Source organism: Melospiza melodia, chromosome 3 (assembly GCF_035770615.1).
Source record: "Melospiza melodia melodia isolate bMelMel2 chromosome 3, bMelMel2.pri, whole genome shotgun sequence".
Lineage (NCBI taxonomy): Eukaryota > Metazoa > Chordata > Aves > Passeriformes > Passerellidae > Melospiza > Melospiza melodia.
Window position 1 is genome coordinate 97,049,781 of NC_086196.1, and position 142,680 is coordinate 97,192,460.

Below are 142,680 nucleotides of genomic sequence, written 5' to 3' on the forward strand. Positions count from 1 at the left end.
CTCTGGCAAACAAAAATCAGCTGCCCCGCTTCTGGATGGCAGATTGCAGGACGCACTTGGTAGTATCAAACCAGCCCGACTTGGCACTGGTGCCACCTTGGGTCTGGGAACCATCCTGCGTATCGTGGGTTCAAAGGAGCCAGCCGGCCACTCCCAGCCACAGGCCCCCAAATACAAACAATGGCGCTTTTCCCTGGAAAACAAAACTCGCCTGCCAACTTTTTGATGGCAGATTGCAGGAGCCACTTGGTACTATCAAATCAGCCCAACTTGGCACTGCTGCCACCATGGGTCTGGTAACCATCCTGCCTATTGTAGCTTTTCAGGAGCCAGCCGGTCACTCCCAGCCATAGGTCCCCAGTCACAAACCTCGGCCCGTTTCCCTGGCAAACAAAAGTAAGCTGCCCCGCTTCTGGATGGCAGATTGCAGGAGCCACTTGGTACTATCAAACCAGCCCGACTTGGCACTGGTGCCACCTTGGGTCTGGGAACCATGCTGCGTAACACAGATTCTAAGGAGCCAGTCGGCCACTCCCAGCCACAAGCCCCCAAACACAAACAACGGCGCTATTCTCTGGCAAACAAAACTCAACTGCCCCTCTTCTGGATGGCAAATTGCAGGACGCACTTGGTACTATAAAAACAGCCCGACTTGGCACTGGTGCCACCTTGGGTCTGGGAACCATCCTGCGTATTGTGGGTTGTCAGGAGCCAGCCGAACACTCTCGGCCACAGACCCCAATTAAAAACAACGGCCCGTTTCACAGGCAAACAAAACTCAGCTGCCCCGCTTCTGGATGGGAGATTGCAGGAGGCACTTGACACTGTGAAACCAGCCCCACTTGGCACTGGTGCCACCTTGGGTCTGGGAACCATGCTGCGTATCATGGATTTTCAGGAGCCAGCCAGTCACTCTCAGCCATAGGCCCCCAAACACAAACCTCGGCCCGTTTCCCTGGCAAACAAAAGTAAGCTGCCCCGCTTCTGCATGGCAGATTGCAGGAGCTACTTAGTACTATCAAATCAGCCCGACTTGGCACAGGTGCCACCTTGGATCTGGGAACCATCCTGTGTATCGTGGATTTTCAGGGGCCAGCCGGCCACTCTCAGCCATATGCCCCCAAAAACAAACCACGGACCTTTTCTCTGGCAAACAAAAATCAGCTGCCCCACTTCTGGATGGCAGATTGCAGGAGCCACTTGGGACTATCACACCAGCACAACATGGCACTGCTGCCACCTTGGATCTGGGAACAATCCTGCGTATCGTACATATTCAGGAACCAGCCGAACACTCCCAGCCACAGGCACCCAAACACAAACAACGGCCCATTTCCCTGGCAAACAAAAGTAAGCTGCCCCGCTTCTGGATGGCAGTTTGCAGGAGCCACTTGGGACTATCAAACCAGCCCGACTTGGCACTGGTGCCACCTTGGGTCTGGGAACCATCCTGCGTATTGTGGATTGTCAGGAGACAGCCGACCACTCTCGGCCACAGAGCCCAATCAAAAACAAAGGTCCGTTTCCCTGGCAAAAAAAACTCAGCCGCCCCGCTTCTGGATGGGAGATTGCAGGAGGCACTTGACACTGTCAAACGAGCCCCACTTGGCACTGGTGCCACCTTGGGTCTGGGAACCATGCTGCGTATCGTGGATTTTCAGGAGCCAGCCGGCCACTGCCAGCCACAGGCCCCCAAACACAAACCACAGCCTTTTTCTCTGGCAAAAAAAACTCAGCTGCCCCGCTTCTGGATGGCAGATTGCAGGAGCCACTTGGTACTATCAAACCAGCCCGACTTGGCACTGGTGCCACCTTGGGTCTGGGAACCATCCTGCCTATCGTGGATTGTAAGGAGCCAGCCGGCTACTCCCAGCCACAGGCCCCCAACAAAAACCACGGCCCTTTTTTCTCGCAAACAAAACTTAGCTGCCTCACTTCTGGATGGCAGATTGCAGGAGCCACTTGGTGTAATCAAACCAGCCCGACTTGGCACTGGTGCCACCTTGGGTCTGGGAACCATCCTGCGTATCGTGGATTCTAAGGAGCCAGCCGGCCACTCCCAGCCACAGGCCCCCAAACAAAATCAACGGCGCTGTTCCCTGGAAAACAAAACACGCCTGCCAACTTTTTGATGGAGTTTGCAGGAGCCACTTGGTACTATCAAACCAGCCCGACTTGGCACTGGTGCCACCTTGGGTCTGGGAAACATCCTGCGTATCGTGGATTCTTAGGAGCCAGCCTGCCACTCCTAGCCACAGGCCCCCAAACAAAAACCTAGGCCTATTTCTCTGGCAAACAAAAGTAAGCTGCCCTGCTTCTGGATGGCAGATTGCAGGAGACACTTGGTACTATCAAACCAGCCCGACTTGGCACTGGTGCCACCTTGGATCTGGGAACCATGCTGTGTATCGTGGATATTCAGGGGCCAGCCGGCCACTCTCAGCCATATGTCCCCAAACAGAAACCTCGGCCCGTTTCTCTGGCAAACAAAACTCAACTGCCCCTCTTCTGGATGGCAAATTGCAGGATGAACTTGATACTAAAACCGCAGGCCGACTTGGTAGTGGTGACACCTTGGGCCTGGGAACCATCATGCGTATCGAGCATTTTAAGGAGCCAGCCGGCCACTCCCAGCAATATGCCCCCAAAAACAATCCACGGAATTTTTCTCTGGCAAACAAAAATCAGCTGCCCCTCTTCTGGATGGCAGATTGCAGGAGACACTTTGCACCATCAAACCAGCCCGACTTGGCACTGGTGCCACCTTGCATCTGGGAACCATGCTGCCTAGCGTGGATTTTCAGGAGCCAGCCGGCCACTCTCAGCTATATGCCCCCAATCAAAACCCACGGCCCGTTTCCCTGGCAAACAAAAGTAAGCTGCCCCGCTTCTGGATGGCAGATTGCAGGACGCACTTGGTAGTATCAAACCAGCCCGACTTGGCACTGGTGCCACCTTGGGTCTGGGAACCATCCTGCGTATCGTGGGTTCAAAGGAGCCAGCCGGCCACTCCCAGCCACAGGCCCCCAAATACAAACAATGGCGCTTTTCCCTGGAAAACAAAACTCGCCTGCCAACTTTTTGATGGCAGATTGCCGGAGCCACTTGTTACTATCAAACCAGCCCAACTTGGCACTGGTGCCACCATGGGTCTGGTAACCATCCTGCCTATTGTAGATTTTCAGGAGCCAGCCGGTCACTCCCAGCCATAGGTCCCCAGTCACAAACCTCGGCCCGTTTCCCTGGCAAACAAAAGTAAGCTGCCCCGCTTCTGGATGGCAGATTGCAGGAGCCACTTGGTACTATCAAACCAGCCCAACTTGGCACTGGTGCCACCTTGGGTCTGGGAACCATGCTGCGTAACACAGATTCTAAGGAGCCAGTCGGCCACTACCAGCCACAAGCCCCCAAACACAAACAACGGCGCTATTCTCTGGCAAACAAAACTCAACTGCCCCTCTTCTGGATGGCAAATTGCAGGACGCACTTGGTACTATAAAAACAGCCCGACTTGGCACTGGTGCCACCTTGGGTCTGGGAACCATCCTGCGTATTGTGGGTTGTCAGGAGCCAGCCGAACACTCCCAGCCACAGGCCCCCAATACAAACCAAAGCCTTTTTCTCTGGCAAACAAAACTCAGCTGCCCCGCTTCTGGATGGCAGATTGCAGGAGCCACTTGGGACTATCACACCAGAACAACATGGCACTGCTGCCACCTTGGATCTGGGAACCATCCTTCCTATCGTGGATTTTCAGGGGCCAGCCGGTCACTCTCAGCCATAGGCCCCAAACACAAACCACGGCCCTTTTCTCTGGAAAACAAAACTCAACTGCCCCTCTTCTGGATGGCAGATTGCAGGAGCCACTGGGTACTATGAAACCAGCCCTACTTGGCACTGATGCCACCTTGGGTCTGGGAACCATCCTGCGTATCATGGATTTTCAGGAGCCAGCCGGCCACTGCCAGCCACAGGCCCCGAAACACAAACAACAGCCTTTTTCTCTGGCAAACAAAATTCAGCTGCCCCGCTTCTGGATGGCAGATTGCAGGAACCACTTGGTACTAACAAACCAGCCCGACTTGGCACTGGTGCCACCTTGGGTCTGGGAACCATCCTGCGTATCGTGGATTCTAAGGAGCCAGCTGGCCACTCCCAGCCACAGGCCCCAAAACACGCACAACGGTGCTTTTCCCTGGAAAACAAAACTCGCCTGCCAAACTTTTGATGGCAGATTGCAGGAGCCACTTGGTACTATCAAACCAGCCCAACTTGGCACTGGTGCCACCATGGGTCTGGTCACCATCCTGCCTATCGTAGCTTTTCAGGAGCCAGCCAGCCACCCCAATCCAGAGGCCCCCAGACAAATATTTCGGCCCGTTTCCCTGGCAAACAAAAGTAAGCTGCCCCGCTTCTGCATGGCAGATTGCAGGAGCCACTTTGCACCATCAAACCAGCCCAACTTGGCACTGGTGCCACCTCAGGTCTGGGAACCATCCTGCGTATCGTGGGTTCTAAGGAGCCAGCCGGCCACTCCCAGCCACAGGCCCCCAAACACAAACAACGGCGCTTTTCCCTGGAAAACACAACTCGCCTGCCAACTTTTTGATGGCAGATTGCAGGAGCCACTTGGTACTATCAAACCAGCCCAACTTGGCACTGGTGCCACCATGGGTCTGGTCACCATCCTGCCTATCGTAGCTTTTCAGGAGCCAGCCAGCCACCCCCAGCCAGAGGCCCCTAGACACAAACCTCGGCCCGTTTCCCTGGCAAACAAAAGTAAGCTGCCCCGCTTCTGCATGGCAGATTGCAGGAGCTGCTTAGTACTATCAAACCAGCCCGACTTGGCACTGGTGCCACCTCAGGTCTGGGAACCATCCTGCCTATCGTGGATTTTCAGGGGCCAGCCGGCCACTCTCAGCCATATGCCCCCAAAAACAAACCACGGCCCTTTTCTCTGGCAAACAAAACTCAACTGCCCCTCTTCTGGATGGCAAATTTTAGGACGCCCTTAGTACTACGAACACCGCCCGACGTGGCCCTGGTGCCACCTTGTGTCAGGGAACCATCCTGCATATCGAGCTTTTTAAGGAGCCAGACGGCCACGCCCAGCCATAAACCCCCAAAAACAAACCACGGACTATTTCTCTTGGAAACAAAAATCCGCTGCCCCGCGTCTGGATGGCAGATTGCAGGAGCCACTTTGCACCATCAAACCAGCCCGACTTGGCACTGGTGCCACCTTGGGTCTGGGAACAATCCTGCATATCGTGGATTCTAAGGAGCCAGCCGGCCACTCCCAGCCACAGGCCCCCAAACACAAACAACGGCGCTTTTCCCTGGAAAACAAAATTCGCCTGCCAACTTTTTGATGGCAGATTGCAGGAGCCACTTGGTACTATCAAACCAGCCCAACTTGGCACTGGTGCCACCTCTGGTCTGGGAACCATCCTGCCTATCGTAGCTTTTCAGGAGCCAGCCGGTCACTCCCAGCCATAGACCCCCAGACACAAACCTCGGCCCGTTTCCCGGGAAAACAAAAGTAAGCTACCCCAATTCTGGATGGCAGATTGCAGGAGCCACTTGGTACTATCAAATCAGCCCAACTTGGCACTGGTGCCACCATGGGTCTGGTAAACATCCTGCCTATCGTAGCTTTTCAGGAGCCAGCCGGTCACTCCCTGCCATAGGCCCCTGGACACAAACCTCGGCCCGTTTCCCTGGCAAACAAAAGTAAGCTGCCCCGCTTTTGGATGGCAGATTGCAGGATGCACTTGGTACTTACAAACCAGCCCGACTTGGCCCTGGTGCCACCTTGGCTCTGGGAACCATGCTGCGTAACGTAGATTCTACGAGGACAGGCGGCCACTCCCAGCCACAGGCCTCTAAACAAAAACAACGGCGCTTTTCCCTGGAAAACAAAACTCGCCTGCCAACTTCTTGATGGCAGATTGCAGGAGCCACTTGGTACTATCAAACCAGCCCAACTTGGCACTGGTGCCACCATGGGTCTGGTCACCATCCTGCCTATCGTAGCTTTTTAGGAGCCAGCAGCTCACTCCCAGCCATAGGCCTCCAGACAAATACCTCGGCACGTTTCCCTGGCAAACAAAAGTAGGCTGCCCCGCTTCTGGATGGCAAATTGCAGGACGCACTTGGTACTACGAAAACAGCCCGACTTGGCACTGATGCCACCTTGGGTCAGGGAACAATCCTGCGTATAGAGCTTTTTAAGGAGCCAGCCGGCCACGTCCAGTCATATAACCCCAAAAAAAACCACGGAACATTTCTCCAGCAAACAAAAATCCGCTGCCCCGCGTCTGGATGACAGATTGCAGGAGCTATTTAGTATTATCAAAGCAGCCCGACTTGGCACTGGTGGCACCATGAGTCTGGTAACCATCCTGCCTATCGTAGCTTTTCAGTAGCCAGCCGGTCACTCCCAGCCATAGGCCCCCAGACAAATACCTCGGCCCGTTTCCCTGGGAAACAAAAGTAAGCTGTCCCGCTTCTGGATGGAAGATTGCAGGAGCCACTTGGTACTCTCAAACCAGCCCAACTTGTTCCCAGACCCAAGGTGGCACCAGTGCCAAGTCGGGCTGGTTTGATGGTGCAACGTGGCTCCTGCAATCTGCCATCCAAAAGCGGGGCAGCTTACTTTTGTTTGCCAGGGAAACGGGCCGAGGTTTGTGTCTGGGGGCCTAGGGCAGGGAGTGACCGGCTGGCTCCTCAAAAGCTACGATAGGCAGGATGTTTACCAGACCCATGGTGGCACCAGTGCCAAGTTGGGCTGATTTGATAGTACCAAGTGGCTCCTGCAATCTGCGATCCAGAATCGGGGTAGCTTACTTTTGTTTTCCAGGGAAACGGGCCGAGGTTTGTGTCTGGGGGTCTATGGCTGGGAGTGACCGGCTGGCTCCCGAAAAGCTACGATAGGCAGGATGGTTCCCAGACCAGAGGTGGCACCAGTGCCAAGTTGGGCTGGTTTGATAGTACCAAGTGGCTCCTGCAATCTGCCATCAAAAAGTTGGCAGGCGAATTTTGTTTTCCAGGGAAAAGCGCCGTTGTTTTTGTTTGGGGGCCTGTGGCTGGGAGTGGCCGGCTGGCTCCTTAGAATCCACGATATGCAGGATTGTTCCCAGACCCAAGGTGGCACCAGTGCCAAGTCGGGCTGGTTTGATGGTGCAAAGTGGCTCCTGCAATCTGCCATCCAGACGCGGGGCAGCGGATTTTTGTTTCCAAGAGAAATGGTCCGTGGTTTGTTTTTGGGGGTTTATGGCTGGGCGTGGCCGGCTGGCTCCTTAAAAAGCTCGATATGCAGGATGGTTCCCTGACACAAGGTGGCACCAGTGCCACGTCGGGCGGTTTTCGTAGTACAAAGTGCGTCCTAAAATTTGCCATCCAGAAGAGGGGCAGTTGAGTTTTGTTTGCCAGAGTAAAGGGCCGTGGTTTGTTTTTGGGGGCATATGGCTGAGAGTGGCCGGCTGGCTCCTGAAAAGCTACGATAGGCAGGATGTTTACCAGACCCATGGTGGCACCAGTGCCAAGTTGGGCTGATTTGATAGTACCAAGTGGCTCCTGCAATCTGCCATCCAGAATCGGGGTAGCTTACTTTTGTTTTCCAGGGAAACGGGCCGAGCTTTGTGTCTGGGGGTCTATGGTTGGGAGTGGCCGGCTGGCTCCTTAGAAACCACGATACGCAGCATGGTTCCCAGACAAGAGGTGCCACCAGTGCCAAGTTGGGCTGGTTTGATACTACCAAGTGGTTCCTGCAATCTGCCATCCAGAAGCGGGGCATCTTACTTTTGTTTGCCAGGGAAACGGACCGTTGTTTGTGTTTGGGGGCCTATGGCTGGGACAACCGGCTGGCTCCTTAAAATCTACGATACGCAGGATGGTTCCCAGACCAGAGGTGGCACCAGTGCCAAGTTGGGCTGGTTTGATAGTACCAAGTGGCTTCTGCAATCTGCCATCCAGAAGCGGGGCAGCTTACTTTTGTTTGCCAGGGAAACGGGCCGAGCTTTGTGTCTCGGGGCCTATGGCTGTGAGTGACCGGCTGGCTCCTGAAAAGCTTCGATAGGCAGGATGGTGACCAGACCCATGGTGGCACCAGTGCCAAGTTGGGCTGGTTTGATAGTACCAAGTGGTTCCTGCAATCTGCCATCCAGAAGCGGGGCAGCTTACTTTTGTTTTCCAGGGAAACGGGCCGAGGTTTTTGTCTGGGGGCCTATGGCTGGGAGTGACCGGCTGGCTCCTGAAAAGCTACGATAGGCAGGATGGTGACCAGACCCATGACGGCACCAGTGCCAAGTTGGGCTGGTTTGATAGTACCAAGTGGCTCCTGCAATCTGCCATCAAAAAGTTGGCAGGCGAGTTTTGTTTTCCAGGGAAAAGCGCTGTTGTTTGTGTTTGGGGGCCTGTGGCTGGGAGTGGCCGGCTGGCTCCTTAGAATCCACGATACTCAGCATGGTTCCCAGATCAGAGGTGGCACCAGTGCCAAGTTGGGCTGGTTTGATAGTACCAAGTGCGTCCGGGAATCTGCCATCCAGAAGCGGGGCAGCTTACTTTTGTTTTCCAGGGAAACGGGCCGAGGTATTTGTCTGGGGGCCTATGGCTGGGAGTGACCCGCTGGCTCCTGAAAAGTTACGATAGGCAGGATGGTGACCAGACCCATGGTGGCACCAGTGCCAAGTTGGCCTGGTTTGATAGTACCAAGTGGCTCCTGCAATCTGCCATCAAGAAGTTGGCAGGCGAGTTTTGTTTTCCAGGGAAAAGCGCCGTTGTTTGTGTTTGGGGGCCTGTGGCTGGGAGTGGCCGGCTGGCTCCTTAGAATCCACGATACGCAGGATGGTTCCCAGACTTGACGTGGCACCTGTGCCAAGTCGGGCTGGTTTGATAGTACCAAGTGCGTCCTGCAATCTGCCATCCAGAAGCGGGGCAGCTTACTTTTGTTTTCCAGGGAAACGGGCCGAGGTATTTGTCTGGGGGCCTATGGCTGGGAGTGACCGGCTGGCTCCTGAAAAGCTACGATAGGCAGGATGGTGACCAGACCCATGGTGGCACCAGTGCCAGGTTGGGCTGGTTTGATAGTACCAAGTGGCTCCTGCAATCTGCCATCAAAAAGTTGTCAGGCGAGTTTTGTTTTCCAGGGAAAAGCGCCGTTGTTTGTGTTTGGGGGCCTGTGGCAGGGAGTGGCCGGCTGGCTCCTTAGAATCCACGATACGCAGGATGGTTCCCAGACCAGTGGTGGCACCAGTGCCAAGTCGGGCTGGTTTGATAGTAACAAGTGCGTCCTACTATCTGCCATCCAGAAGCGGGGCAGCTTACTTTTGTTTGCCAGGGAAACGGGCCGAGCTTTGTGTCTGGGGGCCTATGGCTGGGAGTGACCGGCTGGCTCCTGAAAAGCTACGATAGGCAGGATGGTGACCAGACCCATGGTGGCACCAGTGCCAAGTTGGGCTGGTTTGATGGTACCAAGTGGCTCCTGCAATCTGCCATCAAAAAGTTGTCAGGCGAGTTTTGTTTTCCAGGGAAAAGCGCCGTTGTTTGTGTTTGGGGGCCTGTGGCTGGGAGTGGCCGGCTGGCTAATTAGAATCCACGATACGCAGGATGGTTCCCAGACCAGAGGTGGCAAAAGTGACAAGTCGGGTCAGTTTGATGGTGCAAAGTGGCTCCTGCAATCTGCCATCCAGAAGCAGGGCTGCTTACCTTTTTTTGCCAGGGAAAGGAGCCGAGGTTTGTGTCTGGGGGCCTATGGCTGGGAGTGACCAGCTGGCTCCTGAAAAGGTACGATAGGCAGGATGGTTACCAGACCCATGGTGGCACCAGTGCCAAGTTCGGCTGATTTGATAGTACCAAGTGGCTCCTGCAATCTGCCATCAAAATGTTGGTAGGCGAGTTTTGTTTTCCAGAGAAAAGCGCCGTTGTTTGTGTTTGGGGGCCTGTGGGTGGGAGTGGCCGGATGGCTAATTAGAATCCACGATACGCAGGATGGTTCCCAGACCTAAAGTGGCACCAGTGACAAGTCGGGCCAGTTTGATGGTGCAAAGTTGCTACTGAAATCTGCCATCCAGAAACGGGGCAGCTTACTTTTGTTTGCCAGGGAAACGGGCCAAGGTTTGTGTCTGGGGGCCTATGGCTGTGCGTGACCGGCTGGCTCCTGAAAAGCTACGATAGGCAGGATGGTGACCAGACCCATGGTGGCACCAGTGCCAAGTTGGGCTGGTTTGATAGTACCAAGTGGCTCCTGCAATCTGCCATCAAAAATTTGGCAGGCGAGTTTGTTATCCAGGGAAAAGCGCCGTTGTTTGTGCCTGGGGCCCTATGGCCTGGAGTGGACGGATGGCTAATTAGAATCCACGATACACAGGATGGTTCCCAGACCCATGGTGGCACCAGTGCCAAGTTGGGCTGGTTTGATAGTACCAAGTGGTTCCTGCAATCTGCCATCCAGAAGCGGGGCAGCTTACTTTTGTTTGCCAGGGAAACGGGCCGAGGATTGTGTCTGGGGGCCTAAGCCTGGAAGTGACCGGCTGGCTCGTGAAAAGCTACGATAGGCAGGATGGTGACCAGACCCATGACGGCACCAGTGCCAAGTTGGGCTGGTTTGATAGTACCAAGTGGCTCCTGCAATCTGCCATGAAAAACTTGGCAGGCGAGTTTTGTTTTCCAGGGAAAAGCGCCGTTGTTTGTGTTTGGGGGCCTGTGGCTTGGAGTGGCCGGCTGGCTCCTTAGAATCCACGATACTCAGCATGGTTCCCAGACCAGAGGTGGCACCAGTGCCAAGTTGGGCTGGTTTGATTGTAACAAGTGCGTCCGGGAATCTGCCATCCAGAAGCGGGGCAGCTTACTTTTGTTTGCCAGGGAAACGGGCCGAGGTTTGTGTCTGGGGGCCTATGGCTGGGAGTGGCCGGCTGGCTCATGAAAAGCTACGATAGGCAGGATGGTGACCAGACCCATGGTGGCACCAGTGCCAAGTTGGGCTGGTTTGATAGTACCAAGTGGCTCCTGCAATCTGCCATCAAAAAGTCGGCAAGCGAGTTTTGATTTCCAGGGAAAAGCGTCGTTGTTTGTGTTTGGGGGCCTGTGGCTGGGAGTGGCCGGCTGGCTCCTTAGAATCCACGATACGCAGCATGGTTCCCAGACCCAAGGTGGCACCAGTGCCAAGTCGGGCTGGCTTGATAATACCAAGTGGTTCCTGCAATCGGCCATCAAAATGTTGGCAGGCGAGTTTTGTTTTCCAGGGAAAAGCGCCGTTGTTTGTGCCTGGGGCCCTATGGCCTGGAGTGGACGGATGGCTAATTAGAATCCACGATACACAGGATGGTTCCCAGACCCATGGTGGCACCAGTGCCAAGTTGGGCTGGTTTGATAGTACCAAGTGGTTCCTGCAATCTGCCATCCAGAAGCGGGGCAGCTTACTTTTGTTTGCCAGGGAAACGGTCCGAGGTTTGTGTCTGGGGGCCTATGGCTGGGAGTGACCGGCTGGCTCCTGAAAAGCTACGATAGGCAGGATGGTGACCAGACCCATGGTGGCACCAGTGCCAAGTTGGGCTGGCTTGATAATACCAAGTGGTTCCTGCAATCGGCCATCAAAATGTTGGCAGGCGAGTTTTGTTTTCCAGGGAAAAGCGCCGTTGTTTGTGCCTGGGGCCCTATGGCCTGGAGTGGACGGATGGCTAATTAGAACCCACGAGACGCAGGATGGTTCCCAGACCTGAGGTGGCACCAGTGCCAAGTTGGGCTGGTTTGACGGTGCAAAGTGGCTCCTGCAATCTGCCATGCAGAAGCGGGGCAGCTTACTTTTGTTTGCCAGGGAAACGGGCCGAAATATTTGTCTGGGGGCCTCTGGCTGGGGGTGGCTGGCTGGCTCCTGAAAAGCTACGATAGGCAGGATGGTGACCAGACCCATGGTGGCACCAGTGCCAACTTGGGCTGGTTTGATGGTACCAAGTGGCTCCTGCAATCTGCCATCAAAAACTTGGCAGGCGAGTTTTGTTTTCCAGGGAAAAGCGCCGTTGTTTGTGTTTGGGGGCCTGTGGCAGGGAGTGGCCGGCTGGCTCCTTAGAATCCATGATACGCAGCATGGTTCCCAGACCCAAGGTGGCACCAGTGCCAAGTTGGGCTGGCTTGATAATACCAAGTGGTTCCTGCAATCGGCCATCAAAATGTTCGCAGGCGAGTTTTGTTTTCCAGGGAAAAGCGCCGTTGTTTGTGCCTGGGGCCCTATGGCCTGGAGTGGACGGATGGCTAATTAGAATCCACGATACACAGGATGGTTCCCAGACCCATGGTGGCACCAGTGCCAAGTTGGGCTGGTTTGATAGTAACAAGTGGTTCCTGCAATCTGCCATCCAGAAGCGGGGCAGCTTACTTTTGTTTGCCAGGGAAACGGTCCGAGGTTTGTGTCTGGGGGCCTATGGCTGGGAGTGACCGGCTGGCTCCTGAAAAGCTACGATAGGCAGGATGGTGACCAGACCCATGGTGGCACCAGTGCCAAGTTGGGCTGGCTAGATAATACCAAGTGGTTCCTGCAATCGGCCATCAAAAAGCTGGCAGGCGAGTTTTGTTTTCCAGGGAAAAGCGCTGTTGTTTGTGCCTGGGGCCCTATGGCCTGGAGTGGACGGATGGCTAATTAGAATCCACGATACACAGGATGGTTCCCAGACCCATGGTGGCACCAGTGCCAAGTTGGGCTGGTTTGATAGTACCAAGTGGTTCCTGCAATCTGCCATCCAGAAGCGGGGCAGCTTACTTTTGTTTTCCAGGGAAACGGGCCGAGGTTTTGTCTGGGGGCCTATGGCTGGGAGTGACCGGCTGGCTCGTGAAAAGCTACGATAGGCAGGATGGTGACCAGACCCATGACGGCACCAGTGCCAAGTTGGGCTGGTTTGATAGTACCAAGTGGCTCCTGCAATCTGCCATCACAAACTTGGCGGGCGAGTTTTGTTTTCCAGGGAAAAGCGCCGTTGTTTGTGTTTGGGGGCCTGTGGCTGGGAGTGGCCGGCTGGCTCCTTAGAATCCACGATACTCAGCATGGTTCCCAGATCAGAGGTGGAACCTGTGCCAAGTTGGGCTGGTTTGATAGTACCAAGTGCGTCCGGGAATCTGCCATCCAGAAGCGGGGCAGCTTACTTTTGTTTGCCAGGGAAACGGGCCGTGGGTTTTGTTTGGGGGCCTATGGCTGAGAGTGACCGGCTGGCTCCTGAAAAGTTACGATAGGCAGGATGGTGACCAGACCCATGGTGGCACCAGTGCCAAGTCGGGCTGGTTTGATAGTACCAAGTTGCTCCTGCAATCTGCCATCAAAAAGTTGGCAGGCGAGTTTTGTTTTCCAGGGAAAAGCGCCGTTGTTTGTGTTTGGGGGCCTGTGGCAGGGAGTGGCCGGCTGGCTCCTTAGAATCCACGATACGCAGGATGGTTCCCAGACTTGACGTGGCACCAGTGCCAAGTCGGGCTGGTTTGATAGTACCAAGTGCGTCCTGCAATCTGCCATCCAGAAGCGGGGCAGCTTACTTTTGTTTTCCAGGGAAACGGGCCGAGGTATTTGTCTGGGGGCCTATGGCTGGGAGTGACCGGCTGGCTCCTGAAAAGCTACGATAGGCAGGATGGTGACCAGACCCATGGTGGCACCAGTGCCAAGTTGGGCTGGTTTGATAGTACCAAGTGGCTCCTGCAATCTGCCATCAAAAAGTTGTCAGGCGAGTTTTGTTTTCCAGGGAAAAGCGCCGTCGTTTGTGTTTGGGTGCCTGTGGCTGGGAGTGGCCAGCTGGCTAATTAGAATCCACGATACGCAGGATGGTTCCCAGACCAGTGGTGGCACCAGTGCCAAGTCGGGGTGGTTTGATAGTACCAAGTGGCTCCTGCAATCTGCCATCCAGAAGCGGGGCAGCTTACTTTTGTTTGCCAGGGAAACGGGCCGAGGTTTGTGTCTCGGGGCCTATGGCTGGGAGTGACCGGCTGGCTCCTGAAAAGCTACGATAGGCAGGATGGTGACCAGACCCATGGTGGCACCAGTGCCAAGTTGGGCTGGTTTGATAGTACCAAGTGGCTCCTGCAATCTGCCATCAAAAATTTGGCAGGCGAGTTTGTTATCCAGGGAAAAGCGCCGTTGTTTGTGCCTGGGGCCCTATGGCCTGGAGTGGACGGATGGCTAATTAGAATCCACGATACACAGGATGGTTCCCAGACCCATGGTGGCACCAGTGCCAACTTGGGCTGGTTTGATAGTACCAAGTGGTTCCTGCAATCTGCCATCCAGAAGCGGGGCAGCTTACTTTTGTTTGCCAGGGAAACGGTCCGAGGATTGTGTCTGGGGGCCTAAGCCTGGAAGTGACCGGCTGGCTCGTGAAAAGCTACGATAGGCAGGATGGTGACCAGACCCATGACGGCACCAGTGCCAAGTTGGGCTGGTTTGATAGTACCAAGTGGCTCCTGCAATCTGCCATCAAAAACTTGGCAGGCGAGTTTTGTTTTCCAGGGAAAAGCGCCGTTGTTTGTGTTTGGGGGCCTGTGGCTGGGAGTGGCCGGCTGGCTCCTTAGAATCCACAATACGCAGGATGGTTCCCAGACCAGAGGTGGCACCAGTGCCAAGTTGGGCTGGTTTGATTGTAACAAGTGCGTCCGGGAATCTGCCATCCAGAAGCGGGGCAGCTTACTTTTGTTTGCCAGGGAAACGGGCCGAGGTTTGTGTCTGGGGGCCTATGGCTGGGAGTGGCCGGCTGGCTCATGAAAAGCTACGATAGGCCGGATGGTGACCAGACCCATGGTGGCACCAGTGCCAAGTTGGGCTGGTTTGATAGTACCAAGTGGCTCCTGCAATCTGCCATCAAAAAGTCGGCAAGCGAGTGTTGATTTCCAGGGAAAAGCGTCGTTGTTTGTGTTTGGGGGCCTGTGGCTGGGAGTGGCCGGCTGGCTCCTTAGAATCCACGATACGCAGCATGGTTCCCAGACCCAAGGTGGCACCAGTGCCAAGTCGGGCTGGCTTGATAATACCAAGTGGTTCCTGCAATCGGCCATCAAAATGTTCGCAGGCGAGTTTTGTTTTCCAGGGAAAAGCGCCGTTGTTTGTGCCTGGGGCCCTATGGCCTGGAGTGGACGGATGGCTAATTAGAATCCACGATACACAGGATGGTTCCCAGACCCATGGTGGCACCAGTGCCAAGTTGGGCTGGTTTGATAGTACCAAGTGGTTCCTGCAATCTGCCATCCAGAAGCGGGGCAGCTTACTTTTGTTTGCCAGGGAAACGGTCCGAGGTTTGTGTCTGGGGGCCTATGGCTGGGAGTGACCGGCTGGCTCCTGAAAAGCTACGATAGGCAGGATGGTGACCAGACCCATGGTGGCACCAGTGCCAAGTTGGGCTGGCTTGATAATACCAAGTGGTTCCTGCAATCGGCCATCAAAATGTTGGCAGGCGAGTTTTGTTTTCCAGGGAAAAGCGCCGTTGTTTGTGCCTGGGGCCCTATGGCCTGGAGTGGACGGATGGCTAATTAGAACCCACGAGACGCAGGATGGTTCCCAGACCTGAGGTGGCACCAGTGCCAAGTTGGGCTGGTTTGACGGTGCAAAGTGGCTCCTGCAATCTGCCATGCAGAAGCGGGGCAGCTTACTTTTGTTTGCCAGGGAAACGGGCCGAAATATTTGTCTGGGGGCCTCTGGCTGGGGGTGGCTGGCTGGCTCCTGAAAAGCTACGATAGGCAGGATGGTGACCAGACCCATGGTGGCACCAGTGCCAAGTTGGGCTGGTTTGATAGTACCAAGTGGCTCCTGCAATCTGCCATCAAAAAGTTGTCAGGCGAGTTTTGTTTTCCAGGGAAAAGCGCCGTTGTTTGTGTTTGGGGGCCTGTGGCAGGGAGTGGCCGGCTGGCTCCTTAGAATCCACGATACGCAGCATGGTTCCCAGACCCAAGGTGGCACCAGTGCCAAGTCGGGCTGGCTTGATAATACCAAGTGGTTCCTGCAATCGGCCATCAAAAAGTTGGCAGGCGAGTTTTGTTTTCCAGGGAAAAGCGCCGTTGTTTGTGCCTGGGGCCCTATGGCCTGGAGTGGACGGATGGCTAATTAGAATCCACGATACAAAGGATGGTTCCCAGACCCATGGTGGCACCAGTGCCAAGTTGGGCTGGTTTGATAGTAACAAGTGGTTCCTGCAATCTGCCATCCAGAAGCGGGGCAGCTTACTTTTGTTTTCCAGGGAAACGGGCCGAGGTTTTTGTCTGGGGGCCTATGGCTGGGAGTGACCGGCTGGCTCGTGAAAAGCTACGATAGGCAGGATGGTGACCAGACCCATGACGGCACCAGTGCCAAGTTGGGCTGGTTTGATAGTACCAAGTGGCTCCTGCAATCTGCCATCACAAACTTGGCGGGCGAGTTTTGTTTTCCAGGGAAAAGCGCCGTTGTTTGTGTTTGGGGGCCTGTGGCTGGGAGTGGCCGGCTGGCTCCTTAGAATCCACGATACTCAGCATGGTTCCCAGATCAGAGGTGGAACCTGTGCCAAGTTGGGCTGGTTTGATAGTACCAAGTGCGTCCGGGAATCTGCCATCCAGAAGCGGGGCAGCTTACTTTTGTTTGCCAGGGAAACGGGCCGTGGGTTTTGTTTGGGGGCCTATGGCTGAGAGTGACCGGCTGGCTCCTGAAAAGTTACGATAGGCAGGATGGTGACCAGACCCATGGTGGCACCAGTGCCAAGTTGGGCTGGTTTGATAGTACCAAGTTGCTCCTGCAATCTGCCATCAAAAAGTTGGCAGGCGAGTTTTGTTTTCCAGGGAAAAGCGCCGTTGTTTGTGTTTGGGGGCCTGTGGCTGGGAGTGGCCGGCTGGCTCCTTAGAATCCACGATACGCAGGATGGTTCCCAGACTTGACGTGGCACCAGTGCCAAGTCGGGCTGGTTTGATAGTACCAAGTGCGTCCTGCAATCTGCCATCCAGAAGCGGGGCAGCTTACTTTTGTTTGCCAGGGAAACGGGCAGAGCTTTGTGTCTGGGGGCATATGGCTGAGAGTGGCCGTCTGGCCCCTGAAAATCCACGATAGGCAGGATGGTTCCCAGACCAGAGGTGGCACCAGTGCCAAGTCGGTCTGGTTTGATAGTACCAAGTGGCTCCTGCAATCTGCCATCAAAAAGTTGTCAGGCGAGTTTTGTTTTCCAGGGAAAAGCGCCGTCGTTTGTGTTTGGGTGCCTGTGGCTGGGAGTGGCCGGCTGGCTAATTAGAATCCACGATACGCAGGATGGTTCCCAGACCAGTGGTGGCACCAGTGCCAAGTCGGGCTGGTTTGATAGTACCAAGTGGCTCCTGCAATCAGCCATCCAGAAGCGGGGCAGCTTACTTTTGTTTGCCAGGGAAACGGGCCGAGCTTTGTGTCTGGGGGCCTATGGCTGGGAGTGACCGGCTGGCTCCTGAAAAGCTACGATAGGCAGGATGGTGACCAGACCCATGGTGGCACCAGTGCCAAGTTGGGCTGGTTTGATAGTACCAAGTGGCTCCTGCAATCTGCCATCAAAAAGTTGTCAGGCGAGTTTTGTTTTCCAGGGAAAAGCGCCGTTGTTTGTGTTTGGGGGCCTGTGGCTGGGAGTGGCCGGCTGGCTAATTAGAACCCACGATACGCAGGATGGTTCCCAGACCAGAGGTGGCAACAGTGACAAGTCGGGCCAGTTTGATGGTGCAAAGTGGCTCCTGCAATCTGCCATCCAGAAGCAGGGCTGCTTACTTTTGTTTGCCAGGGAAAGGAGCCGAGGTTTTTGTCTGGGGGCCTATGGCTGGGAGTGACCAGCTGGCTCCTGAAAAGGTACGATAGGCAGGATGGTTACCAGACCCATGGTGGCACCAGTGCCAAGTTGGGCTGATTTGATAGTACCAAGTGGCTCCTGCAATCTGCCATCAAAATGTTGGTAGGCGAGTTTTGTTTTCCAGGGAAAAGCGCCGTTGTTTGTGTTTGGGGGCCTGTGGGTGGGAGTGGCCGGATGGCTAATTAGAATCCACGATACGCAGGATGGTTCCCAGACCTAAAGTGGCACCAGTGACAAGTCGGGCCAGTTTGATGGTGCAAAGTTGCTACTGAAATCTGCCATCCAGAAACGGGGCAGCTTACTTTTGTTTGCCAGGGAAACGGGCCAAGGTTTGTGTCTGGGGGCCTATGGCTGTGAGTGACCCGCTAGGTCCTTAAAAGATACGAGAGGCATGATGGTGACCAGACCCATGGTGGCACCAGTGCCAAGTTGGGCTGGTTTGATAGTACCAAGTGGCTCCTGCAATCTGCCATCAAAAAGTCGGCAAGCGAGTGTTGATTTCCAGGGAAAAGCGCCGTTGTTTGTGTTTGGGGGCCTGTGGCAGGGAGTGGCCGGCTGGCTCCTTAGAATCCACGAGACGCAGGATGGTTCCCAGACCTGAGGTGGCACCAGTGCCAAGTCGGGCTGGTTTGATAGTACCAAGTGCGTCCTGCAATCTGCCATCCAGAAGCGGGGTAGCTTACTTTTGTTTGCCAGGGAAACGGGCCGAGGTTTGTGTCTCGGGGCCTATGGCTGGGAGTGACCGGCTGGCTCCTGAAAAGCTACGATAGGCAGGATGGTGACCAGACCCATGGTGGCACCAGTGCCAAGTTGGGCTGGTTTGATAGTACCAAGTGGCTCCTGCAATCTGCCATCAAAAAGTTGGCAGGTGAGTTTTGTTTTCCAGGGAAAAGCGCCGTTGTTTGTGTTTGGGGGCCTGTGGTTGGGAGTGGCCAGCTGGCTCCTTAGAATCCACGATACGCAGGATGGTTCCCAGACCAGAGGTCGCAGCAGTGCCAAGTCGGGCTGGTTTGATGGTGCAAAGTGGCTCCTGCAATCTGCCATCCAGAAGCGGGGTAGCTTACTTTTGTTTGCCAGGGAAACGGGCCGAGGTTTGTGACTGGGGGCCTATGGCTGGGAGTGACCGGCTGGCGCCTGAAAAGCGACGATAGGCAGGATGGTGACCAGACCCATGGTGGCACCAGTGCCAAGTTGGGCTGGTTTGATAGTACCAAGTGGCTCCTGCAATCTGCCATCAAAAACTTGGCAGGCCAGTTTTGTTTTCCAGGGAAAAGCGCCGTTGTTTCTGTTTGGGGGCCTGTGGCTGGGAGTGGCCGGCTGCCTCCTTTGAACCCAGGATACGCAGGATGGTTCCCAGAGCCAAGGTTACGCCAGTGCCAAGTTCGGCTGGTTTGATAGTACCAAGTGGATCCTGCAAACTGCCATCCAGAAGCGGGACAGCTTAATTTTGTTTCCCAGGGAAACGGGCCGAGGTATTTGTCTGGGGGCCTATGGCTGGGCGTGACTGGCTGGCTACTGAAAAGCTACGATAGGCAGGATGGTTACCAGTCTCATGGTGGCCCCACTGCCAAGTCGGGCTGGTTTGATAATACTAAATAACTCCTGAAATCTGCCATCCAGACGCGGGGCAGCGGATTTCTGTTTGCTGGAGAAAAGTTCCGTGGTTTTTTTTTGGGGGTATATGGCTGGACGTGGCCGGCTGGCTCCTTAAAAATCTCGATACGCAGGATTGTTCCCTGACCCAAGGTGGCATGAGTGCCAAGTCGGGCTGTTTTCGTAGTACCAAGTGCGTCCTGCAATTTGCCATCCAGAAGAGGGGCAGTTGAGTTTTGTTTGCCAGAGAAAAGGACCGTGGTATATGTTTGGGGGCATATGGCTGAGAATGGCCGGCTGGCCCCTGAAAATCCACGATAGGCAGGATGGTTCCCAGAACCAAGGTGGCACCAGTGCCATGTTGGCCTGGTTTGATAGTACCATGTGGCTCCTGCAATCTGCCATCCAGAAGCGGGGCTGCTTACTTTTGCTTGCCAGGGAAACGGGCCGAGATATTTGTCTGGGGGCCTATGGCTGGGAGTGACCGGCTGGCTCCTGAAAAGCTACGATAGGCAGGATGGTGACCAGACCCATGGTGGCACCAGTGCCAAGTTGGGCTGGTTTGATAGTACCAAGTGGCTCCTGCAATCTGCCATCAAAAACTTGGCAGGCCAGTTTTGTTTTCCAGGGAAAAGCGCCGTTGTTTCTGTTTGGGGGCCTGTGGCTGGGAGTGGCCGGCTGCCTCCTTTGAACCCAGGATACGCAGGATGGTTCCCAGAGCCAAGGTTACGCCAGTGCCAAGTTCGGCTGGTTTGATAGTACCAAGTGGATCCTGCAAACTGCCATCCAGAAGCGGGACAGCTTAATTTTGTTTCCCAGGGAAACGGGCCGAGGTATTTGTCTGGGGGCCTATGGCTGGGCGTGACTGGCTGGCTACTGAAAAGCTACGATAGGCAGGATGGTTACCAGGCTCATGGTGGCCCCACTGCCAAGTCGGGCTGGTTTGATAATACTAAATAACTCCTGAAATCTGCCATCCAGACGCGGGGCAGCGGATTTCTGTTTGCTGGAGAAAAGTTCCGTGGTTTTTTTTGGGGGTATATGGCTGGACGTGGCCGGCTGGCTCCTTAAAAATCTCGATACGCAGGATTGTTCCCTGACCCAAGGTGGCATGAGTGCCAAGTCGGGCTGTTTTCGTAGTACCAAGTGCGTCCTGCAATTTGCCATCCAGAAGAGGGGCAGTTGAGTTTTGTTTGCCAGAGAAAAGGACCGTGGTATATGTTTGGGGGCATATGGCTGAGAGTGGCCGGCTGGCCCCTGAAAATCCACGATAGGCAGGATGGTTCCCAGAACCAAGGTGGCACCAGTGCCATGTTGGCCTGGTTTGATAGTACCATGTGGCTCCTGCAATCTGCCATCCAGAAGCGGGGCTGCTTACTTTTGCTTGCCAGGGAAACGGGCCGAGATATTTGTCTGGGGGCCTATGGCTGGGAGTGACCGGCTGGCTCCTGAAAAGCTACGATAGGCAGGATGGTGACCAGACCCATGGTGGCACCAGTGCCAAGTTGGGCTGGTTTGATAGTACCAAGTGGCTCCTGCAATCTGCCATCCAAAAGTTGTCAGGCGAGTTTTGTTTTCCAGGGAAAAGCGCCGTTGTTCTTGTTTAGAGGCCTGTGGCTGGGAGTGGCCGGCTGCCTCCTTTGAACCCAGGATACGCAGGATGGTTCCCAGAGCCAAGGTGGCACCAGTGCCAAGTTGGGCTGGTTTGATAGTACCAAGTGGCTCCTGCAATCTGCCATCCAGAAGCGGGACAGCTTACTTTTGTTTCCCAGGGAAACGGGCCGAGGTATTTGTCTGGGGGCCTATGGCTGGGAGTGACCGGCTGGCTACTGAAAAGCTACGATAGGCAGGATGGTTACCAGACTCATGGTGGCACCAGTGCCAAGTCGGGCTGGTTTGATAATACTAAATAGCTCCTGAAATCTGCCATTCAGACGCGGGGCAGCGGATTTTTGTTTGCTGGAGAAAAGTTCCGTGGTTTTTTTTTGGGGGTATATGGCTGGACGTGGCCGGCTGGCTCCATAAAAAGATCGATACGCAGGATTGTTCCCTGACCCAAGGTGGCATCAGTGCCAAGTCGGGCTGTTTTCGTAGTACCAAGTGCGTCCTGCAATTTGCCATCCAGAAGAGGGGCAGTTGAGTTTTGTTTGTCAGAGGAAAGGGCCGTGGTATGTGTTTGGATCCATATGGCTGAGATTGGCCGGCTGGCCCCTGAAAATCCACGATAGGCAGGATGGTTCCCAGAGCCAAGGTGGCACCAGTGCCATGTTTGCCTGGTCTGATAGTACCATGTGCCTCCTGCAATCTGCCATCAAAATGTTGGCAGGCGAGTTTTGTTTTCCAGGGAAAAGCGCCGTATTTTGTGTTTGGGCGCCTGTGGCTCAGAGTGGCCGGGTGGCTGCTTAGAATCCACGATACGCAGGATGGTTCCCAGACCCAAGGTGGCACCAGTGCCAAGTCGGGCTGGTTTGACACTACCAAGTGGCTCCTGCAATCTGCCATCCAGAATCGGGGCAGCTTAATTTTGTTTGCCAGGGAAACGGTCCGAGGTTTGTGTCTGGGGGCCTATGGCTGGGAGTGACCGGCTGGCTCCTGAAATGCTACAATAGGCAGGATGGTTCCCAGACCCATAGTGGCACCAGTACCAAGTTGGGATGATTTGATAGTACCAAGTGGCTCCTGCAATCTGCCATCAAAAAGCTGGCAGGCGAGTTTTGTTTTCCAGGGAAAAGCGCCGTTGTTTGTGTTTGGGGGCCTGTGGCTGGGAGTGGCCGGCTGGCTCCTTAGAATCCACGATATGCAGGATTGTTCCCAGACCCAAGGTGGCACCAGTGCCAAGTCGGGCTGGTTTGATGGTGCAAAGTGGCTCCTGCAATCTGCCATCCAGACGCGGGGCAGCGGATTTTTGTTTCCATGAGAAATGGTCCGTGGTTTGTTTTTGGGGGTATATGGCTCAGCGTGGCCGGCTGGCTCCTTAAAAAGCTCGATATGCAGGATGGTTCCCTGACACAAGGTGGCACCAGTGCCACGTCGGGCGGTTTTCGTAGTACAAAGTGCGTCCTAAAATTTGCCATCCAGAAGAGGGGCAGTTGAGTTTTGTTTGCCTGTGAAACGGGCCGTTGTTTTTGATTGGGGTCTGTGGCCGAGAGTGTTCGGCTGGCTCCTGACAACCCACAATACGCAGGATGGTTCCCAGACCCAAGGTGGCACCAGTGCCAAGTCGGGCTGGTTTGATAGTACCAAGTGGCTCCTGCAATCTGCCATCCAGAAGCGGTGCAGTTGAGTTTTGTTTGCCAGAGAAAAGGGCCGTGGGTTGTGTTTGGGGGCATATGGCTTGGAGTGGCCGGCTGTCTCATTAAAAAGATCGATACGCAGGATGGTTCCGAGACCCAAGGTGGCACCAGTGCCAAGTCGGGCTGTTTTTATAGTACCAAGTGCGTCCTGCAATTTGCCATCCAGAAGAGGGGCAGTGGAGTTTTGTTTGCCAGAGAATAGCGCCGTTGTTTGTGTTTGGGGGCTTGTGGCTGGGAGTGGCCGACTGGCGCCTTAGAATCTGTGTTACGCAGCATGGTTCCCAGACCAGAGGTGGCACCAGTTCCAAGTCGGGCTGGTTTGATAGTACCAAGGGGCTCCTGCAATCTGCCATCCAGAAGCGGGGCAGCTTACTTTTGTTTGCCAGGGAAACGGGCCGAGGTTTGTGACTGGGGACCTATGGCTGGGAGTGACCGGCTGGCTCCTGAAAAGCTACGATAGGCAGGATGGTGACCAGACCCATGGTGGCACCAGTGCCAAGTTGGGCTGGTTTGATAGTACCAAGTGGCTCCTGCAATCTGCCATCAAAAAGTTGGCAGGCGAGTTTTGTTTTCCAGGGAAAAGCGCCGTTGTTTGTGTTTGAGGGCCTGTGGCTGGGAGTGGCCGGCTGGCTCCTTAGAATCCACGATACGCAGGATGGTTCCCAGACCAGAGGTGGCACCTTTGCCAAGTTGGGCTGGTTTGATAGTACCAAGTGCGTCCTGCAATCTGCCATCCAGAAGCGGGGCAGCTTACTTTTGTTTGCCAGGGAAACGGGCCGAGGTTTGTGTCTGGGGGCCTATGGCTGGGAGTGACCTGCTAGGTCCTGAAAAGCTGCGATAGGCAGGATGGTGACCAGACCCATGGTGGCACCAGTGCCAAGTTGGGCTGGTTTGATAGTACCAAGTGGCTCCTGCAATCTGCCATCCAGAAGCGGGGTAGCTTACTTTTGTTTGCCAGGGAAACGGGCAGAGCTTTGTGTCTGGGGGCATATGGCTGAGAGTGGCCGTCTGGCCCCTGAAAATCCACGATAGGCAGGATGGTTCCCAGACCAGAGGTGGCACCAGTGCCAAGTCGGGCTGGTTTGATAGTACTAAATAGCACCTGCAATCTGCCATCAAAAAGTTGGCAGGCCAGTTTTGTTTTCCAGGGAAAAGCACCGTTGTTTGTGTTTGGGGGACTGTGGCTGGGAGTGGCCGGCTGGCTCCTTAGAACACACGATACGCAGGATGGTTCCCAGACCCAAGGTGGCACCAGTGCCACGTCGGGCTGGTTTGATGGTGAAAAGTGGCTCCTGCAATCTGCCATCCTGAAGCGGGGTAGCTTACTTTTGTGTGCCAGGGAAACGGGCCGAGGTTTATGACTGGGGGCCTAGGGCTAGGAGTGACAGGCTGGCTCCTGAAAAGCTACAATAGGCAGGATGGTTCCCAGACCCAAGGTGGCACCAGTGCCAAGTTGGGCTGGTTTGATGGTACCAAGTGGCTCCTGCAATCTGCCATCAAAAAGTTGGCAGGCCAGTTTTGTTTTCCAGGGAAAAGCGCCGTTGTTTGTGTTTGGGGGACTGTGGCTGGGAGTGGCCAGGTGGCTCCTTAGAACACAAGATACGCAGGATGTTTCCCAGACCAGAGGTGGCACCAGTGCCAAGTTGGGCTGGTTTGATAGTCCCAAGTGTCTCCTGCAATCTGCCATCCAGAAGCGGGGCAGCTTACTTTTGTTTGCCAGAGAAATAGGCCTAGGTTTTTGTTTGGGGGCCTGTGGCTAGGAGTGGCCGGCTGGCTCCTAAGAATCCACGATACGCAGGATGTTTACCAGACCCATGGTGGCACCAGTGCCAAGTTGGGCTGGTTTGATAGTACCATTGGCTCCTGCAAACTCCATCAAAAAGTTGGCAGGCGTGTTTTGTTTTCCAGGGAACAGCGCCGTTGATTTTGTTTGGGGGCCTGTGGCTGGGAGTGACCGGCTGGCTCCTGAAAAGCTACGATAGGCAGGATGGTGACCAGACCCATGGTGGCACCAGTGCCAAGTTGGGCTGGCTAGATAATACCAAGTGGTTCCTGCAATCGGCCATCAAAAAGTTGGCAGGCGAGTTTTGTTTTCCAGGGAAAAGCGCTGTTGTTTGTGCCTGGGGCCCTATGGCCTGGAGTGGACGGATGGCTAATTAGAATCCACGATACACAGGATGGTTCCCAGACCCATGGTGGCACCAGTGCCAAGTTGGGCTGGTTTGATAGTACCAAGTGGTTCCTGCAATCTGCCATCCAGAAGCGGGGCAGCTTACTTTTGTTTTCCAGGGAAACGGGCCGAGGTTTTTGTCTGGGGGCCTATGGCTGGGAGTGACCGGCTGGCTCGTGAAAAGCTACGATAGGCAGGATGGTGACCAGACCCATGACGGCACCAGTGCCAAGTTGGGCTGGTTTGATAGTACCAAGTGGCTCCTGCAATCTGCCATCACAAACTTGGCGGGCGAGTTTTGTTTTCCAGGGAAAAGCGCCGTTGTTTGTGTTTGGGGGCCTGTGGCTGGGAGTGGCCGGCTGGCTCCTTAGAATCCACGATACTCAGCATGGTTCCCAGATCAGAGGTGGAACCAGTGCCAAGTTGGGCTGGTTTGATAGTACCAAGTGCGTCCGGGAATCTGCCATCCAGAAGCGGGGCAGCTTACTTTTGTTTGCCAGGGAAACGGGCCGTGGGTTTTGTTTGGGGGCCTATGGCTGAGAGTGACCGGCTGGCTCCTGAAAAGTTACGATAGGCAGGATGGTGACCAGACCCATGGTGGCACCAGTGCCAAGTTGGGCTGGTTTGATAGTACCAAGTTGCTCCTGCAATCTGCCATCAAAAAGTTGGCAGGCGAGTTTTGTTTTCCAGGGAAAAGCGCCGTTGTTTGTGTTTGGGGGCCTGTGGCAGGGAGTGGCCGGCTGGCTCCTTAGAATCCACGATACGCAGGATGGTTCCCAGACTTGACGTGGCACCAGTGCCAAGTCGGGCTGGTTTGATAGTACCAAGTGCGTCCTGCAATCTGCCATCCAGAAGCGGGGCAGCTTACTTTTGTTTTCCAGGGAAACGGGCCGAGGTATTTGTCTGGGGGCCTATGGCTGGGAGTGACCGGCTGGCTCCTGAAAAGCTACGATAGGCAGGATGGTGACCAGACCCATGGTGGCACCAGTGCCAAGTTGGGCTGGTTTGATAGTACCAAGTGGTTCCTGCAATCTGCCATCAAAAAGTTGTCAGGCGAGTTTTGTTTTCCAGGGAAAAGCGCCGTCGTTTGTGTTTGGGTGCCTGTGGCTGGGAGTGGCCAGCTGGCTAATTAGAATCCACGATACGCAGGATGGTTCCCAGACCAGTGGTGGCACCAGTGCCAAGTCGGGCTGGTTTGATAGTACCAAGTGGCTCCTGCAATCTGCCATCCAGAAGCGGGGCAGCTTACTTTTGTTTGCCAGGGAAACGGGCCGAGGTTTGTGTCTCGGGGCCTATGGCTGGGAGTGACCGGCTGGCTCCTGAAAAGCTACGATAGGCAGGATGGTGACCAGACCCATGGTGGCACCAGTGCCAAGTTGGGCTGGTTTGATAGTACCAAGTGGCTCCTGCAATCTGCCATCAAAAATTTGGCAGGCGAGTTTGTTATCCAGGGAAAAGCGCCGTTGTTTGTGCCTGGGGCCCTATGGCCTGGAGTGGACGGATGGCTAATTAGAATCCACGATACACAGGATGGTTCCCAGACCCATGGTGGCACCAGTGCCAACTTGGGCTGGTTTGATAGTACCAAGTGGTTCCTGCAATCTGCCATCCAGAAGCGGGGCAGCTTACTTTTGTTTGCCAGGGAAACGGTCCGAGGATTGTGTCTGGGGGCCTAAGCCTGGAAGTGACCGGCTGGCTCGTGAAAAGCTACGATAGGCAGGATGGTGACCAGACCCATGACGGCACCAGTACCAAGTTGGGCTGGTTTGATAGTACCAAGTTGCTCCTGCAATCTGCCATCAAAAACTTGGCAGGCGAGTTTTGTTTTCCAGGGAAAAGCGCCGTTGTTTGTGTTTGGGGGCCTGTGGCTGGGAGTGGCCGGCTGGCTCCTTAGAATCCACGATACGCAGGATGGTTCCCAGACCAGAGGTGGCACCAGTGCCAAGTTGGGCTGGTTTGATTGTAACAAGTGCGTCCGGGAATCTGCCATCCAGAAGCGGGGCAGCTTACTTTTGTTTGCCAGGGAAACGGGCCGAGGTTTGTGTCTGGGGGCCTATGGCTGGGAGTGGCCGGCTGGCTCATGAAAAGCTACGATAGGCAGGATGGTGACCAGACCCATGGTGGCACCAGTGCCAAGTTGGGCTGGTTTGATAGTACCAAGTGGCTCCTGCAATCTGCCATCAAAAAGTCGGCAAGCGAGTGTTGATTTCCAGGGAAAAGCGTCGTTGTTTGTGTTTGGGGGCCTGTGGCTGGGAGTGGCCGGCTGGCTCCTTAGAATCCACGATACGCAGCATGGTTCCCAGACCCAAGGTGGCACCAGTGCCAAGTCGGGCTGGCTTGATAATACCAAGTGGTTCCTGCAATCGGCCATCAAAATGTTCGCAGGCGAGTTTTGTTTTCCAGGGAAAAGCGCCGTTGTTTGTGCCTGGGGCCCTATGGCCTGGAGTGGACGGATGGCTAATTAGAATCCACGATACACAGGATGGTTCCCAGACCCATGGTGGCACCAGTGCCAAGTTGGGCTGGTTTGATAGTACCAAGTGGTTCCTGCAATCTGCCATCCAGAAGCGGGGCAGCTTACTTTTGTTTGCCAGGGAAACGGTCCGAGGTTTGTGTCTGGGGGCCTATGGCTGGGAGTGACCGGCTGGCTCCTGAAAAGCTACGATAGGCAGGATGGTGACCAGACCCATGGTGGCACCAGTGCCAAGTTGGGCTGGCTTGATAATACCAAGTGGTTCCTGCAATCGGCCATCAAAATGTTGGCAGGCGAGTTTTGTTTTCCAGGGAAAAGCGCCGTTGTTTGTGCCTGGGGCCCTATGGCCTGGAGTGGACGGATGGCTAATTAGAACCCACGAGACGCAGGATGGTTCCCAGACCTGAGGTGGCACCAGTGCCAAGTTGGGCTGGTTTGACGGTGCAAAGTGGCTCCTGCAATCTGCCATGCAGAAGCGGGGCAGCTTACTTTTGTTTGCCAGGGAAACGGGCCGAAATATTTGTCTGGGGGCCTCTGGCTGGGGGTGGCTGGCTGGCTCCTGAAAAGCTACGATAGGCAGGATGGTGACCAGACCCATGGTGGCACCAGTGCCAAGTTGGGCTGGTTTGATAGTACCAAGTGGCTCCTGCAATCTGCCATCAAAAAGTTGTCAGGCGAGTTTTGTTTTCCAGGGAAAAGCGCCGTTGTTTGTGTTTGGGGGCCTGTGGCTGGGAGTGGCCGGCTGGCTCCTTAGAATCCACGATACTCAGCATGGTTCCCAGATCAGAGGTGGCACCAGTGCCAAGTTGGGCTGGTTTGATAGTACCAAGTGCGTCCGGGAATCTGCCATCCAGAAGCGGGGCAGCTTACTTTTGTTTGCCAGGGAAACGGGCCGTGGGTTTTGTTTGGGGGCCTATGGCTGAGAGTGACCGGCTGGCTCCTGAAAAGTTACGATAGGCAGGATGGTGACCAGACCCATGGTGGCACCAGTGCCAAGTTGGGCTGGTTTGATAGTACCAAGTTGCTCCTGCAATCTGCCATCAAAAAGTTGGCAGGCGAGTTTTGTTTTCCAGGGAAAAGCGCCGTTGTTTGTGTTTGGGGGCCTGTGGCTGGGAGTGGCCGGCTGGCTCCTTAGAATCCACGATACGCAGGATGGTTCCCAGACTTGACGTGGCACCAGTGCCAAGTCGGGCTGGTTTGATAGTACCAAGTGCGTCCTGCAATCTGCCATCCAGAAGCGGGGCAGCTTACTTTTGTTTGCCAGGGAAACGGGCAGAGCTTTGTGTCTGGGGGCATATGGCTGAGAGTGGCCGTCTGGCCCCTGAAAATCCACGATAGGCAGGATGGTTCCCAGACCAGAGGTGGCACCAGTGCCAAGTCGGGCTGGTTTGATAGTACCAAGTGGCTCCTGCAATCTGCCATCAAAAAGTTGTCAGGCGAGTTTTGTTTTCCAGGGAAAAGCGCCGTCGTTTGTGTTTGGGTGCCTGTGGCTGGGAGTGGCCGGCTGGCTAATTAGAATCCACGATACGCAGGATGGTTCCCAGACCAGTGGTGGCACCAGTGCCAAGTCGGGCTGGTTTGATAGTACCAAGTGGCTCCTGCAATCAGCCATCCAGAAGCGGGGCAGCTTACTTTTGTTTGCCAGGGAAACGGGCCGAGCTTTGTGTCTGGGGGCCTATGGCTGGGAGTGACCGGCTGGCTCCTGAAAAGCTACGATAGGCAGGATGGTGACCAGACCCATGGTGGCACCAGTGCCAAGTTGGGCTGGTTTGATAGTACCAAGTGGCTCCTGCAATCTGCCATCAAAAAGTTGTCAGGCGAGTTTTGTTTTCCAGGGAAAAGCGCCGTTGTTTGTGTTTGGGGGCCTGTGGCTGGGAGTGGCCGGCTGGCTAATTAGAACCCACGATACGCAGGATGGTTCCCAGACCAGAGGTGGCAACAGTGACAAGTCGGGCCAGTTTGATGGTGCAAAGTGGCTCCTGCAATCTGCCATCCAGAAGCAGGGCTGCTTACTTTTGTTTGCCAGGGAAAGGAGCCGAGGTTTTTGTCTGGGGGCCTATGGCTGGGAGTGACCAGCTGGCTCCTGAAAAGGTACGATAGGCAGGATGGTTACCAGACCCATGGTGGCACCAGTGCCAAGTTGGGCTGATTTGATAGTACCAAGTGGCTCCTGCAATCTGCCATCAAAATGTTGGTAGGCGAGTTTTGTTTTCCAGGGAAAAGCGCCGTTGTTTGTGTTTGGGGGCCTGTGGGTGGGAGTGGCCGGATGGCTAATTAGAATCCACGATACGCAGGATGGTTCCCAGACCTAAAGTGGCACCAGTTACAAGTCGGGCCAGTTTGATGGTGCAAAGTTGCTACTGAAATCTGCCATCCAGAAACGGGGCAGCTTACTTTTGTTTGCCAGGGAAACGGGCCAAGGTTTGTGTCTGGGGGCCTATGGCTGTGAGTGACCCGCTAGGTCCTTAAAAGCTACGAGAGGCATGATGGTGACCAGACCCATGGTGGCACCAGTGCCAAGTTGGGCTGGTTTGATAGTACCAAGTGGCTCCTGCAATCTGCCATCAAAAAGTCGGCAAGCGAGTGTTGATTTCCAGGGAAAAGCGCCGTTGTTTGTGTTTGGGGGCCTGTGGCAGGGAGTGGCCGGCTGGCTCCTTAGAATCCACGATACGCAGCATGGTTCCCAGACCCAAGGTGGCACCAGTGCCAAGTCGGGCTGGCTTGATAATACCAAGTGGTTCCTGCAATCGGCCATCAAAAAGTTGGCTGGCTAGTTTTGTTTTCCAGGGAAAAGCGCCGTTGTTTTTGTTTGGGGGCCTATGGGTGGGAGTGGCCGGCTGGCTCCTTAGAATCCACGAGACGCAGGATGGTTCCCAGACCTGAGGTGGCACCAGTGCCAAGTTGGGCTGGTTTGATAGTACCAAGTGCGTCCTGCAATCTGCCATCCAGAAGCGGGGTAGCTTACTTTTGTTTGCCAGGGAAACGGGCCGAGGTTTGTGTCTCGGGGCCTATGGCTGGGAGTGACCGGCTGGCTCCTGAAAAGCTACGATAGGCAGGATGGTGACCAGACCCATGGTGGCACCAGTGCCAAGTTGGGCTGGTTTGATAGTACCAAGTGGCTCCTGCAATCTGCCATCAAAAAGTTGGCAGGTGAGTTTTGTTTTCCAGGGAAAAGCGCCGTTGTTTCTGTTTGGGGGCCTGTGGTTGGGAGTGGCCAGCTGGCTCCTTAGAATCCACGATACGCAGGATGGTTCCCAGACCAGAGGTCGCAGCAGTGCCAAGTCGGGCTGGTTTGATGGTGCAAAGTGGCTCCTGCAATCTGCCATCCAGAAGCGGGGTAGCTTACTTTTGTTTGCCAGGGAAACGGGCCGAGGTTTGTGACTGGGGGCCTATGGCTGGGAGTGACCGGCTGGCGCCTGAAAAGCTACGATAGGCAGGATGGTGACCAGACCCATGGTGGCACCAGTGCCAAGTTGGGCTGGTTTGATAGTACCAAGTGGCTCCTGCAATCTGCCATCAAAAACTTGGCAGGCCAGTTTTGTTTTCCAGGGAAAAGCGCCGTTGTTTCTGTTTGGGGGCCTGTGGCTGGGAGTGGCCGGCTGCCTCCTTTGAACCCAGGATACGCAGGATGGTTCCCAGAGCCAAGGTTACGCCAGTGCCAAGTTCGGCTGGTTTGATAGTACCAAGTGGATCCTGCAAACTGCCATCCAGAAGCGGGACAGCTTAATTTTGTTTCCCAGGGAAACGGGCCGAGGTATTTGTCTGGGGGCCTATGGCTGGGCGTGACTGGCTGGCTACTGAAAAGCTACGATAGGCAGGATGGTTACCAGGCTCATGGTGGCCCCACTGCCAAGTCGGGCTGGTTTGATAATACTAAATAACTCCTGAAATCTGCCATCCAGACGCGGGGCAGCGGATTTCTGTTTGCTGGAGAAAAGTTCCGTGGTTTTTTTTTGGGGGTATATGGCTGGACGTGGCCGGCTGGCTCCTTAAAAATCTCGATACGCAGGATTGTTCCCTGACCCAAGGTGGCATGAGTGCCAAGTCGGGCTGTTTTCGTAGTACCAAGTGCGTCCTGCAATTTGCCATCCAGAAGAGGGGCAGTTGAGTTTTGTTTGCCAGAGAAAAGGACCGTGGTATATGTTTGGGGGCATATGGCTGAGAGTGGCCGGCTGGCCCCTGAAAATCCACGATAGGCAGGATGGTTCCCAGAACCAAGGTGGCACCAGTGCCATGTTGGCCTGGTTTGATAGTACCATGTGGCTCCTGCAATCTGCCATCCAGAAGCGGGGCTGCTTACTTTTGCTTGCCAGGGAAACGGGCCGAGATATTTGTCTGGGGGCCTATGGCTGGGAGTGACCGGCTGGCTCCTGAAAAGCTACGATAGGCAGGATGGTGACCAGACCCATGGTGGCACCAGTGCCAAGTTGGGCTGGTTTGATAGTACCAAGTGGCTCCTGCAATCTGCCATCAAAAACTTGGCAGGCCAGTTTTGTTTTCCAGGGAAAAGCGCCGTTGTTTCTGTTTGGGGGCCTGTGGGTGGGAGTGGCCGGCTGCCTCCTTTGAACCCAGGATACGCAGGATGGTTCCCAGAGCCAAGGTTACGCCAGTGCCAAGTTCGGCTGGTTTGATAGTACCAAGTGGATCCTGCAAACTGCCATCCAGAAGCGGGACAGCTTAATTTTGTTTCCCAGGGAAACGGGCCGAGGTATTTGTCTGGGGGCCTATGGCTGGGCGTGACTGGCTGGCTACTGAAAAGCTACGATAGGCAGGATGGTTACCAGTCTCATGGTGGCCCCACTGCCAAGTCGGGCTGGTTTGATAATACTAAATAACTCCTGAAATCTGCCATCCAGACGCGGGGCAGCGGATTTCTGTTTGCTGGAGAAAAGTTCCGTGGTTTTTTTTGGGGGTATATGGCTGGACGTGGCCGGCTGGCTCCTTAAAAATCTCGATACGCAGGATTGTTCCCTGACCCAAGGTGGCATGAGTGCCAAGTCGGGCTGTTTTCGTAGTACCAAGTGCGTCCTGCAATTTGCCATCCAGAAGAGGGGCAGTTGAGTTTTGTTTGCCAGAGAAAAGGACCGTGGTATATGTTTGGGGGCATATGGCTGAGAGTGGCCGGCTGGCCCCTGAAAATCCACGATAGGCAGGATGGTTCCCAGAACCAAGGTGGCACCAGTGCCATGTTGGCCTGGTTTGATAGTACCATGTGGCTCCTGCAATCTGCCATCCAGAAGCGGGGCTGCTTACTTTTGCTTGCCAGGGAAACGGGCCGAGATATTTGTCTGGGGGCCTATGGCTGGGAGTGACCGGCTGGCTCCTGAAAAGCTACGATAGGCAGGATGGTGACCAGACCCATGGTGGCACCAGTGCCAAGTTGGGCTGGTTTGATAGTACCAAGTGGCTCCTGCAATCTGCCATCCAAAAGTTGTCAGGCGAGTTTTGTTTTCCAGGGAAAAGCGCCGTTGTTCTTGTTTAGAGGCCTGTGGCTGGGAGTGGCCGGCTGCCTCCTTTGAACCCAGGATACGCAGGATGGTTCCCAGAGCCAAGGTGGCACCAGTGCCAAGTTGGGCTGGTTTGATAGTACCAAGTGGCTCCTGCAATCTGCCATCCAGAAGCGGGACAGCTTACTTTTGTTTCCCAGGGAAACAGGCCGAGGTATTTGTCTGGGGGCCTATGGCTGGGAGTGACCGGCTGGCTACTGAAAAGCTACGATAGGCAGGATGGTTACCAGACTCATGGTGGCACCAGTGCCAAGTCGGGCTGGTTTGATAATACTAAATAGCTCCTGAAATCTGCCATTCAGACGCGGGGCAGCGGATTTTTGTTTGCTGGAGAAAAGTTCCGTGGTTTTTTTTTGGGGGTATATGGCTGGACGTGGCCGGCTGGCTCCATAAAAAGATCGATACGCAGGATTGTTCCCTGACCCAAGGTGGCATCAGTGCCAAGTCGGGCTGTTTTCGTAGTACCAAGTGCGTCCTGCAATTTGCCATCCAGAAGAGGGGCAGTTGAGTTTTGTTTGTCAGAGAAAAGGGCCGTGGTATGTGTTTGGATCCATATGGCTGAGATTGGCCGGCTGGCCCCTGAAAATCCACGATAGGCAGGATGGTTCCCAGAGCCAAGGTGGCACCAGTGCCATGTTTGCCTGGTCTGATAGTACCATGTGCCTCCTGCAATCTGCCATCAAAATGTTGGCAGGCGAGTTTTGTTTTCCAGGGAAAAGCGCCGTATTTTGTGTTTGGGCGCCTGTGGCTCAGAGTGGCCGGGTGGCTGCTTAGAATCCACGATACGCAGGATGGTTCCCAGACCCAAGGTGGCACCAGTGCCAAGTCGGGCTGGTTTGACACTACCAAGTGGCTCCTGCAATCTGCCATCCAGAATCGGGGCAGCTTAATTTTGTTTGCCAGGGAAACGGTCCGAGGTTTGTGTATGGGGGCCTATGGCTGGGAGTGACCGGCTGGCTCCTGAAATGCTACAATAGGCAGGATGGTTCCCAGACCCATAGTGGCACCAGTACCAAGTTGGGATGATTTGATAGTACCAAGTGGCTCCTGCAATCTGCCATCAAAAAGCTGGCAGGCGAGTTTTGTTTTCCAGGGAAAAGCGCCTTTGTTTGTGTTTGGGGGCCTGTGGCTGGGAGTGGCCGGCTGGCTCCTTAGAATCCACGATATGCAGGATTGTTCCCAGACCCAAGGTGGCACCAGTGCCAAGTCGGGCTGGTTTGATGGTGCAAAGTGGCTCCTGCAATCTGCCATCCAGACGCGGGGCAGCGGATTTTTGTTTCCATGAGAAATGGTCCGTGGTTTGTTTTTGGGGGTATATGGCTCAGCGTGGCCGGCTGGCTCCTTAAAAAGCTCGATATGCAGGATGGTTCCCTGACACAAGGTGGCACCAGTGCCACGTCGGGCGGTTTTCGTAGTACAAAGTGCATCCTAAAATTTGCCATCCAGAAGAGGGGCAGTTGAGTTTTGTTTGCCTGTGAAACGGGCCGTTGTTTTTGATTGGGGTCTGTGGCCGAGAGTGTTCGGCTGGCTCCTGACAACCCACAATACGCAGGATGGTTCCCAGACCCAAGGTGGCACCAGTGCCAAGTCGGGCTGGTTTGATAGTACCAAGTGGCTCCTGCAATCTGCCATCCAGAAGCGGTGCAGTTGAGTTTTGTTTGCCAGAGAAAAGGGCCGTGGGTTGTGTTTGGGGGCATATGGCTTGGAGTGGCCGGCTGTCTCATTAAAAAGATCGATACGCAGGATGGTTCCGAGACCCAAGGTGGCACCAGTGCCAAGTCGGGCTGTTTTTATAGTACCAAGTGCGTCCTGCAATTTGCCATCCAGAAGAGGGGCAGTGGAGTTTTGTTTGCCAGAGAATAGCGCCGTTGTTTGTGTTTGGGGGCTTGTGGCTGGGAGTGGCCGGCTGGCGCCTTAGAATCTGTGTTACGCAGCATGGTTCCCAGACCAGAGGTGGCACCAGTTCCAAGTCGGGCTGGTTTGATAGTACCAAGGGGCTCCTGCAATCTGACATCCAGAAGCGGGGCAGCTTACTTTTGTTTGCCAGGGAAACGGGCCGAGGTTTGTGACTGGGGACCTATGGCTGGGAGTGACCGGCTGGCTCCTGAAAAGCTACGATAGGCAGGATGGTGACCAGACCCATGGTGGCACCAGTGCCAAGTTGGGCTGGTTTGATAGTACCAAGTGGCTCCTGCAATCTGCCATCAAAAAGTTGGCAGGCGAGTTTTGTTTTCCAGGGAAAAGCGCCGTTGTTTGTGTTTGAGGGCCTGTGGCTGGGAGTGGCCGGCTGGCTCCTTAGAATCCACGATACGCAGGATGGTTCCCAGACCAGAGGTGGCACCTTTGCCAAGTTGGGCTGGTTTGATAGTACCAAGTGCGTCCTGCAATCTGCCATCCAGAAGCGGGGCAGCTTACTTTTGTTTGCCAGGGAAACGGGCCGAGGTTTGTGTCTGGGGGCCTATGGCTGGGAGTGACCTGCTAGGTCCTGAAAAGCTGCGATAGGCAGGATGGTGACCAGACCCATGGTGGCACCAGTGCCAAGTTGGGCTGGTTTGATAGTACCAAGTGGCTCCTGCAATCTGCCATCCAGAAGCGGGGTAGCTTACTTTTGTTTGCCAGGGAAACGGGCAGAGCTTTGTGTCTGGGGGCATATGGCTGAGAGTGGCCGTCTGGCCCCTGAAAATCCACGATAGGCAGGATGGTTCCCAGACCAGAGGTGGCACCAGTGCCAAGTCGGGCTGGTTTGATAGTACTAAATAGCACCTGCAATCTGCCATCAAAAAGTTGGCAGGCCAGTTTTGTTTTCCAAGGAAAAGCACCGTTGTTTGTGTTTGGGGGACTGTGGCTGGGAGTGGCCGGCTGGCTCCTTAGAACACACGATACGCAGGATGGTTCCCAGACCCAAGGTGGCACCAGCGCCACGTCGGGCTGGTTTGATGGTGAAAAGTGGCTCCTGCAATCTGCCATCCTGAAGCGGGGTAGCTTACTTTTGTGTGCCAGGGAAGCGGGCCGAGGTTTATGACTGGGGGCCTAGGGCTAGGAGTGACAGGCTGGCTCCTGAAAAGCTACAATAGGCAGGATTGTTCCCAGACCCAAGGTGGCACCAGTGCCAAGTTGGGCTGGTTTGATGGTACCAAGTGGCTCCTGCAATCTGCCATCAAAAAGTTGGCAGGCCAGTTTTGTTTTCCAGGGAAAAGCGCCGTTGTTTGTGTTTGGGGGACTGTGGCTGGGAGTGGCCAGGTGGCTCCTTAGAACACAAGATACGCAGGATGGTTCCCAGACCAGAGGTGGCACCAGTGCCAAGTTGGGCTGGTTTGATAGTCCCAAGTGTCTCCTGCAATCTGCCATCCAGAAGCGGGGCAGCTTACTTTTGTTTGCCAGAGAAATAGGCCTAGGTTTTTGTTTGGGGGCCTGTGGCTAGGAGTGGCCGGCTGGCTCCTAAGAATCCACGATACGCAGGATGTTTACCAGACCCATGGTGGCACCAGTGCCAAGTTGGGCTGGTTTGATAGTACCATTGGCTCCTGCAAACTCCATCAAAAAGTTGGCAGGCGTGTTTTGTTTTCCAGGGAACAGCGCCGTTGATTTTGTTTGGGGGCCTGTGGCTGGGAGTGGCCGGCTGGCTCCTTAGAGACCACGATACGCAGGATGGTTCCCAGACCCAAGGTGGCACCAGTGCCAAGTCGGGCTGGTTTGATAGTACCAAGTGGCTCCTGCAATCTGCCATCCAGAAGTGAGGAAGCTAAGTTTTGTTTGCCAGAAAAAAGGGCCGTGGTTTTTGTTGGGGGCCTGTGGCTGGGAGTAGCCGGCTGGCTCCTTAGAATCCACGATACGCAGGATGGTTCCCAGACCCAAGGTGGCACCAGTGCCAAGTTGGGCTGGTTTGATAGTACCAAGTGCGTCCTGCAATCTGCCATCCACAAGCGGCGCCGCTTAGTTTTGTTTGCCACGGAAACGGGCCGAGGTTTGTGTCTGGGGGCCTATGGCTGGGAGTGACCGGCTAGGTCCTGAAAATCCACGATAGGCAGGATGGTGACCAGACCCATGGTGGCACCAGTGCCAAGTTGGGCTGGTTTGATAGTACCAAGTGGCTCCGGCAATCTGCCATCAAAATTTGGCAGGCGAGTTTTGTTTTCCAGGGAAAAGCGCCGTTGTTTGTGTTTGAGGGCCTGTGGCTGGGAGTGGCCGGCTGGCTCCTTAGAATCCACGATACGCAGGATGGTTCCCAGACCTGAGGTGGCACCAGTGCCAAGTCGGGCTAGTTTGATGGTGCAAAGTGGCTCCTGCAATCTGCCATCCAGAAGCGGGGCAGCTTACTTTTGTTTTCCAGGGAAACGGGCCGAGCTTTTTGTCTGGGGTCTATGGCTGGGAGTGACCGGCTGGCTCCTGAAAAGCTACGATAGGCAGGATGGTGACCAGACCCATGGTGGCACCAGAGCCATGTTCGGCTGATTTCAAAGTACAAAGTTGCTCCTGCAATATTCCATCAAAAAGTCAGCAGGCGAGTTTTGTTTTCCAGGGAAAAGCGCCGTTGTTTGTGTCTGCGGGCCTGTGGCTGGAGTGGCCGGCTGGCTCCTTTCAACACACGATACGCCGGATGGTTCCCAGACCTGAGGTGGCACCAGTGCCAAGTTGGGCTGGTTTGATAGTACCAAGTGGTTCCTGCAATCTGCCATCAAAATGTTGGCAGGCGAGTTTTGTTTTCCAGGGAAAAGCGCCGTTGTTTTTTTTTGGGGGCCTGTGGCTGGGAGTGGCCGGCTGGCTCCTTAGAATCCACGATACGCAGGATGGTTCCCAGACCAGAGGTGGCACCAGTACCAAGTCGGGCTGGTTTGATAATAACAAGTGGATCCTGCAATCTGCCATCCAGAAGCGGGGCAGCTTACTTTTGTTTGCCAGGGAAACGGGCCGAGCTTTGTGTCTGGGGGCCTATGGCTGGGAGTGACCGGCTGGCTCCTGAAAAGCTACGATAGGCAGGATGGTGACCAGACCCATGGTGGCACCAGTGCCAAGTTGGGCTGGTTTGATAGTACCAAGTGGCTCCTGCAATCTGCCATCAAAAAGTTGGCAGGCGAGTTTTGTTTTCCAGGGAAAAGCGTCGTTGTTTGTGTTTGGGGGCCTGTGGCTGGGAGTGGCCGTCTTGCTAATTGGAATCCACGATACGCATGATGGTTCCCAGACCTGAGGTGGCACCAGTGACAAGTCGGGCCAGTTTGATGGTGCAAAGTGGCTCCTGCAATCTGCCATCCAGAAGCGGGGCAGCTTACTTTTGTTTGCCAGGGAAGCGGGCCGAGGTTTGTGTCTGGGGGCCTATGGCTGGGAGTGACCGGCTGGCTCCTGAAAAGCTACGATAATCAGGATGGTGACCAGACCCATGGTGGCACCAGTGCCAAGTTGGGCTGATTTGATAGTACCAAGTGGCTCCTGCGATCTGCCATCAAAAAGTTGGCAGGCGAGTTTTGTTTTCCAGGGAAAAGCGCTGTTGTTTGTATTTGGGGGCCTGTGGCTGGGAGTGACCGGCTGGCTCCTTAGAATCCACGATACGCAGGATGGTTCCCAGACCCAAGGTGGCACCAGTGCCAAGTTGGGCTGGTTTGATTATACCAAGTGGTTCCTGCAATCTGCCATCCAGAAGCGGGGCAGCTTACTTTTGTTTGCCAGGGAAACGGGCCGAGCTTTGTGTCTGGGGGCCTATGGCTGGGAGTGACCTGCTAGGTCCTGAAAAGCTACGATAGGCAGGATGGTGACCAGACCCATGGTGGCACCAGTGCCAAGTTGGGCTGGTTTGATAGTACCAAGTGGCTCCTGCAATCTGCCATCAAAAAGTTGGCAGGCGAGTTTTGTTTTCCAGGAAAAAGCGCCGTTGTTTGTGTTTGGGGGCCTGTGGCTGGGAGTGGCCGGCTGGCTCCTTAGAATCCACGATACGCAGCATTGTTCCCAGACCAGAGGTGGCACCAGTGCCAAGTCGGGCTAGTTTGATGGTGCAAAGTGGCTCCTGCAATCTGCCATCCAGTAGCGGGGTAGCTTACTTTTTTTTGCCAGGGAAACGGGCCGAGGTTTTTGTCTGGAGGCCTATGGCTGGGAGTGACCTGCTAGGTCCTGAAAAGCTACGATAGGCAGGATGGTGACCAGACCCATGGTGGCACCAGTGCCAAGTTGGGCTGGTTTGATAGTACCAAGTGGCTCCTGCAATCTGCCATCAAAACGTTGTCAGGCGAGTTTTGTTTTCCAGGGAAAAGCGCCGTTGTTTGTGTTTGCGGGCCTGTGGCTGGGAGTGGCCGGCTGGCTCCTTAGAATCCACGATACGCAGGATGGTTCCCAGACCCAAGATGGCACCAGTGCCAAGTCGGGCTGGTTTGATAGTACCAAGTGGTTCCTGCAATCTGCCATCCAGAAGCGGGGTAGCTTACTTTTGTTTGCCAGGGAAACGGGCCGAGCTTTGTTTTTGGGGGCCTGTGGCTGGCAGTGGCCAGCTGGCTCCTGAAAATCCATGATACGCAGCATGGTTCCCAGACCCAAGATGGCACCAGTGCCAAGTGGGGCTGGTTTGACAGTGTCAAGTGCCTCATGCAATCTCCCATCCAGAAACGGGGCAGCTGAGTTCTTTTGCCTGTGAACCGGCCGTTGTTTTTGATTGGGGTCTGTGGCCGAGAATGGTCGACTGGCTACTGACAATCCACAATACGCAGGATGGTTCCCAGACTCAAGGTGGCACCAGGGCCAAGTCGGGCTCGTTTGATAGTACCAAGTGGCTCCTGCAATCTGCCATCCTGACGCGGGGCAGCGGATCTTTGTTTGCCAGAGTAAAGTTCCGTGGTTTGTTTTTGGGGGCATATGGCTGGGAGTGGCCGGCTGGCTCCTTAAGAAGCTCGATACGCAGGATGGTTCCCAGATCCATGGTGGCACCATTGCCTAGTTTGGCTGTTTTTGTAGTACCAAGTGCGTCCTGCAATTTTCCATCCAGAAGAAGGGCAGTTGAGTTTTGTTTTCCAGGGAAAAGCGCCGTTGTTTTTGTTTGGAGGCCTGTGGCTGGGAGTGGCCGGCTGGCTCCTTTCAACACACGATACGCCGGATGGTTCCCAACCCAAGGTGGCACCAGTGCCAAGTTGGGCTGGTTTGATAGTACCAAGTGGCTCCTGCAATCTGCCATCCAGAAGCGGGGCAGCTTACTTTTGTTTGCCAGGGAAACGGGCCGAGGTTTGTGACTGGGGGCCTATGGCTGGGAGTGACCGGCTGGCTCCTGAAAAGCTACGATAGGCAGGATGGTGACCAGACCCATGGTAGCACCAGTGCCAAGTTGGGCTGGTTTGATAGTACCAAGTGGCTCCTGCAATCTGCCATCAAAAACTTGGCAGGCGAGTTTTGTTTTCCAGGGAAAAGCGCCGTTGTTTGTGTTTGGGGGCCTGTGGGTGGGAGTGGCCGGCTGGCTCCTTAGAATCCACGATATGCAGGATGGTTCCCAGACCTGAGGTGGCACCAGTGCCAAGTCGGGCTGGTTTGATGGTGCAAAGTGGCTCCTGCAATCTGCCATCCAGACGCAGGGCAGCAGATTTTTGTTTCCAAGAGAAATGGTCCGTGGTTTGTTTTTGGGGGTATATGGCTGGGCGTGGCCTGCTGGCTCCTTAAAAAGCTACGATAGGCAGGATGGTTCCCTGACCCAAGGTGGCACCAGTGCCAAGTCGGGCGGTTTTCGTAGTACAAAGTGCGTCCTAAAATTTGCCATCCAGAAGAGGGGCAGTTGAGTTTTGTTTATCAGAGAAAAGGGCCGTGGTTTTTTTTTGGGGGCATATGGCTGAGAGTGGCCGTCTGGCCCCTGAAAATCCACGATAGGCAGGATGGTTCCCAGACCAGAGGTGGCACCAGTGCCAAGTCGGGCTGGTTTGATAGTACTAAATAGCACCTGCAATCTGCCATCAAAAAGTTGGCAGGCCAGTTTTCTTTTCCAGGGAAAAGCACCGTTGTTTGTGTTTGGGGGACTGTGGCTGGGAGTGGCCGGCTGGCTCCTTAGAACACACGATACGCAGGATGGTTCCCAGACCCAAGGTGGCACCAGTGCCACGTCGGGCTAGTTTGATGGTGCAAAGTGGCTCCTGCAATCTGCCATCCTGAAGCGGGGTAGCTTACTTTTGTGTGCCAGGGAAACGGGCCGAGGTTTATGACTGGGGGCCTAGGGCTAGGAGTGACAGGCTGGCTCCTGAAAAGCTACTATAGGCAGGATGGTTCCCAGACCCAAGGTGGCACCAGTGCCAAGTTGGGCTGGTTTGATGGTACCAAGTGGCTCCTGCAATCTGCCATCAAAAAGTTGGCAGGCCAGTTTTGTTTTCCAGGGAAAAGCGCCGTTGTTTGTGTTTTGGGGACTGTGGCTGGGAGTGGCCGGCTGGCTCCTTAGAACACAAGATACGCAGGATGGTTCCCAGACCAGAGGTGGCACCAGTGCCAAGTTGGGCTGGTTTGATAGTCCCAAGTGTCTCCTGCAATCTGCCATCCAGAAGCGGGGCAGCTTACTTTTGTTTGCCAGAGAAATAGGCCTAGGTTTTTGTTTGGGGGCCTGTGGCTAGGAGTGGCCGGCTGGCTCCTAAGAATCCACGATACGCAGGATGTTTACATGACCCATGGTGGCACCAGTGCCAAGTTGGGCTGGTTTGATAGTACCAAGTGGCTCCTGCAAACTCCATCAAAAAGTTGGCAGGCGTGTTTTGTTTTCCAGGGAACAGCGCCGTTGATTTTGTTTGGGGGCCTGTGGCTGGGAGTGGCCGGCTGGCTCCTTAGAATCCACGATACGCAGGATGGTTCCCAGACCCAAGGTGGCACCAGTGGCAAGTCGGGCTGGTTTGATAGTACCAAGTGGCTCCGGCAATCTGCCATCCAGAAGTGAGGCAGCTAAGTTTTGTTTGCCAGAAAAAAGGGCCGTGGTTTTTGTTGGGGGCCTGTGGCTGGGAGTAGCCGGCTGGCTCCTTAAAATCCACTATAGGCAGGATGGTTCCCAGACCCAAGGTGGCACCAGTGCCAAGTCGGGCTGGTTTGATAGTACCAAGTGGCTCCTGCAATCTGCCATCCAGAAGCGGGGCAGCTGAGTTTTGTTTGCCAGAGAAAAAGGCTGTGGTTTGTGTTTGGGGGCCTGTGGCTGGCAGTGGCCGGCTGGCTCCTGAAAATCCACGATACGCAGCATGGTTCCCAGACCCAAGGTGGCACCAGTGCCAAGTGGGTCTCGTTTGACAGTGTAAAGTGCCTCCTGCAATCTCCCATCCAGAAGCGGGGCAGCTGAGTTTTTTTTGCCAGGGAAACGGACCTTTGTTTTTGATTGGGCTCTGTGGCCGAGAGTGGTCGGCTGTCTCCTGACAATCCACAATACGCAGGATGGTTCCCAGACCAAAGGTGGCACCAATGCCAAGTCGGGCTGGTTTGATAGTACCAAGTGTCTCCTGCAATCTGCCATCCAGAAGCGGGGCAGCTGAGTTTTGTTTGCCAGAGAAAAGGGCCGTGGGTTGTGTTTGGGGGCATATGGCTGGGAGTGGCCACCTGGCTCCTTAAAATGCACGATACGCCGCATGGTAACCAGACGCAAGGTGGCACCAGTGCCAAGTCGGGCTGTTTTTGTAGTACCCAGTGGCTTCTGCAATTTGCCATCCAGAAGCGGGGCAGCTAAATTTTGTTTGCTAGAGAAAAGGGCTGTGGTTTGTGTTTGGGGGCCTATGGCTGAGAGTGGCCGGCTGGCCCCTGAAAATCAACGATAGGCAGGATGGTTCCCAGATCCAAGGTGGCACCAGTGCCAAGTAAGGCTGGTTGTATGGTTCAAAGTGACTCCTGCAATCTGCCATCCAGAAGCGGGACAGCTGAGTTTTTTTTGCCAGAGAAAAGGTCCATGGTTTCTTTTTGGGGCATACGGCTGGGAATTGCCGGCTGGCTCCTTAAAATGCTCGATACGCAGGATGGTTCCCAGAGCCAAGGTGGCACCACTGCCAAGTCGGGCTCTTTTTGTAGTACCAAGTGCGTCCTGCAATTTGCCATCCAGAAGAGGGGCAGTTGAGTTTTGTTTGCCAGAGAAAAGGGCCGAGGTTTGTGTTTGGGGGCATATGGCTGGGAGTGTTCGGCTGGTTCCTGAATATGTACGATACGCAGGATTGTTCCCAGATCCAAGGTGGCAGCAGTGCCATGTTGTGCTGGTGTGATAGTCCCAAGTGGCTCCTGCAATCTGCCATCCAGAAGTGGGGCAGCTGATTTTTGTTTGCCAGAGAAAAGGTCCGTGGTTTGTGTTTGGGGGCATATGGCTGAGAGTGGCCGGCTGGCCCCTGAAAATCCACGATACACAGGATGGTTCCCAGATCCAAGGTGGCACCTGTGCCAAGTCGGGCTGATTTGATAGTACTAAGTAGCTCCTGCAATCTGCCATGCAGAAGCGGGGCAGCTTACTTTTGTTTTCCAGAGAAACGGGCCGAGGTTTGTGTTTGGGGGCCTATGGCTGAGAGTGACCGGCTGGCTCCTGAAAAGCTACAATAGGCAGGATGGTGACCAGACCCATGGTGGCACCAGTGCCAAGTTGGGCTGGTTTGATAGTACCAAGTGGCTCCTGCAATCTGCCATCCAGAAGCAGGGCAGCTGAGTTTTTTTTGCCAGAGAAAAGGGCCTTGGTTTGTGTTTGGGGGCATATGGCTGGGTGTGGCCAGCTGGCTCCTTAAAATGCACGATATGCAACATGGCTCCCAGACCCAAGGTGGCACCAGTGCCAAGTTGGGCTGGTTTGATAGTACCAAGTGGCTCCTGCAATCTTCCATGATCACGTGGAGAAATACTTTCTGGTTTCAGCCTCATGCTCTTTCTTCTCTCCCTCAACTTCTCTATCACCTCTCATCTGGTTCACATGCGCTGTCTTCAAGGTCCACAGGCTACTTTTCACAGAATCTTCTGGCCTGATGAAGTAAGGATGATGAATAGAACAGAGCTGGGATCTATTTTCCAGTTTGGATAAAATGCATTCTGCACACAAATCCAAGGAGAACGGGCTGCCCCGATGCCCAGAAAATCTTTCACTCCTGCTAGTGTTCTACGTCAACCGCAACTTAGTCTGAAAGAAAAGCTTTTTCTCTGAGAGCATCTGAGAGGTTTGCATGAAGCACTGATATCTGACATATGCAATTTTGAATAGGAGAGGAAAAAGAAAATGGCAAGGAGTTTTTAATTTTAGTGGTTTCAATTTTAATTTCCGTGCACTTTTTCAAAACTTGTCAGCTCAAATGCCCATCAACATCTTTTAGTCATCTGTAAGTCAGTATTCATATAAAATGTGCTTCAAATCCAAAGAATTTCAAATTTGCACTCCAAGCTTCTATGCCTAGATTTATGATTTCCTACACATATTAGATGAAAGGAAGGCCTTTTTTACTGTGGGAGTGCTGGAACACTGGAACAGGTTGCCCAGAGAAGTTGTGGGTGTCCCATCCCTGAAAGTATTCAAGGTCACCTTGGACGGGGCTTGGAGCAGCAACAAAGGAGAAGCTTGATGGTAGAGAAACAAAGTTGGACTATAGAAGAAACTCGGATTGAAGTATAGGATCAAGTTTTCTCTCAGCTCTTGGGGTAAATTCAAAGTTGTACAAAATGACATTTATCTGTGCTATTCACTACTGTAACAGAAAGTTTCATGAAAACTGTACAGAAGATAGTAAATTTTAAAAGAGATAAGAATTACAGCATAAAATCCATGGGATAGGTTACAACATGAGACACTCTCTAAGAGAAAATCTCTGTGTTTCAGCACTTCATCGGGGTAAGATTTCATGAAGTGCCAAAGAAGGCGGCAAAATATCATTCGGGACATTATTTACTGGAATTCAGCCTGGCCATTAGTAGGAACTGCCTTTGAACATATCATGTAGATATACCACACACGCTTTCCCTTCACTGAAAAATTACTGTTTACAACAAATAAGCAATTGACGATCAAAATTGATTGAAAGCATCTTAAACATGTCAAGTATTTCATTGTAGATGATCTGTGATCCAAATGCTTCTTCCACCTTCGAGAGGGACAGAAGAATTCTTCCATATCATGATGGTTTAAAATTGTATCAACCAATGTTTTCTGCTGAAAAGATATCATCTATTTTTTTCTATTTTTGGAAGAAAATATTCCTAGACATACAACAGGTGAGAACTAAGTAATTTTAAAGAAACAAATGAAATGAAAATATTCTGTAAATAGAATGAAATGAAAAGCTGTGTTTTAAATAGGAGCTAAATATTAAACAGAATTTTTGTACCAGGCATTTGAATTACTGCACCAGCTCTTTTGCCCATCAAGAGAGGCATTTAGCATTTCAGTCTTTTCCAAGGTGTTCATGATCTGCTATGCTGATCTCTGTGTGTGCCTAGGTGTGTGTGGAGGGGGGGGCATATGAAGGGGAGTGTGTATGTTTGCTTTACAATTGTTGTGGCAGATTCATGCCTCAGCTCCACATTTTGTTTTAAAAAGGTCACACCGAGTGGATATGAAGTTTACTATCAACAAGAGATCGATTCCCAAATCATCCATTTGACTCTCCCTTATAAATCATGTGCTTTGTTGCATATTTTATCAAATATACTTTCAAGCCAGATGGAGGAAGGAGGATGTGGGAATCCCTCCACCATCTTGCAACTTTTATGTAAGTAGGTTTTCAAGAAAATCATCATTTCTCTTTTAAATATGTCTGGAACAGGCATGATGGTAGTGTCAACCTGTTGGAGTTTTTGTTGCTGGAAGAAGTTGTACAAAAGGATTGGTTTTTACATTGACCAGTTACTGAATCAAGCGCAGGAATACATTGGAAATTTAGCTGGGGGTTCCTTTTCCCAGCAGACTACTTCTAGAACGAGCTTGTACACTGAAGCTGACTCTTTTGCTCTCTTTTTGTTTCTTTCCTATTTTCTTGGCTTCTTTGCCACTATCTAGACAATTTTGGAACTTTGTTCCCAACTAAAATGGTTTCAATAGTCTGATTGTGATCATACATTTTTACAAGGAATTTTTAAAATCTTTCCTCGAGTCCAGAAAGTCAAGGACTTAGATCTTTTTCTTCCCTTATCAATATTGCCATGAAATTGATAAATAAAGACCAACTCTTTATTTTTGTTTTTAACCCACGTAGATAATTCCCATCCATTAATCCATTTTGTGGACCAATAGCTGCCATTCTGATGGAAGCTGTCACTTCTTAACAATAGGCATTCTGTGACTATGTTGACAGCACTTTGGGTGAAGATCCTAACTGGTCTTAGATATACATAGGGAGAAATTTGCTCAGCCAGTGTCAGTCTTAAGCATGCGTATCAGAAGATCTTTCTAGAGCTGGGAATTTTCCCATGAAAGGGATTCAGTTAGGGAAGAGACACTTGTGCCAGAGTTTTACATTCTTCTTGAACACTGCTTAAGGAACTTAGATGCCATGTCCATTTGGATCTCTGTCTGCACAGAACTTTGTCATGCCAGTGCTTTGAAATGCATCTTGAAGAGAATTCACTAGCACAGAATGAAAGAGAGTGGAAGGGGTTGGTGGGGCTAACCAGGCCCAACCCCCCTGCCTAAACCAGGATACCTAGAGCCTCTTGCCCAGGATTCTATCTGGGTGTACTTTTAATGTCTTCAAAGATCCAGGCTCCACAATCTTTCTGGGCAGTCTGTGCCGTGGTTCAGTCACCCTGACAGTAAAGAAACATTTACTGATGTTCAAAGGCAATCTCCTGTATTTCAGTGTGTGCCCACTGCCTCTTGTCTTTTCCCTCAGCATCACTGAAAAGACACTGATTCCCTCCCCTTTGCACTATTGCTTCCATATGTATGTGTGATGCCATGTAGAGGTATGTCAAAAACCTCCCTGAAGCCCAGGCAGATAATATTCCCTTCATCTACCAGTCAAGTTGATTCATCAGAGGAGTTTAAAGTGATGTTCAGCATGAAATTCCCCTGAAAAATCATGCTAACTACATTATTTGGTCATCTGTCATGTGCCTGGCAAGGATTTCCAGGAAGAGCTGCTTCATCAACTTCCTGGGGATAAAAAAGAGGCTGGCTGGTTTGTACTATGGCGAGTCCTCTTAATTGCCTTTTTTGAAGATGGGTGTCATTTGCTAACATCCACTCTTTAGCCTCTCTTGTCGTCTACATCTTAGCAAAACGCTTTTCCACTATGTCTGGCTAGGAAAAACTGTGCCAGCACAGAAAACATCTCCCATCGTGTTCTAGAAGTTGCACGGATGTCTGCCAAGTGTTTGGCAGGAAGAAAAGAAAAGTTGTCCAAAACAGCTTCCAATCGAATGTTCCTGTGATTGGAAAAGTCAGGAGAGTGCAAAGGTACTGTTTTCTATCAGTTGGCAAGGTGCGCACACAATCCCAGTGTTGTACAGCTTGCTTCTTCACCTTCCCGAAGCTGCCGCTCTCGCCGGCTGCCGGAGCCCAAGAAGCGGCTTCTTCGCGCAAAGACGATTGTGCCGCTCACAGGGCTCTCCTTAGCGCGGCTTCTGCCGAAAGACGCCCGGCAGCGGCTCTTACCTCCGGAGAGCATCCTACCTTCGTCTTTAGCTCCTCTTCTCATCTACACCTAGGCAAAAAGCTTCTCCACTATGTCTGGCTAGGAAAAACTGTGCCAGCACAGAAAACATCTCCCATCGTGTTCTAGAAGTTGCACGGATGTCTGCCAAGTGTTTGGCAGGAAGAAAAGAAAAGTTGTCCAAAACAGCTTCCAATCGAATGTTCCTGTGATTGGAAAAGTCAGGAGAGTGCAAAGGTACTGTTTTCTATCAGTTGGCAAGGTGCGCACACAATCCCAGTGTTGTACAGCTTGCTTCTTCACCTTCCCGAAGCTGCCGCTCTCGCCGGCTGCCGGAGCCCAAGAAGCGGCTTCTTCGCGCAAAGACGATTGTGCCGCTTACAGGGCTCTCCTTAGCGCGGCTTCTGCCGAAAGACGCCCGGCAGCGGCTCTTACCTCCGGAGAGCATCCTACCTTCGTCTTTCGCGTCTTTTGTAGTCTACATCTTAGCAAAACGCTTTTCCACTATGTCTGGCTAGGAAAACCCGTGCCAGCACAGAAAACATCTCCCATCGTGTTCTAGAAGTTGCACGGATGTCTGCCAAGTGTTTGGCAGGAAGAAAAGAAAAGTTGTCCAAAACAGCTTCCAATCGAATGTTCCTGTGATTGGAAAAGTCAGGAGAGTGCAAAGGTACTGTTTTCTATCAGTTGGCAAGGTGCGCACACAATCCCAGTGTTGTACAGCTTGCTTCTTCACCTTCCCGAAGCTGCCGCTCTCGCCGGCTGCCGGAGCCCAAGAAGCGGCTTCTTCGCGCAAAGACGATTGTGCCGCTCACAGGGCTCTCCTTAGCGCGGCTTCTGCCGAAAGACGCCCGGCAGCGGCTCTTACCTCCGGAGAGCATCCTACCTTCGTCTTTCGCGTCTTTTGTAGTCTACATCTTAGCAAAACGCTTCTCCACTATGTCTGGCTAGGAAAAACTGTGCCAGCACAGAAAACATCTCCCATCGTGTTCTAGAAGTTGCACGGATGTCTGCCAAGTGTTTGGCAGGAAGAAAAGAAAAGTTGTCCAAAACAGCTTCCAATCGAATGTTCCTGTGATTGGAAAAGTCAGGAGAGTGCAAAGGTACTGTTTTCTATCAGTTGGCAAGGTGCGCACACAATCCCAGTGTTGTACAGCTTGCTTCTTCACCTTCCCGAAGCTGCCGCTCTCGCCGGCTGCCGGAGCCGAAGAAGCGGCTTCTTCGCGCAAAGACGATTGTGCCGCTTACAGGGCTCTCCTTAGCGCGGCTTCTGCCGAAAGACGCCCGGCAGCGGCTCTTACCTCCGGAGAGCATCCTACCTTCGTCTTTCGCGTCTTTTGTAGTCTACATCTTAGCAAAACGCTTTTCCACTATGTCTGGCTAGGAAAAACTGTGCCAGCACAGAAAACATCTCCCATCGTGTTCTAGAAGTTGCACGGATGTCTGCCAAGTGTTTGGCAGGAAGAAAAGAAAAGTTGTCCAAAACAGCTTCCAATCGAATGTTCCTGTGATTGGAAAAGTCAGGAGAGTGCAAAGGTACTGTTTTCTATCAGTTGGCAAGGTGCGCACACAATCCCAGTGTTGTACAGCTTGCTTCTTCACCTTCCCGAAGCTGCCGCTCTCGCCGGCTGCCGGAGCCCAAGAAGCGGCTTCTTCGCGCAAAGACGATTGTGCCGCTTACAGGGCTCTCCTTAGCGCGGCTTCTGCCGAAAGACGCCCGGCAGCGGCTCTTACCTCCGGAGAGCATCCTACCTTCGTCTTTCGCGTCTTTTGTAGTCTACATCTTAGCAAAACGCTTTTCCACTATGTCTGGCTAGGAAAACCCGTGCCAGAACAGAAAACATCTCCCATCGTTTTCTAGAAGTTGCACGGATGTCTGCCAAGTGTTTGGCAGGAAGAAAAGAAAAGTTGTCCAAAACAGCTTCCAATCGAATGTTCCTGTGATTGGAAAAGTCAGGAGAGTGCAAAGGTACTGTTTTCTATCAGTTGGCAAGGTGCGCACACAATCCCAGTGTTGTACAGCTTGCTTCTTCACCTTCCCGAAGCTGCCGCTCTCGCCGGCTGCCGGAGCCCAAGAAGCGGCTTCTTCGCGCAAAGACGATTGTGCCGCTCACAGGGCTCTCCTTAGCGCGGCTTCTGCCGAAAGACGCCCGGCAGCGGCTCTTACCTCCGGAGAGCATCCTACCTTCGTCTTTCGCGTCTTTTGTAGTCTACATCTTAGCAAAACGCTTCTCCACTATGTCTGGCTAGGAAAAACTGTGCCAGCACAGAAAACATCTCCCATCGTGTTCTAGAAGTTGCACGGATGTCTGCCAAGTGTTTGGCAGGAAGAAAAGAAAAGTTGTCCAAAACAGCTTCCAATCGAATGTTCCTGTGATTGGAAAAGTCAGGAGAGTGCAAAGGTACTGTTTTCTATCAGTTGGCAAGGTGCGCACACAATCCCAGTGTTGTACAGCTTGCTTCTTCACCTTCCCGAAGCTGCCGCTCTCGCCGGCTGCCGGAGCCCAAGAAGCGGCTTCTTCGCGCAAAGACGATTGTGCCGCTCACAGTGCTCTCCTTAGCGCGGCTTCTGCCGAAAGACGCCCGGCAGCGGCTCTTACCTCCGGAGAGCATCCTACCTTCGTCTTTAGCTCCTCTTCTCATCTACACCTCGGCAAAAAGCTTTTCCACTATGTCTGGCTAGGAAAAACTGTGCCAGCACAGAAAACATCTCCCATCGTGTTCTAGAAGTTGCACGGATGTCTGCCAAGTGTTTGGCAGGAAGAAAAGAAAAGTTGTCCAAAACAGCTTCCAATCGAATGTTCCTGTGATTGGAAAAGTCAGGAGAGTGCAAAGGTACTGTTTTCTATCAGTTGGCAAGGTGCGCACACAATCCCAGTGTTGTACAGCTTGCTTCTTCACCTTCCCGAAGCTGCCGCTCTCGCCGGCTGCCGGAGCCCAAGAAGCGGCTTCTTCGCGCAAAGACGATTGTGCCGCTCACAGTGCTCTCCTTAGCGCGGCTTCTGCCGAAAGACGCCCGGCAGCGGCTCTTACCTCCGGAGAGCATCCTACCTTCGTCTTTCGCGTCTTTTGTAGTCTACATCTTAGCAAAACGCTTTTCCACTATGTCTGGCTAGGAAAAACTGTGCCAGCACAGAAAACATCTCCCATCGTGTTCTAGAAGTTGCACGGATGTCTGCCAAGTGTTTGGCAGGAAGAAAAGAAAAGTTGTCCAAAACAGCTTCCAATCGAATGTTCCTGTGATTGGAAAAGTCAGGAGAGTGCAAAGGTACTGTTTTCTATCAGTTGGCAAGGTGCGCACACAATCCCAGTGTTGTACAGCTTGCTTCTTCACCTTCCCGAAGCTGCCGCTCTCGCCGGCTGCCGGAGCCCAAGAAGCGGCTTCTTCGCGCAAAGACGATTGTGCCGCTCACAGGGCTCTCCTTAGCGCGGCTTCTGCCGAAAGACGCCCGGCAGCGGCTCTTACCTCCGGAGAGCATCCTACCTTCGTCTTTCGCGTCTTTTGTAGTCTACATCTTAGCAAAACGCTTTTCCACTATGTCTGGCTAGGAAAACCCGTGCCAGCACAGAAAACATCTCCCATCGTGTTCTAGAAGTTGCACGGATGTCTGCCAAGTGTTTGGCAGGAAGAAAAGAAAAGTTGTCCAAAACAGCTTCCAATCGAATGTTCATGTGATTGGAAAAGTCAGGAGAGTGCAAAGGTACTGTTTTCTATCAGTTGGCAAGGTGCGCACACAATCCCAGTGTTGTACAGCTTGCTTCTTCATCTTCCCGAAGCTGCCACTCTCAGGAGGTAAGAGCCGCTGCCGGGCGTCTTTCGGCAGAAGCTGCGCTAAGGAGAGCACTGTGAGCGGCACAATCGTCTTTGCGCGAAGAAGCCGCTTCTTGGGCTCCGGCAGCCGGCGAAAGCGGCTGCTTCGGGAAGGTGAAGAAGCAAGCTGTACAACACTGGGATTGTGTGCGCACCTTGCCAACTGATAGAAAACAGTACCTTTGCACTCTCCTGACTTTTCCAATCACAGGAACATTCGATTGGAAGCTGTTTTGGACAACTTTTCTTTTCTTCCTGCCAAACACTTGGCAGACATCCGTGCAACTTCTAGAACACGATGGGAGATGTTTTCTGTGCTGGCACAGTTTTTCCTAGCCAGACATAGTGGAAAAGCGTTTTGCTAAGATGTAGACTACAAAAGACGCGAAAGACGAAGGTAGGATGCTCTCCGGAGGTAAGAGCCGCTGCCGGGCGTCTTTCGGCAGAAGCCGCGCTAAGGAGAGCACTGTGAGCGGCACAATCGTCTTTGCGCGAAGAAGCCGCTTCTTGGGCTCCGGCAGCCGGCGAGAGCGGCAGCTTCGGGAAGGTGAAGAAGCAAGCTGTACAACACTGGGATTGTGTGCGCACCTTGCCAACTGATAGAAAACAGTACCTTTGCACTCTCCTGACTTTTCCAATCACAGGAACATTCGATTGGAAGCTGTTTTGGACAACTTTTCTTTTCTTCCTGCCAAACACTTGGCAGACATCCGTGCAACTTCTAGAACACGATGGGAGATGTTTTCTGTGCTGGCACAGTTTTTCCTAGCCAGACATAGTGGAGAAGCTTTTTGCCTAGGTGTAGATGAGAAGAGGAGCTAAAGACGAAGGTAGGATGCTCTCCGGAGGTAAGAGCCGCTGCCGGGCGTCTTTCGGCAGAAGCCGCGCTAAGGAGAGCCCTGTGAGCGGCACAATCGTCTTTGCGCGAAGAAGCCGCTTCTTGGGCTCCGGCAGCCGGCGAGAGCGGCAGCTTCGGGAAGGTGAAGAAGCAAGCTGTACAACACTGGGATTGTGTGCGCACCTTGCCAACTGATAGAAAACAGTACCTTTGCACTCTCCTGACTTTTCCAATCACAGGAACATTCGATTGGAAGCTGTTTTGGACAACTTTTCTTTTCTTCCTGCCAAACACTTGGCAGACATCCGTGCAACTTCTAGAACACGATGGGAGATGTTTTCTGTGCTGGCACAGTTTTTCCTAGCCAGACATAGTGGAAAAGCGTTTTGCTAAGATGTAGACGACAAGAGAGGCTAAAGAGTGGATGTTAGCAAATGACACCCATCTTCAAAAAAGGCAATTAAGAGGACTCGCCATAGTACAAACCAGCCAGCCTCTTTTTTATCCCCAGGAAGTTGATGAAGCAGCTCTTCCTGGAAATCCTTGCCAGGCACATGACAGATGACCAAATAATGTAGTTAGCATGATTTTTCAGGGGAATTTCATGCTGAACATCACTTTAAACTCCTCTGATGAATCAACTTGACTGGTAGATGAAGGGAATATTATCTGCCTGGGCTTCAGGGAGGTTTTTGACATACCTCTACATGGCATCACACATACATATGGAAGCAATAGTGCAAAGGGGAGGGAATCAGTGTCTTTTCAGTGATGCTGAGGGTAAAGACAAGAGGCAGTGGGCACACACTGAAATACAGGAGATTGCCTTTGAACATCAGTAAATGTTTCTTTACTGTCAGGGTGACTGAACCACGGCACAGACTGCCCAGAAAGATTGTGGAGCCTGGATCTTTGAAGACATTAAAAGTACACCCAGATAGAATCCTGGGCAAGAGGCTCTAGGTATCCTGGTTTAGGCAGGGGGGTTGGGCCTGGTTAGCCCCACCAACCCCTTCCACTCTCTTTCATTCTGTGCTAGTGAATTCTCTTCAAGATGCATTTCAAAGCACTGGCATGACAAAGTTCTGTGCAGACAGAGATCCAAATGGACATGGCATCTAAGTTCCTTAAGCAGTGTTCAAGAAGAATGTAAAACTCTGGCACAAGTGTCTCTTCCCTAACTGAATCCCTTTCATGGGAAAATTCCCAGCTCTAGAAAGATCTTCTGATACGCATGCTTAAGACTGACACTGGCTGAGCAAATTTCTCCCTATGTATATCTAAGACCAGTTAGGATCTTCACCCAAAGTGCTGTCAACATAGTCACAGAATGCCTATTGTTAAGAAGTGACAGCTTCCATCAGAATGGCAGCTATTGGTCCACAAAATGGATTAATGGATGGGAATTATCTACGTGGGTTAAAAACAAAAATAAAGAGTTGGTCTTTATTTATCAATTTCATGGCAATATTGATAAGGGAAGAAAAAGATCTAAGTCCTTGACTTTCTGGACTCGAGGAAAGATTTTAAAAATTCCTTGTAAAAATGTATGATCACAATCAGACTATTGAAACCATTTTAGTTGGGAACAAAGTTCCAAAATTGTCTAGATAGTGGCAAAGAAGCCAAGAAAATAGGAAAGAAACAAAAAGAGAGCAAAAGAGTCAGCTTCAGTGTACAAGCTCGTTCTAGAAGTAGTCTGCTGGGAAAAGGAACCCCCAGCTAAATTTCCAATGTATTCCTGCGCTTGATTCAGTAACTGGTCAATGTAAAAACCAATCCTTTTGTACAACTTCTTCCAGCAACAAAAACTCCAACAGGTTGACACTACCATCATGCCTGTTCCAGACATATTTAAAAGAGAAATGATGATTTTCTTGAAAACCTACTTACATAAAAGTTGCAAGATGGTGGAGGGATTCCCACATCCTCCTTCCTCCATCTGGCTTGAAAGTATATTTGATAAAATATGCAACAAAGCACATGATTTATAAGGGAGAGTCAAATGGATGATTTGGGAATCGATCTCTTGTTGATAGTAAACTTCATATCCACTCGGTGTGACCTTTTTAAAACAAAATGTGGAGCTGAGGCATGAATCTGCCACAACAATTGTAAAGCAAACATACACACTCCCCTTCATATGCCCCCCCCTCCACACACACCTAGGCACACACAGAGATCAGCATAGCAGATCATGAACACCTTGGAAAAGACTGAAATGCTAAATGCCTCTCTTGATGGGCAAAAGAGCTGGTGCAGTAATTCAAATGCCTGGTACAAAAATTCTGTTTAATATTTAGCTCCTATTTAAAACACAGCTTTTCATTTCATTCTATTTACAGAATATTTTCATTTCATTTGTTTCTTTAAAATTACTTAGTTCTCACCTGTTGTATGTCTAGGAATATTTTCTTCCAAAAATAGAAAAAAATAGATGATATCTTTTCAGCAGAAAACATTGGTTGATACAATTTTAAACCATCATGATATGGAAGAATTCTTCTGTCCCTCTCGAAGGTGGAAGAAGCATTTGGATCACAGATCATCTACAATGAAATACTTGACATGTTTAAGATGCTTTCAATCAATTTTGATCGTCAATTGCTTATTTGTTGTAAACAGTAATTTTTCAGTGAAGGGAAAGCGTGTGTGGTATATCTACATGATATGTTCAAAGGCAGTTCCTACTAATGGCCAGGCTGAATTCCAGTAAATAATGTCCCGAATGATATTTTGCCGCCTTCTTTGGCACTTCATGAAATCTTACCCCGATGAAGTGCTGAAACACAGAGATTTTCTCTTAGAGAGTGTCTCATGTTGTAACCTATCCCATGGATTTTATGCTGTAATTCTTATCTCTTTTAAAATTTACTATCTTCTGTACAGTTTTCATGAAACTTTCTGTTACAGTAGTGAATAGCACAGATAAATGTCATTTTGTACAACTTTGAATTTACCCCAAGAGCTGAGAGAAAACTTGATCCTATACTTCAATCCGAGTTTCTTCTATAGTCCAACTTTGTTTCTCTACCATCAAGCTTCTCCTTTGTTGCTGCTCCAAGCCCCGTCCAAGGTGACCTTGAATACTTTCAGGGATGGGACACCCACAACTTCTCTGGGCAACCTGTTCCAGTGTTCCAGCACTCCCACAGTAAAAAAGGCCTTCCTTTCATCTAATATGTGTAGGAAATCATAAATCTAGGCATAGAAGCTTGGAGTGCAAATTTGAAATTCTTTGGATTTGAAGCACATTTTATATGAATACTGACTTACAGATGACTAAAAGATGTTGATGGGCATTTGAGCTGACAAGTTTTGAAAAAGTGCACGGAAATTAAAATTGAAACCACTAAAATTAAAAACTCCTTGCCATTTTCTTTTTCCTCTCCTATTCAAAATTGCATATGTCAGATATCAGTGCTTCATGCAAACCTCTCAGATGCTCTCAGAGAAAAAGCTTTTCTTTCAGACTAAGTTGCGGTTGACGTAGAACACTAGCAGGAGTGAAAGATTTTCTGGGCATCGGGGCAGCCCGTTCTCCTTGGATTTGTGTGCAGAATGCATTTTATCCAAACTGGAAAATAGATCCCAGCTCTGTTCTATTCATCATCCTTACTTCATCAGGCCAGAAGATTCTGTGAAAAGTAGCCTGTGGACCTTGAAGACAGCGCATGTGAACCAGATGAGAGGTGATAGAGAAGTTGAGGGAGAGAAGAAAGAGCATGAGGCTGAAACCAGAAAGTATTTCTCCACGTGATCATGGAAGATTGCAGGAGCCACTTGGTACTATCAAACCAGCCCAACTTGGCACTTGTGCCACCTTGGGTCTGGGAGCCATGTTGCATATCGTGCATTTTAAGGAGCCAGCTGGCCACACCCAGCCATATGCCCCCAAACACAAACCAAGGCCCTTTTCTCTGGCAAACAAAACTCAGCTGCCCTGCTTCTGGATGGCAGATTGCAGGAGCTACTTAGTACTATCAAATCAGCCCGACTTGGCACAGGTGCCACCTTGGATCTGGGAACCATCCTGTGTATCGTGGATTTTCAGGGGCCAGCCGGCCACTCTCAGCCATATGCCCCCAAACACAAACCACGGACCTTTTCTCTGGCAAACAAAAATCAGCTGCCCCACTTCTGGATGGCAGATTGCAGGAGCCACTTGGGACTATCACACCAGCACAACATGGCACTGCTGCCACCTTGGATCTGGGAACAATCCTGCGTATCGTACATATTCAGGAACCAGCCGAACACTCCCAGCCATATGCCCCCAAACACAAACCTCGGCCCTTTTCTCTGGCAAACAAAACTCAACTGCCCCTCTTCTGGATGGCAAATTGCAGGACGCACTTGGTACTACAAAAAGAGCCCGACTTGGCAGTGGTGCCACCTTGGCTCTGGGAACCATCCTGCGTATCGAGCATTTTAAGGAGCCAGCCGGCAATTCCCAGCCGTATGCCCCAAAAAGAAACCATGGACCTTTTCTCTGGCAAAAAAAACTCAGCTGTCCCGCTTCTGGATGGCAGATTGCAGGAGTCACTTTGAACCATACAACCAGCCTTACTTGGCACTGGTGCCACCTTGGATCTGGGAACCATCCTGCCTATCGTTGATTTTCAGGGGCCAGCCGGCCACTCTCAGCCATAGGCCCCCAAACACAAACCACAGCCCTTTTCTCTAGCAAACAAAATTTAGCTGCCCCGCTTCTGGATGGCAAATTGCAGAAGCCACTGGGTACTACAAAAACAGCCCGACTTGGCACTGGTGCCACCTTGCGTCTGGTTACCATGCGGCGTATCGTGCATTTTAAGGAGCCAGGTGGCCACTCCCAGCCATATGCCCCCAAACACAACCCACGGCCCTTTTCTCTGGCAAACAAAACTCAGCTGCCCCGCTTCTGGATGGCAGATTGCAGGAGACACTTGGTACTATCAAACCAGCCCGACTTGGCATTGGTGCCACCTTTGGTCTGGGAACCATCCTGCGTATTGTGGATTGTCAGGAGACAGCCGACCACTCTCGGCCACAGACCCCAATCAAAAACAAAGGTCCGTTTCCCTGGCAAAAAAAACTCAGCTGCCCCGCTTCTGGATGGGAGATTGCAGGAGGCACTTTACACTGTCAAACGAGACCCACTTGGCACTGGTGCCACCTTGGGTCTGGGAACCATGCTGCGTATCGTGGATTTTCAGGAGCCAGCCGGCCACTGCCAGCCACAGGCCCCCAAACACAAACCACAGCCTTTTTCTCTGGCAAACAAAACTCAGCTGCCCCGCTTCTGGATGGCAGATTGCAGGAGCCACTTGGTACTATCAAACCAGCCCGACTTGGCACTGGTGCCACCTTGGGTCTGGGAACCATCCTGCCTATCGTGGATTTTAAGGAGCCAGCCGGCTACTCCCAGCCACAGGCCCCCAACAAAAACCACGGCCCTTTTTTCTCGCAAACAAAACTTAGCTGCCTCACTTCTGGATGGCAGATTGCCGGAGCCACTTGGTACTATCAAACCAGCCCGACTTGCCACTGGTGCCACCTTGGGTCTGGGAACCATCCTGCGTATCGTGGATTCTAAGGAGCCAGCCGGCCACTCCCAGCCACAGGCCCCCAAACAAAATCAACGGCGCTGTTCCCTGGAAAACAAAACACGCCTGCCAACTTTTTGATGGAGTTTGCAGGAGCCACTTGGTACTATCAAACCAGCCCAACTTGGCACTGGTGCCACCATGGGTCATGTAAACATCCTGCGTATCGTGGATTCTTAGGAGCCAGCCGGCCACTCCTAGCCACAGGCCCCCAAACAAAAACCTAGGCCTATTTCTCTGGCAAACAAAAGTAAGCTGCCCCGCTTCTGGATGGCAGATTGCAGGAGACACTTGGGACTATCAAACCAGCCCAACTTGGCACTGGTGCCACCTCTGGTCTGGGAACCATCCTGCGTATCTTGTGTTCTAAGGAGCCAGCCGGCCACTCCCAGCCACAGTCCCCCAAACACAAACAACGGCGCTTTTCCCTGGAAAACAAAACTGGCCTGCCAACTTTTTGATGGCAGATTGCAGGAGCCACTTGGTACCATCAAACCAGCCCAACTTTGCACTGGTGCCACCTTGGGTCTGGGAACCATCCTGCATATTGTAGCTTTTCAGGAGCCAGCCTGTCACTCCTAGCCCTAGGCCCCCAGTCATAAACCTCGGCCCGTTTCCCTGGCACACAAAAGTAAGCTACCCCGCTTCAGGATGGCAGATTGCAGGAGCCACTTTGCACCATCAAACTAGCCCGACGTGGCACTGGTGCCACCTTGGGTCTGGGAACCATCCTGCGTATCGTGTGTTCTAAGGAGCCAGCCGGCCACTCCCAGCCACAGTCCCCCAAACACAAACAACGGTGCTTTTCCCTGGAAAAGAAAACTGGCCTGCCAACTTTTTGATGGCAGATTGCAGGTGCTATTTAGTACTATCAAACCAGCCCGACTTGGCACTGGTGCCACCTCTGGTCTGGGAACCATCCTGCCTATCGTGGATTTTCAGGGGCCAGACGGCCACTCTCAGCCATATGCCCCCAAAAAAAAACCACGGCCCTTTTCTCTGATAAACAAAACTCAACTGCCCCTCTTCTGGATGGCAAATTTTAGGACGCACTTTGTACTACGAAAACCGCCCGACTTGGCACTGGTGCCACCATGGGTCAGGGAACCATCCTGCCTATCGTAGCTTTTTAAGGAGCCAGCAGGCCACGCCCAGCCATATACCCCCAAAAACAAACCACGGACCATTTCTCTTGGAAACAAAAATCTGCTGCCCTGCGTCTGGATGGCAGATTGCAGGAGCCACTTTGCACCATCAAACCAGCCCGACTTGGCACTGGTGCCACCTCAGGTCTGGGAACCATCCTGCATATCGTGGATTCTAAGGAGCCAGCCGGCCACTCCCACCCACAGGCCCCCAAACACAAACAACGGCGCTTTTCCCTGGAAAACAAAACTCGCCTGCCAAGTTTTTGATGGCAGATTGCAGGAGCCACTTGGTACTATCAAACCAGCCCAACTTGGCACTGGTGCTACCATGGGTCTGGTCACCATCCTGCCTATCGTAGCTTTTCAGGAGCCAGCCGGTCACTCCCAGCCATAGGCCCCCAGTCACAAACCTCGGCCCGTTTCCCTGGCAAACAAAAGTAAGCTGCCCCGCTTCTGGATGGCAGATTGCAGGAGCCACTTGGTACTATCAAACCAGCCCAACTTGGCACTGGTGCCACCTTGGGTTGGGAACCATCCGGCGTATCGTGTGTTGAAAGGAGCCAGCCGGCCACTCCCAGCCACAGGCCTCCAAACAAAAACAACGGCGCTTTTCCCTGGAAAACAAAACTCAACTGCCCTTCTTCTGGATGGAAAATTGCAGGACGCACTTGGTACTACAAAAACAGCCAAACTAGGCAATGGTGCCACCATGGATCTGGGAACCATCCTGCGTATCGAGCTTCTTAAGGAGCCAGCCGGCCACTCCCAGCCATATGCCCCCAAAAACAAACCACGGAACTTTACTCTGGCAAACAAAGATCCGCTGCCCCGCGTCAGGATGGCAGATTGCAGGAGCCACTTGGTACTATCAAACGAGCCCGACTTGGCCCTGGTGCCACCTTGAGTCTGGGAACCATCCTGCGTATTGTGGATTGTCAGTAGCCAGTCGACCATTCTCGGCCACAGACCCCAATCAAAAACAACGGCCGGTTCACAGGCAAAAGAACTCAGCTGCCCCGTTTCTGGATGGGAGATTGCATGAGGCACTTGACACTGTCAAACCAGCCCCACTTGGCACTGGTGCCATCTTGGGTCTGGGAACCATGCTGCGTATCATGGATTTTCAGGAGCCAGCTGGCCACTGCCAGCCACAGGCCCCCAAAAACAAAGCTCGGCCCGTTTCCCTGGCAAACAAAAGTAAGCTACCCCGCTTCTGGATGGCAGATTGCAGGAACCACTTGGTACTATCAAACCAGCCCGACTTGGCACTGGTGCCATCTTGGGTCTGGGAACCATCCTGCGTATCGTGGATTCTAAGGAGTCAGCCGGCCACTCCCAGCCACAGGCCCGCAAACACAAACAACGGCGCTTTTCCCTGGAAAACAAAACTCGCCTGACAACGTTTTGATGGCAGATTGCAGGAGCCACTTGGTACTATCAAACCAGCCCAACTTGGCACTGGTGCCACCATGGGTCTGGTCACCATCCTGCCTATCGTAGCTTTTCAGGACCTAGCCGGTCACTCCCAGCCATAGGCCTCCAGACAAAAACCTCGGCCCGTTTCCCTGGCAAAAAAAAGTAAGCTACCCCGCTACTGGATGGCAGATTGCAGGAGCCACTTTGCACCATCAAACTAGCCCGACTTGGCACTGGTGCCACCTCTGGTCTGGGAACAATGCTGCGTATCGTGGATTCTAAGGAGCCAGCCGGCCACTCCCAGCCACAGGCCCCCAAATACAAACAACAGCGCTTTTCCCTGGAAAACAAAACTCGCCTGCCAACTTTTTGATGGCAGATTGCAGGAGCCACTTGGTACTATCAAACCAGCCCAGCTTGGCACTGGTGCCACCATGGGTCTGGTCACCATCCTGCCTATCGTAGCTTTTCAGGACCTAGCAGGTCACTCCCAGCCATAGGCCCCCAGACACAAAGCTCGGCCCGTTTCCCTGGCAAACAAAAGTAAGCTGCCCCGCTTCTGGATGGCAGATTGCAGGAACCACTTGGTATAATCAAACCAGCCCAACTTGGCACTGGTGCCACCTTGGGTCTGGGAACCATCCTGCGTATCGTGGATTCTAAGGAGCCAGCCGGTCACTCCCAGCCACAGGCCCCCAAATACAAACAACAGCGCTTTTCCCTGGAAAACAAAACTCGCCTGCCAACTTTTTGATGGCAGATCGCAGGAGCCACTTGGTACTATCAAATCAGCCCAACTTGGCACTGGTGCCACCATGGGTCTGGTCACCATCCTGATTATCGTAGCTTTTCAGGAGCCAGCCGGTCACTCCCAGCCATAGGCCCCCAGTCACAAACCTCGGCCCGTTTCCCTGGCAAACAAAAGTAAGCTGCCCCGCTTCTGGATGGCAGATTGCAGGAGCCACTTGGTACTATCAAACCAGCCCAACTTGGCACTGGTGCCACCTTGGGTTGGGAACCATCCGGCGTATCGTGTGTTGAAAGGAGCCAGCCGGCCACTCCCAGCCACAGGCCTCCAAACAAAAACAACGGCGCTTTTCCCTGGAAAACAAAACTCAACTGCCCTTCTTCTGGATGGAAAATTGCAGGACGCACTTGGTACTACAAAAACAGCCAAATTAGGCAATGGTGCCACCATGGATCTGGGAACCATCCTGCGTATCGAGCTTCTTAAGGAGCCAGCCGGCCACTCCCAGCCATATGCCCCCAAAAACAAACCACGGAACTTTACTCTGGCAAACAAAGATCCGCTGCCCCGCGTCAGGATGGCAGATTGCAGGAGCCACTTGGTACTATCAAACGAGCCCGACTTGGCCCTGGTGCCACCTTGAGTCTGGGAACCATCCTGCGTATTGTGGATTGTCAGTAGCCAGTCGACCATTCTCGGCCACAGACCCCAATCAAAAACAACGGCCGGTTCACAGGCAAAAGAACTCAGCTGCCCCGTTTCTGGATGGGAGATTGCATGAGGCACTTGACACTGTCAAACCAGCCCCACTTGGCACTGGTGCCATCTTGGGTCTGGGAACCATGCTGCGTATCATGGATTTTCAGGAGCCAGCTGGCCACTGCCAGCCACAGGCCCCCAAAAACAAAGCTCGGCCCGTTTCCCTGGCAAACAAAAGTAAGCTACCCCGCTTCTGGATGGCAGATTGCAGGAACCACTTGGTACTATCAAACCAGCCCGACTTGGCACTGGTGCCATCTTGGGTCTGGGAACCATCCTGCGTATCGTGGATTCTAAGGAGTCAGCCGGCCACTCCCAGCCACAGGCCCGCAAACACAAACAACGGCGCTTTTCCCTGGAAAACAAAACTCGCCTGACAACGTTTTGATGGCAGATTGCAGGAGCCACTTGGTACTATCAAACCAGCCCAACTTGGCACTGGTGCCACCATGGGTCTGGTCACCATCCTGCCTATCGTAGCTTTTCAGGACCTAGCCGGTCACTCCCAGCCATAGGCCTCCAGACAAAAACCTCGGCCCGTTTCCCTGGCAAAAAAAAGTAAGCTACCCCGCTACTGGATGGCAGATTGCAGGAGCCACTTTGCACCATCAAACTAGCCCGACTTGGCACTGGTGCCACCTCTGGTCTGGGAACAATGCTGCGTATCGTGGATTCTAAGGAGCCAGCCGGCCACTCCCAGCCACAGGCCCCCAAACACAAACAACGGCGCTTTTTCCTGGAAAACAAAACTCGCCTGCCAACTTTTTGATGGCAGATTGCAGGAGCCACTTGGTACTATCAAACCAGCCCAACTTGGCACTGGTGCCACCATGGGTCTGGTCACCATCCTGCCTATCGTAGCTTTTCAGGACCTAGCAGGTCACTCCCAGCCATAGGCCCCCAGACACAAAGCTCGGCCCGTTTCCCTGGCAAACAAAAGTAAGCTGCCCCGCTTCTGGATGGCAGATTGCAGGAACCACTTGGTATAATCAAACCAGCCCAACTTGGCACTGGTGCCACCTTGGGTCTGGGAACCATCCTGCGTATCGTGGATTCTAAGGAGCCAGCCGGTCACTCCCAGCCACAGGCCCCCAAATACAAACAACAGCGCTTTTCCCTGGAAAACAAAACTCGTCTGCCAACTTTTTGATGGCAGATCGCAGGAGCCACTTGGTACTATCAAATCAGCCCAACTTGGCACTGGTGCCACCATGGGTCTGGTCACCATCCTGATTATCGTAGCTTTTCAGGAGCCAGCCGGTCACTCCCAGCCATAGGCCCCCAGACACAAACCTCGGCCCGTTTCCCTGGCAAACAAAAGTAAGCTGCCCCGCTTCTGGATGGCAGATTGCAGGAGCCACTTTGCACCATCAAACTGGCCCGACTTGTCACTGGTGCCACCTCAGGTCTGGGAACCATCATGTGTATCGTGGATTCCAATTAGCAAGACGGCCACTCCCAGCCACAGGCCCCCAAACACAAACAACGACGCTTTTCCCTGGAAAACAAAACTCGCCTGCCAACTTTTTGATGGCAGATTGCAGGAGCCACTTGGTACTATCAAACCAGCCCAACTTGGCACTGGTGCCACCATGGGTCTGGTCACCATCCTGCCTATCGTAGCTTTTCAGGAGCCAGCCGGTCACTCCCAGCCATAGGCCCCCAGACACAAAGCTCGGCCAGTTTCCCTGGCAAACAAAAGTAAGCTGCCCCGCTTCTGGATGGCAGATTGCAGGAGCCACTTGTTATTATCAAACCAGCCCGACTTGGTACTGGTGCCACCTCTGGTCTGGGAACCATCCTGCGTATCGTGGATTCTAAGGAGCCAGCCGGCCACTCCCAGCCACAGGCCCCCAAAAAAAAACAACGGCGCTTTTCCCTGGAAAACAAAACTCGCCTGCCAACATTTTGATGGCAGATTGCAGGAACCACTTGGTACTATCAAACCAGCCCAACTTGGCACTGGTGCCACCTCAGGTCTGGGAACCATCCGGCGTATCGTGTGTTGAAAGGAGCCAGCCGGCCACTCCAGCCACAGGCCCGCAGACACAAACAACGGCGCTTTTCCCTGGAAAACAAAACTCGCCTGCTGACTTTTTGATGGAAGATTGCAGGAGCAACTTTGTACTTTGAAATCAGCCGAACATGGCTCTGGTGCCACCATGGGTCTGGTCACCATCCTGCCTATCGTAGCTTTTCAGGAGCCAGCCGGTCACTCCCAGCCATAGACCCCAGACAAAAAGCTCGGCCCGTTTCCCTGGAAAACAAAAGTAAGCTGCCCCGCTTCTGGATGGCAGATTGCAGGAGCCACTTTGCACCATCAAACTAGCCCGACTTGGCACTGGTGCCACCTCAGGTCTGGGAACCATCCTGCGTATCGTGGATTCTAAGGAGCCAGCCGGCCACTCCCAGCCACAGGCCCTCAAACACAAACAACGGCGCTTTTCCCTGGAAAACAAAACTCGCCTGCCAAATTTTGATGGCAGATTGCCGGAGCCACTTGGTACTATCAAACCAGCCCAACTTGGCACTGGTGCCACCATGGGTCTGGTCACCATCCTGCCTATCGTAGATTTTCAGGACCTAGCCGGTCACTCCCAGCCACAGGCCCCCAGACACAAACCTCGGCCCGTTTCCGTGGCAAACAAAACTAAGCGGCGCCGCTTGTGGATGGCAGATTGCAGGACGCACTTGGTACTATCAAACCAGCCCAACTTGGCACTGGTGCCACCTTGGGTCTGGGAACCATCCTGCGTATCGTGGATTCTAAGGAGCCAGCCGGCTACTCCCAGCCACAGGCCCCCAACAAAAACCACGGCCCTTTATTCTGGCAAACAAAACTTAGCTTCCTCACTTCTGGATGGCAGATTGCAGGAGCCACTTGGTACTATCAAACCAGCCCGACTTGGCACTGGTGCCACCTTGGGTCTGGGAACCATCCTGCGTATCGTGGTCTCTAAGGAGCCAGCCGGCCACTCCCAGCCACAGGCCCCCAAACAAAATCAACGGCGCTGTTCCCTGGAAAACAAAACACGCCTGCCAACTTTTTGATGGAGTTTGCAGGAGCCAATGGTACTATCAAACCAGCCCAACTTGGCACTGGTGCCACCATGGGTCTGGTAAACATCCTGCGTATCGTGGATTCTTAGGAGCCAGCCGGCCACTCCTAGCCACAGGCCCCCAAACAAAAACCTAGGCCTATTTCTCTGGCAAACAAAAGTAAGCTGCCCCGCTTCTGGATGGCAGATTGCAGGAGACACTTGGGACTATCAAACCAGCCCAACTTGGCACTGGTGCCACCTCTGGTCTGGGAACCATCCTGCGTATCTTGTGTTCTAAGGAGCCACCTGGCCACTCCCAGCCACAGTCCCCCAAACACAAACAACGGCGCTTTTCCCTGGAAAACAAAACTGGCCTGCCAACTTTTTGATGGCTGATTGCAGGAGCCACTTGGTACCATCAAACCAGCCCAACTTTGCACTGGTGCCACCTTGGGTCTGGGAACCATCCTGCCTATTGTAGCTTTTCAGGAGCCAGCCTGTCACTCATAGCCCTAGGCCCCCAGTCATAAACCTCGGCCCGTTTCCCTGGCACACAAAAGTAAGCTACCCCGCTTCAGGATGGCAGATTGCAGGAGCCACTTTTCACCATCAAACCAGCCCGACGTGGCACTGGTGCCACCTTGGGTCTGGGAACCATCCTGCGTATCGTGTGTTCTAAGGAGCCAGCCGGCCACTCCCAGCCACAGTCCCCCAAACACAAACAACGGTGCTTTTCCTTGGAAAACAAAACTGGCCTGCCAACTTTTTGATGGCAGATTGCAGGTGCTATTTAGTACTATCAAACCAGCCCGACTTGGCACTGGTGCCACCTCTGGTCTGGGAACCATCCTGCCTATCGTGGATTTTCAGGGGCCAGACGGCCACTCTCAGCCATATGCCCCCAGACACAAAGCTCTGCCCGTTTCCCTGGCAAACAAAAGTAAGCTACCCCGCTTCTGGATGGCAGATTGCAGGAGCCACTTGGTACTATCAAACCAGCCCAACTTGGCACTGGTGCCACCATGGGTCTGGTCACCATCCTGCCTATCGCAGCTTTTCAGGACCTAGCAGGTCACTCCCAGCCATAGGCCCCCAGACACAAACCTCGGCCCGTTTCCCTGGCAAACAAAAGTAAGCTGCCCCGCTTCTGGATGGCAGATTGCAGGACGCACTTGGTACTATCAAACCAGCCCAACTTGGCAAAGGTGCCACCTCTGGTCTGGGAACCATCCTGCGTATCGTGGATTCTAAGGAGCCAGCCGGCCACTCCCAGCCACAGGCCCTCAAACACAAACAACGGCGCTTTTCCCTGGAAAACAAAACTCGCCTGCCAACATTTTGATGGCAGATTGCAGGAGCCACTTGGTACTATCAAACCAGCCCAACTTGGCACTGGTGCCACCATGGGTCTGGTCACCATCCTGCCTATCGTAGCTTTTCAGGAGCCAGCCGGTCACTCCCAGCCATAGGTCCCCAGTCAAAAACCTCGGCCCGTTTCCCTGGCAAACAAAAGTAAGCTGCCCCGCTTCTGGATGGCAGATTGCAGGAGCCCCTTGGTACTATCAAACCAGCCCGACTTGGAACTGGTGCCACCTCTGGTCTGGGAACCATGCTGCGTAACACAGATTCTAAGGCGCCAGTCGGCCACTCCCAGCCACAAGCCCCCAAACACAAACAACGGCGCTATTCTCTGGCAAACAAAACTCCACTGCCCCTCTTCTGGATGGCAAATTGCAGGACGCACTTGGTACTATAAAAACAGCCCGACTTGGCACTGGTGCCACCTTGGGTCTCGGAACCATCCTGCGTATCGATCTTTTTAATGAGACAGCCGGACACTCCCAGCCATATGCCCCCAAACACAACCCACGGCCCTTTTCTCTGGCAAACAAAACTCAACTGCACCGGTTCTGGATGGCAGATTGCAGGAGCCACTTGGTACTATCAAACCAGCCCGACTTGGCACTGGTGCCACCTTGGGTCTGGGAACCATCCTGCGTATTGTGGGTTGTCAGGAGCCAGCCGAACACTCTCGGCCACAGACCCCAATCAAAAACAACGGCCCGTTTCACAGGCAAACAAAACTCAACTGCCCCTCTTCTGGATGGCAAATTTTAGGACGCACTTTGTACTACGAAAACCGCCCGACGTGGCACTGGTCCCACCTTGTGTCAGGGAACCATCCTGCATATCGAGCTTTTTAAGGAGCCAGCCGGCCACGCCGAGCCATATACCCCCAAAAACAAACCACGGACCATTTCTCATGGAAACAAAAATCCGCTGCCCCGCGTCTGGATGGCAGATTGCAGGAGCCACTTTGCACCATCAAACCAGCCCGACTTGGCACTGGTGCCACCTTGGGTCTGGGAACAATCCTGCATATCGTGGATTCTAAGGAGCCAGCCGGCCACTCCCAGCCACAGGCCCCCAAACACAAACAACGGCGCTTTTCCCTGGAAAACAAAACTCGCCTGCCAGCTTTTTGATGGCAGATTGCAGGAGCCACTTGGTACTATCAAATCATCCCAACTTGGTACTGGTGCCACTATGGGTCTGGGAACCATCCTGCCTATTGTAGCATTTCAGGAGCCAGCCGGTCACTCCCAGCCATAGGCCCCCAGACACAAAGCTCGGCCCGTTTCCCTGGCAAACAAAATTAAGCTGCCCCGATTCTGGATGGCAGATTGCAGGAGCCACTTGGTAGTGTCAAACCAGCCCGACTTGGCACTGGTGCCACCTTGGGTCTGGGAACCATCCTGCGTATCGTGGATTCTAAGCAGCCACCCGGCCACTCTGAGCCACAGGCGCCCAAACACAAAATATGGCGCTTTTCCCTGGAAAACAAAACTCGCCTGCCAACATTTTGATGGCAGATTGCAGGAGGCACATGGTACTATCAGACCAGGCAAACATGGCACTGGTGCCACCTTGGCTCTGGGAACCATCCTGCCTATCGTGGATTTTCAGGGGCCAGCCGGCCAATCTCAGCCATATGGATCCAAACACATACCACGGCCCTTTTCTCTGACAAACAAAACTCAACTGCCCCTCTTCTGGATGGCAAATTGCAGGACGCACTTGGTACTACGAAAACAGCCCGACTTGGCACTGATGCTACCTTGGGTCAGGGAACAATCCTGCGTATCGATCTTTTTATGGAGCCAGCCGGCCACGTCCAGCCATATACCCCCAAAAAAAAACCACGGAACTTTTCTCCAGCAAACAAAAATCCGCTGCCCCGCGTCTGAATGGCAGATTTCAGGAGCTATTTAGTATTATCAAACCAGCCCGACTTGGCACTGGTGCCACCATGAGTCTGGTAACCATCCTGCCTATCGTAGCTTTTCAGTAGCCAGCCGGTCACTCCCAGCCATAGGCCCCCAGACAAATACCTCGGCCCGTTTCCCTGGGAAACAAAAGTAAGCTGTCCCGCTTCTGGATGGCAGATTGCAGGAGCCACTTGGTACTATCAAACCAGCCCAACTTGGCACTGGTGCCACCTTGGCTCTGGGAACCATCCTGCGTATCCTGGGTTCAAAGGAGGCAGCCGGCCACTCCCAGCCACAGGCCTCTAAACAAGAACAACGGCGCTTTTCCCTGGAAAACAAAACTCGCCTGACAACTTTTGGATGGCAGATTGCAGGAGCCACTTGGTACTATCAAACCAGCCCAACTTGGCACTGGTGCCACCATGGGTCTGGTCACCATCCTGCCTATCGTAGCTTTTCAGGAGCCAGCCGGTCACTCCCAGCCATAGGCCCCCAGACAAATATCTCGGCCCGTTTCCCTGGCAAGCAAAAGTAAGCTGCCCCGCTTCTGGATGGCAGATTGCAGGAGCCACATGGTACTATCAAACCAGGCCAACATGGCACTGGTGCCACCTTGGTTCTGGGAACCATCCTGCCTATCGTGGATTTTCAGGGGCCAGCCGGCCACTCTCAGCCATATGCCCCCAAACATATACCACGGTCCTTTTCTCTGGCAAACAAAACTCAACTGCCCCTCTTCTGGATGGCAAATTGCAGGACGCACTTGGTACTACGAAAACAGCCCGACTTGGCACTCATGCCACCTTGGGTCAGGGAACAATCCTGCGTATCGAGATTTTTAAGGAGCCAGCCGGCCACGTCCAGCCATATACCCCCAAAAAAATACCACGGAACTTTTCTCCAGGAAACAGAAATCCGCTGCCCCGCGTCTGGATGGCAGATTTCAGGAGTTATTTAGTATTATCAAACCAGCCCGACTTGGCAGTGGGGCCACCATGAGCCTGGTAACCATCCTGCCTATCGTAGCTTTTCAGTAGCCAGCCAGTCACGCCCAGCCATAGGCCCCCAGACAAATACCTCGGCCCGTTTCCCTGGGAAACAAAATTAAGCTGTCCCGCTTCTGGATGGCAGTTTGCAGGATCCACTTGGTACTATCAAACCAGCCGAACTTGGCACTGGCGTAACCTTGGCTCTGGGAACCATCCTGCGTATCCTGGGTTCAAAGGAGGCAGCCGGCCACTCCCAGCCACAGGCCCCCAAACAGAAACAACGGCGCTTTTCCCTGGAAAACAAAACTGGCCTGCCAAGTTTTTGATGGCAGATTGCAGGAGCCACTTGGTACTATCAAACCAGCCCAACTTGGCACTGGTGCCACCATGGGTCTGGTCACCATCCTGCCTATCGTAGCTTTTCAGGCGCCAGCCGGTCACTCCCAGCCATAGGCCCCCAGTCACAAACCTCGGCCCGTTTCCCTGGCAAACAAAAGTAAGCTACCCCGCTTCTGGATGGCAGATTGCAGGACGCACTTGGTACTATCAAACCAGCCCAACTTGGCACTGGTGCCACCTCAGGTCTGGGAACCATCCTGCGTCTCGTGGATTCTAAGGAGCCAGCCGGCCACTCCCACCCATAGGCCCCCAAACAAAAACAACGGCGCTTTTCCCTGGAAAACAAAACTCGCCTGCCAACTTTTTGATGGCCGATTGCAGGAACCACTTGGTATTATCAAGCCAGCCCGACTTGGCACTGGTGCCACCTTGGGTCTGGGAACCATGCTGCGTATCGTGGATTCTAAGGAGCCAGCCGGCCACTCCCTGCCACAGGCCCCCAAACACAAACAACGGCGCTTTTCCCTGGAAATCAACACTCGCTTGCCGACTTTTTGATGGCAGATTGCAGGAGCCACTTGGTACTATCAAACCAGCCCAACTTGGCACTGGTGCCACCATGGGTCTGGTCACCATCATGCCTCTCGTAGCTTTTAAGGACCTAGCGGGTCACTCACAGCCATAGGCCCCCAGACACAAACCTTGGCCCGTTTCCCTGGCAAACAAAAGTAAGCTGCCCCGTTTCTGGATGGCAGATTTCAGTAGCAACTTTGCACCATCAAACTGGCCCGACTTGTCACTGGTGCCACTTTAGGTCTGGGAACCATCCTGCGTATCGTGGATTCTAATTAGCCATCCGGCCACTCCCACCCACAGGCCCCCAAACACAAACAACCGCGCTTTTCCCTGGAAAACAAAACTCGCCTGCCAACATTTTGATGGCAGATTGCAGGAGCCACTTGGTACTATCAAATCAGCCCAACTTGGCACTGGTGCCACCATGGGTCTGGTAACCATCCTGCCTATCGTACCTTTTCAGGAGCCAGCTGGTCACTCCCAGCCATAGGCCCCCAGACAAAAACCTCGGCTCCTTTCCCTGGCAAACAAAAGTAAGCAGCCCTGCTTCTGGATGGCAGATTGCAGGAGCCACTTTGCACCATCAAACTGGCCCGACTTGTCACTGTTGCCACCTCTGGTCTGGAAACCATCCTGCGTATCGTGGGTTCTAATTAGCCAGCCGGCCACTCCCAGCCACAGGCCCCCAAACACAAACAAAGGCGCTTTTCCCTGGAAAACAAAACTCGCCTGACAACGTTTTGATGGCAGATTGCAGGAGCCACTTGGTACTATCAAACCAGCCCAACTTGGCACTGGTGCCACCATGGGTCTGGTCACCATCCTGCCTATCGTAGCTTTTCAGGAGCCAGCCGGTCACTCCCAGCCATAGGCCCCCAGACACAAAGCTCGGCCCGTTTCCCTGGCAAACAAAAGTAAGCTGCCCCGCTTCTGGATGGCTGATTGCAGGAGCCACTTGGTACTATCAAACCAGCCCGACTTGGCACTGGTGCCACGTCAAGTCTGGGAACCATCCTGCGTATCGTGGATTCTAAGGAGCCAGCCGGCCACTCCCAGCCACAGGCCCCCAAACACAAACAACGGCGCTTTTCCCTGGAAAACAAAACTCGCCTGCCAACTTTTTCATGGCAGATTGCAGGAGCAACTTGGTACTATCAAACCAGCCCAACTTGGCACTGGTGCCACCATGGGTCTGGTCACCATCCTGCCTATCGTAACTTTTCAGGAGCCAGCCGGTCACTCTCAGCCATAGGCCCCCAAACAAAACCCACGGCCCGTTTCCCTGGCAAACAAAAGTAAGCTGCCCCGCTTCTGGATGGCAGATTCCCGGACGCACTTGGTACTATCAAACCAGCCCAACTTGGCACTGGTGCCACCTCTGATCTGGGAACCATGCTGAGTATCGTGGATTCTAAGGAGCCAGCCGGCCACTCCCAGCCACAGGCCCCCAAACACAAACAACGGCGCTTTTCCCTGGAAAACAAAACTCGCCCGCCAAGTTTGTGATGGCAGATTGCAGGAGCCACTTAGTACTATCAAACCAGCCCAATTTGGCACTGGTGCCGTCATGGGTCTGGTCACCATCCTGCCTATCGTAGCTTTTCACGAGCCAGCCGGTCACTCCCAGCCATAGGCCCCCAGACAAAAACCTCGGCCTGTTTCCCTGGAAAACAAAAGTAAGCTGCCCCGCTTCTGGATGGCAGATTGCAGGAACCACTTGGTACTATCAAACCAGCCCAACTTGGCACTGGTGCCGCCATGGGTCTGGGAACCATCCTTTGTATCGTGGATTCTAATTAGCCATCCGTCCACTCCAGGCCATAGGGCCCCAGGCACAAACAACGGCGCTTTTCCCTGGAAAACAAAACTCGCCTGCCAACTTTTTGATGGCCGATTGCAGGAACCACTTGGTATTATCTAGCCAGCCCAACTTGGCACTGGTGCCACCATGGGTCTGGTCACCATCCTGCCTATCGTAGCTTTTCAGGAGCCAGCCGGTCACTCCCAGCCATAGGCCCCCAGACACAAACCTCGGACCGTTTCCCTGGCAAACAAAAGTAAGCTGCCCCGCTTCTGGATGGCAGATTGCAGGAACCACTTGTTACTATCAAACCAGCCCAACTTGGCACTGGTGCCACCATGGGTCTGGGAACCATCCTGTGTATCGTGGATTATAATTAGCCATCCGTCCACTCCAGGCCATAGGGCCCCAGGCACAAACAACGGCGCTTTTCCCTGGAAAACAAAACTCGCCTGCCAACTTTTTGATGGCCGATTGCAGGAACCACTTGGTATTATCAAGCCAGCCCGACTTGGCACTGGTGCCACCTTGGGTCTGGGAACCATGCTGCGTATCGTGGATTCTAAGGAGCCAGCCGGCCACTCCCTGCCACAGGCCCCCAAACACAAACAACGGCGCTTTTCCCTGGAAAACAAAACTCGCCTGCCAAGTTTTTGATGGCAGATTGCAGGAGCCACTTGGTACTATCAAACCAGCCCAACTTGGCACTGGTGCCACCATGGGTCTGGTCACCATCCTGCCTATCGTAGCTTTTCAGGAGCCAGCCAGCCACCCCCAGCCAGAGGCCCCCAGACAAATATTTCGGCCCGTTTCCCTGGCAAACAAAAGTAAGCTGCCCCGCTTCTGCATGGCAGATTGCAGGAGCCACTTTGCACCGTCAAACCAGCCCAACTTGGCACTGGTGCCACCTCAGGTCTGGGAACCATCCTGCGTCTCGTGGGTTCTAATTAGCCATCCGTCCACTCCAGGCCATAGGGCCCCAGGCACAAACAACGGCGCTTTTCCCTGGAAAACAAAACTCGCCTGCCAACATTTTGATGGCCGATTGCAGGAACTACTTGTTATTATCAAGCCAGCCCAACTTGGCACTGGTGCCACCATGGGTCTGGTCACCATCCTGCCTATCGTAGCTTTTCAGGAGCCAGCCGGTCACTCCCAGCCATAGGCCCCCAGACACAAACCTCGGACCGTTTCCCTGGCAAACAAAAGTAAGCTGCCCCGCTTCTGGATGGCAGATTGCAGGAACCACTTGGTACTATCAAACCAGCCCAACTTGGCACTGGTGCCACCATGGGTCTGGGAACCATCCTGTGTATCGTGGATTCTAATTAGCCATCCGTCCACTCCAGGCCATAGGGCCCCAGGCACAAACAACGGCGCTTTTCCCTGGAAAACAAAACTCGCCTGCGAACATTTTGATGGCCGATTGCAGGAACCACTTGGTATTATCAAGCCAGCCCGACTTGGCACTGGTGCCACCTTGGGTCTGGGAACCATGCTGCGTATCGTGGATTCTAAGGAGCCAGCCGGCCACTCCCAGCCACAGGCCCCCAAACACAAACAACGACGCTTTTCCCTGGAAATCAACACTCGCTTGCCGACTTTTTGATGGCAGATTGCAGGAGCCACTTGGTACTATCAAACCAGCCCAACTTGGCACTGGTGCCACCATGGGTCTGGTCACCATCCTGCCTATCGTAGCTTTTCATGAGCCAGCCGGCCACTCCCAGCCATAGGCCCCCAGACACAAACCTCGGCCCGTTTCCCTGGCAAACAAAAGTAAGCTGCCCCGCTTCTGGATGGCAGATTCCCGGACGCACTTGTTACAATCAAACCAGCCCAACTTGGCACTGGTGCCACCTCTGGTCTGGGAACCATGCTGAGTATCGTGGATTCTAAGGAGCCAGCCGGCCACTCCCAGCCACAGGCCCCCAAACACAAACAACGGCGCTTTTCCCTGGAAAACAAAACTCGCCTGCCAAGTTTTTGATGGCAGATTGCAGGAGCCACTTGGTACTATCAAACCAGCCCAACTTGGCACTGGTGCCGTCATGGGTCTGGTCACCATCCTGCCTATCGTAGCTTTTCACGAGCCAGCCGGTCACTTCCAGGCTTAGGCCCCCAGACACAATCCTCGGACCGTTTCCCTGGCAAACAAAAGTAAGCTGCCCCGCTTCTGGATGGCAGATTGCAGGAACCACTTGGTACTATCAAACCAGCCCAAGTTGGCACTGGTGCCACCATGGGTCTGGGAACCATCCTGTGTATCGTGGATTCTAATTAGCCATCCGTCCACTCCAGGCCATAGGGCCCCAGGCACAAACAACGGCGCTTTTCCCTGGATAACAAACTCGCCTGCCAAATTTTTGATGGCAGATTGCAGGAGCCACTTGGTACTATCAAACCAGCCCAACTTGGCACTGGTGCCACCATGGGTCTGGTCACCATCCTGCCTATCGTAGCTTTTCAGGAGCCAGCCGGTCACTCCCAGCCATAGGCCCCCAGACACAAACCTCGGCCCGTTTCCCTGGCAAACAAAAGTAAGCTGCCCCGCTTCTGGATGGCAGATTGCAGGAGCCACTTGGTACTATCAAACCAGCCCGACTTGGCACTGGTGCCACCACTGGTCTGGGAACCATCCTGCGTATGGTGGATTCTAAGGAGCCAGCCGGCCACTCCCACCCATAGGCCCCCAAACAAAAACAACGGCGCTTTTCCCTGGAAATCAACACTCGCTTCCCGACTTTTTGATGGCAGATTGCAGGAGCCACTTGGTACTATCAAACCAGCCCAACTTGGCACTGGTGCCACCATGGGTCTGGTCACCATCATGCCTCTCGTAGCTTTTCAGGACCTAGCCGGTCACGCACAGCCATAGGCCCCCAGACACAAACCTTGGCCCGTTTCCCTGGCAAACAAAAGTAAGCTGCCCCGTTTCTGGATGGCAGATTTCAGTAGCAACTTTGCACCATCAAACTGGCCCGACTTGTCACTGGTGCCACTTTAGGTCTGGGAACCATCCTGCGTATCGTGGATTCTAATTAGCCATCCGGCCACTCCCACCCACAGGCCCCCAAACACAAACAACGGCGCTTTTCTCTGGAAAACAAAACTCGCCTACCAACATTTTGATGGCAGATTGCAGGAGCCACTTGGTACTATCAAATCAGCCCAACTTGGCACTGGTGCCACCATGGGTCTGGTAACCATCCTGCCTATCGTACCTTTTCAGGAGCCAGCTGGTCACTCCCAGCCATAGGCCCCCAGACACAAACCTCGGCTCCTTTCCCTGGCAAACAAAAGTAAGCAGCCCTGCTTCTGGATGGCAGATTGCAGGAGCCACTTTGCACCATCAAACTGGCCCGACTTGTCACTGTTGCCACCTCTGGTCTGGGAACCATCCTGCGTATCGTGGATTCTAAGGAGCCAGCCGGCCACTCCCAGCCACAGGCCCCCAAACACAAACAACGGCGCTTTTCCCTGGAAAACAAAACTCGCCTGACAACTTTTTGATGGCAGATTGCAGGAACCACTTGGTACTATCAAACCAGGCCAACTTGGCACTGGTGCCACCATGGGTCTGGTCACCATCCTGCCTATCGTAGCTTTTCAGGAGCCAGCCGGTCACTCCCAGCCATAGGCCCCCAGACACAAAGCTCGGCCCGTTTCCCTGGCAAACAAAAGTAAGCTGCCCCGCTTCTGGATGGCAGATAGTAGGACGCACTTGTTACTATCAAACCAGCCCGACTTGGCACTGGTGCCACCACTGGTCTGGGAACCATCCTGCGTATCGTGGATTCTAAGGAGCCAGCCGGCCACTCCCAGCCACAGGCACCCAAACACAAACAACGGCGCTTTTCCCTGGAAAACAAAACTCGCCTGACAACTTTTTGATGGCAGATTGCAGGAGCCACTTGGTACTATCAAACCAGCCCAACTTGGCACTGGTGCCACCATGGGTCTGGTCACCATCCTGCCTATCGTAGCTTTTCAGGAGCCAGCCGGTCACTCCCAGCCATAGGCCCCCAGACAAATACCTCGGCCCGTTTCCCTGGAAAACAAAAGTAAGCTGCCCCGCTTCTGGATGGCAGATTGCAGGACGCACTTGGTACTATCAAACCAGCCCGACTTGGCACTGGTGCCACCTCTGGTCTGGGAACCATCCTGCGTATCGTGGATTCTAAGGAGCCAGCCGGCCACTCCCAGCCACAGGCCCCCAAACACAAACAACGGCGCTTTTCCCTGGAAAACAAAACTCGCCTGCCAACTTTTTGATGGCAGATTGCAGGAGCCACTTGGTACTATCAAACCAGCCCAACTTGGCACTGGTGCCACCATGGGTCTGGTCACCATCCTGCCTATCGTAACTTTTCAGGAGCCAGCGGGTCACTCCCAGCCATAGGCCCCCAGACAAATACCTCGGCCCGTTTCCCTGGCAAACAAAAGTAAGCTGCCCCGCTTCTGGATGGCAGATTCCCGGACGCACTTGGTACTATCAAACCAGCCCAACTTGGCACTGGTGCCACCTCTGATCTGGGAACCATGCTGAGTATCGTGGATTCTAAGGAGCCAGCCGGCCACTCCCAGCCACAGGCCCCCAAACACAAACAACGGCGCTTTTCCCTGGAAAACAAAACTCGCCTGCCAACTTTTTGATGGCAGATTGCAGGAGCCACTTGGTACTATCAAACCAGCCCAACTTGGCACTGGTGCCGTCATGGGTCTGGTCACCATCCTGCCTATCGTAGCTTTTCAGGAGCCAGCCGGTCACTCCCAGCCATAGGCCCCCAGACAAAAACCTCGGCCCGTTTCCCTGGAAAACAAAAGTAAGCTGCCCCGCTTCTGGATGGCAGATTGCAGGAACCACTTGGTACTATCAAACCAGCCCAACTTGGCACTGGTGCCACCATGGGTCTGGGAACCATCCTGTGTATCGTGGATTCTAATTAGCCATCCGTCCACTCCAGGCCTTAGGGCCCCAGGCACAAACAACGGCGCTTTTCCCTGGAAAACAAAACTCGCCTGCCAACTTTTTGATGGCCGATTGCAGGAACCACTTGGTATTATCTAGCCAGCCCAACTTGGCACTGGTGCCACCATGGGTCTGGTCACCATCCTGCCTATCGTAGCTTTTCAGGAGCCAGCCGGTCACTCCCAGCCATAGGCCCCCAGACACAAACCTCGGACCGTTTCCCTGGCAAACAAAAGTAAGCTGCCCCGCTTCTGGATGGCAGATTGCAGGAACCACTTGTTACTATCAAACCAGCCCAACTTGGCACTGGTGCCACCATGGGTCTGGGAACCATCCTGTGTATCGTGGATTCTAATTAGCCATCCGTCCACTCCAGGCCATAGGGCCCCAGGCACAAACAAAGGCGCTTTTCCCTGGAAAACAAAACTCGCCTGCGAACATTTTGATGGCCGATTGCAGGAACCACTTGGTATTATCAAGCCAGCCCGACTTGGCACTGGTGCCACCTTGGGTCTGGGAACCATGCTGCGTATCGTGGATTCTAAGGAGCCAGCCGGCCACTCCCAGCCACAGGCCCCCAAACACAAACAACGGCGCTTTTCCCTGGAAAACAAAACTCGCCTGCCAAGTTTTTGATGGCAGATTGCAGGAGCCACTTGGTACTATCAAACCAGCCCAACTTGGCACTGGTGCCACCATGGGTCTGGTCACCATCCTGCCTATCGTAGCTTTTCAGGAGCCAGCCAGCCACCCCCAGCCAGAGGCCCCCAGACAAATATTTCGGCCCGTTTCCCTGGCAAACAAAAGTAAGCTGCCCCGCTTCTGCATGGCAGATTGCAGGAGCCACTTTGCACCGTCAAACCAGCCCAACTTGGCACTGGTGCCACCTCAGGTCTGGGAACCATCCTGCGTATCGTGGGTTCTAATTAGGCATCCGTCCACTCCAGGCCATAGGGCCCCAGGCACAAACAACGGCGCTTTTCCCTGGAAAACAAAACTCGCCTGCCAACTTTTTGATGGCCGATTGCAGGAACCACTTGGTATTATCAAGCCAGCCCAACTTGGCACTGGTGCCACCATGGGTCTGGTCACCATCCTGCCTATCGTAGCTTTTCAGGAGCCAGCCGGTCACTCCCAGCCATAGGCCCCCAGACACAAACCTCGGACCGTTTCCCTGGCAAACAAAAGTAAGCTGCCCCGCTTCTGGATGGCAGATTGCAGGAACCACTTGGTACTATCAAACCAGCCCAACTTGGCACTGGTGCCACCATGGGTCTGGGAACCATCCTGTGTATCGTGGATTCTAATTAGCCATCCGTCCACTCCAGGCCATAGGGCCCCAGGCACAAACAAAGGCGCTTTTCCCTGGAAAACAAAACTCGCCTGCGAACATTTTGATGGCCGATTGCAGGAACCACTTGGTATTATCAAGCCAGCCCGACTTGGCACTGGTGCCACCTTGGGTCTGGGAACCATGCTGCGTATCGTGGATTCTAAGGAGCCAGCCGGCCACTCCCAGCCACAGGCCCCCATACACAAACAACGACGCTTTTCCCTGGAAATCAACACTCGCTTGCCGATTTTTGATGGCAGATTGCAGGAGCCACTTGGTACTATCAAACCAGCCCAACTTGGCACTGGTGCCACCATGGGTCTGGTCACCATCATGCCTCTCGTAGCTTTTCAGGACCTAGCCGGTCACTCACAGCCATAGGCCCCCAGACACAAACCTTGGCCCGTTTCCCTGGCAAACAAAATTAAACTGCCCCGCTTCTGGATGGCAGATTGCAGGAGCCACTTGGTATTATCAAACCAGCCCAACTTGGCACTGGTGCCACCTCTGGTCTGGGAACCATCCTGCGTATCGTGGCTTCTAAGGAGCCAGTCGGCCACTCCCAGCCACAGGCCCCCAAACACAAACAACGGCCCGTTTCCGTGGCAAACAAAAGTATGCTGCCCCGCTTCTGGATGGCAGATTGCAGGAACCACTTGGTACTATCAAACCAGCCCAACTTGGCACTGGTGGCACCTCTTGTCTGGGAACCATGCTGCGTATCGTGGTTTCTAAGGAGCCAGCCGGCCACTCCCAGCCACAGGCCCCCAAACACAAACCACGACGCTTTTCCCTGGAAAACAAAACTCGCCTGACAACATTTTGATGGCAGATTGCAGGAGCCACTTGGTACTATCAAACCAGCCCAACTTGGCACTGGTGCCACCATGGGTCTGGTCACCATCCTGCCTATCGAAGCTTTTCAGGAGCCAGCCGGTCACTCACAGCCATAGGCCCCGAGACACAAAGCTCGGCCCGTTTCCCTGGCAAACAAAAGTAAGCTGCCCCGCTTCTGGATGGCAGATTGCAGAAGCCACTTGGTACTATCAAACCAGCCCAACTTGGCACTGGTGCCACCTCTGGTCTGGGAACCATCCTGCGTATCGTAGATTTTAAGGAGCCAGCCGGTTGTCCCAGCCATAGGCCCCCAAACACAAACAACGGTCCGTTTCCCTGGCAAACAAAAGTAAGCTGCCCCGCTTCTGGATGGCAGATTGCAGGAACCACTTGGTAGTATCAAACCAGCCCAACTTGGCACTGGTGGCACCTCTTGTCTGGGAACCATGCTGCGTATCGTGGTTTCTAAGGAGCCAGCCGGCCACTCCCAACCATAGACCCCCAGACACAAAGCTCGGCCCGTTTCCCTGGAAAACAAAAGTAAGCTACCCCGATTCTGGATGGCAGATTGCAGGAGCCACTTGGTACTATCAAATCAGCCCAACTTGGCACTGGTGCCACCATGAGTCTGGTAAACATCCTGCCTATCGTAGCTTTTCAGGAGCCAGCCGGCCACTCTCAGCCATATGCCCCCAAAAACAAACCACGGCCCTTTTCTCTGGCAAACAAAACTCAACTGCCCCTCTTCTGGATGGCAAATTTTAGGACGCACTTTGTACTACGAAAACCGCCCGACGTGGCACTGGTGCCACCTTGTGTCAGGGAACCATCCTGCATATCGAGCTTTTTAAGGAGCCAGCCGGCCACGCCCAGCCATAAACCCCCAAAAACAAACCACGGACCATTTCTCTTGGAAACAAAAATCCGCTGCCCCGCGTCTGGATGGCAGATTGCAGGAGCCACTTTGCACCATCAAACCAGCCCGACTTGGCACTGGTGCCACCTTGGGTCTGGGAACAATCCTGCATATCGTGGATTCTAAGGAGCCAGCCGGCCACTCCCAGCCACAGGCCCCCAAACAAAAACAACGGCGCTTTTCCCTGGAAAACAAAATTCGCCTGCCAACTTTTTGATGGCAGATTGCAGGAGCCACTTGGTACTATCAAACCAGCCCAACTTGGCACTGGTGCCACCTCTGGTCTGGGAACCAGCCTGCCTATCGTAGCTTTTCGGGAGCCAGCCGGTCACTCCCAGCCATAGACCCCCAGACACAAACCTCGGCCCGTTTCCCTGGAAAACAAAAGTAAGCTACCCCGATTCTGGATCGCAGATTGCAGGAGCCACTTGGTACTATCAAATCAGCCCAACTTGGCACTGGTGCCACCATGGGTCTGGTAAACATCCTGCCTATCGTTGCTTTTGAGGAGCCAGCCGGTCACTCCCTGCCATAGGCCCCCAGACACAAACCTCGGCCCGTTTTCCTGGCAAACAAAAGTAAGCTGCCCCGCTTTTGGATGGCAGATTGCAGGAGCCACGTTGCACCATCAAACCAGCCCGACTTGGCACTGGTGCCACCTTGGGTCTGGGAACAAGTTGGGCTGGTTTGAGAGTACCAAGTGGCTCCTGCAATCTTCCATCCAGAAGCGGGACAGCTTACTTTTGTTTCCCAGGGAAATGGGCCGAGGTATTTGTCTGGGGGCCTATGGCTGGGAGTGACCGGCTGGCTACTGAAAAGCTACGATAGGCAGGATGGTTACCAGACTCATGGTGCCACCAGTGCCAAGTCGGGCTGGTTTGATAATACTAAATAGCTCCTGCAATCTGCCATCCAGACGCGGGGCAGCGGATTTTTGTTTGCTGGAGAAATGTTCCGTGGTTTTTTTTGGGGGTATATGACTGGACGTGGCCGGCTGGCTCCTTAAAAACTCTATACGCAGGATTGTTCCCTGACCCAAGGTGGCATCAGTGCCAAGTCGGGCTGTTTTCGTAGTACCAAGTGCGTCCTGCAATTTGCCATCCAGAAGCGGGGCAGCCTACTTTTGTTTGCCAGGGAAACGTGCCGAGGTATTTGTCTGGAGGCCTATGGCTGGGAGTGAGCTGCTGGCTCCTAAAAAGCTACGATAGGCAGGATGGTGACCAGACCCATGGTGGCACCAGTGCCAAGTTGGGCTGGTTTGATAGTACCAAGTGGCTCCTGCAATCTGCCATCAAGAAGTTGGCAGGCGAGTTTTGTTTTCCAGGGAAAAGCGCCGTTGTTTTTGTTTAGAGGCCTGTGGCTGGGAGTGGCCGCCTGTCCTCGTAGAATCTACGTTACGCAGCATGGTTCCCAGAGCCAAGGTGGCACCAGGGCCAAGTCGGGCTGGTTTGTAAGTACCAAGTGCATCCTGCAATCTGCCATCCAAAAGCGGGGCAGCTTACTTTTGTTTCCCAGGGAAACGGGCCGAGGTTTGTGTCCAGGGGCCTATGGCAGGGAGTGACCGGCTGGCTCCTGAAAAGCTACGATAGGCAGGATGTTTACCAGACCCATGGTGGCACCAGTGCCAAGTTGGGCTGATTTGATAGTACCAAGTGGCTCCTGCAATCTGCCATCCAGAATTGGGGTAGCTTACTTTTGTTTTCCAGGGAAACGGGCCGAGGTTTGTGTCTGGGGGTCTATGGCTGGGAGTGACCGGCTGGCTCCTGAAAAGCTACGATAGGCAGGATGGTTCCCAGACCAGAGGTGGCACCAGTGCCAAGTTGGGCTGGTTTGATAGTACCAAGTGGCTCCTGCAATCTGCCATCAAAAAGTTGGCAGGCGAATTTTGTTTTCCAGGGAAAAGCGCCGTTGTTTGTGTTTGGGGGCCTGTGGCTGGGAGTGGCCGGCTGGCTCCTTAGAATCCACGATATGCAGGATTGTTCCCAGACCCAAGGTGGCACCAGTGCCAAGTCGGGCTGGTTTGATGGTGCAAAGTGGCTCCTGCAATCTGCCATCCAGACGCGGGGCAGCGGATTTTTGTTTCCAAGAGAAATAGTCCGTGGTTTGTTTTTGGGGGTTTATGGCTGGGCGTGGCCGTCTGGCTCCTTAAAAAGCTCGATATGCAGGATGGTTCCCTGACACAAGGTGGCACCAGGGCCACGTCGGGCGGTGTTCGTAGTACTAAGGGCGTCCTAAAATTTGCCATCCAGAAGAGGGGCAGTTGAGTTTTGTTTGCCAGAGAAAAGGGCCGTGGTTTGTTTTTGGGGGCATATGGCTGAGAGTGGCCGGCTGGCCCCTGAAAATCCACGATAGGCAGGATGGTTCCCAGACCTGAGGTGGCACCAGTGCCAAGTCGGGCTGGTTTGATAGTACTAAGCAGCTCCTGCAATCTGCCATGCAGAAGCGGGGCAGCTTACTTTTGTTTGCCAGGGAAACGGGCCGAGGTTTGTGTCTAGGGGCCTCTGGCTGGGGGTGGCTGGCTGGCTCCTGAAAAGCTACGATAGGCAGGATGGTGACCAGACCCATGGTGGCACCAGTGCCAAGTTGGGCTGGTTTGATAGTACCAAGTGGCTCCTGCAATCTGCCATCAAAAAGTTGGCAGGCGAGTTTTGTTTTCCAGGGAAAAGCGCCGTTGTTTGTGTTTGGGGGCCTGTGCCTGGGAGTGGCCGGCTGGCTCCTTAGAACCCACGATACGCAGGATGGTTCCCAGACCTGAGGTGGCACCAGTGCCAAGTTGGGCTGGTTTGATGGTGCAAAGTGGCTCCTGCAATCTGCCATGCAGAAGCGGGGCAGCTTACTTTTGTTTGCCAGGGAAACGGGCCGAAATATTTGTCTGGGGGCCTCTGGATTGGGGTGGCTGGCTGGCTCCTGAAAAGCTACGATAGGCAGGATGGTGACCAGACCCATGGTGGCACCAGTGCCAAGTTGGGCTGGTTTGATAGTACCAAGTGGCTCCTGCAATCTGCCATCAAAAGTTTGGCAGGCGAGTTTTGTTTTCCAGGGAAAAGCACCGTTGTGCGTGTTTTGGGGCCTGTGGCTGGGAGTGGCCAGCTGGCTCCTTAGAATCCACGATATGCAGGATGGTTCCCAGACCCAAGGTGGCACCAGTGCCAAGTCGGGCTGGTTTGTTAGTACCAAGTGGTTCCTGCAATCTGCCATCCAGAAGCGGGGCAGCTGAATTTTGTTTGCCAGAGAAAAAGGCTGTTGTTTGTGTTTCGGGGCCTGTGGCTGGCAGTGGCCGGCTGGCTCCTGAAAATCCATGATACGCAGGATGGTTCCCAGACCCAAGGTGGCATCAGTGCCAAGTAGGGCTGGTTTCATAGTACCCAGTGGCTCCTGCAATCTGCCATCCAGAAGAGGGGCAGTTGAGTTTTGTTTTCCAGAGAAAAGGGCCGTGGTTTGTGTTTGGGGCCTATGGCTGAGAGTGACCGGCTGGCCCCTGAAAATCCACGATAGGAAGGATGGTTCCCAGATCCAAGGTGGCAGCAGTGCCATGTTGTTCTGGTGTGATAGTCCCAAGTGGCTCCTGCAATCTGCCATCCAGAAGCGGGGCAGCTGAGTTTTGTTTGCCAGAGAAAAAGGCTTTGGTTTGTATTTGGGGGCCTGTGGCTGGGAGTGTTCGGCTGGCTCCTGACAACCCACAATACGCAGGATGGTTCCCAGACCCAAGGTGGCACCAGTGCCAAGTCGGGCTGTTTTTATAGTACCAAGTGCGTCCTGCAATTTGCCATCCAGAAGAGGGGCAGTTGAGTTTTGTTTGCCAGAGAATAGCGCCGTTGTTTGTGTTTGGGGGCTTGTGGCTGGTACTGGCCGACTGGCTCCTTAGAATCTGTGTTACGCAGCATGGTTCCCAGACCCAAGGTGGCACCAGTGCCAAGTTGGGCTGGTTTGATAGTACCAAGTGGCTCCTGCAATCTGCCATCCAGAAGCGGGGCAGCTTACTTTTGTTTGCCAGGGAAACGGGCCGAGGTTTGTGACTGGGGACCTATGGCTGGGAGTGACCGGCTGGCTCCTGAAAATCTACAATAGGCAGGATGGTTACCAGACCCATGGTGGCACCAGTGCCAAGTTGGGCTGGTTTGATAGTAACAAGTGGCTCCTGCAATCTGCCATCAAAAAGTTGGCAGGCGAGTTTTGTTTTCCAGGGAAAAGCGCCATTGTTTGTATTTGGGGGCCTGTGGCTGGGAGTGGCCGGCTGGCTCCTTTGAACCCACGATACGCAGGATGGTTCCCAGACCCAAGGTGGCACCAGTGCCAAGTCGGGCTGGTTTGATACTACCAAGTGCGTCCTGCAATCTGCCATCCAGAAGCGGGGCAGCTTACTTTTGTTTGCCAGGGAAACGGGCCGTGGGTTTTGATTGGGGGCATATAGCTGAGAGTGGCCGGCTGGCTCCTGAAAATCCACGCTAGGCAGCATGGTTCCCAGATGCAAGGTGGCACCAGTGCCAAGTCGGGCTGGTTTGATGGTGCAAAGTGTCTCCTGCAATCTGCCATCCAGAAGCGGGGCAGCTGATTTTTGTTTGCCAGAGAAAAATTCCGTGGATTGTTTTTGGGGGCATATTGCTGGGAGTGGCCGGCTGGCTCCTTAAAATGCTCGATACGCATGATGGTTCCCAGGCCCAAGGTGTCACCACTACCAAGTCGGCCTGCGGTTTTAGTATCAAGTTCATCCTGCAATTTGCCATCCAGAAGAGGGGCAGTTGAGTTTTGTTTGCCAGAGAAACGGGCCGAGGTTTCTGTTTGGGGACATATGGCTGAGAGTGGCCGGCTGGCCCCTGAATATCCACGATACACAGCATGGTTCCCAGATCCAAGGTGGCACCAGTGCCAAGTCGGGCTGGTTTGATAGTACCAAGTGTCTCCTGCAATCTGCCATCCAGAAGCAGGGCAGCTTACTTTTGTTTGCCAGAGAAATAGGCCTAGGTTTTTGTTTGGGGGCCTGTGGCTAGGAGTGGCCGGCTGGCTCCTAAGAATCCACGATACGCAGGATGTTTCCCAGACCCAAGGTGGCACCAGTGCCAAGTCGGGCTGGTTTGATAGTACCAAGTGGCTCCTGCAAACTCCATCAAAAAGTTGGCAGGCGTGTTTTGTTTTCCAGGGAACAGCGCCGTTGATTTTGTTTGGGGGCCTGTGGCTGGGAGTGGCCGGCTGGCTCCTTAGAATCCACGATACGCAGGATGGTTCCCAGACCCAAGGTGGCACCAGTGCCAAGTCGGGCTGGTTTGATTACACCAAGTGGCTCCTGCAATCTGCCATCCAGAAGTGAGGCAGCTAAGTTTTGTTTGCGAGAAAAAAGGGCCGTGGTTTTTGTTGGGGGCCTGTGGCTGGGAGTAGCCGGCTGGCTCCTTAAAATCCACGATAGGCAGGATGGTTCCCAGACCCAAGGTGGCACCAGTGCCAAGTCGGGCTGGTTTGATAGTACCAAGTGGCTCCTGCAATGTGCCATCCAGAAGCGGGGCAGCTGAGTTTTGTTTGCCAGAGAAAAAGGCTGTGGTTTGTGTTTGGGGGCCTGTGGCTGGCAGTGGCCGGCTGGCTCCTGAAAATCCACGATACGCAGCATGGTTCCCAGACCCAAGGTGGCACCACTGCCAAGTGGGGCTCGTTTGACAGTGTCAAGTGCCTCCTGCAATCTCCCATCCAGAAGCGGGGCGGCTGAGTTTTTTTTGCCAGGGAAACGGACCTTTGTTTTTGATTGGGCTCTGTGGCCGAGAGTGGTCGGCTGTCTCCTGATAATCCACAATACGCAGGATGGTTCCCAGACCCAAGGTGGCACCAGTGCCAAGTCGGGCTGGTTTGATAGTACCAAGTGTCTCCTGCAATCTGCCATCCAGAAGCGGGGCAGCTGAGTTTTGTTTGCCAGAGAAAAGGGCCGTGGGTTGTGTTTGGGGGCATACGGCTGGGAGTGGCCACCTGGCTCCTTAAAATGCACGATACGCCGCATGGTAACCAGACGCAAGGTGGCACCAGTGCCAAGTCAGGCTGTTTTTGTAGTACCCAGTGGCTCCTGCAATTTGCCATCCACAAGCGGGGCAGTTGAATTTTGTTTGCTAGAGAAAAGGGCTGTGGTTTGTGTTTGGGGGCCTATGGCTGAGAGTGGCCGGCTGGCCCCTGAAAATCAACGATAGGCAGGATGGTTCCCAGATCCAAGGTGGCACCAGTGCCAAGTAAGGCTGGTTGTATGGTTCAAAGTGACTCCTGCAATCTGCCATCCAGAAGCGGGACAGCTGAGTTTTTTTTGCCAGAGAAAAGGTCCATGGTTTCTTTTTGGGGCATACGGCATGGAATTGCCGGCTGGCTCCTTAAAATGCTCGATACGCAGGATGGTTCCCAGAGCCAAGGTGGCACCACTGCCAAGTCGGGCTCTTTTTGTAGTACCAAGTGCGTCCTGCAATTTGCCATCCAGAAGAGGGGCAGTTGAGTTTTGTTTGCCAGAGAAACGGGCCGAGGTTTGTGTTTGGGGGCAAATGGCTGGGAATGACCGGCTGGCCCCTGAAAATCCACGATACGCCGGATGGTTCCCAGATCCAAGGTGGTACCATTACCAAGTCGGGCTGGTTTGATAGTCCCAAGTGGCTCCTGCAAACTGCCATCCAGAAGCGGGGCAGCTTACTTTTGTTTGCCAGGGAAATGGGCCGTTGTTTGTGTTTGGGGGCCTGTGGCTGGGAGTGTTCGGCTGGTTCCTGAATATGTACGATACGCAGGATTGTTCCCAGATCCAAGGTGGCAGCAGTGCCATGTTGTGCTGGTGTGATAGTCCCAAGTGGCTCCTGCAATCTGCCATCCAGAAGTGGGGCAGCTGATTTTTGTTTGCCAGAGAAAAGGTCCGTGGTTTGTTTTTGGGGGCATATGGCTGAGAGTGGCCGGCTGGCCCCTGAAAATCCACGATACACAGGATGGTTCCCAGATCCAAGGTGGCACCTGTGCCAAGTCGGGCTGATTTGATAGTACTAAGTAGCTCCTGCAATCTGCCATGCAGAAGCGGGGCAGCTTACTTTTGTTTGCCAGGGAAACGGGCCGAGGTTTGTGTTTGGGGGCCTATGGCTGAGAGTGACCGGCTGGCTCCTGAAAATCCATGATACGCAGCATGGTTCCCAGACCCAAGGTGGCACCAGTGCCAAGTGGGGCTGGTTTCACAGTGTCAAGTGCCTCCTGCAATCTCCCATCCAGAAGCGGGGCAGCTGAGTTTTGTTTGCCTGTGAAACGGGCCGTTGTTTTTAATTGGGGTCTGTGGCCGAGAGTGTTCGGCTGGCTCCTGACAACCCACAATACGCAGGATGGTTCCCAGACCCAAGGTGGCACCAGTGCCAAGTCGGGCTGTTTTTATAGTACCAAGTGCGTCCTGCAATTTGCCATCCAGAAGAGGGGCAGTTGAGTTTTGTTTGCCAGAGAATAGCGCCGTTGTTTGTGTTTGGGGGCTTGTGGCTGGGAGTGACCGACTGGCTCCTTAGAATCTGTGTTACGCAGCATGGTTCCCAGACCCAAGGTGGCACCAGTGCCAAGTTGGGCTGGTTTGATAGTACCAAGTGGCTCCTGCAATCTGCCATCCAGAAGCGGGGCAGCTTACTTTTGTTTGCCAGGGAAACGGGCCGAGGTTTGTGACTGGGGACCTATGGCTGGGAGTGACCGGCTGGCTCCTGAAAAGCTACAATAGGCAGGATGGTTACCAGACCCATGGTGGCAGCAGTGCCAAGTTGGGCTGATTTGATAGTACCAAGTGGCTCCTGCAATCTGCCATCAAAAAGTTGGCAGGCGAGTTTTGTTTTCCAGGGAAAAGCGCCATTGTTTGTATTTGGGGGCCTGTGGCTGGGAGTGGCCGGCTGGCTCCTTTGAACCCACGATACGCAGGATGGTTCCCAGACCCAAGGTGGCACCAGTGCCAAGTCGGGCTGGTTTGATACTACCAAGTGCGTCCTGCAATCTGCCATCCAGAAGCGGGGCAGCTTAATTTTGTTTGCCAGGGAAACGGGCCGTGGGTTTTGTTTGGGGGCATATAGCTGAGAGTGGCCGGCTGGCTCCTGAAAATCCACGCTAGGCAGCATGGTTCCCAGATGCAAGGTGGCACCAGTGCCAAGTCGGGCTGGTTTGATGGTGCAAAGTGGCTCCTGCAATCTGCCATCCAGAAGCGGGGCAGCTGATTTTTGTTTGCCAGAGAAAAATTCCGTGGATTGTTTTTGGGGGCATATTGCTGGGAGTGGCCGGCTGGCTCCTTAAAATGCTCGATACGCATGATGGTTCCCAGGCCCAAGGTGTCACCACTACCAAGTCGGCCTGCGGTTTTAGTATCAAGTTCATCCTGCAATTTGCCATCCAGAAGAGGGGCAGTTGAGTTTTGTTTGCCAGAGAAACGGGCCGAGGTTTCTGTTTGGGGACATATGGCTGAGAGTGGCCAGCTGGCCCCTGAATATCCACGATACACAGCATGGTTCCCAGATCCAAGGTGGCACCAGTGCCAAGTCGGGCTGGTTTGATTACACCAAGTGGCTCCTGCAATCTGCCATCCAGAAGCAGGGCAGCTTACTTTTGTTTGCCAGAGAAATAGGCCTAGGTTTTTGTTTGGGGGTCTGTGGCTAGGAGTGGCCGGCTGGCTCCTAAGAATCCACGATACGCAGGATGTTTCCCAGACCCAAGGTGGCACCAGTGCCAAGTCGGGCTGGTTTGATAGTACCAAGTGGCTCCTGCAAACTCCATCAAAAAGTTGGCAGGCGTGTTTTGTTTTCCAGGGAACAGCGCCGTTGATTTTGTTTGGGGGCCTGTGGCTGGGAGTGGCCGGCTGGCTCCTTAGAATCCATGATACGCAGGATGGTTCCCAGACCCAAGGTGGCACCAGTGCCAAGTCGGGCTGGTTTGATTACACCAAGTGGCTCCTGCAATCTGCCATCCAGAAGTGAGGCAGCTAAGTTTTGTTTGCGAGAAAAAAGGGCCGTGGTTTTTGTTGGGGGCCTGTGGCTGGGAGTAGCCGGCTGGCTCCTTAAAATCCACGATAGGCAGGATGGTTCCCAGACCCAAGGTGGCACCAGTGCCAAGTCGGGCTGGTTTGATAGTACCAAGTGGCTCCTGCAATCTGCCATCCAGAAGCGGGGCAGCTGAGTTTTGTTTGCCAGAGGAAAAGGCTGTGGTTTGTGTTTGGGGGCCTGTGGCTGGCAGTGGCCGGCTGGCTCCTGAAAATCCACGATACGCAGCATGGTTCCCAGACCCAAGGTGGCACCAGTGCCAAGTGGGGCTCGTTTGACAGTGTCAAGTGCCTCCTGCAATCTCCCATCCAGAAGCGGGGCAGCTGAGTTTTTTTTGCCAGGGAAACGGACCTTTGTTTTTGATTGGGCTCTGTGGCCGAGAGTGGTCGGCTGTCTCTGGACAATCCACAATACGCAGGATGGTTCCCAGACCCAAGGTGGCACCAGTGCCAAGTCGGGCTGGTTTGATAGTACCAAGTGTCTCCTGCAATCTGCCATCCAGAAGCGGGGCAGCTGAGTTTTGTTTGCCAGAGAAAAGGGCCGTGGGTTGTGTTTGGGGGCATATGGCTGGGAGTGGCCACCTGGCTCCTTAAAATGCACGATACGCCGCATGGTAACCAGACGCAAGGTGGCACCAGTGCCAAGTCAGGCTGTTTTTGTAGTACCCAGTGGCTCCTGCAATTTGCCATCCAGAAGCGGGGCAGTTGAATTTTGTTTGCTAGAGAAAAGGGCTGTGGTTTGTGTTTGGGGGCCTATGGCTGAGAGTGGCCGGCTGGCCCCTGAAAATCAACGATAGGCAGGATGGTTCCCAGATCCAAGGTGGCACCAGTGCCAAGTAAGGCTGGTTGTATGGTTCAAAGTGACTCCTGCAATCTGCCATCCAGAAGCGGGACAGCTGAGTTTTTTTTGCCAGAGAAAATGTCCATGGTTTCTTTTTGGGGCATACGGCTGGGAATTGCCGGCTGGCTCCTTAAAATGCTCGATACGCAGGATGGTTCCCAGAGCCAAGGTGGCACCACTGCCAAGTCGGGCTCTTTTTGTAGTACCAAGTGCGTCCTGCAATTTGCCATCCAGAAGAGGGGCAGTTGAGTTTTGTTTGCCAGAGGAAAGGGCCGAGGTTTGTGTTTGGGGGCATATGGCTGGGAATGACCGGCTGGCCCCTGAAAATCCACGATAGGAAGGATGGTTCCCAGATCCAAGGTGGTACCATTACCAAGTCGGGCTGGTTTGATAGTCCCAAGTGGCTCCTGCAAACTGCCATCCAGAAGCGGGGCAGCTGAGTTTTGTTTGCCAGGGAAATGGGCCGTTGTTTGTGTTTGGGGGCCTGTGGCTGGGAGTGTTCGGCTGGTTCCTGAATATGTACGATACGCAGGATTGTTCCCAGATCCAAGGTGGCAGCAGTGCCATGTTGTGCTGGTGTGAGAGTCCCAAGTGGCTCCTGCAATCTGCCATCCAGAAGTGGGGCAGCTGATTTTTGTTTGCCAGAGAAAAGGTCCGTGGTTTGTTTTTGGGGGCATATGGCTGAGAGTGGCCGGCTGGCCCCTGAAAATCCACGATACACAGGATGGTTCCCAGATCCAAGGTGGCACCTGTGCCAAGTCGGGCTGATTTGATAGTACTAAGTAGCTCCTGCAATCTGCCATGCAGAAGCGGGGCAGCTTACTTTTGTTTGCCAGGGAAACGGGCCGAGGTTTGTGTTTGGGGGCCTATGGCTGAGAGTGACCGGCTGGCTCCTGAAAAGCTACAATAGGCAGGATGGTGACCAGACCCATGGTGGCACCAGTGCCAAGTTCGGCTGGTTTGATAGTACCAAGTGGTTCCTGCAATCTGCCATCCAGAAGCAGGGCAGCTGAGTTTTGTTTGCCAGAGAAAAGGGCCTTGGTTTGTGTTTGGGGGCATATGGCTGGGTGTGGCCAGCTGGCTCCTTAAAATGCACGATATGCAACATGGCTCCCAGACCCAAGGTGGCACCAGTGCCAAGTTGGGCTGGTTTGATAGTACCAAGTGGCTCCTGCAATCTTCCATGATCACGTGGAGAAATACTTTCTGGTTTCAGCCTCATGCTCTTTCTTCTCTCCCTCAACTTCTCTATCACCTCTCATCTGGTTCACATGCGCTGTCTTCAAGGTCCACAGGCTACTTTTCACAGAATCTTCTGGCCTGATGAAGTAAGAATGATGAATAGAACAGAGCTGGGATCTATTTTCCAGTTTGGATAAAATGCATTCTGCACACAAATCCAAGGAGAACGGGCTGCCCCGATGCCCAGAAAATCTTTCACTCCTGCTAGTGTTCTACGTCAACCGCAACTTAGTCTGAAAGAAAAGCTTTTTCTCTGAGAGCATCTGAGAGGTTTGCATGAAGCACTGATATCTGACATATGCAATTTTGAATAGGAGAGGAAAAAGAAAATGGCAAGGAGTTTTTAATTTTAGTGGTTTCAATTTTAATTTCCGTGCACTTTTTCAAAACTTGTCAGCTCAAATGCCCATCAACATCTTTTAGTCATCTGTAAGTCAGTATTCATATAAAATGTGCTTCAAATCCAAAGAATTTCAAATTTGCACTCCAAGCTTCTATGCCTAGATTTATGATTTCCTACACATATTAGATGAAAGGAAGGCCTTTTTTACTGTGGGAGTGCTGGAACACTGGAACAGGTTGCCCAGAGAAGTTGTGGGTGTCCCATCCCTGAAAGTATTCAAGGTCACCTTGGACGGGGCTTGGAGCAGCAACAAAGGAGAAGCTTGATGGTAGAGAAACAAAGTTGGACTATAGAAGAAACTCGGATTGAAGTATAGGATCAAGTTTTCTCTCAGCTCTTGGGGTAAATTCAAAGTTGTACAAAATGACATTTATCTGTGCTATTCACTACTGTAACAGAAAGTTTCATGAAAACTGTACAGAAGATAGTAAATTTTAAAAGAGATAAGAATTACAGCATAAAATCCATGGGATAGGTTACAACATGAGACACTCTCTAAGAGAAAATCTCTGTGTTTCAGCACTTCATCGGGGTAAGATTTCATGAAGTGCCAAAGAAGGCGGCAAAATATCATTCGGGACATTATTTACTGGAATTCAGCCTGGCCATTAGTAGGAACTGCCTTTGAACATATCATGTAGATATACCACACACACTTTCCCTTCACTGAAAAATTACTGTTTACAACAAATAAGCAATTGACGATCAAAATTGATTGAAAGCATCTTAAACATGTCAAGTATTTCATTGTAGATGATCTGTGATCCAAATGCTTCTTCCACCTTCGAGTGGGACAGAAGAATTCTTCCATATCATGATGGTTTAAAATTGTATCAACCAATGTTTTCTGCTGAAAAGATATCATCTATTTTTTTCTATTTTTGGAAGAAAATATTCCTAGACATACAACAGGTGAGAACTAAGTAATTTTAAAGAAACAAATGAAATGAAAATATTCTGTAAATAGAATGAAATGAAAAGCTGTGTTTTAAATAGGAGCTAAATATTAAACAGAATTTTTGTACCAGGCATTTGAATTACTGCACCAGCTCTTTTGCCCATCAAGAGAGGCATTTAGCATTTCAGTCTTTTCCAAGGTGTTCATGATCTGCTATGCTGATCTCTGTGTGTGCCTAGGTGTGTGTGGAGGGGGGGGCATATGAAGGGGAGTGTGTATGTTTGCTTTACAATTGTTGTGGCAGATTCATGCCTCAGCTCCACATTTTGTTTTAAAAAGGTCACACCGAGTGGATATGAAGTTTACTATCAACAAGAGATCGATTCCCAAATCATCCATTTGACTCTCCCTTATAAATCATGTGCTTTGTTGCATATTTTATCAAATATACTTTCAAGCCAGATGGAGGAAGGAGGATGTGGGAATCCCTCCACCATCTTGCAACTTTTATGTAAGTAGGTTTTCAAGAAAATCATCATTTCTCTTTTAAATATGTCTGGAACAGGCATGATGGTAGTGTCAACCTGTTGGAGTTTTTGTTGCTGGAAGAAGTTGTACAAAAGGATTGGTTTTTACATTGACCAGTTACTGAATCAAGCGCAGGAATACATTGGAAATTCAGCTGGGGGTTCCTTTTCCCAGCAGACTACTTCTAGAACGAGCTTGTACACTGAAGCTGACTCTTTTGCTCTCTTTTTGTTTCTTTCCTATTTTCTTGGCTTCTTTGCCACTATCTAGACAATTTTGGAACTTTGTTCCCAACTAAAATGGTTTCAATAGTCTGATTGTGATCATACATTTTTACAAGGAATTTTTAAAATCTTTCCTCGAGTCCAGAAAGTCAAGGACTTAGATCTTTTTCTTCCCTTATCAATATTGCCATGAAATTGATAAATAAAGACCAACTCTTTATTTTTGTTTTTAACCCACGTAGATAATTCCCATCCATTAATCCATTTTGTGGACCAATAGCTGCCATTCTGATGGAAGCTGTCACTTCTTAACAATAGGCATTCTGTGACTATGTTGACAGCACTTTGGGTGAAGATCCTAACTGGTCTTAGATATACATAGGGAGAAATTTGCTCAGCCAGTGTCAGTCTTAAGCATGCGTATCAGAAGATCTTTCTAGAGCTGGGAATTTTCCCATGAAAGGGATTCAGTTAGGGAAGAGACACTTGTGCCAGAGTTTTACATTCTTCTTGAACACTGCTTAAGGAACTTAGATGCCATGTCCATTTGGATCTCTGTCTGCACAGAACTTTGTCATGCCAGTGCTTTGAAATGCATCTTGAAGAGAATTCACTAGCACAGAATGAAAGAGAGTGGAAGGGGTTGGTGGGGCTAACCAGGCCCAACCCCCCTGCCTAAACCAGGATACCTAGAGCCTCTTGCCCAGGATTCTATCTGGGTGTACTTTTAATGTCTTCAAAGATCCAGGCTCCACAATCTTTCTGGGCAGTCTGTGCCGTGGTTCAGTCACCCTGACAGTAAAGAAACATTTACTGATGTTCAAAGGCAATCTCCTGTATTTCAGTGTGTGCCCACTGCCTCTTGTCTTTACCCTCAGCATCACTGAAAAGACACTGATTCCCTCCCCTTTGCACTATTGCTTCCATATGTATGTGTGATGCCATGTAGAGGTATGTCAAAAACCTCCCTGAAGCCCAGGCAGATAATATTCCCTTCATCTACCAGTCAAGTTGATTCATCAGAGGAGTTTAAAGTGATGTTCAGCATGAAATTCCCCTGAAAAATCATGCTAACTACATTATTTGGTCATCTGTCATGTGCCTGGCAAGGATTTCCAGGAAGAGCTGCTTCATCAACTTCCTGGGGATAAAAAAGAGGCTGGCTGGTTTGTACTATGGCGAGTCCTCTTAATTGCCTTTTTTGAAGATGGGTGTCATATGCTAACATCCACTCTTTAGCCTCTCTTGTCGTCTACATCTTAGCAAAACGCTTTTCCACTATGTCTGGCTAGGAAAAACTGTGCCAGCACAGAAAACATCTCCCATCGTGTTCTAGAAGTTGCACGGATGTCTGCCAAGTGTTTGGCAGGAAGAAAAGAAAAGTTGTCCAAAACAGCTTCCAATCGAATGTTCCTGTGATTGGAAAAGTCAGGAGAGTGCAAAGGTACTGTTTTCTATCAGTTGGCAAGGTGCGCACACAATCCCAGTGTTGTACAGCTTGCTTCTTCACCTTCCCGAAGCTGCCGCTCTCGCCGGCTGCCGGAGCCCAAGAAGCGGCTTCTTCGCGCAAAGACGATTGTGCCGCTCACAGTGCTCTCCTTAGCGCGGCTTCTGCCGAAAGACGCCCGGCAGCGGCTCTTACCTCCGGAGAGCATCCTACCTTCCTCTTTAGCTCCTCTTCTCATCTACACCTCGGCAAAAAGCTTCTCCACTATGTCTGGCTAGGAAAAACTGTGCCAGCACAGAAAACATCTCCCATCGTGTTCTAGAAGTTGCACGGATGTCTGCCAAGTGTTTGGCAGGAAGAAAAGAAAAGTTGTCCAAAACAGCTTCCAATCGAATGTTCCTGTGATTGGAAAAGTCAGGAGAGTGCAAAGGTACTGTTTTCTATCAGTTGGCAAGGTGCGCACACAATCCCAGTGTTGTACAGCTTGCTTCTTCACCTTCCCGAAGCTGCCGCTCTCGCCGGCTGCCGGAGCCCAAGAAGCGGCTTCTTCGCGCAAAGACGATTGTGCCGCTCACAGTGCTCTCCTTAGCGCGGCTTCTGCCGAAAGACGCCCGGCAGCGGCTCTTACCTCCGGAGAGCATCCTACCTTCGTCTTTCGCGTCTTTTGTAGTCTACATCTTAGCAAAACGCTTTTCCACTATGTCTGGCTAGGAAAAACTGTGCCAGCACAGAAAACATCTCCCATCGTGTTCTAGAAGTTGCACGGATGTCTGCCAAGTGTTTGGCAGGAAGAAAAGAAAAGTTGTCCAAAACAGCTTCCAATCGAATGTTCCTGTGATTGGAAAAGTCAGGAGAGTGCAAAGGTACTGTTTTCTATCAGTTGGCAAGGTGCGCACACAATCCCAGTGTTGTACAGCTTGCTTCTTCACCTTCCCGAAGCTGCCGCTCTCGCCGGCTGCCGGAGCCCAAGAAGCGGCTTCTTCGCGCAAAGACGATTGTGCCGCTCACAGTGCTCTCCTTAGCGCGGCTTCTGCCGAAAGACGCCCGGCAGCGGCTCTTACCTCCGGAGAGCATCCTACCTTCGTCTTTAGCTCCTCTTCTCATCTACACCTCGGCAAAAAGCTTTTCCACTATGTCTGGCTAGGAAAAACTGTGCCAGCACAGAAAACATCTCCCATCGTGTTCTAGAAGTTGCACGGATGTCTGCCAAGTGTTTGGCAGGAAGAAAAGTTGTCCAAAACAGCTTCCAATCGAATGTTCCTGTGATTGGAAAAGTCAGGAGAGTGCAAAGATACTGTTTTCTATCAGTTGGCAAGGTGCGCACACAATCCCAGTGTTGTACAGCTTGCTTCTTCACCTTCCCGAAGCTGCCGCTCTCGCCGGCTGCCGGAGCCGAAGAAGCGGCTTCTTCGCGCAAAGACGATTGTGCCGCTCACAGTGCTCTCCTTAGCGCGGCTTCTGCCGAAAGACGCCCGGCAGCGGCTCTTACCTCCGGAGAGCATCCTACCTTCGTCTTTCGCGTCTTTTGTAGTCTACATCTTAGCAAAACGCTTTTCCACTATGTCTGGCTAGGAAAACCCGTGCCAGCACAGAAAACATCTCCCATCGTGTTCTAGAAGTTGCACGGATGTCTGCCAAGTGTTTGGGAGGAAGAAAAGAAAAGTTGTCCAAAACAGCTTCCAATCGAATGTTCATGTGATTGGAAAAGTCAGGAGAGTGCAAAGGTACTGTTTTCTATCAGTTGGCAAGGTGCGCACACAATCCCAGTGTTGTACAGCTTGCTTCTTCATCTTCCCGAAGCTGCCACTCTCAGGAGGTAAGAGCCGCTGCCGGGCGTCTTTCGGCAGAAGCTGCGCTAAGGAGAGCACTGTGAGCGGCACAATCGTCTTTGCGCGAAGAAGCCGCTTCTTGGGCTCCGGCAGCCGGCGAAAGCGGCTGCTTCGGGAAGGTGAAGAAGCAAGCTGTACAACACTGGGATTGTGTGCGCACCTTGCTAACTGATAGAAAACAGTACCTTTGCACTCTCCTGACTTTTCCAATCACAGGAACATTCGATTGGAAGCTGTTTTGGACAACTTTTCTTTTCTTCCTGCCAAACACTTGGCAGACATCCGTGCAACTTCTAGAACACGATGGGAGATGTTTTCTGTGCTGGCACAGTTTTTCCTAGCCAGACATAGTGGAAAAGCGTTTTGCTAAGATGTAGACTACAAAAGACGCGAAAGACGAAGGTAGGATGCTCTCCGGAGGTAAGAGCCGCTGCCGGGCGTCTTTCGGCAGAAGCCGCGCTAAGGAGAGCCCTGTGAGCGGCACAATCGTCTTTGCGCGAAGAAGCCGCTTCTTGGGCTCCGGCAGCCGGCGAGAGCGGCAGCTTCGGGAAGGTGAAGAAGCAAGCTGTACAACACTGGGATTGTGTGCGCACCTTGCCAACTGATAGAAAACAGTACCTTTGCACTCTCCTGACTTTTCCAATCACAGGAACATTCGATTGGAAGCTGTTTTGGACAACTTTTCTTTTCTTCCTGCCAAACACTTGGCAGACATCCGTGCAACTTCTAGAACACGATGGGAGATGTTTTCTGTGCTGGCACAGTTTTTCCTAGCCAGACATAGTGGAAAAGCGTTTTGCTAAGATGTAGACTACAAAAGACGCGAAAGACGAAGGTAGGATGCTCTCCGGAGGTAAGAGCCGCTGCCGGGCGTCTTTCGGCAGAAGCCGCGCTAAGGAGAGCCCTGTGAGCGGCACAATCGTCTTTGCGCGAAGAAGCCGCTTCTTGGGCTCCGGCAGCCGGCGAGAGCGGCAGCTTCGGGAAGGTGAAGAAGCAAGCTGTACAACACTGGGATTGTGTGCGCACCTTGCCAACTGATAGAAAACAGTACCTTTGCACTCTCCTGACTTTTCCAATCACAGGAACATTCGATTGGAAGCTGTTTTGGACAACTTTTCTTTTCTTCCTGCCAAACACTTGGCAGACATCCGTGCAACTTCTAGAACACGATGGGAGATGTTTTCTGTGCTGGCACAGTTTTTCCTAGCCAGACATAGTGGAAAAGCGTTTTGCTAAGATGTAGACTACAAAAGACGCGAAAGACGAAGGTAGGATGCTCTCCGGAGGTAAGAGCCGCTGCCGGGCGTCTTTCGGCAGAAGCCGCGCTAAGGAGAGCACTGTGAGCGGCACAATCGTCTTTGCGCGAAGAAGCCGCTTCTTGGGCTCCGGCAGCCGGCGAGAGCGGCAGCTTCGGGAAGGTGAAGAAGCAAGCTGTACAACACTGGGATTGTGTGCGCACCTTGCCAACTGATAGAAAACAGTACCTTTGCACTCTCCTGACTTTTCCAATCACAGGAACATTCGATTGGAAGCTGTTTTGGACAACTTTTCTTTTCTTCCTGCCAAACACTTGGCAGACATCCGTGCAACTTCTAGAACACGATGGGAGATGTTTTCTGTGCTGGCACAGTTTTTCCTAGCCAGACATAGTGGAAAAGCGTTTTGCTAAGATGTAGACTACAAAAGACGCGAAAGACGAAGGTAGGATGCTCTCCGGAGGTAAGAGCCGCTGCCGGGCGTCTTTCGGCAGAAGCCGCGCTAAGGAGAGCACTGTGAGCGGCACAATCGTCTTTGCGCGAAGAAGCCGCTTCTTGGGCTCCGGCAGCCGGCGAGAGCGGCAGCTTCGGGAAGGTGAAGAAGCAAGCTGTACAACACTGGGATTGTGTGCGCACCTTGCCAACTGATAGAAAACAGTACCTTTGCACTCTCCTGACTTTTCCAATCACAGGAACATTCGATTGGAAGCTGTTTTGGACAACTTTTCTTTTCTTCCTGCCAAACACTTGGCAGACATCCGTGCAACTTCTAGAACACGATGGGAGATGTTTTCTGTGCTGGCACAGTTTTTCCTAGCCAGACATAGTGGAAAAGCGTTTTGCTAAGATGTAGACTACAAAAGACGCGAAAGACGAAGGTAGGATGCTCTCCGGAGGTAAGAGCCGCTGCCGGGCGTCTTTCGGCAGAAGCCGCGCTAAGGAGAGCCCTGTGAGCGGCACAATCGTCTTTGCGCGAAGAAGCCGATTCATCGGCTCCGGCAGTCGGCGAGAGCGGCAGCTTCGGGAAGGTGAAGAAGCAAGCTGTACAACACTGGGATTGTGTGCGCACCTTGCCAACTGATAGAAAACAGTACCTTTGCACTCTCCTGACTTTTCCAATCACAGGAACATTCGATTGGAAGCTGTTTTGGACAACTTTTCTTTTCTTCCTGCCAAACACTTGGCAGACATCCGTGCAACTTCTAGAACACGATGGGAGATGTTTTCTGTGCTGGCACAGTTTTTCCTAGCCAGACATAGTGGAAAAGCGTTTTGCTAAGATGTAGACTACAAAAGACGCGAAAGACGAAGGTAGGATGCTCTCCGGAGGTAAGAGCCGCTGCCGGGCGTCTTTCGGCAGAAGCCGCGCTAAGGAGAGCACTGTGAGCGGCACAATCGTCTTTGCGCGAAGAAGCCGCTTCTTGGGCTCCGGCAGCCGGCGAGAGCGGCAGCTTCGGGAAGGTGAAGAAGCAAGCTGTACAACACTGGGATTGTGTGCGCACCTTGCCAACTGATAGAAAACAGTACCTTTGCACTCTCCTGACTTTTCCAATCACAGGAACATTCGATTGGAAGCTGTTTTGGACAACTTTTCTTTTCTTCCTGCCAAACACTTGGCAGACATCCGTGCAACTTCTAGAACACGATGGGAGATGTTTTCTGTGCTGGCACAGTTTTTCCTAGCCAGACATAGTGGAGAAGCTTTTTGCCGAGGTGTAGATGAGAAGAGGAGCTAAAGACGAAGGTAGGATGCTCTCCGGAGGTAAGAGCCGCTGCCGGGCGTCTTTCGGCAGAAGCCGCGCTAAGGAGAGCCCTGTGAGCGGCACAATCGTCTTTGCGCGAAGAAGCCGCTTCTTGGGCTCCGGCAGCCGGCGAGAGCGGCAGCTTCGGGAAGGTGAAGAAGCAAGCTGTACAACACTGGGATTGTGTGCGCACCTTGCCAACTGATAGAAAACAGTACCTTTGCACTCTCCTGACTTTTCCAATCACAGGAACATTCGATTGGAAGCTGTTTTGGACAACTTTTCTTTTCTTCCTGCCAAACACTTGGCAGACATCCGTGCAACTTCTAGAACACGATGGGAGATGTTTTCTGTGCTGGCACAGTTTTTCCTAGCCAGACATAGTGGAAAAGCGTTTTGCTAAGATGTAGACGACAAGAGAGGCTAAAGAGTGGATGTTAGCAAATGACACCCATCTTCAAAAAAGGCAATTAAGAGGACTCGCCATAGTACAAACCAGCCAGCCTCTTTTTTATCCCCAGGAAGTTGATGAAGCAGCTCTTCCTGGAAATCCTTGCCAGGCACATGACAGATGACCAAATAATGTAGTTAGCATGATTTTTCAGGGGAATTTCATGCTGAACATCACTTTAAACTCCTCTGATGAATCAACTTGACTGGTAGATGAAGGGAATATTATCTGCCTGGGCTTCAGGGAGGTTTTTGACATACCTCTACATGGCATCACACATATATATGGAAGCAATAGTGCAAAGGGGAGGGAATCAGTGTCTTTTCAGTGATGCTGAGGGAAAAGACAAGAGGCAGTGGGCACACACTGAAATACAGGAGATTGCCTTTGAACATCAGTAAATGTTTCTTTACTGTCAGGGTGACTGAACCACGGCACAGACTGCCCAGAAAGATTGTGGAGCCTGGATCTTTGAAGACATTAAAAGTACACCCAGATAGAATCCTGGGCAAGAGGCTCTAGGTATCCTGGTTTAGGCAGGGGGGTTGGGCCTGGTTAGCCCCACCAACCCCTTCCACTCTCTTTCATTCTGTGCTAGTGAATTCTCTTCAAGATGCATTTCAAAGCACTGGCATGACAAAGTTCTGTGCAGACAGAGATCCAAATGGACATGGCATCTAAGTTCCTTAAGCAGTGTTCAAGAAGAATGTAAAACTCTGGCACAAGTGTCTCTTCCCTAACTGAATCCCTTTCATGGGAAAATTCCCAGCTCTAGAAAGATCTTCTGATACGCATGCTTAAGACTGACACTGGCTGAGCAAATTTCTCCCTATGTATATCTAAGACCAGTTAGGATCTTCACCCAAAGTGCTGTCAACATAGTCACAGAATGCCTATTGTTAAGAAGTGACAGCTTCCATCAGAATGGCAGCTATTGGTCCACAAAATGGATTAATGGATGGGAATTATCTACGTGGGTTAAAAACAAAAATAAAGAGTTGGTCTTTATTTATCAATTTCATGGCAATATTGATAAGGGAAGAAAAAGATCTAAGTCCTTGACTTTCTGGACTCGAGGAAAGATTTTAAAAATTCCTTGTAAAAATGTATGATCACAATCAGACTATTGAAACCATTTTAGTTGGGAACAAAGTTCCAAAATTGTCTAGATAGTGGCAAAGAAGCCAAGAAAATAGGAAAGAAACAAAAAGAGAGCAAAAGAGTCAGCTTCAGTGTACAAGCTCGTTCTAGAAGTAGTCTGCTGGGAAAAGGAACCCCCAGCTAAATTTCCAATGTATTCCTGCGCTTGATTCAGTAACTGGTCAATGTAAAAACCAATCCTTTTGTACAACTTCTTCCAGCAACAAAAACTCCAACAGGTTGACACTACCATCATGCCTGTTCCAGACATATTTAAAAGAGAAATGATGATTTTCTTGAAAACCTACTTACATAAAAGTTGCAAGATGGTGGAGGGATTCCCACATCCTCCTTCCTCCATCTGGCTTGAAAGTATATTTGATAAAATATGCAACAAAGCACATGATTTATAAGGGAGAGTCAAATGGATGATTTGGGAATCGATCTCTTGTTGATAGTAAACTTCATATCCACTCGGTGTGACCTTTTTAAAACAAAATGTGGAGCTGAGGCATGAATCTGCCACAACAATTGTAAAGCAAACATACACACTCCCCTTCATATGCCCCCCCCTCCACACACACCTAGGCACACACAGAGATCAGCATAGCAGATCATGAACACCTTGGAAAAGACTGAAATGCTAAATGCCTCTCTTGATGGGCAAAAGAGCTGGTGCAGTAATTCAAATGCCTGGTACAAAAATTCTGTTTAATATTTAGCTCCTATTTAAAACACAGCTTTTCATTTCATTCTATTTACAGAATATTTTCATTTCATTTGTTTCTTTAAAATTACTTAGTTCTCACCTGTTGTATGTCTAGGAATATTTTCTTCCAAAAATAGAAAAAAATAGATGATATCTTTTCAGCAGAAAACATTGGTTGATACAATTTTAAACCATCATGATATGGAAGAATTCTTCTGTCCCTCTCGAAGGTGGAAGAAGCATTTGGATCACAGATCATCTACAATGAAATACTTGACATGTTTAAGATGCTTTCAATCAATTTTGATCGTCAATTGCTTATTTGTTGTAAACAGTAATTTTTCAGTGAAGGGAAAGTGTGTGTGGTATATCTACATGATATGTTCAAAGGCAGTTCCTACTAATGGCCAGGCTGAATTCCAGTAAATAATGTCCCGAATGATATTTTGCCGCCTTCTTTGGCACTTCATGAAATCTTACCCCGATGAAGTGCTGAAACACAGAGATTTTCTCTTAGAGAGTGTCTCATGTTGTAACCTATCCCATGGATTTTATGCTGTAATTCTTATCTCTTTTAAAATTTACTATCTTCTGTACAGTTTTCATGAAACTTTCTGTTACAGTAGTGAATAGCACAGATAAATGTCATTTTGTACAACTTTGAATTTACCCCAAGAGCTGAGAGAAAACTTGATCCTATACTTCAATCCGAGTTTCTTCTATAGTCCAACTTTGTTTCTCTACCATCAAGCTTCTCCTTTGTTGCTGCTCCAAGCCCCGTCCAAGGTGACCTTGAATACTTTCAGGGATGGGACACCCACAACTTCTCTGGGCAACCTGTTCCAGTGTTCCAGCACTCCCACAGTAAAAAAGGCCTTCCTTTCATCTAATATGTGTAGGAAATCATAAATCTAGGCATAGAAGCTTGGAGTGCAAATTTGAAATTCTTTGGATTTGAAGCACATTTTATATGAATACTGACTTACAGATGACTAAAAGATGTTGATGGGCATTTGAGCTGACAAGTTTTGAAAAAGTGCACGGAAATTAAAATTGAAACCACTAAAATTAAAAACTCCTTGCCATTTTCTTTTTCCTCTCCTATTCAAAATTGCATATGTCAGATATCAGTGCTTCATGCAAACCTCTCAGATGCTCTCAGAGAAAAAGCTTTTCTTTCAGACTAAGTTGCGGTTGACGTAGAACACTAGCAGGAGTGAAAGATTTTCTGGGCATCGGGGCAGCCCGTTCTCCTTGGATTTGTGTGCAGAATGCATTTTATCCAAACTGGAAAATAGATCCCAGCTCTGTTCTATTCATCATCCTTACTTCATCAGGCCAGAAGATTCTGTGAAAAGTAGCCTGTGGACCTTGAAGACAGCGCATGTGAACCAGATGAGAGGTGATAGAGAAGTTGAGGGAGAGAAGAAAGAGCATGAGGCTGAAACCAGAAAGTATTTCTCCACGTGATCATGGAAGATTGCAGGAGCCACTTGGTACTATCAAACCAGCCCAACTTGGCACTTGTGCCACCTTGGGTCTGGGAGCCATGTTGCATATCGTGCATTTTAAGGAGCCAGCTGGCCACACCCAGCCATATGCCCCCAAACACAAACCAAGGCCCTTTTCTCTGGCAAACAAAACTCAGCTGCCCTGCTTCTGGATGGCAGATTGCAGGAACCACTTGGTACTATCAAACCAGCCGAACTTGGCACTGGTGCCACCATGGGTCTGGTCACCATCCTGCCTATTGTAGCTTTTCAGGAGCCAGCCGGTCACTCTCAGCCATAGGCCCCCAAACACAAACCTCGGCCCGTTTCCCTGGCAAACAAAAGTAAGCTGCCCCGCTTCTGCATGGCAGATTGCAGGAGCTACTTAGTACTATCAAATCAGCCCGACTTGGCACAGGTGCCACCTTGGATCTGGGAACCATCCTGTGTATCGTGGATTTTCAGGGGCCAGCCGGCCACTCTCAGCCACATGCCCCCAAAAACAAACCACGGACCTTTTCTCTGGCGAACAAAAATCAGCTGCCCCACTTCTGGATGGCAGATTGCAGGAGCCACTTGGGACTATCATACCAGCACAACATGGCACTGCTGCCACCTTGGATCTGGGAACAATCCTGCGTATTGTACATATTCAGGAACCAGCCGAACACTCCCAGCCACAGGCCCCCAAACACAAACAACGGCCCTTTTCTCTGGCAAACAAAACTCAACTGCCCCTCTTCTGGATGGCAAATTGCAGGACGCACTTGGTACTACAAAAAGAGCCCGACTTGGCAGTGGTGCCACCTTGGCTCTGGGAACCATCCTGCGTATCGAGCATTTTAAGGAGCCAACCGGCAATTCCCAGCCGTATGCCCCAAAAAGAAACCATGGACCTTTTCTCTGGCAAAAAAAACTCAGCTGTCCCGCTTCTGGATGGCAGATTGCAGGAGTTACTTTGAACCATACAACCAGCCTTACTTGGCACTGGTGCCACCTTGGATCTGGGAACCATCCTGCCTATCGTTGATTTTCAGGGGCCAGCCGGCCACTCTCAGCCATAGGCCCCCAAACCAAAACCTAGGCCTATTTCTCTGGCAAACAAAAGTAAGCTGCCCTGCTTCTGGATGGCAGATTGCAGGAGACACTTGGTACTATCAAACCAGCCCGACTTGGCACTGGTGCCACCTTGGATCTGGGAACCATGCTCTGTATCGTGGATATTCAGGGGCCAGCCGGCCACTCTCAGCCATATGTCCCCAAACAGAAACCTCGGCCCGTTTCTCTGGCAAACAAAACTCAACTGCCCCTCTTCTGGATGGCAAATTGCAGGATGAACTTGATACTAAAACCGCAGGCCGACTTGGTAGTGGTGACACCTTGGGCCTGGGAACCATCATGCGTATCGAGCATTTTAAGGAGCCAGCCGGCCACTCCCAGCAATATGCCCCCAAAAACAATCCACGAAATTTTCCTCTGGCAAACAAAAATCAGCTGCCTCGCTTCTGGATGGCAGATTGCAGGAGCCACTTTGCACCATCAAACCAGCCCGACTTGGCACTGGTGCCACATTGCATCTGGGAACCATGCTGCCTAGCGTGGATTTTCAGGAGCCAGCCGGCCACTCTCAGCTATATGCCCCCAAACAAAACCCACGGCCCGTTTCCCTGGTAAACAAAATTAAGCTGCCCCGCTTCTGGATGGCAGATTGCAGGACGCACTTGGTAGTATCAAACCAGCAAAACTTGGCACTGGTGCCACCTTGGGTCTGGGAACCATCCTGCGTATCGTGGGTTCAAAGGAGCCAGCCGGTCACTCCCAGCCACAGGCCCCCAAATACAAACAATGTCGCTTTTCCCTGGAAAACAAAACTCGCCTGCCAACTTTTTGATGGCAGATTGCAGGAGCCACTTGGTACTATCAAACCAGCCCAACTTGGCACTGGTGCCACCATGGGTCTGGTAACCATCCTGCCTATTGTAGCTTTCCAGGAGCCAGCCGGTCACTCCCAGCCATAGGTCCCCAGTCACAAACCTCGGCCCGTTTCCCTGGCAAACAAAAGTAAGCTACCCCGCTTCTGGATGGCAGATTGCAGGAGCCACTTGGTACTATCAAACCAGCCCAACTTGGCACTGGTGCCACCTTGGGTCTGGGAACCATGCTGCGTAACACAGATTCTAAGGCGCCAGTCGGCCACTACGAGCCACAAGCCCCCAAACACAAACAACGGCGCTATTCTCTTGCAAACAAAACTCAACTGCCCCTCTTCTGGATGGCAAATTGCAGGACGCACTTGGTACTATAAAAACAGCCCGACTTGGCACTGGTGCCCCCTTGGGTCTGGGAACCATCCTGCGTATCGATCTTTTTAATGAGACAGCCGGCCACTCCCAGCCATATGCCCCCAAACACAACCCACGGCCCTTTTCTCTGGCAAACAAAACTCAACTGCACCGCTTCTGGATGGCAGATTGCAGGAGCCACTTGGTACTATCAAACCAGCCCGACTTGGCACTGGTGCCACCTTGGGTCTGGGAACCATCCTGCGTATTGTGGGTTGTCAGGAGCCAGCCGAACACTCTCGGCCACAGACCCCAATTAAAAACAACGGCCCGTTTCACAGGCAAACAAAACTCAGCTGCCCCGCTTCTGGATGGGAGATTGCAGGAGGCACTTGGTGTAATCAAACCAGCCCGACTTGGCACTGGTGCCACCTTGGGTCTGGGAACCATCCTGCGTATCGTGGATTCTAAGGAGCCAGCCGGCCACTCCTAGCCACAGGCCCCCAAACAAAAACCTAGGCCTATTTCTCTGGCAAACAAAAGTAAGCTGCCCTGCTTCTGGATGGCAGATTGCAGGAGACACTTGGTACTATCAAACCAGCCCGACTTGGCACTGGTGCCACCTTGGATCTGGGAACCATGCTCTGTATCGTGGATATTCAGGGGCCAGCCGGCCACTCTCAGCCATATGTCCCCAAACAGAAACCTCGGCCCGTTTCTCTGGCAAACAAAACTCAACTGCCCCTCTTCTGGATGGCAAATTGCAGGATGAACTTGATACTAAAACCGCAGGCCGACTTGGTAGTGGTGACACCTTGGGCCTGGGAACCATCATGCGTATCGAGCATTTTAAGGAGCCAGCCGGCCACTCCCAGCAATATGCCCCCAAAAACAATCCACGGAATTTTCCTCTGGCAAACAAAAATCAGCTGCCTCGCTTCTGGATGGCAGATTGCAGGAGCCACTTTGCACCATCAAACCAGCCCGACTTGGCACTGGTGCCACATTGCATCTGGGAACCATGCTGCCTAGCGTGGATTTTCAGGAGCCAGCCGGCCACTCTCAGCTATATGCCCCCAAACAAAACCCACGGCCCGTTTCCCTGGCAAACAAAATTAAGCTGCCCCGCTTCTGGATGGCAGATTGCAGGACGCACTTGGTAGTATCAAACCAGCAAAACTTGGCACTGGTGCCACCTTGGGTCTGGGAACCATCCTGCGTATCGTGGGTTCAAAGGAGCCAGCCGGTCACTCCCAGCCACAGGCCCCCAAATACAAACAATGTCGCTTTTCCCTGGAAAACAAATCTCGCCTGCCAACTTTTTGATGGCAGATTGCAGGAGCCACTTGGTACTATCAAACCAGCCCAACTTGGCACTGGTGCCACCATGGGTCTGGTCACCATCCTGCCTATTGTAGCTTTCCAGGAGCCAGCCGGTCACTCCCAGCCATAGGTCCCCAGTCACAAACCTCGGCCCGTTTCCCTGGCAAACAAAAGTAAGCTACCCCGCTTCTGGATGGCAGATTGCAGGAGCCACTTGGTACTATCAAACCAGCCCAACTTGGCACTGGTGCCACCTTGGGTCTGGGAACCATGCTGCGTAACACAGATTCTAAGGCGCCAGTCGGCCACTACGAGCCACAAGCCCCCAAACACAAACAACGGCGCTATTCTCTTGCAAACAAAACTCAACTGCCCCTCTTCTGGATGGCAAATTGCAGGACGCACTTGGTACTATAAAAACAGCCCGACTTGGCACTGGTGCCCCCTTGGGTCTGGGAACCATCCTGCGTATCGATCTTTTTAATGAGACAGCCGGCCACTCCCAGCCATATGCCCCCAAACACAACCCACGGCCCTTTTCTCTGGCAAACAAAACTCAACTGCACCGCTTCTGGATGGCAGATTGCAGGAGCCACTTGGTACTATCAAACCAGCCCGACTTGGCACTGGTGCCACCTTGGGTCTGGGAACCATCCTGCGTATTGTGGGTTGTCAGGAGCCAGCCGAACACTCTCGGCCACAGACCCCAATTAAAAACAACGGCCCGTTTCACAGGCAAACAAAACTCAGCTGCCCCGCTTCTGGATGGGAGATTGCAGGAGGCACTTGGTGTAATCAAATCAGCCCGACTTGGCACTGGTGCCACCTTGGGTCTGGGAACCATCCTGCGTATCGTGGATTCTAAGGAGCCAGCCGGCCACTCCTAGCCACAGGCCCCCAAACAAAAACCTAGGCCTATTTCTCTGGCAAACAAAAGTAAGCTGCCCTGCTTCTGGATGGCAGATTGCAGGAGACACTTGGTACTATCAAACCAGCCCGACTTGGCACTGGTGCCACCTTGGATCTGGGAACCATGCTCTGTATCGTGGATATTCAGGGGCCAGCCGGCCACTCTCAGCCATATGTCCCCAAACAGAAACCTCAGCCCGTTTCTCTGGCAAACAAAACTCAACTGCCCCTCTTCTGGATGGCAAATTGCAGGATGAACTTGATACTAAAACCGCAGGCCGACTTGGTAGTGGTGACACCTTGGGCCTGGGAACCATCATGCGTATCGAGCATTTTAAGGAGCCAGCCGGCCACTCCCAGCAATATGCCCCCAAAAACAATCCACGGAATTTTCCTCTGGCAAACAAAAATCAGCTGCCTCGCTTCTGGATGGCAGATTGCAGGAGCCACTTTGCACCATCAAACCAGCCCGACTTGGCACTGGTGCCACATTGCATCTGGGAACCATGCTGCCTAGCGTGGATTTTCAGGAGCCAGCCGGCCACTCTCAGCTATATGCCCCCAAACAAAACCCACGGCCCGTTTCCCTGGCAAACAAAATTAAGCTGCCCCGCTTCTGGATGGCAGATTGCAGGACGCACTTGGTAGTATCAAACCAGCAAAACTTGGCACTGGTGCCACCTTGGGTCTGGGAACCATCCTGCGTATCGTGGGTTCAAAGGAGCCAGCCGGTCACTCCCAGCCACAGGCCCCCAAATACAAACAATGTCGCTTTTCCCTGGAAAACAAATCTCGCCTGCCAACTTTTTGATGGCAGATTGCAGGAGCCACTTGGTACTATCAAACCAGCCCAACTTGGCACTGGTGCCACCATGGGTCTGGTCACCATCCTGCCTATTGTAGCTTTCCAGGAGCCAGCCGGTCACTCCCAGCCATAGGTCCCCAGTCACAAACCTCGGCCCGTTTCCCTGGCAAACAAAAGTAAGCTACCCCGCTTCTGGATGGCAGATTGCAGGAGCCACTTGGTACTATCAAACCAGCCCAACTTGGCACTGGTGCCACCTTGGGTCTGGGAACCATGCTGCGTAACACAGATTCTAAGGCGCCAGTCGGCCACTACGAGCCACAAGCCCCCAAACACAAACAACGGCGCTATTCTCTGGCAAACAAAACTCAACTGCCCCTCTTCTGGATGGCAAATTGCAGGACGCACTTGGTACTATAAAAACAGCCCGACTTGGCACTGGTGCCCCCTTGGGTCTGGGAACCATCCTGCGTATCGATCTTTTTACTGAGACAGCCGGCCACTCCCAGCCATATGCCCCCAAACACAACCCACGGCCCTTTTCTCTGGCAAACAAAACTCAACTGCACCGCTTCTGGATGGCAGATTGCAGGAGCCACTTGGTACTATCAAACCAGCCCGACTTGGCACTGGTGCCACCTTGGGTCTGGGAACCATCCTGCGTATTGTGGGTTGTCAGGAGCCAGCCGAACACTCTCGGCCACAGACCCCAATTAAAAACAACGGCCCGTTTCACAGGCAAACAAAACTCAGCTGCCCCGCTTCTGGATGGGAGATTGCAGGAGGCACTTGGTGTAATCAAACCAGCCCGACTTGGCACTGGTGCCACCTTGGGTCTGGGAACCATCCTGCGTATCGTGGATTCTAAGGAGCCAGCCGGCCACTCCTAGCCACAGGCCCCCAAACAAAAACCTAGGCCTATTTCTCTGGCAAACAAAAGTAAGCTGCCCTGCTTCTGGATGGCAGATTGCAGGAGACACTTGGTACTATCAAACCAGCCCGACTTGGCACTGGTGCCACCTTGGATCTGGGAACCATGCTCTGTATCGTGGATATTCAGGGGCCAGCCGGCCACTCTCAGCCATATGTCCCCAAACAGAAACCTCGGCCCGTTTCTCTGGCAAACAAAACTCAACTGCCCCTCTTCTGGATGGCAAATTGCAGGATGAACTTGATACTAAAACCGCAGGCCGACTTGGTAGTGGTGACACCTTGGGCCTGGGAACCATCATGCGTATCGAGCATTTTAAGGAGCCAGCCGGCCACTCCCAGCAATATGCCCCCAAAAACAATCCACGGAATTTTCCTCTGGCAAACAAAAATCAGCTGCCTCGCTTCTGGATGGCAGATTGCAGGAGCCACTTTGCACCATCAAACCAGCCCGACTTGGCACTGGTGCCACATTGCATCTGGGAACCATGCTGCCTAGCGTGGATTTTCAGGAGCCAGCCGGCCACTCTCAGCTATATGCCCCCAAACAAAACCCACGGCCCGTTTCCCTGGCAAACAAAATTAAGCTGCCCCGCTTCTGGATGGCAGATTGCAGGACGCACTTGGTAGTATCAAACCAGCAAAACTTGGCACTGGTGCCACCTTGGGTCTGGGAACCATCCTGCGTATCGTGGGTTCAAAGGAGCCAGCCGGTCACTCCCAGCCACAGGCCCCCAAATACAAACAATGTCGCTTTTCCCTGGAAAACAAATCTCGCCTGCCAACTTTTTGATGGCAGATTGCAGGAGCCACTTGGTACTATCAAACCAGCCCAACTTGGCACTGGTGCCACCATGGGTCTGGTCACCATCCTGCCTATTGTAGCTTTCCAGGAGCCAGCCGGTCACTCCCAGCCATAGGTCCCCAGTCACAAACCTCGGCCCGTTTCCCTGGCAAACAAAAGTAAGCTACCCCGCTTCTGGATGGCAGATTGCAGGAGCCACTTGGTACTATCAAACCAGCCCAACTTGGCACTGGTGCCACCTTGGGTCTGGGAACCATGCTGCGTAACACAGATTCTAAGGCGCCAGTCGGCCACTACGAGCCACAAGCCCCCAAACACAAACAACGGCGCTATTCTCTGGCAAACAAAACTCAACTGCCCCTCTTCTGGATGGCAAATTGCAGGACGCACTTGGTACTATAAAAACAGCCCGACTTGGCACTGGTGCCCCCTTGGGTCTGGGAACCATCCTGCGTATCGATCTTTTTAATGAGACAGCCGGCCACTCCCAGCCATATGCCCCCAAACACAACCCACGGCCCTTTTCTCTGGCAAACAAAACTCAACTGCACCGCTTCTGGATGGCAGATTGCAGGAGCCACTTGGTACTATCAAACCAGCCCGACTTGGCACTGGTGCCACCTTGGGTCTGGGAACCATCCTGCGTATTGTGGGTTGTCAGGAGCCAGCCGAACACTCTCGGCCACAGACCCCAATTAAAAACAACGGCCCGTTTCACAGGCAAACAAAACTCAGCTGCCCCGCTTCTGGATGGCAGATTGCAGGAGGCACTTGGTGTAATCAAACCAGCCCGACTTGGCACTGGTGCCACCTTGGGTCTGGGAACCATCCTGCGTATCGTGGATTCTAAGGAGCCAGCCGGCCACTCCTAGCCACAGGCCCCCAAACAAAAACCTAGGCCTATTTCTCTGGCAAACAAAAGTAAGCTGCCCTGCTTCTGGATGGCAGATTGCAGGAGACACTTGGTACTATCAAACCAGCCCGACTTGGCACTGGTGCCACCTTGGATCTGGGAACCATGCTCTGTATCGTGGATATTCAGGGGCCAGCCGGCCACTCTCAGCCATATGTCCCCAAACAGAAACCTCGGCCCGTTTCTCTGGCAAACAAAACTCAACTGCCCCTCTTCTGGATGGCAAATTGCAGGATGAACTTGATACTAAAACCGCAGGCCGACTTGGTAGTGGTGACACCTTGGGCCTGGGAACCATCATGCGTATCGAGCATTTTAAGGAGCCAGCCGGCCACTCCCAGCAATATGCCCCCAAAAACAATCCACGGAATTTTCCTCTGGCAAACAAAAATCAGCTGCCTCGCTTCTGGATGGCAGATTGCAGGAGCCACTTTGCACCATCAAACCAGCCCGACTTGGCACTGGTGCCACATTGCATCTGGGAACCATGCTGCCTAGCGTGGATTTTCAGGAGCCAGCCGGCCACTCTCAGCTATATACCCCCAAACAAAACCCACGGCCCGTTTCCCTGGCAAACAAAACTAAGCTGCCCCGCTTCTGGATGGCAGATTGCAGGACGCACTTGGTAGTATCAAACCAGCAAAACTTGGCACTGGTGCCACCTTGGGTCTGGGAACCATCCTGCGTATCGTGGGTTCAAAGGAGCCAGCCGGTCACTCCCAGCCACAGGCCCCCAAATACAAACAATGTCGCTTTTCCCTGGAAAACAAAACTCGCCTGCCAACTTTTTGATGGCAGATTGCAGGAGCCACTTGGTACTATCAAACCAGCCCAACTTGGCACTGGTGCCACCATGGGTCTGGTAACCATCCTGCCTATTGTAGCTTTCCAGGAGCCAGCCGGTCACTCCCAGCCATAGGTCCCCAGTCACAAACCTCGGCCCGTTTCCCTGGCAAACAAAAGTAAGCTACCCCGCTTCTGGATGGCAGATTGCAGGAGCCACTTGGTACTATCAAACCAGCCCAACTTGGCACTGGTGCCACCTTGGGTCTGGGAACCATGCTGCGTAACACAGATTCTAAGGCGCCAGTCGGCCACTACGAGCCACAAGCCCCCAAACACAAACAACGGCGCTATTCTCTGGAAAACAAAACTCAACTGCCCCTCTTCTGGATGGCAAATTGCAGGACGCACTTGGTACTATAAAAACAGCCCGACTTGGCACTGGTGCCCCCTTGGGTCTGGGAACCATCCTGCGTATCGATCTTTTTACTGAGACAGCCGGCCACTCCCAGCCATATGCCCCCAAACACAACCCACGGCCCTTTTCTCTGGCAAACAAAACTCAACTGCACCGCTTCTGGATGGCAGATTGCAGGAGCCACTTGGTACTATCAAACCAGCCCGACTTGGCACTGGTGCCACCTTGGGTCTGGGAACCATCCTGCGTATTGTGGGTTGTCAGGAGCCAGCCGAACACTCTCGGCCACAGACCCCAATTAAAAACAACGGCCCGTTTCACAGGCAAACAAAACTCAGCTGCCCCGCTTCTGGATGGGAGATTGCAGGAGGCACTTGGTGTAATCAAACCAGCCCGACTTGGCACTGGTGCCACCTTGGGTCTGGGAACCATCCTGCGTATCGTGGATTCTAAGGAGCCAGCCGGCCACTCCTAGCCACAGGCCCCCAAACAAAAACCTAGGCCTATTTCTCTGGCAAACAAAAGTAAGCTGCCCTGCTTCTGGATGGCAGATTGCAGGAGACACTTGGTACTATCAAACCAGCCCGACTTGGCACTGGTGCCACCTTGGATCTGGGAACCATGCTCTGTATCGTGGATATTCAGGGGCCAGCCGGCCACTCTCAGCCATATGTCCCCAAACAGAAACCTCGGCCCGTTTCTCTGGCAAACAAAACTCAACTGCCCCTCTTCTGGATGGCAAATTGCAGGATGAACTTGATACTAAAACCGCAGGCCGACTTGGTAGTGGTGACACCTTGGGCCTGGGAACCATCATGCGTATCGAGCATTTTAAGGAGCCAGCCGGCCACTCCCAGCAATATGCCCCCAAAAACAATCCACGGAATTTTCCTCTGGCAAACAAAAATCAGCTGCCTCGCTTCTGGATGGCAGATTGCAGGAGCCACTTTGCACCATCAAACCAGCCCGACTTGGCACTGGTGCCACATTGCATCTGGGAACCATGCTACCTAGCGTGGATTTTCAGGAGCCAGCCGGCCACTCTCAGCTATATGCCCCCAAACAAAACCCACGGCCCGTTTCCCTGGCAAACAAAATTAAGCTGCCCCGCTTCTGGATGGCAGATTGCAGGACGCACTTGGTAGTATCAAACCAGCAAAACTTGGCACTGGTGCCACCTTGGATCTGGGAACCATCCTTCCTATCGTGGATTTTCAGGGGCCAGCCGGTCACTCTCAGCCATAGGCCATAAACACAAACCACGGCCCTTTTCTCTGGAAAACAAAACTCAACTGCCCCTCTTCTGGATGGCAGATTGCAGGAGCCACTGGGTACTATGAAACCAGCCCTACTTGGCACTGATGCCACCTTGGGTCTGGGAACCATGCTGCGTATCATGGATTTTCAGGAGCCAGCCGGCCACTGCCAGCCACAGGCCCCGAAACACAAACAACAGCCTTTTTCTCTGGCAAACAAAATTCAGCTGCCCCGCTTCTGGATGGCAGATTGCAGGAACCACTTGGTACTAACAAACCAGCCCGACTTGGCACTGATGCCACCTTGGGTCTGGGAACCATCCTGCGTATCGTGGATTCAAAGGAGCCAGCTGGCCACTCCCAGCCACAGGCCCCAAAACACACACAACGGTGCTTTTCCCTGGAAAACAAAACTCGCCTGCCAAACTTTTGATGGCAGATTGCAGGAGCCACTTGTTATTATCAAACCAGCCCAACTTGGCACTGGTGCCACCATGGGTCTGGTCACCATCCTGCCTATCGTAGCTTTTCAGGAGCCAGCCAGCCACCCCCAGCCAGAGGCCCCCAGACAAATATTTCGGCCCGTTTCCCTGGCAAACAAAAGTAAGCTGCCCCGCTTCTGGATGGCAGATTGCAGGAGCCACTTGGTACTATCAAACCAGCCCAACTTGGCACTGGTGCCAACTCAGGTCTGGGAACCATCCTGCGTATCGTGGGTTCTAAGGAGCCAGCTGGCCACTCCCAGCCACAGGCCCCCAAACACAAACAACGGCGCTTTTCCCTGGAAAACAAAACTCGCCTGCCAACTTTTTGATGGCAGATTGCAGGAGCCACTTGGTACTATCAAACCAGCCCAACTTGGCACTGGTGCCACCATGGGTCTGGTAACCATCCTGCCTATTGTAGCTTTCCAGGAGCCAGCCGGTCACTCCCAGCCATAGGTCCCCAGTCACAAACCTCGGCCCGTTTCCCTGGCAAACAAAAGTAAGCTACCCCGCTTCTGGATGGCAGATTGCAGGAGCCACTTGGTACTATCAAACCAGCCCAACTTGGCACTGGTGCCACCTTGGGTCTGGGAACCATGCTGCGTAACACAGATTCTAAGGCGCCAGTCGGCCACTACGAGCCACAAGCCCCCAAACACAAACAACGGCGCTATTCTCTGGCAAACAAAACTCAACTGCCCCTCTTCTGGATGGCAAATTGCAGGACGCACTTGGTACTATAAAAACAGCCCGACTTGGCACTGGTGCCCCCTTGGGTCTGGGAACCATCCTGCGTATCGATCTTTTTAATGAGACAGCCGGCCGCTCCCAGCCATATGCCCCCAAACACAACCCACGGCCCTTTTCTCTGGCAAACAAAACTCAACTGCACCGCTTCTGGATGGCAGATTGCAGGAGCCACTTGGTACTATCAAACCAGCCCAACTTGGCACTGGTGCCACCTTGGGTCTGGGAACCATCCTGCGTATCATGGATTTTCAGGAGCCAGCCGGCCACTCCCAGCCACAGGCCCCCAAACACAAACCACAGACTTTTTGTCTGGCAAACAAAATTCAGCTGCCCCGCTTCTGGATGGCAGATTGCAGGAGCCACTTGGGACTATCACACCAGCACAACATGGCACTGCTGCCACCTTGGATCTGGGAACCATCCTTCCTATCGTGGATTTTCAGGGGCCAGCCGGTCACTCTCAGCCATAGGCCCCAAACACAAACCACGGCCCTTTTCTCTGGAAAACAAAACTCAACTGCCCCTCTTCTGGATGGCAGATTGCAGGAGCCACTGGGTACTATGAAACCAGCCCTACTTGGCACTGATGCCACCTTGGGTCTGGGAACCATGCTGCGTATCATGGATTTTCAGGAGCCAGCCGGCCACTGCCAGCCACAGGCCCCGAAACACAAACAACAGCCTTTTTCTCTGGCAAACAAAATTCAGCTGCCCCGCTTCTGGATGGCAGATTGCAGGAACCACTTGGTACTAACAAAACAGCCCGACTTGGCACTGATGCCACCTTGGGTCTGGGAACCATCCTGCGTATCGTGGATTCAAAGGAGCCAGCTGGCCACTCCCAGCCACAGGCCCCAAAACACACACAACGGTGCTTTTCCCTGGAAAACAAAACTCGCCTGCCAAACATTTGATGGCAGATTGCAGGAGCCACTTGGTACTATCAAACCAGCCCAACTTGGCACTGGTGCCACCATGGGTCTGGTCACCATCCTGCCTATCGTAGCTTTTCAGGAGCCAGCCAGCCACCCCCAGCCAGAGGCCCCCAGACAAATATTTCGGCCCGTTTCCCTGGCAAACAAAAGTAAGCTGCCCCGCTTCTGGATGGCAGATTGCAGGAGCCACTTGGTACTATCAAACCAGCCCAACTTGGCACTGGTGCCAACTCAGGTCTGGGAACCATCCTGCGTATCGTGGGTTCTAAGGAGCCAGCTGGCCACTCCCAGCCACAGGCCCCCAAACACAAACAACGGCGCTTTTCCCTGGAAAACAAAACTCGCCTGCCAACTTTTTGATGGCAGATTGCAGGAGCCACTTGGTACTATCAAACCAGCCCAACTTGGCACTGCTGCCACCATGGGTCTGGTCACCATCCTGCCTATCGTAGCTTTTCAGGAGCCAGCCGGTCACTCCCAGCCATAGGCCCCCAGACACAAACCTCGGCCCGTTTCCCTGGCAAACAAAAGTAAGCTGCCCCGCTTCTGCATGGCAGATTGCAGGAGCTACTTAGTACTATCAAACCAGCCCGACTTGGCACTGGTGACACCTCTGGTCTGGGAACCATCCTGCCTATCGTGGATTTTCAGGGGCCAGCCGGCCACTCTCAGCCATATGCCCCAAAAACAAACCACGGCCCTTTTCTCTGGCAAACAAAACTCAACTGCCCCTCTTCTGGATGGCAAATTTTAGGACGCACTTTGTACTACGAAAACCGCCCGACGTGGCACTGGTGCCACCTTGTGTCAGGGAACCCTCCTGCATATCGAGCTTTTTAAGGAGCCAGCCGGCCACGCCCAGCCATATACCCCCAAAAACAAACCACGGACCATTTCTCTTGGAAACAAAAATCCGCTGCCCCGCGTCTGTATGGCAGATTGCAGGAGCCACTTTGCACCATCAAACCAGCCCGACTTGGCACTGGTGCCACCTTGGGTCTGGGAACAATCCTGCATATCGTGGATTCTAAGGAGCCAGCCGGCCACTCCCTGCCACAGGCCCCCAAACACAAACAACGGCGCTTTTCCCTGGAAAACAAAATTCGCCTGCCAGCTTTTTGATGGCAGATTGCAGGAGCCACTTGGTACTATCAAATCATCCCAACTTGGCACTGGTGCCACTATGGGTCTGGGAACCATCCTGCCTATTGTAGCATTTCAGGAGCCAGCCGGTCACTCCCAGCCATAGGCCCCCAGACACAAACCTCGGACCGTTTCCCTGGCAAACAAAATTAAGCTGCCCCGATTCTGGATGGCAGATTGCAGGAGCCACTTGGTTGTGTCAAACCAGCCCGACTTGGCACTGGTGCCACCTTGGGTCTGGGAACCATCCTGCGTAAAGTGGATTCTAAGCAGCCACCCGGCCACTCTGAGCCACAGGCCCCCAAACACAAACAACGGCGCTTTTCCCTGGAAAACAAAACTCGCCTGCCAACTTTTTGATGGCAGATTGCAGGAGCCACTTGGTACTATCAAACCAGCCCAACTTGGCACTGGTGCCACCTCTGGTCTGGGAACCATCCTGCCTATTGTAGCTTTTCAGGAGCCAGCCGGTCACTCCCAGCCATAGGCCCCCAGACACAAACCTCGGCCCGTTCCCCTGGAAAACAAAAGTAAGTTACCCCGATTCTGGATGGCAGATTGCAGGAGCCACTTGGTACTATCAAATCAGCCCAACTTGGCACTGGTGCCACCATGGGTCTGGTAAACATCCTGCCTATCGTAGCTTTTCAGGAGCCAGCCGGTCACTCCCTGCCATAGGCCCCCGGACACAAACCTCGGCCCGTTTCCCTGGCAAACAAAAGTAAGCTGCCCCGCTTTTGGATGGCAGATTGCAGGATGCACTTGGTACTTACAAACCAGCCCGACTTGGCCCTGGTGCCACCTTGGCTCTGGGAACCATGCTGCGTAACGTAGATTCTACGAGGACAGGCGGCCACTCCCAGCCACAGGCCTCTAAACAAAAACAACGGCGCTTTTCCCTGGAAAACAAAACTCGCCTGCCAACTTCTTGATGGCAGATTGCAGGAGCCACTTGGTACTATCAAACCAGCCCAACTTGGCACTGGTGCCACCATGGGTCTGGTCACCATCCTGCCTATCGTAGCTTTTCAGGAGCCAGCCGCTCACTCCCACCCATAGGCCCCCAGACAAATACCTCGGCACGTTTCCCTGGCAAACAAAAGTAGGCTGCCCCGCTTCTGGATGGCAAATTGCAGGACGCACTTGGTACTACGAAAACAGCCCGACTTGGCACTGATGCCACCTTGGGTCAGGGAACAATCCTTCGTATAGAGCTTTTTAAGGAGCCAGCCGGCCACGTCCAGTCATATACCCCCAAAAAAAAAACCACGGAACTTTTCTCCAGCAAACAAAAATCCGCTGCCCCGCGTCTGGATGGCAGATTGCAGGAGCTATTTAGTATTATCAAAGCAGCCCCACTTGGCACTGGTGGCACCATGAGTCTGGTAACCATCCTGCCTATCGTAGCTTTTCAGTAGTCAGCCGGTCACTCCCAGCCATAGGCCCCCAGACAAATACCTCGGCCCGTTTCCCTGGGAAAAAAAAGTAAGCTGTCCCGCTTCTGGATGGCAGATTGCAGGAGCCACTTGGTACTATCAAACCAGCCCAACTTGTTCCCAGACCCAAGGTGGCACCAGTGCCACGTGGGGCTGGTTTGATGGTGCAACGTGGCTCCTGCAATCTGCCATCCAAAAGCGGGGCAGCTTACTTTTGTTTGCCAGGGAAACGGGCCGAGGTTTGTGTCTGGGGGTCTATGGCTGGGAGTGACCGGCTGGCTCCTGAAAAGCTACGATAGCCAGGATGGTTCCCAGACCAGACGTGGCACCAGTGCCAAGTTGGGCTGGTTTGATAGTACCAAGTGGCTCCTGCAATCTGCCATCAAAAAGTTGGCAGGCGAGTTTTGTTTTCCAGGGAAAAGCGCCGTAGTTTTTGTTTGGGGGCCTGTGGCTCAGAGTGGCCGGGTGGCTGCTTAGAATCCACGATACGCAGGATGGTTCCCAGACCCAAGGTGGCACCAGTGCCAAGTCGGGCTGGTTTGACACAACCAAGTGGCTCCTGCAATCTGCCATCCAGAATCGGGGCAGCTTAATTTTGTTTGCCAGGGAAACGGTCCGAGGTTTGTGTCTGGGGGCCTATGGCTGGGAGTGACCGGCTGGCTCCTGAAATGCTACAATAGGCAGGATGGTTCCCAGACCCATAGTGGCACCAGTGCCAAGTTGGGATGATTTGATAGTACCAAGTGGCTCCTGCAATCTGCCATCAAAAAGTTGGCAGGCGAATTTTGTTTTCCAGGGAAAAGCGCAGTTGTTTGTGTTTGGGGGCCTGTGGCTGGGAGTGGCCGGCTGGCTCCTTAGAATCCACGATACGCAGCATTGTTCCCAGACCCAAGGTGGCACCAGTGCCAAGTCGGGCTGGTTTGATGGTGCAAAGTGGCTCCTGCAATCTGCCATACAGACGCGGGGCAGCGGATTTTTTTTTCCAAGAGAAATGGTCCGTGGTTTGTTTTTGGGGGTTTATGGCTGGGCGTGGCCGGCTGGCTCCTTAAAAAGCTCGATATGCAGGATGGTTCCCTGACACAAGGTGGCACCAGTGCCACGTCGGGCGGTTTTCGTAGTACAAAGTGCGTCCTAAAATTTGCCATCCAGAAGAGGGGCAGTTGAGTTTTGTTTGCCAGAGAAAAGGGCCGTGGTTTGTTTTTGGGGGCATATGGCTGAGAGTGGCCGGCTGGCTCCTGAAAAGCTACGATAGGCAGGATGTTTACCAGACCCATGGTGGCACCAGTGCCAAGTTGGGCTGATTTGATAGTACCAAGTGGCTCCTGCAATCTGCCATCCAGAATTGGGGTAGCTTACTTTTGTTTTCCAGGGAAACGGGCCGAGGTTTGTGTCTGGGGGTCTATGGTTGGGAGTGGCCGGCTGGCTCCTTAGAAACCACGATACGCAGCATGGTTCCCAGACCAGAGGTGGCACCAGTGCCAAGTTGGGCTGGTTTGATACTACCAAGTGGTTCCTGCAATCTGCCATCCAGAAGCGGGGCAGCTTACTTTTGTTTGCCAGGGAAACGGATCGTTGTTTGTGTTTGGGGGCCTATGGCTGGGACTGACCGGCTGGCTCCATAAAATCCACGATACGCAGGATGGTTCCCAGACCAGAAGTGGCACCAGTGCCAAGTCGGGCTGGTTTGATAGTACCAAGTGGCTCCTGCAATCTGCCATCCAGAAGCGGGGCAGCTTACTTTTGTTTGCCAGGGAAACGGGCCGAGGTTTGTGTCTCGGGGCCTATGGCAGGCAGTGACCGGCTGGCTCCTGAAAGCTACGATAGGCAGGATGGTGACAAGACCCATGGTGGCACCAGTGCCAAGTTGGGCTGGTTTGATAGTACCAAGTGGCTCCTGCAATCTGCCATCAAAACGTTGGCAGGCGAGTTTTGTTTTCCAGGGAAAAGCGCCGTTGTTTGTGTTTGGGGGCCTGTGGTTGGGAGTGGCCGGCTGGCTCCTTAGAAACCACAATACGCAGGATGGTTCCCAGACCAGAGGTGTCACCAGTGCCAAGTCGGGCTGGTTTGATAGTACCAAGTGGCTCCTGCAATCTGCCATCCAGAAGCGGGGCAGCTTAATTTGTTTGCCACGGAAACGGGCCGTTGTTTGTGTTTGGGGGCCTGTGGCTCAGAGTGGCCGGGTGGCTGCTTAGAATCCACGTTACGCAGGATGGTTCCCAGACCCAAGGTGGCACCAGTGCCAAGTCGGGCTGGTTTGACACAACCAAGTGGCTCCTGCAATCTGCCATCCAGAAGCGGGGCAGCTTAATTTCCTTTGCCAGGGAAACGGGCCGAGCTTTGTGTCTGGGGGCCTATGGCTGGGAGTGACCGGCTGGCTCCTGAAAAGTTACGATAGGCAGGATGGTGACCAGACCCATGGTGGCACCAGTGCCAAGTTGGGCTGGTTTGATAGTACCAAGTGGCTCCTGCAATCTGCCATCAAAACGTTGGTAGGCGAGTTTTGTTTTCCAGGGAAAAGCGCCGTTGTTTTTGTTTGGGGGCCTGTGGCTGGGAGTGGCCGGCTGGCTCCTTAGAATCCACGATACGCACCATGGTATCCAGACCCAAGGTGGCACCAGTGCCAAGTTTTGCTGGTTTGATAGTACCAAGTGGTTCCTGCAATCTGCCATCCAGAAGCAGGGCAGCTTACTTTTGTTTGCCAGGGAAACGGGCCGAGGTTTGTGTCTGGGGGCCTATGGCTGCGAGTGACCGGCTGGCTCCTGAAAAGCTACGATAGCCAGGATGGTGACCAGACCCATGGTGGCACCAGTCCCAAGTTGGGCTGGTTTGATAGTACCAAGTGGCTCCTGCAATCTGCCATCAAAAAGTTGGCAGGCGAGTTTTGTTTTCCAGGGAAAAGCGCCGTTGATGTGTTTAGGGGCCTGTGGCTGGGAGTGGCCGGCTGGCTCCTTAGAATCCACCATACGCAGGATGGTTCCCAGACCCAAGGTGGCACCAGTGCCTAGTCGGGATAGTTTGATGGTGCAAAGTGGCTCCTGCAATCTGCCATCCAGAAGCGGGGCAGCTTACTTTTGTTTGCCAGGGAAACGGGCCGAGGTTTGTGTCTGGGGGCCTATGGCTGGGAGTGACCGGCTGGCTCCTGAAAAGCTACGATAGGCAGGATGGTGACCAGACCCAAGGTGGCACCAGTGCCAAGTTGGGCTGGTTTGATGGTACCAAGTGGCTCCTGCAATCTGCCATCAAAAAGTTGGCAGGCGAGTTTTGTTTTCCAGGGAAAAGCGCCGTTGTTTTTGTTTGGGGGCCTGTGGCTGGGAGTGGCCGGCTGGCTCATTAGAATCCACGATACGCAGGATGGTTCCCAGACTTGTCGTGGCACCAGTGCCAAGTCGGGCTGGTTTGATAGTACCAAGTGGATCCTGCAATCTGCCATCCAGAAGCGGGGCAGCTTACTTTTGTTTGCCAGGGAAACGGGCCGAGGTTTTTGTCTGGGGGCCTATGGCTGGGAGTGACCGGCTGGCTCCTGAAAAGCTACGATAGGCAGGATGGTGACCAGACCCATGGTGGCAGCAGAGCCAAGTTGGGCTGGTTTGATAGTACCAAGTGGCTCCTGCAATCTGCCATCAAAAAGTTGGCAGGCGAGTTTTGTTTTCCAGGGAAAAGTGCCGTTGTTTGTGTATGGGTGCCTGTGGCTGGGAGTGGCCGGCTGGCTCTTTAGAATCCACGCTACGCAGGATGGTTCCCAGACCAGTGGTGGCACCAGTGCCAAGTCGGGCGGGTTTGATAGTAACAAATGCGTCCTACAATCTGCCATCCAGAAGCGGGGCAGCTTACTTTTGTTTTCCAGGGAAACGGGCCGAGGTTTTTGTCTGGGGTCCTATGGCTGGGAGTGACCGGCTGGCTCGTGAAAAGCTACGATAGGCAGGATGGTGACAAGACCCATGGCGGCACCAGTGCCAAGTTGGGCTGGTTTGATAGTACCAAGTGGCTCCTGCAATCTGCCATCAAAAAATTGGCAGGCGAGTTTTGTTTTCCAGGGAAAAGCGCCGTTGTTTGTGTTTGGGGGCCTGTGGCTGGGAGTGGCCAGCTGGCTCCTTAGAATCCACGATACGCAGGATGGTTCCCAGACCAGAGGTGGCACCAGTGCCAAGTCGGGCTGGTTTGATAGTACCAAGTGGCTCCTGCAATCTGCCATCAAAAAGTTGGCAGGCAAGTTTTCTTTACCAGGGAAAAGCGCCGTTGTTTTTGTTTAGAGGCCTATGGCTGGGAGTGGCAGGCTGGCTCCTTAGAATCCACGATGCGCAGGATGGTTCCTAGACTTGACGTGGCACCAGTGCCAAGTTGGGCTGGTTTGATAGTACCAAGTGCGTCCTGCAATCTGCCATCCAGAAGTGGGGTAGATTACTTTTGTTTGCCAGGGAAACGGGCCGAGGTTTGTGTCCGGGGGCCTATGGCAGGGAGTGACCGGCTGGCTCCTGAAAAGCTACGATAGGCAGGATGTTTACCAGACCCATGGTGGCACCAGTGCCAAGTTGGGCTGATTTGATAGTACCAAGTGGCTCCTGCAATCTGCCATCCAGAATCGGGGTAACTTACTTTTGTTTTCCAGGGAAACGGGCCGAGGTTTGTGTCTGGGGGTCTATGGCTGGGAGTGACCGGCTGGCTCCTGAAAAGCTACGATAGGCAGGATGGTTCCCAGACCAGACGTGGCACCAGTGCCAAGTTGGGCTGGTTTGATAGTACCAAGTGGCTCCTGCAATCTGCCATCAAATTTGGCAGGCGAGTTTTGTTTTCCAGGGAAAAGCGCCGTTGTTTGTGTTTGGGGGCCTGTGGCTCAGAGTGGCCGGGTGGCTGCTTAGAATCCACGTTACGCAGGATGGTTCCCAGACCCAAGGTGGCACCAGTGCCAAGTCGGGCTGGTTTGACACAACCAAGTGGCTCCTGCAATCTGCCATCCAGAATCGGGGCAGCTTAATTTTGTTTGCCAGGGAAACGGTCCGAGGTTTGTGTCTGGGGGCCTATGGCTGGGAGTGACCGGCTGGCTCCTGAAATGCTACAATAGGCAGGATGGTTCCCAGACCCATAGTGGCACCAGTGCCAAGTTGGGATGATTTGATAGTACCAAGTGGCTCCTGCAATCTGCCATCAAAAAGCTGGCAGGCGAATTTTGTTTTCCAGGGAAAAGCGCCGTTGTTTGTGTTTGGGGGCCTGTGGCAGGGAGTGGCCGGCTGGCTCCTTAGAATCCACGATATGCAGGATTGTTCCCAGACCCAAGGTGGCACCAGTGCCAAGTCGGGCTGGTTTGATGGTGCAAAGTGGATCCTGCAATCTGCCATACAGACGCGGGGCAGCGGATTTTTGTTTCCAAGAGAAATGGTCCGTGGTTTGTTTTTGGGGGTATATGGCTGGGCGTGGCCGGCTGGCTCCTTAAAAAGCTCGATATGCAGGATGGTTCCCTGACACAAGGTGGCACCAGTGCCACGTCGGGCGGTTTTCGTAGTACAAAGTGCGTCCTAAAATTTGCCATCCAGAAGAGGGGCAGTTGAGTTTTGTTTGCCAGAGAAAAGGGCCGTGGTTTGTTTTTGGGGCATATGGCTGAGAGTGGCCGGCTGGCCCCTGAAAATCCACGATAGGCAGGATGGTTCCCAGACCAGAGGTGTCACCAGTGCCAAGTCGGGCTGGTTTGATAGTACTAAGTAGCTCCTGCAATCTGCCATGCAGAAGCGGGGCAGCTTACTTTTGTTTTCCAGGGAAACGGGCCGAGGTTTGTGTCTGGGGGTCTATGGTTGGGAGTGGCCGGCTGGCTCCTTAGAAACCACGATACGCAGCATGGTTCCCAGACCAGAGGTGGCACCAGTGCCAAGTTGGGCTGGTTTGATACTACCAAGTGGTTCCTGCAATCTGCCATCCAGAAGCGGGGCAGCTTACTTTTGTTTGCCAGGGAAACGGATCGTTGTTTGTGTTTGGGGGCCTATGGCTGGGACTGACCGGCTGGCTCCATAAAATCCACGATACGCAGGATGGTTCCCAGACCAGAAGTGGCACCAGTGCCAAGTCGGGCTGGTTTGATAGTACCAAGTGGCTCCTGCAATCTGCCATCCAGAAGCGGGGCAGCTTACTTTTGTTTGCCAGGGAAACGGGCCGAGGTTTGTGTCTCGGGGCCTATGGCAGGCAGTGACCGGCTGGCTCCTGAAAGCTACGATAGGCAGGATGGTGACAAGACCCATGGTGGCACCAGTGCCAAGTTGGGCTGGTTTGATAGTACCAAGTGGCTCCTGCAATCTGCCATCAAAACGTTGGCAGGCGAGTTTTGTTTTCCAGGGAAAAGCGCCGTTGTTTGTGTTTGGGGGCCTGTGGTTGGGAGTGGCCGGCTGGCTCCTTAGAAACCACAATACGCAGGATGGTTCCCAGACCAGAGGTGGCACCAGTGCCAAGTCGGGCTGGTTTGATAGTACCAAGTGGCTCCTGCAATCTGCCATCCAGAAGCGGGGCAGCTTAATTTGTTTGCCACGGAAACGGGCCGTTGTTTGTGTTTGGGGGCCTGTGGCTCAGAGTGGCCGGGTGGCTGCTTAGAATCCACGTTACGCAGGATGGTTCCCAGACCCAAGGTGGCACCAGTGCCAAGTCGGGCTGGTTTGACACAACCAAGTGGCTCCTGCAATCTGCCATCCAGAAGCGGGGCAGCTTAATTTCCTTTGCCAGGGAAACGGGCCGAGCTTTGTGTCTGGGGGCCTATGGCTGGGAGTGACCGGCTGGCTCCTGAAAAGTTACGATAGGCAGGATGGTGACCAGACCCATGGTGGCACCAGTGCCAAGTTGGGCTGGTTTGATAGTACCAAGTGGCTCCTGCAATCTGCCATCAAAACGTTGGTAGGCGAGTTTTGTTTTCCAGGGAAAAGCGCCGTTGTTTTTGTTTGGGGGCCTGTGGCTGGGAGTGGCCGGCTGGCTCCTTAGAATCCACGATACGCACCATGGTATCCAGACCCAAGGTGGCACCAGTGCCAAGTTTTGCTGGTTTGATAGTACCAAGTGGTTCCTGCAATCTGCCATCCAGAAGCAGGGCAGCTTACTTTTGTTTGCCAGGGAAACGGGCCGAGGTTTGTGTCTGGGGGCCTATGGCTGCGAGTGACCGGCTGGCTCCTGAAAAGCTACGATAGCCAGGATGGTGACCAGACCCATGGTGGCACCAGTCCCAAGTTGGGCTGGTTTGATAGTACCAAGTGGCTCCTGCAATCTGCCATCAAAAAGTTGGCAGGCGAGTTTTGTTTTCCAGGGAAAAGCGCCGTTGATGTGTTTAGGGGCCTGTGGCTGGGAGTGGCCGGCTGGCTCCTTAGAATCCACCATACGCAGGATGGTTCCCAGACCCAAGGTGGCACCAGTGCCTAGTCGGGATAGTTTGATGGTGCAAAGTGGCTCCTGCAATCTGCCATCCAGAAGCGGGGCAGCTTACTTTTGTTTGCCAGGGAAACGGGCCGAGGTTTGTGTCTGGGGGCCTATGGCTGGGAGTGACCGGCTGGCTCCTGAAAAGCTACGATAGGCAGGATGGTGACCAGACCCAAGGTGGCACCAGTGCCAAGTTGGGCTGGTTTGATGGTACCAAGTGGCTCCTGCAATCTGCCATCAAAAAGTTGGCAGGCGAGTTTTGTTTTCCAGGGAAAAGCGCCGTTGTTTTTGTTTGGGGGCCTGTGGCTGGGAGTGGCCGGCTGGCTCATTAGAATCCACGATACGCAGGATGGTTCCCAGACTTGTCGTGGCACCAGTGCCAAGTCGGGCTGGTTTGATAGTACCAAGTGGATCCTGCAATCTGCCATCCAGAAGCGGGGCAGCTTACTTTTGTTTGCCAGGGAAACGGGCCGAGGTTTTTGTCTGGGGGCCTATGGCTGGGAGTGACCGGCTGGCTCCTGAAAAGCTACGATAGGCAGGATGGTGACCAGACCCATGGTGGCAGCAGAGCCAAGTTGGGCTGGTTTGATAGTACCAAGTGGCTCCTGCAATCTGCCATCAAAAAGTTGGCAGGCGAGTTTTGTTTTCCAGGGAAAAGTGCCGTTGTTTGTGTATGGGTGCCTGTGGCTGGGAGTGGCCGGCTGGCTCTTTAGAATCCACGCTACGCAGGATGGTTCCCAGACCAGTGGTGGCACCAGTGCCAAGTCGGGCGGGTTTGATAGTAACAAATGCGTCCTACAATCTGCCATCCAGAAGCGGGGCAGCTTACTTTTGTTTTCCAGGGAAACGGGCCGAGGTTTTTGTCTGGGGTCCTATGGCTGGGAGTGACCGGCTGGCTCGTGAAAAGCTACGATAGGCAGGATGGTGACAAGACCCATGGCGGCACCAGTGCCAAGTTGGGCTGGTTTGATAGTACCAAGTGGCTCCTGCAATCTGCCATCAAAAAATTGGCAGGCGAGTTTTGTTTTCCAGGGAAAAGCGCCGTTGTTTGTGTTTGGGGGCCTGTGGCTGGGAGTGGCCAGCTGGCTCCTTAGAATCCACGATACGCAGGATGGTTCCCAGACCAGAGGTGGCACCAGTGCCAAGTCGGGCTGGTTTGATAGTACCAAGTGGCTCCTGCAATCTGCCATCAAAAAGTTGGCAGGCAAGTTTTCTTTACCAGGGAAAAGCGCCGTTGTTTTTGTTTAGAGGCCTATGGCTGGGAGTGGCAGGCTGGCTCCTTAGAATCCACGATGCGCAGGATGGTTCCTAGACTTGACGTGGCACCAGTGCCAAGTTGGGCTGGTTTGATAGTACCAAGTGCGTCCTGCAATCTGCCATCCAGAAGTGGGGTAGATTACTTTTGTTTGCCAGGGAAACGGGCCGAGGTTTGTGTCCGGGGGCCTATGGCAGGGAGTGACCGGCTGGCTCCTGAAAAGCTACGATAGGCAGGATGTTTACCAGACCCATGGTGGCACCAGTGCCAAGTTGGGCTGATTTGATAGTACCAAGTGGCTCCTGCAATCTGCCATCCAGAATCGGGGTAACTTACTTTTGTTTTCCAGGGAAACGGGCCGAGGTTTGTGTCTGGGGGTCTATGGCTGGGAGTGACCGGCTGGCTCCTGAAAAGCTACGATAGGCAGGATGGTTCCCAGACCAGACGTGGCACCAGTGCCAAGTTGGGCTGGTTTGATAGTACCAAGTGGCTCCTGCAATCTGCCATCAAATTTGGCAGGCGAGTTTTGTTTTCCAGGGAAAAGCGCCGTTGTTTGTGTTTGGGGGCCTGTGGCTCAGAGTGGCCGGGTGGCTGCTTAGAATCCACGTTACGCAGGATGGTTCCCAGACCCAAGGTGGCACCAGTGCCAAGTCGGGCTGGTTTGACACAACCAAGTGGCTCCTGCAATCTGCCATCCAGAATCGGGGCAGCTTAATTTTGTTTGCCAGGGAAACGGTCCGAGGTTTGTGTCTGGGGGCCTATGGCTGGGAGTGACCGGCTGGCTCCTGAAATGCTACAATAGGCAGGATGGTTCCCAGACCCATAGTGGCACCAGTGCCAAGTTGGGATGATTTGATAGTACCAAGTGGCTCCTGCAATCTGCCATCAAAAAGCTGGCAGGCGAATTTTGTTTTCCAGGGAAAAGCGCCGTTGTTTGTGTTTGGGGGCCTGTGGCAGGGAGTGGCCGGCTGGCTCCTTAGAATCCACGATATGCAGGATTGTTCCCAGACCCAAGGTGGCACCAGTGCCAAGTCGGGCTGGTTTGATGGTGCAAAGTGGATCCTGCAATCTGCCATACAGACGCGGGGCAGCGGATTTTTGTTTCCAAGAGAAATGGTCCGTGGTTTGTTTTTGGGGGTATATGGCTGGGCGTGGCCGGCTGGCTCCTTAAAAAGCTCGATATGCAGGATGGTTCCCTGACACAAGGTGGCACCAGTGCCACGTCGGGCGGTTTTCGTAGTACAAAGTGCGTCCTAAAATTTGCCATCCAGAAGAGGGGCAGTTGAGTTTTGTTTGCCAGAGAAAAGGGCCGTGGTTTGTTTTTGGGGCATATGGCTGAGAGTGGCCGGCTGGCCCCTGAAAATCCACGATAGGCAGGATGGTTCCCAGACCAGAGGTGTCACCAGTGCCAAGTCGGGCTGGTTTGATAGTACTAAGTAGCTCCTGCAATCTGCCATGCAGAAGCGGGGCAGCTTACTTTTGTTTGCCAGGGAAACGGGCCGAGGTTTGTGTCTGGGGGCCTATGGCTGGGAGTGACCGGCTGGCTCCTGAAAAGCTACGATAGGCAGGATGGTGACCAGACCCATGGTGGCACCAGTGCCAAGTTGGGCTGGTTTGATAGTACCAAGTGGCTCCTGCAATCTGCCATCAAAAAGTTGGCAGGCGAGTTTTGTTTTCCAGGGAAAAGCGCCGTTGTTTGTGTTTGGGGGCCTGTGGTTGGGAGTGGCCAGCTGGCTCCTTAGAACCCACGATACGCAGGATGGTTCCCAGACCTGAGTTGGCACCAGTGCCAAGTTGGGCTGGTTTGATGGTGCAAAGTGGCTCCTGCAATCTGCCATCCAGAAGCGGGGCAGCTTACTTTTGTTTGCCAGGGAAACGGGCCGAAATATTTGTCTGGGGGCCTCTGGCTGGGGGTGGCTGGCTGGCTCCTGAAAAGCTACGATAGGCAGGATGGTGACCAGACCCATGGTGGCACCAGTGCCAAGTTGGGCTGGTTTGATAATACCAAGTGGCTCCTGCAATCTGCCATCAAAAGTTTGGCAGGCGAGTTTTGTTTTCCAGGGAAAAGCACCGTTGTGTGTGTTTTGGGGCCTGTGGCTGGGAGTGGCCGGCTGGCTCCTTTGAATCCACGATACGCAGGATGGTTCCCAGAGCCAAGGTGGCATCAGTGCCAAGTCGGGCTGGTTTGTTAGTACCAAGTGGTTCCTGCAATCTGCCATCCAGAAGCGGGGCAGCTGAATTTTGTTTGCCAGAGAAAAAGGCTGTTGTTTGTGTTTCGGGGCCTGTGGCTGGCAGTGGCCGGCTGGCTCCTGAAAATCCATGATACGCCGCATGGTTCCCAGACCCAAGGTGGCATCAGTGCCAAGTAGGGCTGGTTTCATAGTACCCAGTGGCTCCTGCAATCTGCCATCCAGAAGAGGGGCAGTTGAGTTTTGTTTTCCAGAGAAAAGGGCCGTGGTTTGTGTTTGGGGGCCTGTGGCTGGGAGTGGCCGGCTGGCTCCTGAAAATCCATGATACGCAGCATGGTTCCCAGACCCAAGGTGGCACCAGTGCCAAGTGGGGCTGGTTTCACAGTGTCAAGTGCCTCCTGCAATCTCCCATCCAGAAGCGGGGCAGCTGAGTTTTGTTTGCCTGTGAAACGGGCCGTTGTTTTTAATTGGGGTCTGTGGCCGAGAGTGTTCGGCTGGCTCCTGACAACCCACAATACGCAGGATGGTTCCCAGACCCAAGGTGGCACCAGTGCCAAGTCGGGCTGGTTTGATAGTACCAAGTGGCTCCTGCAATCTGCCATCCAGAAGCGGTGCAGTTGAGTTTTGTTTGCCAGAGAAAAGGGCCGTGGGTTGTGTTTGGGGGCATATGGCTGGGAGTGGCCGGCTGTCTCATTAAAAAGATCGATACGCAGGATGGTTCCCAGACCCAAGGGGGCACCAGTGCCAAGTCGGGCTGTTTTTATAGTACCAAGTGCGTCCTGCAATTTGCCATCCAGAAGAGGGGCAGTTGAGTTTTGTTTGCCAGAGAATAGCGCCGTTGTTTGTGTTTGGGGGCTTGTGGCTCGTAGTGGCCGACTGGCGCCTTAGAATCTGTGTTACGCAGCATGGTTCCCAGACCCAAGGTGGCACCAGTGCCAAGTTGGGCTGGTTTGATAGTACCAAGTGGCTCCTGCAATCTGCCATCCAGTAGCGGGGCAGCTGAATTTTGTTTGCCAGAGAAAAAGGCTGTTGTTTGTGTTTCGGGGCCTGTGGCTGGCAGTGGCCGGCTGGCTCCTGAAAATCCATGATACGCAGCATGGTTCCCAGACCCAAGGTGGCATCAGTGCCAAGTAGGGCTGGTTTCATAGTACCCAGTGGCTCCTGCAATCTGCCATCCAGAAGAGGGGCAGTTGAGTTTTGTTTTCCAGAGAAAAGGGCCGTGGTTTGTGTTTGGGGCCTATGGCTGAGAGTGACCGGCTGGCCCCTGAAAATCCACGATAGGAAGGATGGTTCCCAGATCCAAGGTGGCAGCAGTGCCATGTTGTGCTGGTGTGATAGTCCCAAGTGGCTCCTGCAATCTGCCATCCAGAAGCGGGGCAGCTGAATTTTGTTTGCCAGACAAAAAGTCTGTGGTTTGTGTTTGGGGGCCTGTGGCTGGGAGTGGCCGGCTGGCTCCTGAAAATCCATGATACGCAGCATGGTTCCCAGACCCAAGGTGGCACCAGTGCCAAGTGGGGCTGGTTTCACAGTGTCAAGTGCCTCCTGCAATCTCCCATCCAGAAGCGGGGCAGCTGAGTTTTGTTTGCCTGTGAAACGGGCCGTTGTTTTTAATTGGGGTCTGTGGCCGAGAGTGTTCGGCTGGCTCCTGACAACCCACAATACGCAGGATGGTTCCCAGACCCAAGGTGGCACCAGTGCCAAGTCGGGCTGGTTTGATAGTACCAAGTGGCTCCTGCAATCTGCCATCCAGAAGCGGTGCAGTTGAGTTTTGTTTGCCAGAGAAAAGGGCCGTGGGTTGTGTTTGGGGGCATATGGCTGGGAGTGGCCGGCTGTCTCATTAAAAAGATCGATACGCAGGATGGTTCCCAGACCCAAGGGGGCACCAGTGCCAAGTCGGGCTGTTTTTATAGTACCAAGTGCGTCCTGCAATTTGCCATCCAGAAGAGGGGCAGTTGAGTTTTGTTTGCCAGAGAATAGCGCCGTTGTTTGTGTTTGGGGGCTTGTGGCTCGTAGTGGCCGACTGGCGCCTTAGAATCTGTGTTACGCAGCATGGTTCCCAGACCCAAGGTGGCACCAGTGCCAAGTTGGGCTGGTTTGATAGTACCAAGTGGCTCCTGCAATCTGCCATCCAGTAGCGGGGCAGCTGAATTTTGTTTGCCAGAGAAAAAGGCTGTTGTTTGTGTTTCGGGGCCTGTGGCTGGCAGTGGCCGGCTGGCTCCTGAAAATCCATGATACGCAGCATGGTTCCCAGACCCAAGGTGGCATCAGTGCCAAGTAGGGCTGGTTTCATAGTACCCAGTGGCTCCTGCAATCTGCCATCCAGAAGAGGGGCAGTTGAGTTTTGTTTTCCAGAGAAAAGGGCCGTGGTTTGTGTTTGGGGCCTATGGCTGAGAGTGACCGGCTGGCCCCTGAAAATCCACGATAGGAAGGATGGTTCCCAGATCCAAGGTGGCAGCAGTGCCATGTTGTGCTGGTGTGATAGTCCCAAGTGGCTCCTGCAATCTGCCATCCAGAAGCGGGGCAGCTGAATTTTGTTTGCCAGACAAAAAGTCTGTGGTTTGTGTTTGGGGGCCTGTGGCTGGGAGTGGCCGGCTGGCTCCTGAAAATCCATGATACGCAGCATGGTTCCCAGACCCAAGGTGGCACCAGTGCCAAGTGGAGCTGGTTTCACAGTGTCAAGTGCCTCCTGCAATCTCCCATCCAGAAGCGGGGCAGCTGAGTTTTGTTTGCCTGTGAAACGGGCCGTTGTTTTTAATTGGGGTCTGTGGCCGAGAGTGTTCGGCTGGCTCCTGACAACCCACAATACGCAGGATGGTTCCCAGACCCAAGGTGGCACCAGTGCCAAGTCGGGCTGGTTTGATAGTACCAAGTGGCTCCTGCAATCTGCCATCCAGAAGCGGTGCAGTTGAGTTTTGTTTGCCAGAGAAAAGGGCCGTGGGTTGTGTTTGGGGGCATATGGCTGGGAGCGGCCGGCTGTCTCATTAAAAAGATCGATACGCAGGATGGTTCCCAGACCCAAGGGGGCACCAGTGCCAAGTCGGGCTGTTTTTATAGTACCAAGTGCGTCCTGCAATTTGCCATCCAGAAGAGGGGCAGTTGAGTTTTGTTTGCCAGAGAATAGCGCCGTTGTTTGTGTTTGGGGGCTTGTGGCTCGTAGTGGCCGACTGGCGCCTTAGAATCTGTGTTACGCAGCATGGTTCCCAGACCCAAGGTGGCACCAGTGCCAAGTTGGGCTGGTTTGATAGTACCAAGTGGCTCCTGCAATCTGCCATCCAGAAGCGGGGTAGCTTACTTTTGTTTGCCAGGGAAACGGGCCGAGGTTTGTGACTGGGGACCTATGGCTGGGAGTGACCGGCTGGCTCCTGGAAAGCTACAATAGGCAGGATGGTTACCAGACCCATGGTGGCACCAGTGCCAAGTTGGGCTGGTTTGATAGTACCAAGTGGCTCCTGCAATCTGCCATCAAAAAGTTGGCAGGCGAGTTTTGTTTTCCAGGGAAAAGCGACATTGTTTGTATTTGGGGGCCTGTGGCTGGGAGTGACCGGCTGGCTCCTTTGAACCCACGATACGCAGGATGGTTCCCAGACCCAAGGTGGCACCAGTGCCAAGTTTTGCTGGTTTGATACTACCAAGTGCGTCCTGCAATCTGCCATCCAGAAGCGGGGCAGCTTAATTTTGTTTGCCAGGGAAACGGGCCGTGGGTTTTGTTTGGGGGCATATAGCTGAGAGTGGCCGGCTGGCTCCTGAAAATCCACGCTAGGCAGCATGGTTCCCAGATGCAATGTGGCACCAGTGCCAAGTCGGGCTGGTTTGATGGTGCAAAGTGGCTCCTGCAATCTGCCATCCAGAAGCGAGGCAGCTGATTTTTGTTTGCCAGAGGAAAATTCCGTGGATTGTTTTTGGGGGCATATTGCTGGGAGTGGCCGGCTGGCTCCTTAAAATGCTCGATACGCATGATGGTTCCCAGGCCCAAGGTGTCACCACTACCAAGTCGGCCTGCGGTTTTAGTATCAAGTTCATCCTGCAATTTGCCATCCAGAAGAGGGGCAGTTGAGTTTTGTTTGCCAGAGAAACGGGCCGAGGTTTCTGTTTGGGGACATATGGCTGAGAGTGGCCGGCTGGCCCCTGAATATCCACGATACAGAGCATGGTTCCCAGATCCAAGGTGGCACCAGTGCCAAGTCGGGCTGGTTTGATAGTACCAAGTGTCTCCTGCAATCTGCCATCCAGAAGCAGGGCAGCTTACTTTTGTTTGCCAGAGAAATAGGCCTAGGTTTTTGTTTGGGGGCCTGTGGCTAGGAGTGGCCGGCTGGCTCCTAAGAATCCACGATACGCAGGATGTTTCCCAGACCCAAGGTGGCACCAGTGCCAAGTCGGGCTGGTTTGATAGTACCAAGTGGCTCCTGCAAACTCCATCAAAAAGTTGGCAGGCGTGTTTTGTTTTCCAGGGAACAGCGCCGTTGATTTTGTTTGGGGGCCTGTGGCTGGGAGTGGCCGGCTGGCTCCTTAGAATCCACGATACGCAGGATGGTTCCCAGACCCAAGGTGGCACCAGTGGCAAGTCGGGCTGGTTTGATAGTACCAAGTGGCTCCGGCAATCTGCCATCCAGAAGTGAGGCAGCTAAGTTTTGTTTGCCAGAAAAAAGGGCCGTGGTTTTTGTTGGGGGCCTGTGGCTGGGAGTAGCCGGCTGGCTCCTTAAAATCCACGATAGGCAGGATGGTTCCCAGACCCAAGGTGGCACCAGTGCCAAGTCGGGCTGGTTTGATAGTACCAAGTGGCTCCTGCAATCTGCCATCCAGAAGCGGGGCAGCTGAGTTTTGTTTGCCAGAGAAAAAGGCTGTGGTTTGTGTTTGGGGGCCTGTGGCTGGCAGTGGCCGGCTGGCTCCTGAAAATCCACGATATGCAGCATGGTTCCCAGACCCAAGGTGGCACCAGTGCCAAGTGGGTCTCGTTTGACAGTGTAAAGTGCCTCCTGCAATCTCCCATCCAGAAGCGGGGCAGCTGAGTTTTTTTTGCCAGGGAAACGGACCTTTGTTTTTGATTGGGGTCTGTGGCCGAGAGTGGTCGGCTGTCTCCTGACAATCCACAATACGCAGGATGGTTCCCAGACCAAAGGTGGCACCAATGCCAAGTCGGGCTGGTTTGATAGTACCAAGTGTCTCCTGCAATCTGCCATCCAGAAGCGGGGCAGCTGAGTTTTGTTTGCCAGAGAAAAGGGCCGTGGGTTGTGTTTGGGGGCATATGGCTGGGAGTGGCCACCTGGCTCCTTAAAATGCACGATACGCCGCATGGTAACCAGACGCAAGGTGGCACCAGTGCCAAGTCGGGCTGTTTTTGTAGTACCCAGTGGCTTCTGCAATTTGCCATCCAGAAGCGGGGCAGCTAAATTTTGTTTGCTAGAGAAAAGGGCTGTGGTTTGTGTTTGGGGGCCTATGGCTGAGAGTGGCCGGCTGGCCCCTGAAAATCCACGATAGGCAGGATGGTTCCCAGATCCAAGGTGGCACCAGTGCCAAGTAAGGCTGGTTGTATGGTTCAAAGTGACTCCTGCAATCTGCCATCCAGAAGCGGGACAGCTGAGTTTTTTTTGCCAGAGAAAAGGTCCATGGTTTCTTTTTGGGGCATACGGCTGGGAATTGCCGGCTGGCTCCTTAAAATGCTCGATACGCAGGATGGTTCCCAGAGCCAAGGTGGCACCACTGCCAAGTCGGGCTCTTTTTGTAGTACCAAGTGCGTCCTGCAATTTGCCATCCAGAAGAGGGGCAGTTGAGTTTTGTTTGCCAGAGAAAAGGGCCGTTGTTTGTGTTTGGGGGCCTGTGGCTGGGAGTGTTCGGCTGGTTCCTGAATATGTACGATACGCAGGATTGTTCCCAGATCCAAGGTGGCAGCAGTGCCATGTTGTGCTGGTGTGATAGTCCCAAGTGGCTCCTGCAATCTGCCATCCAGAAGTGGGGCAGCTGATTTTTGTTTGCCAGAGAAAAGGTCCGTGGTTTGTGTTTGGGGGCATATGGCTGAGAGTGGCCGGCTGGCCCCTGAAAATCCACGATACACAGGATGGTTCCCAGATCCAAGGTGGCACCTGTGCCAAGTCGGGCTGATTTGATAGTACTAAGTAGCTCCTGCAATCTGCCATGCAGAAGCGGGGCAGCTTACTTTTGTTTTCCAGGGAAACGGGCCGAGGTTTGTGTTTGGGGGCCTATGGCTGAGAGTGACCGGCTGGCTCCTGAAAAGCTACAATAGGCAGGATGGTGACCAGACCCATGGTGGCACCAGTGCCAAGTTGGGCTGGTTTGATAGTACCAAGTGGCTCCTGCAATCTGCCATCCAGAAGCAGGGCAGCTGAGTTTTGTTTGCCAGAGAAAAGGGCCTTGGTTTGTGTTTGGGGGCATATGGCTGGGTGTGGCCAGCTGGCTCCTTAAAATGCACGATATGCAACATGGCTCCCAGACCCAAGGTGGCACAAGTGCCAAGTTGGGCTGGTTTGATAGTACCAAGTGGCTCCTGCAATCTTCCATGATCACGTGGAGAAATACTTTCTGGTTTCAGCCTCATGCTCTTTCTTCTCTCCCTCAACTTCTCTATCACCTCTCATCTGGTTCACATGCGCTGTCTTCAAGGTCCACAGGCTACTTTTCACAGAATCTTCTGGCCTGATGAAGTAAGGATGATGAATAGAACAGAGCTGGGATCTATTTTCCAGTTTGGATAAAATGCATTCTGCACACAAATCCAAGGAGAACGGGCTGCCCCGATGCCCAGAAAATCTTTCACTCCTGCTAGTGTTCTACGTCAACCGCAACTTAGTCTGAAAGAAAAGCTTTTTCTCTGAGAGCATCTGAGAGGTTTGCATGAAGCACTGATATCTGACATATGCAATTTTGAATAGGAGAGGAAAAAGAAAATGGCAAGGAGTTTTTAATTTTAGTGGTTTCAATTTTAATTTCCGTGCACTTTTTCAAAACTTGTCAGCTCAAATGCCCATCAACATCTTTTAGTCATCTGTAAGTCAGTATTCATATAAAATGTGCTTCAAATCCAAAGAATTTCAAATTTGCACTCCAAGCTTCTATGCCTAGATTTATGATTTCCTACACATATTAGATGAAAGGAAGGCCTTTTTTACTGTGGGAGTGCTGGAACACTGGAACAGGTTGCCCAGAGAAGTTGTGGGTGTCCCATCCCTGAAAGTATTCAAGGTCACCTTGGACGGGGCTTGGAGCAGCAACAAAGGAGAAGCTTGATGGTAGAGAAACAAAGTTGGACTATAGAAGAAACTCGGATTGAAGTATAGGATCAAGTTTTCTCTCAGCTCTTGGGGTAAATTCAAAGTTGTACAAAATGACATTTATCTGTGCTATTCACTACTGTAACAGAAAGTTTCATGAAAACTGTACAGAAGATAGTAAATTTTAAAAGAGATAAGAATTACAGCATAAAATCCATGGGATAGGTTACAACATGAGACACTCTCTAAGAGAAAATCTCTGTGTTTCAGCACTTCATCGGGGTAAGATTTCATGAAGTGCCAAAGAAGGCGGCAAAATATCATTCGGGACATTATTTACTGGAATTCAGCCTGGCCATTAGTAGGAACTGCCTTTGAACATATCATGTAGATATACCACACACGCTTTCCCTTCACTGAAAAATTACTGTTTACAACAAATAAGCAATTGACGATCAAAATTGATTGAAAGCATCTTAAACATGTCAAGTATTTCATTGTAGATGATCTGTGATCCAAATGCTTCTTCCACCTTCGAGAGGGACAGAAGAATTCTTCCATATCATGATGGTTTAAAATTGTATCAACCAATGTTTTCTGCTGAAAAGATATCATCTATTTTTTTCTATTTTTGGAAGAAAATATTCCTAGACATACAACAGGTGAGAACTAAGTAATTTTAAAGAAACAAATGAAATGAAAATATTCTGTAAATAGAATGAAATGAAAAGCTGTGTTTTAAATAGGAGCTAAATATTAAACAGAATTTTTGTACCAGGCATTTGAATTACTGCACCAGCTCTTTTGCCCATCAAGAGAGGCATTTAGCATTTCAGTCTTTTCCAAGGTGTTCATGATCTGCTATGCTGATCTCTGTGTGTGCCTAGGTGTGTGTGGAGGGGGGGGCATATGAAGGGGAGTGTGTATGTTTGCTTTACAATTGTTGTGGCAGATTCATGCCTCAGCTCCACATTTTGTTTTAAAAAGGTCACACCGAGTGGATATGAAGTTTACTATCAACAAGAGATCGATTCCCAAATCATCCATTTGACTCTCCCTTATAAATCATGTGCTTTGTTGCATATTTTATCAAATATACTTTCAAGCCAGATGGAGGAAGGAGGATGTGGGAATCCCTCCACCATCTTGCAACTTTTATGTAAGTAGGTTTTCAAGAAAATCATCATTTCTCTTTTAAATATGTCTGGAACAGGCATGATGGTAGTGTCAACCTGTTGGAGTTTTTGTTGCTGGAAGAAGTTGTACAAAAGGATTGGTTTTTACATTGACCAGTTACTGAATCAAGCGCAGGAATACATTGGAAATTTAGCTGGGGGTTCCTTTTCCCAGCAGACTACTTCTAGAACGAGCTTGTACACTGAAGCTGACTCTTTTGCTCTCTTTTTGTTTCTTTCCTATTTTCTTGGCTTCTTTGCCACTATCTAGACAATTTTGGAACTTTGTTCCCAACTAAAATGGTTTCAATAGTCTGATTGTGATCATACATTTTTACAAGGAATTTTTAAAATCTTTCCTCGAGTCCAGAAAGTCAAGGACTTAGATCTTTTTCTTCCCTTATCAATATTGCCATGAAATTGATAAATAAAGACCAACTCTTTATTTTTGTTTTTAACCCACGTAGATAATTCCCATCCATTAATCCATTTTGTGGACCAATAGCTGCCATTCTGATGGAAGCTGTCACTTCTTAACAATAGGCATTCTGTGACTATGTTGACAGCACTTTGGGTGAAGATCCTAACTGGTCTTAGATATACATAGGGAGAAATTTGCTCAGCCAGTGTCAGTCTTAAGCATGCGTATCAGAAGATCTTTCTAGAGCTGGGAATTTTCCCATGAAAGGGATTCAGTTAGGGAAGAGACACTTGTGCCAGAGTTTTACATTCTTCTTGAACACTGCTTAAGGAACTTAGATGCCATGTCCATTTGGATCTCTGTCTGCACAGAACTTTGTCATGCCAGTGCTTTGAAATGCATCTTGAAGAGAATTCACTAGCACAGAATGAAAGAGAGTGGAAGGGGTTGGTGGGGCTAACCAGGCCCAACCCCCCTGCCTAAACCAGGATACCTAGAGCCTCTTGCCCAGGATTCTATCTGGGTGTACTTTTAATGTCTTCAAAGATCCAGGCTCCACAATCTTTCTGGGCAGTCTGTGCCGTGGTTCAGTCACCCTGACAGTAAAGAAACATTTACTGATGTTCAAAGGCAATCTCCTGTATTTCAGTGTGTGCCCACTGCCTCTTGTCTTTTCCCTCAGCATCACTGAAAAGACACTGATTCCCTCCCCTTTGCACTATTGCTTCCATATGTATGTGTGATGCCATGTAGAGGTATGTCAAAAACCTCCCTGAAGCCCAGGCAGATAATATTCCCTTCATCTACCAGTCAAGTTGATTCATCAGAGGAGTTTAAAGTGATGTTCAGCATGAAATTCCCCTGAAAAATCATGCTAACTACATTATTTGGTCATCTGTCATGTGCCTGGCAAGGATTTCCAGGAAGAGCTGCTTCATCAACTTCCTGGGGATAAAAAAGAGGCTGGCTGGTTTGTACTATGGCGAGTCCTCTTAATTGCCTTTTTTGAAGATGGGTGTCATTTGCTAACATCCACTCTTTAGCCTCTCTTGTCGTCTACATCTTAGCAAAACGCTTTTCCACTATGTCTGGCTAGGAAAAACTGTGCCAGCACAGAAAACATCTCCCATCGTGTTCTAGAAGTTGCACGGATGTCTGCCAAGTGTTTGGCAGGAAGAAAAGAAAAGTTGTCCAAAACAGCTTCCAATCGAATGTTCCTGTGATTGGAAAAGTCAGGAGAGTGCAAAGGTACTGTTTTCTATCAGTTGGCAAGGTGCGCACACAATCCCAGTGTTGTACAGCTTGCTTCTTCACCTTCCCGAAGCTGCCGCTCTCGCCGGCTGCCGGAGCCCAAGAAGCGGCTTCTTCGCGCAAAGACGATTGTGCCGCTCACAGGGCTCTCCTTAGCGCGGCTTCTGCCGAAAGACGCCCGGCAGCGGCTCTTACCTCCGGAGAGCATCCTACCTTCGTCTTTAGCTCCTCTTCTCATCTACACCTAGGCAAAAAGCTTCTCCACTATGTCTGGCTAGGAAAAACTGTGCCAGCACAGAAAACATCTCCCATCGTGTTCTAGAAGTTGCACGGATGTCTGCCAAGTGTTTGGCAGGAAGAAAAGAAAAGTTGTCCAAAACAGCTTCCAATCGAATGTTCCTGTGATTGGAAAAGTCAGGAGAGTGCAAAGGTACTGTTTTCTATCAGTTGGCAAGGTGCGCACACAATCCCAGTGTTGTACAGCTTGCTTCTTCACCTTCCCGAAGCTGCCGCTCTCGCCGGCTGCCGGAGCCCAAGAAGCGGCTTCTTCGCGCAAAGACGATTGTGCCGCTCACAGGGCTCTCCTTAGCGCGGCTTCTGCCGAAAGACGCCCGGCAGCGGCTCTTACCTCCGGAGAGCATCCTACCTTCGTCTTTCGCGTCTTTTGTAGTCTACATCTTAGCAAAACGCTTTTCCACTATGTCTGGCTAGGAAAACCCGTGCCAGCACAGAAAACATCTCCCATCGTGTTCTAGAAGTTGCACGGATGTCTGCCAAGTGTTTGGGAGGAAGAAAAGAAAAGTTGTCCAAAACAGCTTCCAATCGAATGTTCATGTGATTGGAAAAGTCAGGAGAGTGCAAAGGTACTGTTTTCTATCAGTTGGCAAGGTGCGCACACAATCCCAGTGTTGTACAGCTTGCTTCTTCATCTTCCCGAAGCTGCCACTCTCAGGAGGTAAGAGCCGCTGCCGGGCGTCTTTCGGCAGAAGCTGCGCTAAGGAGAGCACTGTGAGCGGCACAATCGTCTTTGCGCGAAGAAGCCGCTTCTTGGGCTCCGGCAGCCGGCGAAAGCGGCAGCTTCGGGAAGGTGAAGAAGCAAGCTGTACAACACTGGGATTGTGTGCGCACCTTGCCAACTGATAGAAAACAGTACCTTTGCACTCTCCTGACTTTTCCAATCACATGAACATTCGATTGGAAGCTGTTTTGGACAACTTTTCTTTTCTTCCTCCCAAACACTTGGCAGACATCCGTGCAACTTCTAGAACACGATGGGAGATGTTTTCTGTGCTGGCACGGGTTTTCCTAGCCAGACATAGTGGAAAAGCGTTTTGCTAAGATGTAGACTACAAAAGACGCGAAAGACGAAGGTAGGATGCTCTCCGGAGGTAAGAGCCGCTGCCGGGCGTCTTTCGGCAGAAGCCGCGCTAAGGAGAGCACTGTGAGCGGCACAATCGTCTTTGCGCGAAGAAGCCGCTTCTTGGGCTCCGGCAGCCGGCGAGAGCGGCAGCTTCGGGAAGGTGAAGAAGCAAGCTGTACAACACTGGGATTGTGTGCGCACCTTGCCAACTGATAGAAAACAGTACCTTTGCACTCTCCTGACTTTTCCAATCACAGGAACATTCGATTGGAAGCTGTTTTGGACAACTTTTCTTTTCTTCCTGCCAAACACTTGGCAGACATCCGTGCAACTTCTAGAACACGATGGGAGATGTTTTCTGTGCTGGCACAGTTTTTCCTAGCCAGACATAGTGGAAAAGCGTTTTGCTAAGATGTAGACTACAAAAGACGCGAAAGACGAAGGTAGGATGCTCTCCGGAGGTAAGAGCCGCTGCCGGGCGTCTTTCGGCAGAAGCCGCGCTAAGGAGAGCACTGTGAGCGGCACAATCGTCTTTGCGCGAAGAAGCCGCTTCTTCGGCTCCGGCAGCCGGCGAGAGCGGCAGCTTCGGGAAGGTGAAGAAGCAAGCTGTACAACACTGGGATTGTGTGCGCACCTTGCCAACTGATAGAAAACAGTATCTTTGCACTCTCCTGACTTTTCCAATCACAGGAACATTCGATTGGAAGCTGTTTTGGACAACTTTTCTTTTCTTCCTGCCAAACACTTGGCAGACATCCGTGCAACTTCTAGAACACGATGGGAGATGTTTTCTGTGCTGGCACAGTTTTTCCTAGCCAGACATAGTGGAAAAGCTTTTTGCCGAGGTGTAGATGAGAAGAGGAGCTAAAGACGAAGGTAGGATGCTCTCCGGAGGTAAGAGCCGCTGCCGGGCGTCTTTCGGCAGAAGCCGCGCTAAGGAGAGCACTGTGAGCGGCACAATCGTCTTTGCGCGAAGAAGCCGCTTCTTGGGCTCCGGCAGCCGGCGAGAGCGGCAGCTTCGGGAAGGTGAAGAAGCAAGCTGTACAACACTGGGATTGTGTGCGCACCTTGCCAACTGATAGAAAACAGTACCTTTGCACTCTCCTGACTTTTCCAATCACAGGAACATTCGATTGGAAGCTGTTTTGGACAACTTTTCTTTTCTTCCTGCCAAACACTTGGCAGACATCCGTGCAACTTCTAGAACACGATGGGAGATGTTTTCTGTGCTGGCACAGTTTTTCCTAGCCAGACATAGTGGAGAAGCGTTTTGCTAAGATGTAGACTACAAAAGACGCGAAAGACGAAGGTAGGATGCTCTCCGGAGGTAAGAGCCGCTGCCGGGCGTCTTTCGGCAGAAGCCGCGCTAAGGAGAGCCCTGTGAGCGGCACAATCGTCTTTGCGCGAAGAAGCCGCTTCTTGGGCTCCGGCAGCCGGCGAGAGCGGCAGCTTCGGGAAGGTGAAGAAGCAAGCTGTACAACACTGGGATTGTGTGCGCACCTTGCCAACTGATAGAAAACAGTACCTTTGCACTCTCCTGACTTTTCCAATCACAGGAACATTCGATTGGAAGCTGTTTTGGACAACTTTTCTTTTCTTCCTGCCAAACACTTGGCAGACATCCGTGCAACTTCTAGAACACGATGGGAGATGTTTTCTGTGCTGGCACAGTTTTTCCTAGCCAGACATAGTGGAAAAGCGTTTTGCTAAGATGTAGACTACAAAAGACGCGAAAGACGAAGGTAGGATGCTCTCCGGAGGTAAGAGCCGCTGCCGGGCGTCTTTCGGCAGAAGCCGCGCTAAGGAGAGCACTGTGAGCGGCACAATCGTCTTTGCGCGAAGAAGCCGCTTCTTCGGCTCCGGCAGCCGGCGAGAGCGGCAGCTTCGGGAAGGTGAAGAAGCAAGCTGTACAACACTGGGATTGTGTGCGCACCTTGCCAACTGATAGAAAACAGTACCTTTGCACTCTCCTGACTTTTCCAATCACAGGAACATTCGATTGGAAGCTGTTTTGGACAACTTTTCTTTTCTTCCTGCCAAACACTTGGCAGACATCCGTGCAACTTCTAGAACACGATGGGAGATGTTTTCTGTGCTGGCACAGTTTTTCCTAGCCAGACATAGTGGAAAAGCGTTTTGCTAAGATGTAGACTACAAAAGACGCGAAAGACGAAGGTAGGATGCTCTCCGGAGGTAAGAGCCGCTGCCGGGCGTCTTTCGGCAGAAGCCGCGCTAAGGAGAGCACTGTGAGCGGCACAATCGTCTTTGCGCGAAGAAGCCGCTTCTTGGGCTCCGGCAGCCGGCGAGAGCGGCAGCTTCGGGAAGGTGAAGAAGCAAGCTGT